The sequence below is a fragment of the Lagopus leucura genome, unplaced genomic scaffold (assembly GCF_019238085.1).
Source record: "Lagopus leucura isolate 7727_CA_CO unplaced genomic scaffold, USGS_WTPT01 Super-Scaffold_100028, whole genome shotgun sequence".
Lineage (NCBI taxonomy): Eukaryota > Metazoa > Chordata > Aves > Galliformes > Phasianidae > Lagopus > Lagopus leucura.
This window is the reverse complement of record NW_024962279.1, coordinates 2,195,811-2,339,989: the sequence shown is the minus strand read 5'-3', so window position 1 is coordinate 2,339,989 and position 144,179 is coordinate 2,195,811. Positions and strand designations below refer to the sequence as shown.

Here is a 144,179-nt window from a genome sequence, read left to right as displayed (position 1 = left end):
TATGATGCCTTTTCACTACAACATTACGTTGTGATGTTATACGTGGCTCCTGAATTTTTGTCCTCTGCTGCTACCACTGTTTGCCCTCTCTTGTAACATAGTTTAAGTGGTCCTAGAGAGCTGACAAATGAGTCTTATGTTTTTTCCAGTCTTAAGCTGACGAAGATCATGCATTGTTAATGCTGAAATTGTAGGAACATTCAATATAGAAAATACTGAAAGTTGGGGGAAAATATTTAATTGCTTTTAATTTTTTAGTGGTGGTTGTGTTCTTTCTACTGCTTCCAAACCCACTCGGAGCTGGAGTTAAAGCAGGAGCATTGCAGCTCCATATTCCACAGTGCAGCTGTATTCCCTTTAATTCATTCCAGCTTTACTTATGACTGTAAAATACATTATTCAAAACTTCTAAAAATGAAAAGAAACACTTTTTTCAAAAATGCAGCTTGGCTGATGCTTTGTCCAGCAGTGTTCTGCCATTAAAGCGCTGCCAAAAGGATGAATTTGAGTTTGTTTGTGACAAAGAACTGAAAAGCTTATGGAGTGGTAAGTGAAAAAGCTCAGCCAATTGATATTGTTCGTTTTTCTTTATTTCCCTTTTTTTAAGTTTAACATCATCTTTACTTACCACTATTACGTGATGAGATCATGTGCCACCAGTGTGCTCAGTCCTGTTATTTGTGCACATGTCGATTAATACCTGAACTTGGGAATCTGTGTCTGCAGATAAGGGGCTGTTAACAGCAAGAGGAGTTATGTGGGTTTTTATCTTCGTGGTTAGAGCTACAAGTAACTTCTGAGCTCCATTCACCTTTTTACACTTTCACTCACTTCCCTCCTCCTTGAATATTCATTTCTTGGCACTGAAGCCAGTGTTTTATTTAATAGTGATCCCATGTTAAATCCATCTGCTGCACAATTCTTGTTTTATCACCAGAGTAGTAAATATAGATACTGCTCTCCTCCTCACTTTGGTACCTTTTGTTGCAACACACTTTCAGCTCTGTCTCTTGGCCGACTGTTCTGCCGAAGAACGTTATAAATGGCTCATAATATGCTTCATTTATTTGGCTATCATAAATAGCACCAGGAAAAGATGTCATTTATGACCTGCCATCTGTAAAATGTGTGTTTGTTCGGCCTTTGGGATTGCATCTCTTAAAAAAAAATTAGTAAGAACTAAACTAGAATCTCAGTTTACTCAGCAGTTGTTTGAAATCGCGTGAGTCTGACGATGCCATTTTCTGAGTTGGATGTGGTGCCAATCCATCAGCATTGCTTCCTCAGTACGTGACAAAGAGGCAGTAAAATGCAATGCAAATGGAAAATCGATGGGTGTCAGGACAGAAAGGAGTATAAAATACATGCTGCCACAAGCAATGCTGCTTAGCACCTGTAGAAGTTCAGTGGTTGGGATTAACCACATTATGACAATCTGCCACAGAAACTCTAACTCAGAGTCTGCTGTTCACAATTTGAGGCATTTGTGTTTCTTTTCCGATACTGCTTTTGTTGCCTTTAGCTTGCAGCCAGATACTTTTGAGTCTGTAGAACACAGTGGCTCTGTCTTTGTAGGACACCCTCTTCTAAATTCCTACAAGAAGCCATTGGACCATGTCTTCACCCAAACTCAACAGCAGTTAGCAAACAGGTTGCTGTGATGTGAAATTTACCCTTTGCATTGCTCTTCTAAATAATAAATGGCCATCAAAGCTTAAAAAATGCAAAGTTCAAATGTGGACACAGTTCTAAAATATTTAAAATAATTATGTTTCTTGATGTTTACAGGGCCTGGGAGGGAGAGGCTGCACACGTGCTCCTTCCCGGATGGAGTTGTGCTAACTGCAGGATTGTTTCTAAAACAAACAAACAATTTATATTAACGTACAGGAAGTGATCTGCAGAATAGTGTGTGAATTTTCAGTTAAATACCCATAATTGTGTATGGCTCTGAGCACATTATATCTATACATAGAAGAGTATACATACATACATGTATACATATAGTGTACATAGCAGAGTGTAAATGCCATTAAGATCGAGCGAGGTTTATCCATTGGTTTGAGCTCAGACACTTCAGTTGTTTATGAACTATATAATGAATGTAATGATGATTAACTTACGAATAGTTTCTCATATTGTAGTTTATATTTAAAACAAATCTGTAATGATCATTATTTATTAATATTTATTACCCCCCTAATTCAGCAGAATGCAGTGCCCAGCTAACTTTGCATCTCTGGGTATAGGGCCACCAGAAATGAGCTCTGGGCAGTCAGTGGAAGGTAATGCGTGCTCCAGTACTTCCACTTCAGAGCATATGAGGCATCTCTGCACGAAGCCATTTCAGTGATAGTGTGAGCTAAAGGGATGCACCTCTCAGTGTAGCAGCAGATGAACCCACTGCTGATGCTGCTGACTGCCTGGGAAGGTGAGGGGGAGCTGAGGAGGGCTCTTAGCAAACCCCTGTCAGCATGCAAATTGAATGAGGTGTTTCAAAGAGCTGTCTGAGCTTTGGGATGGTGGAGTTGAAATGAAGGCAGTTTCCTCTCTTCAAGGAATCAGCTTTAATTTTGCAACAACTGGTTTCTTAAAAGAGAGCTGTTGAGGAGGATTGATGCAGCAAGAGGGAGAGAAGAGCAGAAAATGCTCTGCAGTGAAATCCTTTATTCTAGTGTGTTCTCTTTGGCTATATCCAAGCAAATCCAAATGGCTGGCATCGTGCCCCAGCCAAGGTTATTGGGCCCATTCCTAAACTGATGGGGCTTCGGTGCTTAGTGTAAGAGCAAGTCATGTTTGTAGGAGACGGGAATTAGACCTTGTTTATGTGGCTGCCATAGACCAGGCTTTATCTTCACTCCTGTCTCATCTACAGTCAGCCTTAAATCTCCTCTCTTTCAGTTGCAAATTTTTAGAAATTTCAGTCTTCAGATTTTGTCTGTTATTAGAGGACTGGGCTTAAGTAATAGGAACCTGCATTTGCTGTGAGCTAAGGACAAATATATGGATGTATCTGCAGTAATTTCCTGAGTCAGGAAATGGATGGCGAGAGTGTTCCTCCAAGCCTGGTGACCCCTTTAATATGTGTAAGATTTGCTGCACTGGCTATCTTGCTTCTGTCTGAGGACAGCCAGCAGCAGGACTGTCTGGGGGAGGAAGCTGGCTGAGGCTCATCCCATATGTGCTAGAGAAAATATTGATTGGATACAGAAGAAACTTGGAGAGTTTCTTGAGGACTCGAGCTTTTGTTCCATATAAATGTGCAGTTTTTGCTTATTGTCTCTCAGTAACATTCTTCTGGATCCTGTTTTCACTTTGGAGACCCCCAGGCAACTTCTTTCCTTTCTACTTAATCCAACAATTGTTGCACTGCTTTGAAGCATTGAGTCTGCTGGCAAAGCCCTTGTCTTTGTAACCTCTGAACTGCAGTTGTGTAACACGGGGCTCACATCCAAGAGCACGAAGCAGCTTCTCTGACATTCAGTACAGCATCATGGTCAGCATGTTCCTGTTCTGTATCCCAGTGGAAGTAGAGGTCCCAACCACAGGCATGGAGAGCAGAGGGGAGGGCAACCTCAGGATCCACACAAAGCCAAGAGTCGCTCTCTGAAAGAGCACCAAAGTACCATATCCTGTGGGCTTCCAGATGTGACATAAAAACTAAAAGCAGTTTAAGATTTATATAGCTGATTCACAGTACTGACTTCATTATTCTATGAAACGTACTGAGTGGTTAGAATATGTTTTAAGATGATCCCAGTGTGTCTTATTAACATGGTATTAATAACAGTAACAGAGAGAAAAGACCATAAGAAAATATGTGGCAAATGTTTCTTGTCGTGCCTTCTTATTTTCTTGCTGAGGTGGCTGCACTGTTGAGGATGCTTCAGACATCTGTTTTCCTTCACCAGTCCCTTCTGTGTTCGAAAGGGTAACTTGATGGGACAAATGTTTATAGACAAAATGTTGGGCATGTCAGAAAGAAGTCTTGCTGGAATCTTAGAGAAAACGTCTGAACTCAATATTCAGTGCTCCTTGAAAAATATCACTTTATACAAGCAGGACGTGCTATCACTTAATATATATATTTTCTACCCTGACAAAGCTTAGTTCTTAACAAACGAAACTGCTAACAGAACTTTCCTAATGTGTGACACACTTTTTTCCCTGCCCAATTAGCAGGATTGAAAGTTCTTTGTACCTTGGGGACAGCTCAATCTGAAAGTTTTGAGTTTAATTGTGCAATAACAATGCAAAAATATGCAAATGATAAACAGCTCTGAAGTGCTTAATGTGACACAGCACACACAATGTTGATTATCCAGAGCCTGTGTCAAGAGCTTGGAGCAAGCCTGCATGAAGGACCACATACCTGTGGGTGCACCACTGTCCCACTGGCCATGCTGCCCAGTCCCTGAGCATGGTTAATCTCTGTATGCAATTAATACTAGAATTTGTGGTCATTGCTTCTTCTGTTGAATTGCTTCAGTATTGGGAAAAATTCTCATCCCTCTGCTCACTAAGGATTTCTTCATTGAATCAGGTTGACTCTCCTTATTACAATTACGATTTAATATGTATAGCTCCTTCTTCAAACATAGCTTCATGGACTTTCCAAATTATTCATCCTTTTCTTACTGACGTGTATTACAGCCACACAGTCTCATGAGTTTTTAGTTTAAAATTTCTCCTATGAAAAGGATGCACTCAAGTTCAGTGGGCCGAACATAGGCACATCCTGACTAAAGGTTTGGACTTGTTTTAGACCCTGTTTCATTGTGAAAAATTATCCATAATGATACCTCTTGGGAGAGAAAAGTCGAGTGAATTTCATAGTAAAGTACTGAGTAAAAGGCAAGAGAGCTGTTGTAAGCTTCATTAAAAAGTGGATGTGTGTTTATTTTTACTTCCACCCAAAATGAGGTTTGGTTTTCTGTATGTGTTTCCACATTTGGGGATTTTTTTTTCCATGTTTTCAGCTTGCCTTCCTACCTGAATTCTCCCACAGCTGCTACATCCCATGATTTGTATCACTGTCTTGTCACATCCCTTGATGAAGTGGTGTACTGTTGATACCTTTATTTTCAGCACGCTCTTTGTCTTTATCAACTTTTACTGCAAAGGACAGCAATTCATTCTTTCTCAGTCTCCGTTTGCTACAAGGTTTTCTACTAAAGGCAGGATGCTGTGAGATTTGGGATTTCATTTATCACAGTAGCATTGCATCAACAGTTTTGCAGAAAAGTGAAAATGTTAGGAAAATGGGGAAAAGCTGCACCAGCAGATTTCATACATCAAGTTTTCTTTGCAAAAACTGATTTTCCAGTTGTGAGCAAAAAAAAAAAATAGAGCAACTTTTGTCCTGCCAAACCCACATTAATTGTATTTAATTTGCTTGCTTGGAGCCCAGATGAAAATGCTTTTAAAATAATTAGTTGACTGTAATCATGGAGATCCTGATTCAGAGGAAAGCTTTGTTAAGGAAAGCATACAAGCATATGCCTGAATTATGTTGAAGTTGGAGCTGTAATCAATTAATCAAGAATCTTTCTGAGGTCAAGAATGTTCATTGGAGTCATAATGACCAGCACTGTCTCTACTTATGCCAGAAAAAACAAAAATTGCGGTCTGCTCATTAACGGCTTTCATGGTTTTCCAATGCTTGGCTTTTTTTCTTAACCACCCCGACAAGGATCTCCATTGCCAAGACATGTTCCATATGTGCTATCAAATGGCAATGCCACTTGTGTGTTATGGGTGCACTCAAAGCCTGCTTGTGTCTTCTCATCCTGTGTTGATCTCTCCATCCTTACGGAGTTCCTCTTTGTGATGTCTTCCCAGGGTTTCTCTGCTTGCTCTGTTCATGTTCTCCAGGTTAGAAATTGGATCTATTCTGGGGATATCAGTTCGTCTAGGTGTGTTCAACATCTCTCTCATGATGGTTTTTACATTTTATTTTATGCTTTTGCCACGAGTTCTTATGGAGCCTCTACCGGGGCAATATTCCCTGTCTTGCCATGGCATTCCATAGGCCCAGATGTGTGTTCTGAGTGATGGGATGTATTTGCATCTCAACTGTCAACAGATTCTGGCTGAGTGGGACTCACTGTAAGGATGCAAACCAGAATGCTTTGCCACACGCACCCTCAAAAAATTCCACAGTGCTGTCAGCAAGCACAATTCTATATTGAAAGGTGCCAAAAACCAGGTACACAGAACAATGTGTTCAAATAAAACAGTGTCTCCATAGCAGTGAAGTGGCTAAGAACTACACAAATGATCTAGAATTAAAAAAGAATCAGGAGAAACTGAAGTTTGGTATTTTCTGTGGTGGATGCAAACCTGAAACATGAAGGGAAAGGCAGATGTTGAAATAAAGATAAAAACCAAGTGCACAAAAATCCATTTTCTTAAAAATAATAATAATAAAAAAGACCTGTCAGAATGATAGTCAGGGTAGCATTTAGCTCTCGGTGACTAAGGGAAGAACAAAAACGCTGCAAAAAGGAAGCAAACTGGAAAGGTAAACAGCTGAAGAGAGATTTCCTGTCAAAAGACAGTGAAAAGTTTTCTAAACGTTCTTATATTTTGCTAAAGTGTCAAACCTCCATCAATTCCACCTTCCTATTAGCTTCTGAACGCACACACACTAACAAAATCAGCCCACTCCTCACAAGTAATTGTGTTTTTCCACTCAAATATTGGGCATTGGAAATGTTTTGATGTGAGATGCATGTAAGAATGTTATAGACAAAGCAGCAGAGAAGTGATGATGTGGTGAAAACCTTGGGCTGCTATTCCCTGCACGGTCTCATTTGCTGTCTTTGCATATTTAGCAGGGTTAAAACTAGGTCAGACTCCACCAGCCATTTGCTGTGGTTGTGACATTAGCCTGGAGCTGCCTATGGCTGCTGTCAGCTCGCCGGGCTGCTAGGAGATGCCTGGAGGAGCTGCAGATCCCAATCTCACTCTTGCAAACCATGGTTGTGGTGATGAGTGAAGAAGCTTGTGCACTGAGGACACAGCAGGAATAGGGAGGAGACAGATCCTGGAGGTATGGCCAGGACTGACCGGGTGGGACTGTTGTGTACATTTGTCCAAAGCAGTTCCTGCATTACAGCACGGCTTTGGCTGAGATGGGTTTCACATTTTCCCGACGGAGAGGCAGCAGAAGGCTTTCCTATGGAAACAAACAGGGTGGGGGCAAGGCTAAGGCTCAGTAACTAGAGCTCCATAGGTCTCTGAAATGAACCTGTCTTTAAAGGCAAGCATAAATTCCACTGTGCTGACACTGCATCAATATATTAGTCCTGACAAACGGACCTATAACAAATCAGGGTCAATAGTGACAAGGTGACATTTTTACTTTTTATTTAAAACCACATAAGAAATCAGTGAGAAGGGAGGCCATCTTCTAGCATGCCTCTGAGAGAATCTAAAACAAATACACCCCACAGTTCTTACGTACTGTAAGAAAATCATAGAATCATTGAATTATTCAGGTTGGAGAAGACAACCAAGGTCACCAATTCAAACTGTTAACTGATCCATACCATGCCCACTAACCACATCCCTCAGTGCCACATCCATGTGTTTCTTGAACACATCCAGGGGCTGTGACTCCACCACCTGCCCAGGGGAGAGGCATGGGGCACAGAGATTCAAGAGGATGAGAAAGCACACATGAGAATGGAGCAATCCCTTGGATTTGGCCAAGCTGAGCAGTGAAAGGAAGGCAGCCCATCAGTCAGCACTGCTGTGTAAAGCATAGAAGAACACATCTGTCACACTTCACAGGCTGCAGAAGCTATTATCCTTTGTGAAAGGTGGAATATTTCACTGGGAGCATATGAACCATCCCAAATGCAGGCCCTGCAGCTCCGTCAGGGCCAAGCTGAGCAGAAGCTCTTAGAGACAAGGTTTCATGCATGCTAAGCACAGCCACAGACTGCTGTTTTTTTTTTTCCCTACCAATAAACAGGTGAATCCACTGTGGTCCTCATGGGACAGGGGACAGGAATGCTGGAGAATGCCCACAGCTATGAGCAATCCTAACACAAAGCACAGGAACCTTTTGGACCTGACCCACAAAGCCTTGTTCCTGAGGTGTGTGCTGCAACCGATATTGTGCTGGGAATGGGAGGCATTTGGTGCTTCCAGGAAGGTTTTAATTGAAGTTCTCTATCAAGCACACGCGTGTTTGTCTTGGAGAGCTTGAAAGAGTTATGGATCTGCCAAGTACGTATCAGGCTGAGGTGGAGAGCACGAGAACAATCATCATTGCTGTGGCAGGCAATATATTATGGTTGGCTTGCCAGGTTGAAGAGTGAATGCAATTTGTCTTTGTGTTTGCTTTAGTGAGGGATAAGAGACTGTTTTGCTTGCTCAGGTGTTTTGAGTCTTTTAACTCTGTCTTTGTCTCAGTGGGTTTGGGAATTAGCTTTTAAGTGTTTGTGCATTCCTCCTTCTGAAACCAGAGGTGATTTGTGTTTGCTCAGTGTGAAGCAGGGCTGCTTTATGCGGTATTACTTCACTCTCATTAATTGCTTTGCTGCTGCTGAAGTTATAGAGGGAAAGAGACACAAAGAAGCTGAAGAAGTGTTTCTGTGCAAGGGGGATGAAGCACAGGAGCACGCTGTTTATTTAAGAAGCTGTTGCCATGTTTATTAAAGCAGCACTGGTTCATATGCACCTCCTCTGCTGCTGTAAGCAAAGGGGATGAAAAGAAAACATTCCAGTTGAGGTTAAAGGGCTGGTTGGCAAGGGAGACATCTGAAAGGGGGACAAAAGGAGCAAAGAGTGACATTCAGCAGCCACACAGTGGCAACAAGTTTGTCTCTCCTTCTTGAGTGTGCTACCTCCTGCTAACATGGTGTCTGCTGTCAGATCAGAACTTATCTGCATCAGGGCAGCTCGGGGCTGGGAAAGGAGCACAGGTTGGCATTCCCTGTTCTCAGAGTACTTCCCTCAGTGTGATGTTATTTCCAAATCTGCAGCTGGCAATAATTTTTTTTGAGAGTATTATTGGGTTTGACACTGATATAGTAAGGATTTTGTATGATATCTCCAAACTCTGTTCCTGCGGGGAAAAGGCATAATTCCATAATAATTCACCACCCAATTTACCTAAAAATGTCACAAAATATTCCCTCCAAGTGTTCTGTACAAGTCACAGGATGGGCAGAACACTTTTTCTGTTTCTTCATTCACTAGGAATAATTCATCAGCTGACAGCTGTGCTGGTGAAACAATGAGGTGCATCCCTGCGAAGCAAGCCCTGACAATCCAGTGGGCACCCAATTTGGTTGTGCTACATCTGTGCACTTGTCGTGCCTCTGTTATGCAACCCCTGTGCCTCTACCCACAGTCTGTTGACTTTCATTTATTCATTTGTTTTCAGCCTCGCATGCAGCCACCGCTGTCATTTCCATGTTATGAAAGGAGGCTGGGGATGCGTTGACACAAGGCTTGGACTCACGTCTATGCTCAGATGGCAGATGGGGAAAGCTCTGTGCACTTCAAAGAAGAGGGGGCATTCAAGGACATTTTCCCTTTGGATTGAGGCTCTGCTGGGAGACGTGAGCAGAAGGGGGGACTTCTGTTCCATGAGAAAGGCTGGAATCAACATTTTACCCTATTTTCACAAAGCAAGACTCCAGTTTGCATGACTGGAAAGAGACAAGAACACTGCAGTCTTCAGCAGAAATAAACCAAATGCTTTGATACTTCCTTAACAAAAAATGAGCTCAGAAGCCCAAGTAGGATGTAAATCCTGCTCTGAGTGCTCTCAGCATCCTGTGATCTTGTTTCTTCAATAAAGACAAGAAGAAGCAGTGGGGCTGTAGAGCATGGTACTCCCAGCTCTGGAAAGGAACAAGGAAGCCCCAGTGTCCTCACAAAAGTCAGAGCTCCTATGCCCTGGTGCTTGGTGCATGGAAACATCCACCACAACTTGAGAAGTAGGCACACACAAAAGATTTAGGTGTGATTCTTGAAGTGAAGAGTTTCATGTTTGCCTGGGGCTCTGAGGAAATGGGCTGGGTTGTTCTTGATTTCCCACCATATTCACCTGTCTAGCTAATGCTCTTCAATCTGCATCTACTACATCTGCCTCCCTCCCTCATCCCCAAGCTGGTTTCTCAGCCTGGCATAAGAAATGTGGGATAAGTGCATTTCTCATCAGTGTTACAAGATAAAAATATGTTCTTTTACTGTCCCATTTGAGGACTGTCCCCATGTGAGGTGAAATAAGGTGGACAAGCTCTCCAGAAAGAGGTGACACCAGTAGGTGCCCTTTAATTTTCTGGAGTTGCCTGCTTGTGCTGGAGGAAGATGAATCTTAGCTGAGAGATAAAAACACAAAATACCTATTGAATAATCTCCTACAGGTGGCAAAGGCAGCAGTGATGAGGGAAAAGAGGAATTGCTTGTAGGCAAAGTGCAAATCACCTGGAGGCCCTGACTTCAGCCTTCTCACAGCTCCATTTGACCTGTCACAAGCCAGCAGAAGCTCAGGGATGACCAACTTCATCTTTCTAAGGGTGGGAAACCTGCCTGCAATTTTCATTTAGCACTTATGCGGTAAAAATGTGTTGACTGCCTCTGCAGCGCTTCTCTGCTTCTGTAATGGGATAATTGCAGATAAAGGTAATGCGTTTTTAATTCCATATTGTTCCTAGTTTGCTGGCAGGTATAGGAGATGGTTTAATAAGACAAGTTGGAATTTCTTGTAGCTGTTGGGAGGACTTACCAGCTGTGGGTGTATGGTGCAGCCTGCACTCAGGAACTGGCTCAGAGTCTTTCATTCCTCATGTTTTATCCATAACATTTTACCCAAAAGCATTTTTCCCAGCTGTGAAGGCACTGACAATTCTCTGTACTGAATTTCTTCTTTGCTCTCTTCATTTGGGAAGAGGGGAGGTAGGGTGGATGGAGAACTATGCTGGCCATCCAGTTTCTCTGACATCTTTTTTTTTCCCCATGTATTGTTCAAAATCTCGGCTGTCTCAGTCAGTAACACGCTCAGCCCTTCAGCTGCCCAGCAAGCAGCAGCTCACCTGTAGTGTTCAGACACTTGATTCTTTACACTCTTTTTAATTTCCATTTTTATACCTGGCTTACAGCCACGTTCTTCACCTTATGGCAATCTCATCTGGAGTGCTTTTATGTGAGTGTGAAAATGCGTTGTTTGCTGAGCAGCCTCTTCTGCTGCCTTCCTTCTATTTGTTGCTTCTTATGCTTTAGCCCCCGACTTTTCTACCAGGTAGGATTGCAGCAACAGAATCTGGCTGGATTCACACATTAAAGTATTCACTGTGTGTGGAAATAACGCTAATGGCCATGAAATTGAAAGTTACACATGCTCTTCTGCCTAGAATGAGGCTCTCGTTAAACTTCTAAATATCATGTTATTATTTCTTATGAATGTTTGGATAACCACAAGTGATTTTATATTAATATTAGAAAAGTGAGGAGTTTTTACTTATGTCTATGCCTTGTGGCTCAATTATATGATAACAAATTCCATCTGTCTGCTTAATTTATGATCAGAGTGCAGAGAAGAGGGCTGCCCAGCAATAGAGAGCATGACATTTGACTCGGCACATTGAAAATCATGATTGAAGGTGAGCAGTGTTACTTAAAAATGTACTTTCCACTTGGCACAAGGCAGATTTGGGTCCTCCGGTTGCTGAGGAGGTGTGGGCTGTGTGCACAAGGCACTTGATGTCGCTGGTGCTGGGTGAACCTTAAATGTTTCGTGACTTCTCTCACCTTAGAAAAGCTGTGGTGCAAACCTGTCACAGGAGCACACTTAATTGCTCTTTGACAACATTTTCATTGTTTCCTGACTGTGCGCCGTGACCTGCATGCCTCCCCACCCCTGCCCTTGACGTTAAGAGCTATTGATGGATGAGCTTGGTTTGTCTAATTTTGAATCCACTTGAACATTTCAGGTTTGAAAGTTCAGTGCTGATGTAACTTAGTCCACATCCTGAGGGGAAGGAGCATATTGGCAGAAGGGAAAAAAATTCTAGTGGGAAAGGCTGGTGGAAGAGAGAGAGGTGGTGAGGAGACAGCAGGGCTCCACTGGTGGTGGAAAAGAGTCAGAGGCAACACAGAGAATGGAAATTTAAATAGAGCCTGTTTGTGTGGGCAGGTATTTGAGTCAGCTTGGCTCGTTCCTGAAGCTATGCTTAGCAGTGGGCCTTCATCCTAGGTAAGAAAATGAAATTTATTCTGCAAGGAAAATAAGAGTTGAACGTGTGATGGGTGGAAGACCTGATGATCTTGACCATGGAGACTTAGGTTTTCAACTGTTTAAATAAATCCTTCCCTCCCGCCCCACTTTATCCCCTCTGTCCTTCTGGCTCAGGAACATGGGGAGAACAGGAACTGTGCACAAACACAGCTCTGGTAGACTGAGGAAAGGCAGTTTTCAATCTGAGGGAACTGAAAGCTTCTTCCAAGTCATGTTGGTTTATGGAAGGCCAGTTGCCCTGTGGGGCTGAGCTGATGTCTGGTGCAGGATGACAGTCCATCCATTTCTCACAAAGGCTTCCCTGCAACAGGGCTCTGTGATCCAGCAAAGGAAGCTCACGGTGACTGGCTCAGGAAAAGTTAAGATTGCATAGAGTGGTCTCACACTGCTCCCAGCATCTCTTCCAGAGTATGAGCTCTCTTTCATCACCATTCAGAAGTATTAATATCTGTTCAACTCGTTGCATCACATCTGGATGGCTGGCAGCATATAATAGAGGTCAAAAAGAATTGCGTTTCTAAGTCTTCACTTCGCTGGTCAGGAACTAGCTGCTGTGGATGAGGCATACTTACAAGATTATGATGGTAATTTGTAAGCTTTTGCTTGAAGCACTGCAACGGAGTCTGTTGTACAAGTGAGGCTGATGGCTGAAATCCAAGCCTTTGATAAATCACTTTATTGCTGACCTAATGAGTCCTTCGTGACAGGAAGATTTCTGCGGCAGCTCATTCAACAAGCTGTTTTCTCTACCGGTGGTCAGGGCTGCAGAAATGGTCATGCATAGAACAGCTAGGAGGTGTGCTGCTTTGCCGAGATTAATTGGTGACTGGATTGGTCTCACTAGTGAATGCCAGCTATTCTTCTCTTTTTTGAAAATAAAATTAAAAATAATAATAATACTAGTTATCAGGCAGGGGCTATTTCATTAGCAGCCAATGTCACTGTGTTCCATCCTATTAAAATAATTGAGATTAGTGTCCTCCCTGAGACTCATTCAGCCCTTCCGTTAATCATAAAATTTCAATTTGAGGAGTGGAGTGGGGGAAATTTTCTGAATCAGCTTTCCTTTCTTCCTCTTTGTAGTGAAGGGGACATTGGGATGGGTCTGCATCCACATGGCTTTGGATGGAGGAGCAACAATGGCTGTAGGTGGGAGGCAACCCCGTGGGGCTTCTCATCATTTTGTGACACTGAAGCCCCTAAGGTTCCAGAGATGGAACTGTTCAAGGTCTTTAAAGTTGTTATCTAAGATGACCAGTTATAAAGAGGTGACTAATAGCTAATGCTTCTGGGCAGAGCTGTACCTATGATACCCTGTCTATGCTGTTTGCTCAGAATGAGGGGGGGAAAAGGACAAATTTTGCCTGAGCAGCAACTTTTTTCCAGGTCAAGTCTCTTCTTATTTCACTGTTGGTGTTGAAGTATTATGTAAAATTTGGGGCTGCAAAATGTCTGCAAGATTGGACAGGAGAGAACTAATATGAAGCCTTTTCTCTGCCACTTTGGGCCATGTTTTTTGTGTTTTATTTTTCTTCACTTCCTCCAGGAAAATTCCCATGGTAGCCATGGTTGCCAAGATTTGCTTTTCACTAACGTTTTGTGTTGTACTTTCTGCCTGGGAATTTCCTTGTGCTCCACAAAATCCTTCATTGCTCTGTGAGAGCCTTTGGAGCTCTTTCAGGGCTTGGAAGAAGGACAGGGATATGTCCGTGTCCATCAGTCACCACCCTCCTGGGGCAGTGTCATCTCTATTTGTACAGCACCTATAGGAGCTGTAGGCGATGCCCTCTCTGTCCCACAGCGTAAATGCCTCACAGAATAAAGAAGTGAGAAGAAGAAAAACCTCTCCATCCTCTGTAATTCAGTGTTGCTCTGTTGACTTGTGACCCAGAGCATGCTAATAAATTGTTTGTGTCAGCAGCACTAAATGATGTGAAAAACAGGAGATGGCTGGGTGTCGTTTAAAACCATAAAGGGTTTAAAATATTCACTGGGCTTTGGTCAGTTTGTGCACGATGACTTTTTACTTTCTGTGTGCAGTAATGGATGTGCACTTCAGTGTAAAAGCTTTCTAATAGCCACCATTTTGGGAAGTTTTTTTTTCCCCTACAAAGAAGTCTGAAAACCAGACAAATTTTCCCCTAATGGTTCTTTCAGGTCACGTGAACTGTGTGCTTTAAATGATTGCCTAAAGAAAAGCATATTGAGGTTGTAGGCAAGCTGAAGCTGATGCGACTGTTATTTTAATGGCAAAAATCAGGCTGGGTTCACTTCAGTAGAGATAGATTTAATTCATTTATTTGTTTTCTTTTTGGCTGACTTGGTTCTTTTGCTTTAAACTTAAGGTAAACTTAAGACATGATAATCAATGCACAACACCTGGATATCCTTAATGGCAGGTTGGCATCTGCCTGTAGGAGCGATCTATTTGTAATAACCAGGAGAAGAAAGACGTGTGACATTTTTGGGGGCGCATGTTTGTGCGTGTGATGAAAATTAGGCAACCAATTCAATTCCTTGTTGAAAATCACGACGTGTGTTATCTGCTATGTCACTGTGCCCATGCAGGCCTATCAACAGCTGTGATATCACAGCTGTCAACTCATACAACCTTGCAACTTCTGATTAACAGGATTTCCTGTCCAATTATTAAAGTACTAACAGAAGATACTCTGTGAAAAGCAACTAAGTCCACGGCGATTGAATGCGGTGTTTTCCTGAGATACACCTCAGTTTCTTTTCTGGCAAAAGGCATTACTACCTGCAGTCAGATGGAGGTTTATGGGCTGCAGTTCACCAAACACGAGCTGGGTAAGCTCCCTTGGTTTCATCTCGCACTTGCACTGATCCTTTGGATCTCCCTTAGCTATTTCATGTTTTTGTCTGCTGGGACCTGGAGTCAGCCAGGTCTTTCCAGTAAATGGAGAACACTAAGAAGAAGAAGGCTTTTAATTATTAAATGGGCCGAGAGTTGGGTGTCTGGAGCATGCACTAAATCAGAACACTTTTGAAAAGAATGAAGTTGGATCTAATGAGTAAATGAAGTGCTTGGAAAGCAATTTCTCTCCAATCTTACATACCTTTGGCAGGACCGACTTTCCCCATGCCTTAGCCTTAGCTTTCCATTTGCCCAAGGCTCCTTGAAAGTGCATGTCAAGAAGTCAATCAAAGATTTTGCAGGTTTTCCTTGTTATAAACTCCAAAAGCACTTGCTTCTCTTTAGCCAGAAGGCTGATAATGCTGTGGAGGTCTGTGTCATGGGTGCACGTGTGTACTCCCTGAACACGACAAAATCTTCGTCTTGTGTGGGAGGGCTCATATGAGCTTCAGTAATTGTTGTCCTTTTTCCTATCTGGAGAATGAGATTACTACTTTGTCTTTATCTAGCAAGTTGCTCAGTGGTGCCAAGTGAGCTAAACCAGAAACCACCTACATATACATTACTGTTAAAGGTAAAGCAATATGATAATCTGATGTTTTGTGGTCCAGTTCCAGCCTGGCTGTCCATCAATCTGTCTATGTGCTTTTGTTCATTTACCCATCTATCTATCTTATCCTACTCCCAGTTTCTACACATGTATACATAAAATTACATTTCAGCCCAGATTCACAGAAGTATTTAGTGGCTCATAAATCCCTCCGCAATTCGGGATGTTTCATCTTTTTTTTTTTTTTTCTTTTTTATCGGAGTTTTGGTGTAAAGCTGACAGATAAACTGCAAAATCTTTCATTCCCTGGCTGCTGTAATCAACTAGCTATAAGAAGAGGTGGCGAAGTTATTTATATTTTTCAGAGAGAATAATTCTTTTCTCTCCTTGCACATGGCAGAAAAAAATGCTCTGGCAATGTAAGATCTTAGAATTTCTTTTGAAAGTGCCTCTACTTGACTTATGAGACAAATGAGTGCAGTTTACTTGCATTAAACAATGTTTTATGACCCTTGTATACAATGAAAATGGTGTGTGTGGCGTAAATGTTCTGGGGTAAAAACTCCATCTGTTAAAATTTGTGAAAGAAACAACTAAGGGAAATGGTGTTGCAAACTATTTCCTGCCTGACCTGGAGCTTTGTAGCTCATCAGCCAGCCAGATCTGTGGTCCTCTCCTGCTTTCTTTTTTTCATCCAGCTTAGTTCAGATGTCTCAGTGAACAACTGTGCAGGTCAGCAGTAAACTGGACGCTTGCACTGAAGTTGTACTTTGATGCATTTGTTCAAGAACTAAGTTCAGACCTCTTCAACATCTCGGGTGTCTCTTCACGGCCCTCAGTGTCCCTGTGCTAAAGACTGGCAGATCCTCTTTTAAGTCAAGGAACTTGGTACATACTGTACAGGGAGTCTTTCTTCATCTTTGTGAGGGAGAATTTGAGCCCCGCATATTTATACCTACTTATATACACCCATTTAGGATTTTCTTTCCCATTAAGAATGAAATGAACCTTTCCATAAATGTAATCTTTTGTCCGTTTACCCTTACCTTGAGAAATGCTCATCCTTTGCATGTTTGCTCCCAAGATGAAGCATACCTTTTCTTCCTACTCATCACATATGAATCTACAATAGAAATGAGGCATATCAGCCATCAGAGACGTAGCTACAGGCAAGAAGCAAAGTGGGCTTAGTGACCTTGATGTGCATGCTGCAGTTGTTATGGCAACAGGCAAGTGAAATCACTGTTGCTAAGGCTCAGAGAAATAAAGCGATCTCAGTCACTTAATGATCATTATTCTCGAGTAACTTCATTTTGAGTTTGCTGCAAGCAAAACTAAAATGAGTCAGCAAACAGATCCAAAATAACTTAGCAGAAATCTGAATGCGAGCGGTTTCCTTCCTGTCCCCATCCTCTCCCCACCGATCCATCACTGCTGTAGTCAAGAAAGGTTTTCCATCAGGTCTGTAATCCATAGTGGATACTGGGAGCCAAGGCGCGATGCCAAGTGCAGCCCAGAGGCAGAGATGTGGGTGGTGTGCGCTGAGCACTGGGAAGAGCAGGAGGCAGGGTGGCCTGGAAACACCTCGCTTTCTCATCCAAGAACAGTGATTTGCAGCTTGTATTAACAATGCTAGAAAGTTTAGGTCTTCCTCCTCTACTTGTCTTATTTTCTTGCTGAGAAAATAAGTTCTTGAAGTACTTTTATCCTCACTTGACCACTAGTAACACCTGGCTGATGCATGTTTGTGCTTCCTGCCTAGGACAGGTGTGTAGTTCTGTTGGATCAATAAAGAATTCAGTCTATGGGGGTTTAACAGTCTGAATGAAAGATCTCTTCAAGAAATTCTAATAAATGAAATGGTGGAAAATGGATTTTCATGAAGATTTTAAATCTAAGTGTTTTAGCAAAATAAGAAATTGTAAAATTTAAGAGTCAAACCGGTGTCCAAATATTAATGCCAGTTTTCACTCGAAATATTTGAAACAGAAAAAGCCATGGAAAATCTTAATCCTAGTAACAGTCATGAGAAATGAATGCGCACAGTGGGAAAATGTAATCAAATTGCATTTTGCTGTGAAAATGATTATCAACATGTGTTTGGAGCATGTCTGTTCCAGAATCCTTCCATAGACTCATCTGATGCCAAACAGAAGATGGCCCTCCCCTAAAATAAATACTCAAAGAGTCCTATTATGGGCACACTCCCAGGTTCCCCCAGATATCATTGCAGATTCTGGTGTCCTGTTCTATGATTGTGAATGTGTTGATCTTTCTAGAAGCTGACTGCAAACCACCTTGATTCCTAGTTAATTTCCAATGAGGCCAGATGTGAATTTGCAGTTTAGGCCTCTCCACTGCTCCAGAAAAAGCAGTGGCATTAGCAGCTGAAAGCAGTCAGCATGTGTTTGTTCCTGCAGCAGGCTGATTGCTCATCAAGCAGAGCTGAGTCCCATACAGGCTGAGCTGGATCGCAGCACTATACATATGTATTCCTTCTCAGATGGACACAATCAGGCCATCCGTTCATCCTGCCAAGATGCCTCTTGGTTTTGGATGCCCTGGGTGACTGCAGGGAAGATTTGCTTCCGTGTCTGTGTATGTTGGCAGTTATCAGGGTGGTTGAAATCAGCAGTATTTCACTGCAAGGTAAACGAAATTTGAATCTATCTAGAATGTGAATGCTGGTTCTATATTGGACAACAGGATTGATGCCCCAGATTCATGTGGCTTTGGAAATGTGCCTTTCATCTCCGTAATGCTGGGCTGCAGGGGTTGGGATGGGTAGTAGTACCTCTGCCTTGGCCTCAAGGGAGATGAAAGAGAGGTAATGCATTCCTCTTGCATGCCATGGAGAGATGGGGCTGACACCCCTATGGACCTCATGAGCCATCTGAGGCTCCAGCATCTCCCTGCAGCTGGGGACCTGGTGGTTTTGCATTTCAAATCCAAGCAGGGCACATTAGAAGTTCAGGAGCTGATTGTTGTCAGGGCCTCCAGCAACTGCTTGTAATTCAGGCACTGATTAAAAAAACTGATTGCAAAACTGAACAGTTGTTGAGTATGTTGTTGCTAAACAGCCAAGCAGATGATTCAGCAAAGGTTTGCATGAATATTCAGAATAGTATTAACAATGGCAGAAATTGTAGTTCTCCTCGACATGAATGGCAGCAAATTTCTATTTACACAGAAGTTTTCAGCTGCATCATCAGAAAGGGAATAGCTGCAAGACAGCTGCCCCATCAGTGCATTGCTGAGTGCTAGAAGAGTTCATACAGCGATGTTCGGAATGATGTGTGCACATGCTTTCATTGTCTGTGGCATTATGTATGGGAATATGGGAATCTGAAATGGCACATGAAGAAGTCAGGCAAGAAAGACTAGGATTTGTTCTTTTTAAGTGAATGGAAATGTATTTCAACTGAACTCTTGACTTGCCGAACTTTTTCTTTTATTCTTTTCATCTTTAAATCTCCTTTCCCTTTTTCTTCCCCATGCATCTTTCAGTACGACAACTCCTGCCAATGTAGCAGGGATTCTCTTTTTCTGATCAATGACACCAGAAGTGCTGTGTCTGAAGTTTTATAGCGTTTTCTGATTTAGAGCTTCATTTTTTAAATAATGCATTGTGCTGGAGACCAACCTCTTTGATTGAAATGCCACTTGGAGTCATTGTGGCCACTTCTTGGAAAAGTGGGTGTAAGAAAGGTCAAATTTGAAAAAAAGATAGAGGAAAAGACAAAGAATTGGTGATGTCCAGAGGCTTGGGAAAGTTTAAGGTGTCTGTATTTTTTTCATAGACATTCAGGGGTTCCCATTGCTACTCCTAATACGCTGTCTTCCATTGCAGCTAAAGACACTATCAGCTTTTATCTGTTTCAAAGACTGTATTTTATAGAAGGTACAATTACTTTTGCTAACACTAATAGCAAGAGTTTGAAAACTGTTCTTATTAAAGGAAAAAAAAGCCACGTGGTTGGAAGCAAAACCTTTCTTCTTGGAACTGGCTTCTTCCACTGGGAAGTGGATGAGTCACTGACCCTGGAGGTGTTCAAGAACTGTGGAGGTGTGGCACTGAAGGAAGTGTTTAATGGGCTTTGTGGGCATGGGGTCGGGGTTGAACTGGATGATCATGGACGTCCTTTCCAACCTTAGTGATTCTTTGATTCTCACTGCTACATAATCTGAGCATACTGCAACATCCATGGTCCAAGCTCTCACAGGAGGGTTAGGAGAACTGGTGGGAGTTCACCCACAATCTTCTGGATCCTGTGGCATTTTGCAATGTACTAAGACCCATTCTTTGAGAAGTGTGGTTAGACTACAGTAATGTAGTTTCCCTTAGAATATTTTTGGGAAAGCGAGTACTTCATTTTCTGTACTATAAATGATATTAGAATACATTTGGGGAAGCAATTTGTGCTCTGCCTTTTGGTGCACGTTTAACCACTATCCTTGCTCAGCGTATTCCTGTTTTTATTGTTGGCGTTGTTTCTAATGCTTAAAGTACTAAGGACAACAAAGAGAAAAATACCTAATCTCAAAATGGAACCAGTCCCAATCTAACCAAAGAATCCATATAAATCAAGTCTGTAGCACTTTCTGATCATCACTAACTGCCAATACTTTTCTCTACAACCTTGATTAGTAGTGTCCTGCGAACACTTGTGGCACTTGGGAGTAGCTCAGCTGTCTCATCTGTGCCATTTGCTACAAAGACTCTGAGTTATTTTGTTTGCCATAGTTCAGATTACAGCATAAAACATGACAGTGTTTCAGATAGTAGTGTAAACACGAAGATGGCACAAAAGATGGCATTAACGAGTTCTCTTAATTACTTGGAACATTTGATTAGGGAGAATAACGATGCTTTTGTTGATTCCCACTTACTGAAAGCAGCTTTTTGAGGAAAATGTTCTATTTATCTCTTTAGCAAGAAACATGTGGTAGCCCCAGGCTTCACCTCTGCCTGGAAGCTCCTCAGACTGGGGAGGCATCTGCAGTCAAAGCCTCTGCATCATTCTGTCTGAGGCAGTCAGAAGGATGTCAATTCATACCAAGCATCATATGGCCCAGAGGTGAAATTGTCTCACTCAATTTGTAAACAAGTATAGATTTCACAGGAGATTAATGAGAGAGATGTATGCCTTCACATGCTAAGAAGATAATAAAGAGAGGCGATAGATCGTGAGGAATGCAGGAGCTCTGGGTTTTTGCAGGACCAATAGAATCTGCACCATAAACTGAGGAGTGTTTTGAAGATAAAGGTTTAAACTGAGATGGGGAAATTGCCTCCTGCTCCCTTGGGTAGGATAAAACAGCAAACCCGCTGTCCCACAACATACAGGCAGGACATCACTGAAAACCTCTCTGCTGAAGATGTGCTGGGCACAAGACTTCTGCTCTGCCTTCCACCATACAAAGGCACTGAAGGCTTCAAGAGGCTCAGACTGCCTGAGCCTCACTGTTATGTTACCCTAAACTACCTAAAAATTGCTGCCCAGATTCCACACCCTGCTATCAGCAGAGCACTTGTTAGCCTCAGATCTGGGATCTTCTGAGAGCCGTCCATGAAATAATGTTTGCAGTGTTGGCAATCATGTTAGCAGTGAGCCATCAGTCAGCTCCACTTGCATAAACACAGGCGGAAAGCCATTGATTACTTGCAGCTCTGCTAACGATTGCATGACCAACAGGCTTCAGAACTCAAAATTCATGGTTGCTATTTGGATCTGATCACCTTTCATCCTACTCTGAAAGTTAAAAATACACTATTTTTTTAGTACTGGAATGCTTATAAAAATAACCTTCTTTAATGCAATCCATAAACTCCCGTGAATGACTTGCTGAGCTCTGGATGCTGTTTGTATGCACTTTTGCAGCTATAGTGCTGCCTTCTTCAGCATCTGTGCCAGATCTGGCCTGGACTAAGTGCTACCAAATAGGGAAATAGTTATTTTTATATTTGTGCAATTGGCGTAGGGTTTGGTTATATTGACCTGCAGCCTTCCTGTAGCTAGTGTTACTTTTCAGAATGAGCCCTGAAATTCATTTTTGCAGTATTGCTTGCTGGTTATGATTAAGGTTATACAGCTTTTATTAAGCTAACATCAAATTACTTCTCAGTGTTACTTCAATTAACGTGACGTGTTAGAGCTGACAACCCCATGACTAAGCACAGTCAGAGTTTAACAGATTTAATTGAAATATCTTACTGCAAAGGAATTATCCAGGGTAAATCCAAACCCTGTGTCACTTTGACCAGGAGTTTATTAGTTTTGAATGCAAAATTAACTTATCAAAGAGCTTGCTGGCATCCAGACATTTTAACATCTTTAGTTCCTTTAATATTTCTAAAACACGTCATTACTGAAACAAATGTATAAAGAGAATCACAGCTCCTGTATCAAACGGGACTTCAATTTTACATGCTTGGGGAGTGGTTCTGCCCTTATTATCAAGGCTGGATAATGACTCATTCCTCCAAGATTACAGTGGAACTACTCAGCCAGACAAAAGGAGCAAAAAACATCCAGAGGGCAAAGTGAATAACATACTCTTCCATATCTTGAGGGAAGCCAGAGATTTAGGAAACCGTTTTTGCTATGTTGTAAATGTTTTATGGCTCTGGATGTTTCCATGAAATGGGCTCCACTGTGTTAAACTGGGGTATTAATGTAAATTATCCTCAGAACAGGCAGTAAATATATACAGGGATGGAGCAAGAGGATGCACTGGAGACAAGCACTGCTAAGCACCAAATATGCAAAAAATGCAATTGAGGCGAGCAGCAAGATGCAGGAGCAGGGACAGGCATGCAGGGCTGGGTGGCACAGAATCTGCTGGTGTCCCCTCCAGCCCTGCTTGGTGAGGAGTTCAGCTCTGTGCTCTTACATGCACTTGATTTCTTTGTCACTTTTCACAGCACAGTCTTAACAGCACACCCAGACATACCTCTTTAAACGAGCTTTTCTCCTTGGCTGCTCTTCCCTGGAGCATGGGGCAATGAACACCCCATCAAGGAATTACATTGATGCTAAGGGTGAGGATGGCTTATTTTGGGACCAGCACTCGGGTGCAGCCCTGGAAGAAGGCAAGAACAGCTGTGATCTCATCTGAGAATCTCCCTGGGTTTAGGGGAGAAAGAGACCTCAGCACTTCATGTACGCTCTTGTAAAGGCACCACTTGAACTAATTTTCCCTATAACACCATTAAAGGCAAGGTGGCTACTGTTCCCACCAAACAATTTACCCCTTAACAATGGAGCATATTACCTGTGAAGGCTGAAAATCTGGTAATTGCAATCATTCTTTAATTCTGACTTGATTTGTGTACTTGAAAGGTTATTCTGGTGTTTTATGGCTGGCTAGTTTATCTTTTAATTAACTGCCCATCAAACCTCTTTGATCTGAGGAATGAGAGCTCAGTAGATGCAGAATCCCTCCTCTATGGCTCTGCTCAGGTGACCCTCAGTAATCCAGATTGTCTCATCCTGCAGCAAGGAGGCAAATTGAATGGAGGCTGTGGGTTGCTGCTGAGCTGTGTCTCTGCTGAACTTGTTGATTTGCATTCTGAGAGGGTATTGCTGTAGATAATGGGATTTGTGAGGAAAGTTGATTTTACCTTGTTATCTGGAAGGAGAATAGCATCATCCTCTGAACAAGAAGCAATGCAGAACAGTAATTACTCAGCCAGGTGGAAGATAGCAGGGGAGCAGGGAGGCACAGCTGCTTACCCTGACCAGCCCTGGATGGTCCTCTATTATAGAAATGTCATCACAGAGTTTCTTTAAGCAATTCCATGAGGCTAGGAAACAAGAGAAAATAAACCCCCTCTCCTAGCTTGCAAAAATCATGAGCACAATTGCAAGAAACTGGGAAAAGCTTTGTCATCGTGACGTAAAACCCAACTTTGAGTGCATTTTCTGTGCCTTTTGGACCTCTAAGTCTAATGTACCATAGAATCACAAAACGGTTGGGTTGGAAGAGACCATAAAGCCCACCCAACCCCTGCTATGGGCTAGCTGCCACCCACCACATCAGACTGTCCAGGGCCCCATCTGTGGGCACTGAGGCTGAGGAGGTCCCAGCAGCAATGCTCTCTGCCCAGTCTATCCTCTACATTCTTCTTCTCTCCTTGGAAAGAGGTTTCCAGCCCCAGCACTGTGCTGGTCTTCCTTCAACTCCAGGGTTTTGCTTATGTGTAATCTCAACTCTGCTTCTGGCAGTTCCCAGGAAATGCCCTCCCTTCCTCCTCACCCTTTCTACCCTCCCAGCTTGAGAACCACTTTGTAAAAATGCACATGAGACAGCAGAGTCCAAAACAAGCTTAGGCACTGACTATTTATACACACAAATATGTGAGCCTGAATGCCAAGCTGCTCTACAAAAACGTGTTTGTTTTCACAAAGGAGCTGCCTTGTTTACTCATTCCTCAGGATAACTTCTCTCACCATTGGAGCTCTGCACCCCACATAGAGGGACCAGCTCTCTGCTGGAGGAGTCCCTACAGGAGCTCTTCTACGGAAGCACTTGGGCAGGTTCCAAGCCTCAGTGCATCTTATTTGGCATTCATCACATGTTAGCCTGTAGTGGTGCTTCACACCTTCTCAGAATGCAGATCTGGAAGTTGTAGGGAAGGGCTACAGAAAGAGGCTGGTTTAATCAAAGGCTGATCTGTTTACAGCATCATTCCATTAACTGCTTCCTCTGACCACACAGCTTCTCTTGGTGATATCTGTCATGCTTGACTGCTGCTTAAGCTTTATGCCCCTTTTGTGTACTGCTTGTAGGATTTCCCTAGGATTAAGCTTCATGTGTTGATTTTAAAAATCTACTTGGTTGTCCTGACCAGAGAATGAATTATCATTTCGGATCATCCTGAAACCACTGAGATCCTTCTGGGTCTTCTCTTGTTTTTGTGCATTGCCGTTGGATTCCCCTCAGCTCCTCAGTGGTATAACCATGTTTTTCTTTCTTGTCCTCTAGAGCTTGCTGGGTTTTTCCTCTCAGCCAGCAGGGGAGGAAAGCACAGTGGTTACTTGCAGGGACTGGCTGACATTATTCACATAAGCTTGTGTTAAGTACACCCTCCATCACAGTAAGTATATCTTACATGGGAGTTAAAACACTTCATTACATTGGTTAATGTTACAGTTAAATCACTCATATGTGATACCATCATCAGAGACTGTCAGATGTCAGTAATTTGCTTTTATCTGGAAAACCAGAGTCTGGGATCACTGACATCTTATCAGGACACGAGGCACTAAAGCATCACTTTTGTATAGTTCCAAAGTATTTCAATCTTGATTCTCTCATTTCAGAGGTAATTATTCTTACTTCTCCATTAACAGGAACTTTGTGCCTGTTGCCCATGAATGCAAACTCCAGTGTCACTCTCATCTGTGATCTTAACTGGTTTCTACCGCACAAAATATTCTCATTTACATTTCATAGAAGCTAAAAAATTTTTTGATTATACATCCAGAAGGCTCACTGCTGTTTGCAGACTGTGTTTGGATACGAGTGGTGAGGATACCAAAAGTTTTGATTGAGTCACTACTCCTATCAAAAGCATGTTAATACTCCTCCCAAAGCAGATTTCTTTCCCTAATGTCTTAAAACTTGTAGCTAGTTTAGAAAAACAACTCAGCTTATGTTCTCCCTGACCTTTCCCTTCTTTGTGCAGAGCAGGGAATCTGAGCCTTGAGCACTGGGGTATTAGTGGTCTTTGTGCTGTACTTATTCATTGTGAACTCAAATATTATGATCTGTTATTCGTTCTGGAATCTATAATCACTTATCTTCTCTTGCCCGTAAACAGAAACTTATGATATCTTCTCTCAGACTCCCTGTACACATTTGGACCTGTCAATTAGCATCCACAATGCAACCCCATGAAGTGTCCGGCATAAACAAAATCAATTCCATTGATTTCCAAGGGAATATTCACTGGAGGCCTAGCTCAAAAAATCCTGAAAACTTATTTCAGTACTGAACATTCCTACAGTCAGAACTTTTTTTTTAATGCACTGTATGATGATCTGTACCATCAAGACTGATGGATTTAACCATGACCTTTCATATGATGGCAGTAAGAGAGAGCGACTGCCTGCACCTGCCTTGCCCCACCTCCCAAAAGGGGGAAAAATGAGTCTTATTTAGGACTTCAAAAGCCTGGAAATGGTGGGTACCCTTTTGCATAGTGGGATATGAGTGGTTTTGCATAATGTAGAAAGAGAGGCGCAGCCCCTGGAAATGGTGTGTGTTGAGGGGAACTCAGAAACAGCCTTAGAGCTATAAGAAGGTTTTAATTTGTAGCGATATGATGCTTTTTTTTTTTTCCTAAGCAAGGTGGGCTTCGTGCAGGCACCACTGCAGCAGGTCTATCTGACCCATTAACTTCCTCTTAAAGGAACTAACTCCCGGGTCCAAATTTCAGCTAATTGCTCAGGTCAGCAGTACAAGCAGGAACGGTGGCTTCAGTCTCTGTACCTGTCCATCATGTTGCCTTCTCCATCACCAAGGTCTCTGATCCTGTAGAGAGAGATTAAAAACCAAGGGAGACAGAATATGTCATCACATAATTCCCATGCAGGTGGGGCAGAACCAGAGCCACTGCTGGTGCACACAAGGGAAAGCTCTGTACTGTGGATGCACCTGCAAATGCCTGTGCTGGAGCCAAGGAGGCCTCTGGATGGACTCTGGGGAAAAAGAACTGTGTCGTCTGTGGGTCATTCCCCTCCTCTCCTGATTGAACTCTTTTCAGCATTCAGACTCTCAGCCTTTCAGCAGGTAACTGTGTTTGGCTTTGTGGGTTATCTGTTATAAAAGGGCGCATTTTCGAGTGCTAAAAGTCTAGCTCGGTGTGTAGTTTTTTATCCAAATCTTCCTTTTGCTGTTCACCAGCAAAATTACATGACATTTCTGGAGTAGGAGAAACAGAGTCCCTTTAAGAATGCCTGCCTTTACACCCAGCTGGCAGGAGGAGACTTCTGATTACTTACTTGGACCTTCCCTGCCCAACACTGAGAGGACCAAAAGGAGGTGAGATGAGTGTCAACCAAGCAATAAAAACATTGTGCTGCAGCCCATTGGCCCCAGTCCTCATTTCTTGCAGAGCCACTTCTGCTAATGGGTCATTTATGTTGGTAACCCATCTCCAGGCATGGACACATCAATTCTCAGAGCATGATCGGTAGAGCTACATTTAAGAGAAAACTTACCCAGAATGGAGGCTCTTTGCAGGCTTCATTAGTCGAGGGGAGTGATTGTCTTAAAATACCATGAACATTGTATTTTATTGAGGAAAATCTATCGGTTTTAGATACTACTGATTTATAAATGAGCTGACCTCAGAGGAGGAGGAGGGTCTTGCATTTGTTTTTGAATGCTTCTTAATAAATGTCACATAGTTCAAAAGAATCATAAAACTTCCATCTCAACCCCTCTCAGAATTCCTGGGTAGAAAGGGAAGCTTCCCTCCTCAGGACTTGCTGAATTCTTCATGGGCTTCACAATGAAAAATGACATAATGATGTAGCACAATTATGTAGCATGAATTTTGGACCAAAGCCCAAGAAAGCTCCAAGCTTCCCCAACCTAGTGCTTGTCCATTTCTTTACATATTCTGTGCTCTGTGGAAACATTTGTTGTTGTTTACATCAATGCCTTCTCTTCCTAATTAGATCTGCACCATGCAGATCACAGTCTGTCACATTGAGAGATACAGCTGAGACAGTGCCTTACACTGCAATGGCAGTCGCTGCAGCAGTCTGGGAGAATTGCTTTAGAGGCTCTGCTTTGATTAGCAGCAGGATTTAATCACAATTAGCTGATATGGTGCCAGCTGCAATTTGGTCTGGTCTGGGGAAAACAGCCAGCATCGTGTCAGCTTGCTCAGCTCTTCACACATGACCACATCTCTAATGAAGACTCGCCCTTTGGTGGACATCTGTCGTGAAATTCTCCATCCTTCTCTCCTGCTTTCTCTTACATGCTGTGTTAGACAAAATCGTTATAAATGGAGCATGAGTGTAGATATCAGCTTATTGGTCTGGCTTTCCTAATGTTCAGGGCACTCGGGCTGCGCTGTGCTAGTAAAAAGCTGAAATCATTAAATGTATGAGATAATGGGAAGGATAGGTTGGGTTTTCTACAGTACCACCCACCCCTCAGCTCCCATGAGGTAAAGATGGAATTGTGTGTCCCATACACATGCAGGGTGTGCAGCCCTACAGATTGCTGCAGGTATTTGACTCTTGGATTGACTCTTTGCTATGTGCTGATAGGTGAGATTTCTATCACTGAAACCTGCAGTTCTGTGATGTTGATGTCTCTTTCAGATCTTTTTAAAAAGCCAACTATTAAAGCTCTACCCTTCACTACTTTATTTTGTTTCTGCATTTTTAGTATGCTTTCTGCTCCCGAACTTAACAGTCTATTGGTTAAGGTTTGTAAAGGCATGTAGACAATGAAAAAACATTGTTAGAATGAGGTACCTTTTGAAAATATTGCTATGCTTTAAGTATTTATCTTCTGTCAAACATATGGCCCTTAAAACATATTTTGAAACCAGATAGGCTACATCTGAGCTCTATCTATTATCTAACGCCTGTGCCCCACATTTTGGCAAATCAATCATTGCTATTCCAGTTTCGGAGCTGTGGAACAAGCTGTCAACTGATATTAATCAATCTTTGTCATTGCCCGTTTCCAAAAGTCATTAGCGTGCTCAGCCTCACATTATATTCTCCAGCAGAAAAATAGCACATTGTCAACTGTACTTTGGTATGAGTTCCTACACAAGTGACCTTACTGATTGCGTGCATGTAACCAAGGTCTGTATATACTGAGAACCTCTCAGGTTTTGTGCTTGGCTTTATTCTATTTCCACTTACCCTTCTTTTTTTTTTTTTTTTTTAATATGTATTACTTAGTTTTCCTTAGCAGACAAAACAGCTGTTTCCAAGGAAATGAAGATAGCTGAGAAGCTGGTGTGAACTCTCTAAGTAAATGAAGATATCAAGTACATTTGACTGCTGGAGCACCAGGAAATGATTTATGACCCTATAGCACATTAAAAAAAAAGTCTGCCAACATATAGCTATTCCTGTTACCACACAGCAACATTTTAAATTTCTATAAATGTGGCCATGGTGTAGTTGGCATGTGTAGAAATCTTTCTTTTAGCCATCATGGCTTTGCAGATGGATTTTTCTTGCTAGTTATTCCTCACAAGGCTTGGCAAAACCTCTCTGTAGAAAATTGTTTCCTTATATATGTGTGTATATATATGTATGTATTTCCAGAGAAGAGCAATTCAGTTTGGAATGGACTTTGTACCATATCATTTGGCTGACTTTGTTTCTGTTTCTCTCTCCACACCCAGGGAAAGAAGTGATACATGCTCTGTGTGCTGATCCACGTTTCAAGATGCTGTGGTCTCCAGAGCGATTTTTGGACCATGGCACCTTGTGACTCCCAGGGGCTGCAGCCCCATCAGAGCCACCCTACATCCTGCAAAGCTGCAGCATCCTGTGCCCATGCTCCTGAATGTTTAATAACGAAAAATGTTTGTGTACTCAGGACCACAAAATTAATCCCATTCTGATAATAAGGTTGGACTCCAGAAGATGGAACACTGCAAAGGCTGGTGCTTTGCAGACTGGAGATTAATGTGTACTTTTTCACCAAGAGCTGAACGTGGAAACCAGAATGATTTCAAATGTTTGAGCATTGCATAAGTGATAGCCTGTCTCCTGCTGCCAGAGGTAAGCACTTCAGAAAATATCTTTGTGAATGGACCAATCTTTATATTAAAACTACCTGCAGTGCTGAGTCAGAAGCAGGTCTAACCCAGTACACTGATAAACGTGTTTCTCATTCCAAGACTAAATACAATCTGGCCAATAATAATAACTGTTGTTCTTTCTGGCAGTCCGCTCTGTTGGCTGGGTCCTGATGCACACTTGCAAAAAGTGTAAGCACTTGGTGGAGACAATGGAACACAAGTTGGATTTCAATGGGCATTTTTTTTTCCTTTTTTAAATTTTTTGAGTAAAACCCAACAACCCAAATCTACCATTCTTAATAAATCAGTATCCTCACTGCCTTCCATTTCTAGATTGCCTTAAGGTGCAGCCTCAGGAAAAATACATTACAGGCTCAAGTCCTGAGCTGATGAATGCTACTCTTGTGGCAGTATGTTCAGGATCTGAAGCACACTCTTGGAGTTGTTAACTGCAGACAGCAGGAAATAAGTGGAAATGTTCCAGAATATTGCTGCTGAAAAAAAACCTTTTCTAACAGCTGAGGATCCACGAGCCCTCACAGCACAGGCTGTGACATCAAGATATCTTCAACTGGAAAACACAATGTGAGCCAGGGCTTCGACAGCCCTCCAATGTGCCATCAGTTTCAGTGGGAGAAAATCTCAGTCAGGCAGGTCACTCTCTATTGTATTCTCAACCAACTTTGTTTAACTAGTTTATCAGAGGAATCAAACTTTCTGATAAAAGAAGAGTGGTGGTAACTTTGGAAGGAATATCTCCTGGCTAGTGCCAAAAGGAGATTGCAGGAGTTCTGTGTCAGTTCACACAAGGACGCCTTAAACTCCACTCCATAAAAGCTTCACGACATAATTTGGCTGTCTTTCCTGGGAGGCTTTATTATGAGTAGTTAGTAGGAGATGTCAACACCAAAATGTCAGCTTTCCTGGCCAAAAAAAGAAACGTCATCTTCTCTTACCTAGGTTTTATTTAGAAAAATGCATTCAGGAGTTTCTGACAAACCAGATCCAGCCTGAGCTGGTGACAATGCTAGGTAATTGCCAGCAAGCCACTTAATGCATTTAGCAACGTCTGAAAAGCTTCCCAAATCCTCAGCCACGTTTCTCCCTGTCATAAGCATCTTCAATATTTAATTTGGGTGACGCCAAGGAGGGCTGTGGTCCCCTTCATGTCAGCTGCCCAACTACGAGCAGCAGCACTGACCTGGGCTACTACCTGGGCTACAGAGGGACAGCTGTGCGACCACCCCCTGGATGCAAAGGGTTGGCTTCGGTGCCCACCGAGATGGTGGTTTTTTTTCTGTCTTTGTAGTGTAGCAAATGAGCTCCATCCTCTTTCAGCCAGGGTGAGCTGGAGTAGCTTTGGTGATTACCTATTTCATAGGCCATTGATTGAAGTGCTCTTACAGTCCTTCCCCTTGTGAATGAACTTTCATCCCCTGGAGGCTTCTTCAAAGGGCTCAGGGACAAAGGATCCTGCTAAAGAAAACATTTGTGCGGGTCCAGGAAGGCAGCTCTGCTCTGCAGGAAGGTAAGCACGTACTTGAGCAGGTTGGAGAGGACAGCACAAACACACAGTTATATGCGTAGCTGAATGGGTGAGGACGGGTTGTTCCAAAACCGTTCTGAAAATGGTGCTGACATTCATCCTGTATCCTGCCATTTAATTTGTTTTCTCTCCATGCTTTTTTTCTTTTTTCCTCTTCTCGCTTATGCAGTAATCTGTTAAATGGCAATACCCAGAACAGACTCAATATTCTGCCAGAAAAGCACCTTTTCCCCTGTGCCATTATCAGTTCTCCCTTCTTTCTGTGATCATCATTCCTTCCTCCTTCAGTGAGCTTCTAATGACTTTCTGCTTGAGTGCTATGGTTACCGCTTTGCAACCAATGCTTTTAAAAACTAAGATTTTACTGCCTATATTTGTCAGGAAATGAGTGCTGTCCAAGCAGTTCTGATAAAGATTGAAAGGAAATGAGACCTGATCCTCGGCCCTCCTGCAGAAGGAAGAGGTGATATTTGCAGCTGTTTTGATGGTGTTGTAAAAGCACAGGGCACTTCTTGGCAAACAAACCTCAGCAGAGAGATGCTGCTGCTCACAGTGTGCTCCTGTGCCCACTCCTGTACACTCTCTCTCTGCAGGCTTGCTTGCTCTCCCAATGATTCTAGCTCTGTTTTAGAGGCCTGGCAACAACAGCTTGTGTGGGGTGCACAGCTGCCATAAATGGGCTGCTAATGGCCAAGATTGTCTCAGTCAGTGTCCTTTAGATGGGTGAAGCAATAGGAGAGTGACTTCATGGATTGGGTTGGCTCAAAGGCCTTGCTTTATTATCATAGCACCTATACTCTGCAGAAATGCTTTCATGCCCATCCACCAGTGTGGATCTTGAGAATGTATTCCCACTCAACACAGAAGGGAAATAAAACCCGTGTGCCAGACATGCTATTGCTCATGATTACTGTGCTGGTTGCAGTTATTTCTAGGTAAAACATCAACTGTGATGGATTTTTATTTTTTTCTGCTTGGTATATGCAACTCTAAAGAACTACATTTTAACAGAGCATTAATTAAATGCTGATTCCTGCATTACCTGGTGCTTTCAAATGGTTTAGCACAGACTGTGTGAGTTAAGTGTTTTCATAATGGTGCAATTTTCTATTTGCTGTTTGCCATTGTTCCTTTACCTCAAGTAGTGATTTCATTGTTATTTTCCTTTGGATTTTATTATTATTTCCCTTTGGTTTTTATTATCTTCACCTATTTTTTTTTTTAATTTCTCCACCCTGAGTGGATGGGTATCTGGACTATGCTACTCATGACAAGAAACAGAAACTGCTTGAGTTCTTGAGGTAAAACACCGTGGTCATCACTTTACAAACAACTGGCTTTGTAAATTGCCCCTCCACCCAACTAAAAATTAATAAAAAGTCATTTAGCTGCAAAGGCCCCTCATGTGATGAAGCACAAGAGGGCAGTGTTACGTTGAATTGAGTCACACAAGGGTGCTATTAGCATGGGAACACTTCAAGGCTGATTAATTTCTCTTGTTTGCAAAGAGGCATCTTCATCTCCAGATTTGGTGTTGCTGCTGCCTCGGGCAGAGCCATGGGACACTGTAGGGCATAGATATTGCACCGGGGCACCAGAAACCACCCTCACCCCGTGGCAGTCTGCTGTAAACGATAGCTGCTGTTCGTCTTTCTCTACCCATCAAGATTTTCTTTCCTACCTTGGGCACTGGATTGCATGTGTGACACTTGCCTGAGAGCTCAGCATCTGCATCTGGGGTTAGTGGGCAGGAGCACCAATCCTGTACTGAAGATGTCCCAGCTCTGTGGGAGCTTTTGTGCCACCCAACAGCTGCCATAAAGGACAAGGTTGCTTCAACACAGGGACTTGCCAATCTCAAGCTGTGCCAGTAAAAGACAGCTTTGTTTTTCCTCAGTGCCTCTTATGGGGCAATAAAAGAGAAGAAGTTAAATTGTATGCATGGAAACTGCTGTGAGTGCCTAAATGGGAGCAGAGATAAAGGTTATCCATCCCAGGAAGGAGGGATGGGAAGAACAACCCTTCCACAAAGTCAACGCTGCATCCCACAGGGTACCAGCAACCTCATCTTTTACTGCATGGTCCTCTTTTACTCAAAGCCCTCAGGCATTTGAGGCTCTTTCGTCAGCCTTTGATTTTCCACAGATGATCTGAGGGTGTGGGCTCTCTCCAACTTTTTTCCCTGTTTTCAGGGAAGAAAGACTCTCAAAGCAATGTTTATACGTGTAACTGGTGGTGAATCTTGAAATATGTATACTGCACACGCAAAGTAAGAGCTGAGCATAGGCATGCATAATTTATTTGTGCCTGGAGGCTGCTTGCTTTTGCACTCTCTCATTTTCTGGTGGCTGGATGATGCCTGAGAATGAACTTAAGCTGTGGACGTGAGCTCGAAGCTCCAATCTGCCGATGAAGGCCACTGATGGACTCCTCGGTGCATCACGCTGTGCCAGCCAAGCTCGCAGCCTCAGCTGACGTGAAGCCCTAAGATGTCCCACTGCAGGCACAAAGCCTCAGGCACCACTTCTTGATGTACACAAAAGACCTTGTTTTAATAGGAATTAATTAGCAGTTTAAATACTTGCGGGTAGGAAATCCCCTATGGGGTGTACTTGTGAAGGTTTCTTTACACATTACCTCCCAGAAGGATGCAGACTTTCCCTTACTTTCCAGCATCCCTCGCTGCTTCAGCAATAGCTGCAGTAATTGCATTGCAGCCGCAAAGAACTGTGGCTATAACCATAATGTCCTTCCAGTGCTCATCCATTCCCTGGTGTTAGATAGGATTGTGATGGGCAATAATTTATCACAGAGGCCGAGGTTATAGTGGCACATATTCATGCCCGGAGTGCCTTTAAGCGATGACGAGGTGATAATGTCAGTATAACCACACATTCCGTTTGCATTATTTATTACCCTTATGAATGACAAATTCGTATTTCAAAATGGCTGAGAGGTTTATCTGCTGCCTCAAAAAGGCAAATTAGGAATGTGGCATAATCTTATCTGTGGGGCAGACACTTCCTTTCGTTATTGGCATTTAATAAGAGATTGTGTAATTAAAAATAAAAAAAAAAAAGATAATTAACCCATTTCTTTGTGCTGTGAATGAACAGGCAGGATCTCGGTGTGCTTGCAGAAGTCCAGCTGTTGGAGCTGCCTTTGGAGACAGATGAGCTGCGTCGCATTGCGTGTGAGTGACTATGAAATGCTGCAGAAGAATTCCATTCTCTTCAGGAGTTTTAGGTTCTGTGGTGTTTTGCTAAGGGGTCATCTCTCCCCTTAGTGCATGACAACACAGCTGGGGCAGTGGGTGAGCATGAGGAATCCCAGCTGAACCCCGGTGTGAATTTACTGCAGCCTGGGCAGGCTTGGCAAGCTGAGAGGCTCCCATAATTGAACTGACTGAATGAAACAAGAATTTCGTTCGGCTTTCCTTGGCTAACAGTGGTCACCCTAGACCAACAGTGGCTATGGCCAACAAGTAGAAGTAGTTAAATAATGCCAAGTTATCCCACCAGCAGTAAGCAGTGCCTGCGATGTGAGCTGGTTGTACTCTGACACAGGCACTCTGCATGGTGTATGGCTCACAGTGCTGGGCTTGCTGCAGGATGCTTTGCTGGAAGAAAAATCTCCTATGAGTCCTCTATCACTATTCCACATTCCATCATTTTTGCATAAATATGACTCGTTCCTATCTTTTAAAAAGAAAATCCCAGCAGAGCATTTACTCCTTCAATAGCAGAACACATTAAGTAGGCCATGAATGTATCCAGAAAGAGGCATAAGTAGCAACAAGGGAGTCTGCAAGTGGATATATGGAAAAACTTATTCAAATGTTAGAACAGAGATGGAATCCCAGTGATATTCAGGTATTCAGCACAGGGCCCTGAGCAACATGAGCTCTGCTGAGAGCAGACAGATAGGGAAGAAGTTAGAGATAACCCAAAGACCTCCAGTGATCACTCCTGTCTGAAATTACTCTGAATCTGGGCTCACCAACATTTGGAGCAGCTGAGAGCAGTTGTCTGGCTGTTGGGGCACTGGAATGGGGGGAAGCTAAGGATGAGGAGTGTTGGATGGACAGTATTTAGCAGCTGGACCTGTGAGGTGCAATGTGGGGATTGCCTCCTGTCCCCAAGGGACATCACTGCATGGTGACCGCTGTTACCTGGCCCCTCCACTGGGTATCCAGGTGGAGAAGCAAGGCTCTGCTCATCATTTAAGTGTGATACTGGCTCATCCGAGATTTGCTTTCCTACCATGAGGTTAATTACTTTTCTTTAAATAAATATGGCAGTGAAATTTTCCATTCTTTTCCGTAGTGTACTGACAGAAGGGTCAAGCAAAGGAAGACTGATGTGAATTTACACTTCACAATTGCTGTACTGTGTCTGGAAAATAGTGGCACTACAATACCCCTAGTGCAGATACAGACCAACTGGAGTCACTGATGAAGTGGTTGGATGGTCAGCAAAAGGCTTATCTGCATGGGGCTGCAAGCTGTTTCTCACATCACCAAAGCAGCATTGGCAAAATGCAGAGGCAGCTATGGCAAGATAAAGGTGTAGGATAGTTCCGACAAGTGGCACCTTATCTATCTGCTTCCAAAATGCCTGACTTGACCCAGGGGCTGTGCAGGTGATGCTACAAGCCAGATGTGCGCAGGACAGCAGCCATGCAGTTCGACGCAAGGCAGCCTGTGCTCTTCCTTATTTAGTTTGCATTTCCCTAAGCAAAGGAATCACTGCAACTTTAACTTTGAAAAATGGCTTCTTCAGCCCCCCCCTACCTCCCTATAGCTCCTTGTGCAGGACTCTGAGCAGAAAACCAGCCCTGAGGCAGCAGCAGGCACTGACCCAGCTGCAGGAGCAGCTTGCAGCCCTGCCAAAGGATAAAAAAGAGAGGGAGGTCCATTCTGTGCAGTGAGCTCATGCACTGAGAATGGGCTGCCAGGCTCATTGCTAACATATGCAGAGCCAGACCATGCACAGGCAGCGCTGGGGGGGCTGGAGGGCCATTTGCCTGCAATTGGAAGCAGAGCAGGAGAGGATTACACTGAGGTGACAATGGCAATTGCACCTTCTTGGCCATGGGAGATTGGGCACCGGCAGCCAGATGTTAACACAGGGGTGTTTCAACCAGGCACGGTGCTTTGATGTGTGCTTTTTTTTTTTTCCTGAGCTCTGAGTCTATTTTGCTAAAGACTAAAATACACTTGGAGTGCTGCAATGTCACCACGTCTTCCGGCCCTGCCCTGGGATCTGCCAGAGGCCCAGAATAGAAGGAGCATTTTTTTGGTAGAGGTTTAGCTTCCGAATGAGCAAAACATCAAGCAGTTGCCACAAAGCTTTTCTCTGAGTAATGGTCTTGTCCTTTTAGATTTAGGAGACTATCTGACACTGTCTGCATTGGATGAAGATTAAAGGGTAAAGGGAGACTGTGGGTCTGGATGGAGTTTCATTCCACTCTGTCCTGGCAAAACAAAGCAAGACAGACGTGTGTCCTGCCCTGAGCAGCTCACGGCTGAGCCCATGCTCACTGCCTGCAGCGTGAGGAAACAGCCCAGTGGGAGCAGTGGGAGAATGCTGATGGAAAGGCTGATGGAGCACCGTGGGATTGATTCCCTGGACAGAACTGTGCCATCTTCTTCAGGGCTTAAAGGATGGGTCAGTTTGGAAAAGTGTGGGTATAGCTGGTCCTAGGAACAAAGGTGTGCTAGACTCCAGAAATGGTCACTTGAGGTCCTTCCCAAGCTTTTGGCACTCGTGAATCCCAGCCAACCTTCCTCTTGCACAGTATCCCATGAAGAAATCATATTCTCCATGTCCTCAGACTCTGGTTCTACTGGGAGCTGTGTACAAATCCCAGCAGTCACATCCCTTCTTCTATTTATTTGGACAACAGGCAGCAGTGAAGCTCAAAAAGTTGGGGAGATGGGCATGTAAGAAGCCAGACATGCTTTATACCCAAAGGTCAGACAGAATCAATATGTTCCCACAGAGCATATTATATCTAATCAGTGTTTTCTGGTGGAAAATTTCTGACAAGCCTGAAACCTAAGGCTGGATTTATTTGCAAATGCCTGGTGAGTGATAAGCAGGTGATTTAGTACAACATTTATTTTGCACTGGAAAAAGAAATATATTAAGGTCAGTGTGATTTTTTTCTTTTTTTTTTCTTTTCTGTGCAATGGGGGGAATGGTGACTGCCCAGCAGGTCGTGCAGAAGCTGTGTCTGCTCTACTTCTGGGCCAATTGTTGTGTTTTTGCTGCTGGAGATGGCAAAAAATAGCTCCTGTTAATTAGAGTTGGGGAGATGCCAGTTCTTGATTTGGAATAAAACTGAAAGTGCGGGCAACTTTTCGGTGAAGTTTTTTTCTTGCAAAACAACTGAGATTCGAGAGTACCTACATCACAAATCCGGTGGTGCCTGCAAGGAGCAGCAAAAAGCCCCCTCAGCCAGCTGCGAAAAATGATTCTTTTTTGTATTCTGCATTCAGCTCTTTGCAGATGAAGAAGCTGAACAGATTTACCAGTGAAACAGAAAGCCTTTCCTTGCTTATGTGCTGGACTGAGCATCCTATTGCAAACCACAGTAAACTGGCATGAGAGAGTCCAGGCTGTCGCCACGTCCTGAAAATTCTGCTCAAAAAATATCCTACCTAAAAAAATGAAACATTAAAAAATATATATTACTGTTTTGCATAATAAAACCACTGCAGAAATTGTTACTTGCACACAAATATGTAGAAGTCAAACCAGAGACAAGAGGCTGTGTTTCAGATCTATGAAAACGAGCTGATTTGCTAGCTCCGTCTTGAAGGCAGCAAGTTGAAAGTGAAATGCTTGTGTGGAATGTGCCAGTATGGTCAAACTGTCTCTTCCTTCCAGCGGCGGCCAAGCAGCAAGACAGTGCGGTGTGCAGAACTGCCAGTGATCTGTATTAAATCATTGCTGCTCTTTCAACTGACGTTCAGAATGGAAATTATTACTGGGCTGTCTTTCTGCAGAGGTCTATTGCATTTAGGCATGTCTAATTGAGAACATCTCATCTGCAGGCAGGGAGTGCTTGTCCTATCACCTGTCTGATAGCCTGGTGTTGTATTACAGTGCTTCTTTGTGCTCAGAACGTGTGCCCTTTTAGACCCACGTCTACATACCAATTGCAGCAAGCATTTTAGTGATCTTTTTGTTTAGTCTCTCTCTGGCTGTACTTAAGGAAAAACAACAAGTATAACCAAAATATAACAAAAATAACTCCTGCTTGGTCTGAGCTCCCAGTTTTGTTGTGTGCCTTGGAAAGCTCAGCTCCACAGCTCTGACTTCAGCCAGGCACTCGTGAGCCCATTGATTTCTGTATAGATCATGGTCTCTTTTCCCAATTACCATGACTGCGGGAGAGTTAGAATTGGTGATTTTATGTTGTTTGAATACAAATTGATCGTTAGAAATATTAATAATGACTACTTGACTTTATAATTAGCTATGTATTTATATTGTGTGCAGGAGTCGTTAATCTTCAATGATCACATTCCAAATAATCCATTTGTATTTAAATGAATTGATGTGTAATAGCTATCTTAATCAATCTAAATTAAATTCTTATTTAGGAGCCTTTATCACTTATAACTTTTCTTTGTCTGGCAGCATTTTGGTTTGGAGGACAACAGGCTTTGCTTGGCATCCAGAGCCCCTAAAGAGCTGAATTGCAGAAGAGCCATGGGTCTTCTCCCTTTGCAACATCCCCATCCATCATCTGTTAGGAATATGGATCGTGATCATGGGACTGGACTGTTGGAGGCAGAGGTTTGTGCCTTCTGTCACTAAGCCATTGGATGTCTCCAGAAGTGGATTCCTTGAATCTGAGATCACTAAAAATTAACTTCCCTTCTACTCATCCATAAAAATTCTCAGTGATCTGCTAATATTTATAATGGCTTGTTTGAAGTTTGTCACTTTATTGATTTAGCAAGATAATGGCTCTGCTGGCTGATTGTCACACCTGGCCAAACCCCAGGTGAAGGACGGGAGCTTCAGAGCAGCCCATGACAGCATAGAGCAGTGATGACTGCAGGGGGCTGGGATCTGTGCACGGAGTTTGTAACACCTGTGGCTCTTAGTCCCACACAGGTGAGCTGAGTTTTGTGGTTCAGTTCCCCACTCACACAGTGCAGATTCAATTTTTGAGGACCCTGAAACTTTACTCATCTGAGGGGGACAAATTATTGGATGTCTGCTGAAGCTAGAAGACTTTATTTAGAGAAGGAATTGCATTTTGGTGCTTGTCTAGGTAGTTGTCCTCAACCATTTTTTTTGGTTGGTGAAGCAAAGTTAACTGTGTTGTTTCCACAGAGGAGAGGAATGCTCTTTGGTGTTGGATGAGCTATATGACACTGCTTAGAGCCACATCAGCATTCAGTAGGTGAGGATCACAGCAATTTTCTTCTGGGGAAATTGCAATGGTATTTTTTTTCACTAACAAAAGAGATGTACTCTTTTTATTGAGAACAGTCAAAACCTGAGGAAATGATTCTTCTCTGGAGGACTGGAGTGGGTGTAAATATCTCTGTAGTGAGCAAAGACTTTGAAATCCCACCAGGGAGTTTCTGGAGGTGCTGAAAATACTTTTTTAAATAGTTTTGCAATATGTTTCTCATCCCAGTGAAACTGCTGTCAAAGCAATCACAAGCGAAGACATATGCTTCAGACTGATCTTATTTTTCTGTCTTCTTCTTAATGAAAATAAACAAAATAATAACAAAATATAAGTGTTAAGATGCCAATGCAGGTTGCCAAGCACTGCTGTGCTTGGGGCAAGTAGGGGAGGCTGGGTGCAGTGCATGTTGTGTTGGGTGTGTTGTATAAGGATGTTGACCAAGAAATACATTAGAAGAAGTAAAATAAAAAGAAACAAAGGCACCAAAATGAGTATAGGTGGGGTGGGTGGTAGGACAGCCTCACCTGAGGTCTGGTGTTATTTTTTATTTTGTTAGCTGTTCTCAGCTAAATTCCTTATTTTGGGGGGGTTTGTTCACTAGAGCTGTTTGCTGTCACCTTTCATTTTCCCTATTCACTCTCCCTTCCCAGCGGCCAATTGTTGCCAGCCTTTGTTGCCTGGAATCATCTGAGCAACGTTTATTTTTACTTCTTTTTTAAAAATTGCACTACCTTTGCTACAGGATGGATTACACCTTGTTTAAAGTCAACAGAAAGACCTCGATGAGCCTCAAACTGAACCTGAAATTGTTGCTTCCTTTCAGGTTTCTAAACTTGATGTTTACCTCCTAGCAACCATTGTTTGCAGGTGGTGTTCCGGTAACATTAAGCTCCTGCTTGTGTACAGCCACTGGCATCCTTGGACATCCCACAGAGTTTTACAAAGCACTCAGAGGTAGCAACTCACTCCACTCACTACAGGTGCCATGTAGAGAGCAGCGTTGCACAACAGCCTGAAATGCAAGAGAAAGTACTGATCAGCAGAGGTTGTAACAGGAGGACAGGGAGCACTGTGGAGTAGATTGATGCCCCAGGTGTGACAGAAGTGCCCAAAGGATGTTTAAGGATCACCTGTGGGTTTATTGCCTGGAGCACCCGAAGTGGGTGGTAAAGCTCAGCCTGGGGGATCCATTTTGTGCACAGGCTTGTCCCAGCTAGTCTTCCAGTCCTGCTCTTTGACAGCCAGTTTGGTGCCTTTTTCTTCCTATGGCAATCCATCACACTCTGCCAGTTCGCTCTTGCTGATACACTGGGATGTGAATGTCATTTGTTTGGGTAAGGAAAAGGTGAACCTTGCCTGCTGGGAGCAGTGATTTTTCCTTCAGCACCCGGCAGATGCTCTAAGTTGACTTTGAGCTATTTGATGCCCTTCTGCTCCTTTGTTTCTGTTCCTGGGTGCCCACTCTTTAGCTTCAGTTCCTATCTCTCTCTGGTAAGCAGCAAGCTTTCAAAGGCAGATCCTCAAAGCAGTCCCTGAAATGATGCTGCAGTTTTCCTTTCTCTCAAGTAATTTATAGATACAGTTTTCTCTGTAGAAATTATTAGCCTTCAGGGACCTCGTCATAATAGACATCATACAGGATTTGCATGAATAACCCCCTGTCATCTGTGTCCTACCTGAAAGCTGCTGGTGATCTTCCTTGTTCATTCGATCTGAAGGACTTGTTGCTGGTGAATACTGTGGGATGATTCAAGGTTAATTTGTTGTGGTTTTTTCATGAGAATCTCCACTCTTAATAAAGGAGACGAAAGAAGTAAATATTTAGTGCACTAAAACATTTCCAGAACGCAAGCAGAACGTGCAGAGATGCAAGACTAGAATTCAGAAGGCAAATTAAGACTCTGCAGCCTTTAAAATGTCGAAGTTATTGTATTTAGATGTCGTGATGTTTTTAATGAATTCTTGAGTTTTTAAAGCCTGGAGCTATTTAGTTTGGGAGATTTATAGTTTTAAGCTGCACCTTTTGGAATCTTCCCTGGTTTTGCTGAGTGGAAAAGGGTTGCACAAGACCATTACATATGTATGTCCATATATTTTGCATGTTGCATATAGATACATACATTTGCTGTATCTGTTTTGCTAACTGGAGAGTTCGTGCAGGGTGACTCTCTACTACAAGAGGAAAAGAAGTTTAAGGGCAATGACACAAATATACTGTGGATTTTTATTAGTCAGCAACAGTCATGATATCTGGATCACGCAGTAAGTAATTGCTACTTAAAAATTTCTCTTCCACAGTTATTAAGAAGTTATGAAAGTTGAAAGATGGTGAGCCTGAGATAATTGGTTTGTGCAGAGTCTAATGAGACTATTTTCTTGATAAATAGAATATTTCTTGAGAATAGGAAGACTAATTGATGAATGTTTATAAATTGATCTTATATTATTTCTGTTATAGAATCTTCATCAAAAACTATGCTTCAAAGCACACTGTGCTCACAATGGAAAACAGGTTTATTTACTACTGCTTAGTATTTGTACTGTAGTGATGCTGAGAAGACCCAGTTCAAGATCTTGTGTGTCCCATGCCAAATTGCTGGGCACTTGGATCATTCTGCACTGAAAGCCCACACAACTCCAAAGCAGTGCTGGCATCTGTTCTCTCACAGAAGGGTGCCCAATGTGTCCATGTGCCATGCTCAGATAGCAGTGGGGCTGCATGAAGGATGCTCAGTCACTCGCTGAGGTTGTTTCATCTGAGGATGATGGCTGACCAAAACACAGACTGGATTCAGCTCTGGGAGCAAATCCTGGAGCTGCCCCTTGGAGCAGCAAAAGCAACATCAAGGTTACGTATTCTGTTTCTCCAGCTTTACCTGAGGTTCCCATGTGAGTTTTGGTGGATCCGTTTTCAGTAGTAATTTCAGTCACTATTGATGTGGCCACTTCAGAGCCATTCTGGCCATAGCGGGAGCAGTACACATCTAGCCTGAACCCACTTTGTCAATGTGGATTATGGAATGCTGTCACGTTTGATCTCTTGGCCAGCTCAGATGACATATGCTGTAATAATAATTTGACTGCAAGTAAAATAATACAGAGATATATATCGATGTTTCAATTACCTCTTAAATTGCATTTGCTGAGATCCCTGGGCCTGTCTTGGGCATTAAAGTATGGATTGCATCAGATTCTGAGAACACATCTTTTTTTTTTTTCTGCTCAACCTATATGAGAGCTTGTATTTCCATCCCTGTGTAACTGTCTCTGCTTTAAAGAATGACCCTAAATTATATTTACATAGTAAATTAATGCTCATTTCTTATAGAGAAAGGATTGCCCCAAGGAACATGTGTAAGGGCATTTTTCTCTACTCCTCTTCTGTGGTCTCAATCATAAATAAGTAGCTGAGTACTCATGGGGCAGCACAAGGGCTTCTCACAAGCAATTGTTTTTACAGCTCTTTTATGGCCGCAGCGTTGAGGAACTAACGGTTTGAAACAGAATCACTGGGAGTTGTAAATTTGTCTCTTAAAGTGAGCTTTTCCCTCCCAGGGAATCAGGTGATGGTAGAATGGAAATTCCTGAAGTAGCTTTTTCTGAAGGCAAAGGTGACCTCTTTTCAGCAGCGTGTTAGTTGGTATGGCGTGGACAGCTGCTGTGACTGCAAGGCAAGTTTCTTTATTTAAGGAGGAAGAATCCATACGTATCACCAGGGATAATTTGAAATGCACAGGAATTCTCATGTAGTATGAAATACTACTGAGCTGTTTCTTGAGACATATGCCTAGATAGCATTTTCTCTGGAGAGAACAAGGGGGAACATTCCATGCTAGATGTTTTCTTAAACAGACTTGCTAAATAAGATCATTTTAATCGGTCTGGATTCAAAACAACTTCACTTGCTGTGTCAGGAATTACTACTCCCCTGACACTCAATAAAAGGTGCAGGTCTTAAAAGCATTTGATGGTTTTTATTTTTTTAATTGATATTCTGAATGAAAACAGTCTCCTTTCTTGAAAGGAAACCAAATGAAACCAAGAGTTGGGTGCTGCAGTGCTGTGCCTCTGCTGAGGGCAGGGATGCAGGAGAACAGAGTGGTGTCACCTCTACAGCAAGGCTGGAGGAGTGAACACAGTTCTGCTTTGCATGTCTCGGAGAGGAAGCTGCAAAACTGGAAAGGATGCCAGAAAGAGCCATAGTGAGGATGTGAATACAGGAAAATGTACCTTATGGTTTGAGATTCATAAAGTTCCATCTGTTTAACTTATCAGAAAGAGATTGCAGTTTAAAATGGATCACAGGGTGTACATACTTCTGTGTAGAATAAATACTAGGTAAAAGGGTACTGTGTGATTCCCACAGAGGGTGGCTGTGTAAATACTGCTCTCGTGATGGTTAACCAGCCCATGGAATTAACCCCGTGAGGCTGAGGCTGGAGGCACAGGAGTTGTTCCTGTGACTTGTCTTCCACACTCCTCTCTCCACCACATCATTGGTAAAAGGACATCCTTCATCTGAAGATCCAACAGGACTTTTAATCAGAATAATGTGCTCCAGAATAGCTTCTCATTTATGCTTCCTGCTTCCCTTTATTTTTAAAAAAACTTTTCATACTAAAAGAGAAGGCAAAAAGGGCAGAGAACACAGAAATGAGTCGTACTACTCATTTCTTGGTTTTGTTAAAAAAATAAAAATAATGAATTTGGAAAGCTTTCAAAATCCTTGGAGTCCTACTGGTGAAAATACCATCTTTTACAATCCGACCAGGAGCTGGGCTTGAGGAAGAAGTCCTGCATTCCCTCCAGCCAGTTCTCATAGCCATATGAAAGGATTCTGTTATCTTTCTTAAGCTAATTTTAATCTATTGTACTAACCAATAATATGCTAATATAATAAGGATGGAATATTACCTCCTTCCAGGAGAAGGAAGTGGAGTGAGCTTGAGTGACATGGCAAAGGAGCTTGTGGGTAGAAAATCCATTGCTTGTTTCCTCTTCCAGAGCACCCATCCTTCAGCAAAGAGTTGGAGATGGAGGGGAGAGAGGGGATCCTTGGAACAGCCCCACGTTCCGCAAGGAAAGGAATGGATGGGGCAGGGAGAGCACTCAGACCCACAGCTGGGCTTTGGGGCTCCCCTTCAGCCACATGGGAGCAGTGCTGTGTGTGCACATCGTGGCATCAGGAGGCACACTGTCAACTGCAGTTTGGTGATCGTTCTCGGTCCCTTGTCCCTCCAGATCTTCAGGGAAAGACCTTATTTATGCTTTGACATTTTCTTTGCTGGAAGATTGTTCTTAAAATGCTGTGGTTTGTGGATATAATATTGTTTATGTATAAAATACCATTGAAGTTCAGCTGGGTCCTGAGCTGACCTTGCCTAGCACTCCAATCTTTCATCTTTCATTTGATCTGCCTCTGAGTGTAAAACATGCTGCTCCTCCTCCATGCACTACAGAGAGCTTGCTCCCCATACCTACCTAATTTGTAGCTAATACTCTCATTGCAGCTGCTTTAATAAGAGTACAGATTTTTTTTCTAAATGAGATGCATATGTGGCTCCTAAACTGGCATTTTCTGTCTCAGCTTAAACTTTTCCATTCAAGATGCCACGTCATACTTAATTTTCTATACTCTTTCTATTGATTTCATTCCTAGCCTACATCAAAATAATGCCAAAAAGGCAACTGGGACCTACCCTGAAGAGAAGGAGCAGAAGCCATCTAACACTTCTCTATTGACCTTTTGGTTTTTGGGTAACACTTTTGGGTTGGGGAATAATACTATCTAAATGATGCTGTTTCTAAGTATAGGAGTCCTGGCAATTTTTCTCCCTTGCTTTTGTCCTAGAAAGCATCTCTTGCATGAGACACAGAGCTATGAGGTGGAATCAGCTCCTTCCAGAACAGGCTGGAAGCTCAGAAAATGACTGTTGCATTCTTGCAAAGCCGCAGACACTGAGTACAATAAGGTTGAGCCCAAATCCTAATGGGGAGCAAAGTTATAACTCAACCAGCTGGAGCTGAGAAAGGCCACTGGCTCTGCTCCAGAAAGCCTGGCATGTTCTGATGTTTGTGGAATATCCTTTTGTTTCTTACCAGGACACACTGCTGGAATGAGAGCAAGCTTATGATGCTGAGGGATCTCCTGGGTTCAGCTGGAGCAGAAATACCTCGTGGTTTCTCTACATCTGGGGGGAATTAATAAGTCCTGAAACACATGAAGATTAATAATAAGAATAAAAAGCTTTCCTTCCACCCCCCATCACCTCCTCCCACTGACACGATTTAAAGATTTAAAATCAGTCTGTACCGCAGCCAGAGATTGGAGTTACGATTGTAATGTTTCCATTTAGAACAAGGAAATTGAAGTAGGGCAATTAATCAATAACAATATGGGAAAGTACAGGCTGAGACAGTCACTTGAAGCTCTCATGCTTTGCTGGCTGAGGGGAATTTTAGGAACTTCTGTCTCTTGCTGCCCTATACGTTTTATATTACCAACTTCCAAGTGCAGAGAGAAGCAGTGCTTTGTGTTTGTGCTGCTTCACCCAAACCCATTCATTTGCAGGGAGCGGATACTTAATTATGAATAATCCCAAAGTGCTTCCCTGTCCACTGTACAAACTGTGCACTCGGGCCCGTTTCATGCAGCCATGAAATGCCATCATCCCTCAGGTGAAACAAAGCAACTCTTCAGCTGCACAAAGCAAGGCTGCACAGCAATTTAGAAAAGGAAGTGAAGAATAATGGATTCATTTGAAACTGCAGGGGGATTTTAACTATGCAGAATGCAATTACCAGAACTGGAGTTTATCCAGGACACTGGGGTTAAGACCCCATCTATTATAAAAGATGCCATGGAATTGCCAGCATCCTTCCCCTCATTTCCTATGTGCTGCTCATTGGGATCCTGAGTGCACTCTGGAATAGGCTACTCCTGTTTAGACTGTGAAAAATGATGGGACCTCAGAGTAAGGTGCAGAGGAAAAGGCAGTATTTATCTCAGACCCGAGCTTTCCTCCAACATGGGATATAAAAGCCTTTGTATTAGAGAGGGAAATTAATGGCTCAAGTATGTGACTGTCCAGAGCCATGGAACCAGGGCAGCTGCTGTTCTGTTGTGTAAGGGATGGGCTGCTGAACAAACAGCATGGATTTACAGTCTACGTTTTGTCATCAAAACCTTAACCTGGGAATGGACCATATCCAGATCAAGTTGATGAAAGTTAGTCTGCGAATCCATTTAAACAACCAAAACCTTCCAAATCCAGAAATTCTGCATTTTGTGGAGGCAGTAAATGAAGGACAGTGTCTCCAGCTTGATGGTCAGCAGAGAAGAGTGGTGTCACAGCCCAGAAGATGTAAATCTTGTCTGCATAACATCTGTTTGGAGCTGTCTGAGCTCCGCAGAGTTTCTTGACCCCTCAAACCCACCAGGTCCTCTGCTGCCTCTCCCTTGTGCACATGGGCCTTCCCTTGTTTAGTAACTCCAATTGACAAATAATTAATAAGCCATTTCTCCTGGAGCGTTTACACTCTGGTGGAAGCAGAGAGAAAAAGCAGATATGCCACAGGCTGGATTTTAAAGGAGACAAGAGGGAAGTAAAGCAGCACAGCTGAGCATGGTGCCCATGCATGGGAACCACGAGTGAGGCAGGTAAGCAGCAGTGTATGGTGTATGAGAGGCAATTCGTGTTCAGATATGTGTATATTCTTAAGACCCATAAAAATAAAAGTTGTATGTCAGTGCTCAACATATGTATTTCTGGGCATTTGGCTGATTAAATTGAGAGCTGGTAAGTCCTGTATCCTTTTGTCTAGAGATTCAGGTGTTAGATATGCTAGAAGTGCTTACCCCTCTTGCCTTCTTTCCATTTACAGTTGAGAGTGTTCAAGTCTTCTTTAAATTTATGTCATTAACTACCTGTAATTATTGCCTATTTAAATCTGGTGAGAACAGACAGAAAATAAAAGGAAACATCGCAGTGAATATGGATAACATGGACTGCTTGCCCACTCACATGTGCTGGATGAAAAGTTGCCATTTACTACTGAAATCTCAATAAATAATGCTTCAGTCTCGTAACTGCAAATCTTCTTAATAGAATCTGGCTATTTCGTGCCCTGCGCTATAAATCAATGCCCCTGACAAGTGAGCTTTGAATTCCTGGACAAAAACAATTATCAAGATTAAATCAAAAGCATCATGCTGCATGCGAAGGTGGTGTTAGCCAGGGTGCTTTTCTATGAACAAAATTGCTCAGCAGTGGCTTATAAATCTAGGAGATGGCTAAGGCTGAACCGAAGAAATGTGACTGGGATGGATTTTCAGGTTTTATTGTGCACAGGTATTATATATGGTTGAGTCCTCCAGCTCCTGCAAGACAGCATCCATGGCTTCCTCCATGAAAACCAACAGGTGATGATGCTGGACACAGTGACCATGCCCATACCCCTTCTGCAGAGGCATTCAGTAGCACAGTGTGATTTATACCAGCGGAAATACAGAGAAGACCACAGAAAGCAAAAGGGTACCCAGGGAGATCAGACACCATTTATTAAGAGGAAGGACAAGCAAAACCTGCAGAAATAAACACTGCTGGAATAGAGATTTACTCCATTTTGAGAACATATTTCCAAGCAGATTGGAAGTGACAGTGTCTGTGGTAGTTACTGTGTTGAGTGTCAGCCCAGTCATTGAGCCTTCACCTAGTTTTTCTCCTGTACTCACTGACCATTCATGGTATATTCCTCACAGACACTGATTGAGCCAAAAATTGTATGCTATGCAGCAAAGAGCAGTGCTAAGAAATACAAGAATACATACTTTCCAGCTTCAACAGGTAAATTAAGTATGCACCAGAGATGGTTTATTTACTTAATGTGAAATAATGCTCTGTTTCAGATTCATCCTTAATATCCTCTCTTAAACTACTCTAATGTATTTTTCACACGTAACATTCCTGTCTGGAATAGTTCTCAGCTTATTTTCTTCAATTCTTCTCTAGGGAAGCAAAGATTTGCATAACATTATGTCAAAAGCCCATTGAGGATATATTACATGGAAATTTTGTAAAAATGGGTTCATTCTCAGGTTGTGAAGAGGAGCTGGGCTCGGAGCAAGGCTTTACAAAGCTACCAAAGGCCAGACAACACCCAGAGGTTCTGCTTGCTCCCAGAATACAATGGGAAGGCACTGAAGAGTTAATAGATCTATCACTACAGGACATGGAGCAGATGCAAGATGTGTTCTTCAGTGCAAGAAGAGTGGTTGCAGATAAGCAACTGTGATTCATAAGCTCATGGAAGGGGCAGGGCTGGTGCTAAGTGCCCAGAATGGCAGAGCCACATATGATACAGCAGCTGTAAACACAAACATCATGGAGCATGCCTTGTTATCCTCAACTCCCACCTCTCAGCATGGATAGAAATTTATATTTGGGAAAGTTTTTCACCTTTGAATAGTGAGCAATAAACATTTTCTTGGAATTCTGCCTTTCAGCAGATGAACAATAACTTTAACTTTTTTAACAGCCTTCATCACGCTGAGGACATTGATAGTAACAGCTATATTTTTTTTATAGCAGGTTGTAAGGGAAATGAATGTTACTCGCTGTGTCAAATGAAGGTCACCCTGACCACTGCTTCTTCCAAGAAAACTTTAGTGAAACTGCTGCTGTAGCTCAACTTTGGGTAGCATTATTAATGAGCAAGGGGAAAAATAGCCTTAAAAATCCAGCGTACAAAAATATCTGCAAAGTCCAAATAAAAATCAATAGCACAGCATGAAAAATGGCATAGGAAGTAAAATAGCTCATCTGCTGGCTCATTTAGAAATACTTTGCCCTGACCTGAAGCTTCAGCTAAGGGAAATACAGGTTTTGTATTCATTGTTCTAATGAGCTGCAGACTCACTAAAGAACACCCAGCTCCCTACTTTTGCTTTTTGTTTTCTCTCCTTCCTGCCTGGTTTAACCTGGGCTGCTCCAGAGGCCAGTGGCAAGTGTGATATTTGTGGTCAGAAAGCATTTTGCTGCTATAAGCATGGTGCAAGCACCTTCTAAAGCAGCTCCAGCAAGTGAAGCTCAGCTGGTGTGGATGGTCACATTAACACTCATGAAAGATTTTAGGGTAGTTTCCCTTCCCCTTGCACATGCAAACTTACAAGCCAGAACTTTGTGGTTTGTGCCTTAGTTTGTTATGAAAGCATACACATATGCAGCCTGAGGTTCAGAGCTGGGTTCTCCAGCTGAAGATAAGCTTTCTGCATTGATTTCTCTTTCAATCCGACCAGCTGGGCACAGTGCTGATAAAACATCCTTGGCTACAGGAGGTTCTCATGAGTGCCCAGTGGCCACAGGTGCTCTCCAGCCTGCTAAGGAGGTTTTTAATAGGAGAAACAAATACAACTAAATTATATGTATGCCCCCAGTAGGAGGAAGCTGACCTGTGGAGGAGGAGGAGGAGTGTCCAGTACCACAAGCACCATCTCAACACAGTGGTGAGTGAAGCCTGCTGGCTGTGCTAGACCAGGTTGAACTGCGTGAAAGCTGGGTCAGGATTAAATCAGGAGAGTTTGTGGCTGCTGTTTTGAGTTTGCATTCCAAAAACTTTGCAAGTGTGCAAAGTTAGAAATTATCCTTAAACATGTTGGGGTGGAACAGCAATAATTGCAAGAGGATAGCAATTGTCTCTTTATCTGGAGGTTTTCCCCACCCAGAACTGGTCTCGAGAATCTTCCTGCTTTTTCCAAAAACAAAGAACTTCTCATATCTAAAGCACTTCAGAGTAATTTCATCTCCTGTTTAACTCCTGGCTAATAATTTCATCTTTCATTTCCTCCTATTGTTCCCTCTGGCATGCATCCCATCTATTATAAGCCCCAGATATCATAAAATAATTTTTTCAGATATAGTGAGAGGGAAATAAGAGTCAGATGGTTTGAAGTAAGATTTTTATAGCAGCACAAGTTCTGGAAGCATTGTACAGAAACTTGTATTAAAGAAATAGCTCCATGGGAGGAAACAGGAGTGAGGAGACAAAGCAGCCCTAGCTTTCTGTAAGAGCTGTGTTACTGCCAAGGCAAGAGTAATTGCTTCTGTTTAGGAATCCAGTGCAAAAGGGTGCTTTGCAGGCACAAAGGAGGGAGATGAGATTTTCACAGGCACAAAGTAGCCACTGGATTATTGCCTGTGGCAGCCGGGCATTTCTGAAAATCTCCATCTAACTCCTGTATTGAGAAACTTGGCTGTGAGTCAATGTGTTTGAAACATTAATGTCTGTAAATAGGGTTCTTGCCTCTCTGACTGCATGCAGAATGGCAGCAACTGCAGATTCATGCTAGCTGGACATGAGTGTGTATTTTTCAAGTAGGGCTGGGCTCTGGTGCACCATATATCAAGGTGTTCTCCTGCTTCCAAATCTTCTCCCATTTCTACAAGAAATGCATCTCTGAGTGCTTATGTTTCTTACATCTTATGATGATGGATCAGAATCCCCAGCTCAGTCTGGAATTAGCAGGCTCATCTTAGAGAGCTGTGTGTGCAGCTCTGCTAATGAACCCCTCTGGATGTGTTTCTTTTCCTTTCTATCCACATCAGTGTTAGCCTACCAGGATGAATGTGTTGGTCATTTAGACAGGAGGAGATGATGGGACTTCCTGGAGTATGCATCAAACTGGTCCCACTGGCACAGCTTCAGAGAAAGTGGGTGGAGGAGCAAATACTGGGTTTTATTTGCATTGAGTTCCTCATTCTGTTCAGAAACTAAACGTTTAGCATGCAGGAGATAGGATATTGAATCAACAGATGGTCACAAGAGTGCTAAACTGTAAGAAATATTCTGCATGTTAGAATTAACTTTGGGTCAGAGGGGATAGTGTTTCAATCCCAGTCACTGTTGGTTTCCTTTCCTTGCTCTGAAATGTACAGGATGCCTTGTGACCTGTTATGCAAGTCGTTGGCTATAGTCTGATGCACAGAACTTAATGTTAATTAGAGCATATCATACCAAGTTCACTTCCCCCATCTCAGGGCCCTGAGCCAGAAGGAGGGCTGACACTTTGCAGTCATCTCCTGCCATGTGGGTTTGAACACTCTAAGAGCAGCTCTGACAGTCCCAGGGAGCCTGACGTTGTTCATGAGGATATATTTTACAGATCACCTTGTTTCCTGTGCCAAATCAGCACTGACAGGAACCAAAGGTTTGTGTTTTCTGAGGATCTTTTTTTTAATGTATAGACTGTGGAGAAGGGGGGGGGGGGGGTGCGGTGTCAGAGAGGAAAAACCCCATTTAGAAAAGGGATTAAAACCAACAAGTATAGGGAGGCTGCTCTATCAAAGCAGCCAGCTGTCCAATTTCATTTGAATGTGGGATACCAACAGTAGAGGTGATGGTGTCCAAAATAACCAGTCCTCAAAACACTGCTCATTGAATTCAGGTCTGCTGTAATTATGTCAAACTGCGCATTTTCATACAAAATTACTGTGGGGATAAATGTTCATTTCTCTTTGAAGAATTATAGTCTTGATAGCATCTCTCTGGTTATACTTGCTTTAGACCAACAGTATGACTCTCTTTGAGGGATACAAGAAGTCTTCTTGTGGCAATGTGATAACTTGCACAGTGATAGGTCCCAGCATCAATGAGCTTCGTGTTGCTGAAGACCTGTATCTCCAGTAGCTTTCTAGGACCTGTGCTAACCATTCTGTTAAGGTGTAATCCTGCATCTCCCAGCACTTCTGGTGACTTCAGTGTGTTTAAGAACACGGTGTGGGGAGGTAGGTCTGGCCCTACAAGTGTTAGACTTAAAACCTCACTGTTCTGGATTAATTGCCATTTGCCAATAACTGTGTTTCGGATTTAATGAACAGTTATGATGATAACCAGGTTCTCACTCTTTGTGGAACAGCAGCACTTCATAAATACTGGACTGTGCTCTTTGTACATCTGTGCTGGTTTCCTACAAATCTGGAAATGAAATTATGTGGCTGCTGTCTTAGAATTGTAGCTATTGAATAGCTATTGCCAACAGATTCATCTAAAATACATAAATAAGGAAAGGAATTCCATATGGTCTGGGAAAAAAAATAAATAAATACCTCATGAATGCGGCACGGTGTTTCTTGAAGACAATGAAGGAGTGTGTTTATTGTTCTTTTCTTGGAATATGAAATATTGCAATATTGCAGTAAAAACCCTATTGTCTTTAGTTTCAAAGGGGATCCCTGACCTATCAGGGACCTATCTTCTACGAGCAGCTCTGTTGTGTGCTGATGACTGAAGCCCGTGAATCTTTGATGTGAGCCTATTATGAAAGACACCTCTGAAAGGAGAAAATGGATATGATCTCTGTGTATTGGGGCTACAAGAAGTCAGTTTCTAAACAGGGTCAGTATCTTGGTACTGTATGTCTAATGGTGATAGTATCCCAGAGTGCTGTGTCAGTGCACTTACCAAATCTACTTCTTTGGGCTGTGAGCTTTTATTTTTCCCTTCATTTCTTTGGAAGGATGGCTGAAAATGGGAAAATAGATGGCAAATAGACGTTATTGGAGCATGGGTGAAATGTAAAAGCTCAAGCTTGTTGTCAAGATGTAATGGGTAGTCATGGTTTCTTAGAGATGAAAGACATGGAGAAAGTAATATAGAGGTTCTTCAGAAGTCTTTTCTAGAGCTTTTCTTCTCCAGCTGTGAGACTACATGATCTTACATAAGCCCAAAAGTATGTTGATGCAGCTCATGAATAAGATACGGCGTTTGGGACCAGCTCCTATCATGTAACCTGGTGTAACCTAGTAGCAGTGATGTAACTTGGCTGTAGGATTTGTGTTGGCTTGATGTGGTGAGTTTGTTTGAACTGTGAAACTCTAGAAATGACAAGAGCTCAATGTTTCCTGAAAGCACTGGGATGCAGGGAGATTAAAGGAGGTCAAAATAACAGAAAGCCTTTCAGAGAAGAAGGTAGAAAAGGAGTCTATTAGAGGGTAATAACATGAAGGAAAAGGAAAGACGAAGCTTTCAGCATGGGATGATCTGTGTTGAAGACTTTATGTTTTTTAAATTTTTTGTTTTGTTTTTAATTGCCCAGTGGAAAGTATTCAGGAGAGCTGTGAAAAACTAGCTGAACACTTTTATAAAGAAGGACAATTGGCTGTTTTACTGCAACTTGAGGAAGGGAGGTCTGCCAATGTGAAATTCCTGGAAATGGAGCAGACCAAAGGGAAAAGCCTTATGGTGAAAGAGGCAAGAGTCGGTGGGCTGATCCAAGCTGGGTCCCTGAGGATCCTTCAGGGCAATGGAAGGCATGGAGGTGCTGGTCTAGGGCAGCACTGAAGCTGCTTTTAATCATCATGGGAATGAGCTTGCTGGATGTGCAGACCCAGAAAGATGACCAGAAGTCACTGTGCTTTTCCTCTTGCCATTCCCCTCCCCTCTGCACAGGGATAATATGTTATAATGGAAAACTCGCCAAAAGCAGCAAGGATTTAAAAACTCCATCAAACTTCAAGTAGATTAAACATTAAATTATTCTGACACATTATATTAAACAGTCAATTATTTATTAGTGGCACCAGAGAGCACACAAATTTTCTAGATCAGAACAAATGCTGAGATGTAGTCCAGGCTATTTTTAATAGTAATGCTTTGGACATGGTGTGCTCGATGTGACGTGTCTCATCACTACATGCATCACTTAAAGTCTTTATAAACAGCCACACTCTCCCAGAAACCAGACGTTAGGCAAGCACTTGGGCAGCAGCACAGAGCAGTGACGTAGCAGTGTGATAAACATTTGCAGAGATCCAAGTAGGGTCTTCAGATGGCTAAATGTTTGCGAAAACATGACGTGGGAAGGAGGGCTTGTTATGGGACTTGGAAGGCTATATTGACTCTGCCAGTAATGTTTAAGAAGCAAATTCTCTTGAGCTTCCAAATTCCCAGTCCTCTCAGGTTTGGTGCCAATCAAAACAAGAACAAGTTGCTGAAGTACTCTTTCAGCAAAGGGTAATGTATTTCTTCTGCTCCTTGCAATAATGTACCAATAGCAGAAGAAACTGCTGCAAATATCAGGAGACAGTTGTACAAGGCAGGATGCCACTTACTTACCAGCCTGAGTCAGCTGCATGGAAACAAGATGAACGGTAAAGTGCACTGCCTTCCTCTCCTGCAATACCACTACATGCAAACTGTGCATTCAAGGGCAAGTAATGCTATTGTCAGTGCTATAGTGGGAGCTATTTTGAATTTACATAGTGGTCTAATGTAAGCTGCCCTAGTTTTCTAGTACTGCGCCTCAACGTGACACAGGGACAGAGCAGAACCCACTTCCTCAGAGGCACAGCTTTATGAGCTGCTTCTTGCAGAATCACTGGTGTAGTAGTAAGGAGCTGTAATGAATGAGTGAGTTGACATGGGACCCAATGTATTTACTGCAGTGACTTGCTGCTGGGAAGCTACCTGGAGGAAGCTGCTGATACCTGGGGGAGAAGAGGAGTTGGCAGATCCTGTAGGAAAGCAGCACATCAAGAGAAGAGAGTACATTCATGCACAGGTGGGAGTTGACCACCTTGAGTTCCCAGTGTTGTGCTGCTGGCTGCAAACCTTTCATGGCTGGGATGGACAGTTTTTGCTGTTCTGAATACAGCAGTGTAGTGGGCTTTTATTTCTAACTGAAGCAGAGAGGCACACTGAAATACAAGTCGTGCCAGAAAACAGACAGTCTAGCTGACCTCCAAAGTAATATCGTTTAACAGCATCAACAAATGGACTGACAAACTGCTGGAAAAATACACATAAAATATGGAGCAGAAATTGCGTGATTTAAGCCCATAAGGGCAATGTAGAATTGATGTTCAGAATCTGTTCCCAAGTGCTTTTGTCATCATCTGTTACAAGTGCAGTACACTAGCCCAACTGATGCAATTCCCATGGATGTCTTGGCAGTACTTGAGTTACATCCCGTCCCAAGGGAGCTGACCTTTTCATCACTGTGAAAGGAAAAAAGTCCCTCTTGGATTTCAATGACCCTGTTCCAGTTTGACCATGTACTTTCTGATGGCTTGCTGAGGTCATTTGTGTTGACTTACCCTATTCCTGTGCAAAATGATTTGGCAAACCTCTTTGGAAGGAGCCTATGACTCCACACTCACTGTGCAGTGTCATGCTGTGGAGTTGTGCCTCTTGTCTCAGTGTTTCTCATGATGCTTTGACTTCTTCCCATAGGCTGGAGCTAAGTGAGAAGTCGTCAAAATAGATCAGAGAATCATAGAATCACAAGGTTGCAAAGGACCTACAAGATTAAGAGAAGGAAGTACTGCCTCTTGCCATGAAAAGCCATCCTAAGCATCCTGGCTGGGATCAGGAAAGTCATGTTGAATTGTAAATAAATTGAGGCAGTACTCACAGCAATCCTTTCCTACCAACAGAATGAAAGTAAGAGAGTGTGTGTTTTTGAGGTGTGCATCAGCAGTAAGGGATTGGTGGGTGAAAGCAGTATGTTGTTGGCCTGTCCAATGTCAAAATCAAAACTACTGAAAGAGAAAGGGAACAAATCCATGAAATACAGAAACAAAAATGAGGGGAAAATAAGTTATGGAAAGGAGAAAGAAAACAGAGCTCAGGGAAAAAGTCGGAAGAATAGCGAAGAGCATGAATGAACAAGAAACAGAAACTGAAGAGTGACATTTTGCTGCTGGAAGCTTAGTTCAAAATTAAAAGTAAGATGTCTAAAAATGAAGGTAATCAGTGAAGCTGGAAACAGCTGAAAGAAAAATTCCAAAAGGGCTCTTAAGCTTGCCTGTACTGTCATCAGCATCTCCTTCTCTCCATCTCATTCCTGCAGCATTGTATTGCTCACTCGGTTGCTGGAGCACTGATTTAAATGGATATCGGGGGGGGGGGGGGAGAGAAAAAGAGGTGAGCTTTAGCTCTGCTGCATGTTAGCACAGAAGGCAACACTTCTTCATGTTTGTTGTTTTTCTAGCTGGAAAAGTTGCCTATAACTTTGTTGCCTCTAAGTTGCCTATAACTTTAAATGGAAAAGCAATTGTAGTGGTACAGCTGAAACTTCTCATTCACTGCTTCCCAAGTGGAGCACTACAGAATGTCACAGTGGCATGATTCAATCTCTATTTTGAATGACTTTAACATAAGTAATGTGGAGAATCTCTACAAAAGTCAAAGTGGGAACACTGTGCACTAGTCACAGCTTTGTTTTGATGCACAGAAATAACAGCTTGCTCTCAGAACTCTGCTGCTGCTGTCACTGCCCTCAGAGCTTGAAAAAGGATGTTTCTCCTCAGCTGACATCTGCTGCTTTTTGATAAATCACATCAGCTCCTTCAGCACAGAAACCACTGGGGGGAAAATAAGAATCAAAAATGGAGAACAAAATGGCTTGGAGCACCCTGAGATGTTAGCTGGGTGTTTGCTAGCCCTCTCGCCCAGTAGTCTGAATTCCAGTCCAGAGACCGAATTTTAGGAGCCAATTCAAATATTTGCACCTCTTAACGCTCCTTTTTAATAGATAAATAAATAAGCCTTTGTTATGGTGCTATGGAAAATCTGACAGCGTTTCACAGGGATCCAGCTGAACAAGCAGTCCTAAGGGCTGAGATCACTACAGGGACTGTAAGGAGGCCTGGCTGTGCCAGCACAAAGGGATGCTGCAGCCTGTGCTCCCCAGCTGAGCTTCTGGGGCAGTTGGGTTGTTACATCCCTGGTAGGGTACAGTCACCCTGACAATAAATCTAGCTATATGCTGTGATAAATGCAGGTGTGCAGATCCCCTTTCTATGATGCCTAAGTAAAATCTGTTTTTAGTGAGCAATATTCTCATAAAGACAATGCAGAGTCATTTGTCCTGCCACTGGAATAACTGCTTACCTGCTGCACCTTCGACACGACAGAGGAATTGTACTGGAGGAGGAAGATGAGCCTGAAGGGAGATGGATGTCAGCAAAAACTTGATCTGCTTGAAACCCAGAGCACTCAAATTCAGCACATCCTGTGTTTGCCTATCTTCCCCTTTTTGATACTGGTCTTCAGATCTGCATTCCTCATTGATTTCATATTATTGAAAATAACAGCTTTGGCATGGCAAAGCTACCAGTGATGTGCTAGGACTCTTCAGAGTATCTAAGAAAACAGCCATTCATTTTAAAAAGACCATAAAGTAAACCAGACTTTCTCCGTATATTAAGCTCAGCTGCTGCCTCCCTTTTTCTGATCTAATCTGCAATAGATGGTTGTCATATCCTGAATGCTTCTCCACCTGGATCTGTCTGTGGTTTCTGTAATAAGTCAGACATTCCTACTGAGAAACACAATACGCACGTAAATCTGGCGTGCTGTTCGTTAGAGAAGGCTAAATCCTCTATCATCCATCCCATGACAAAGTCTGAGTGGTTGCAGTGATGTACCACCACAGATTACATCTCCAGAATTTAATCGCCACAAACTTTTCACTTTCTGGAATAAACAGTGCAGCTGAAACATGAAAATATTTCTGCAGACGCTGCAGTGAGAGAACAACGCTGTGTTATCGATTCAGCTGAAATGCTTCTTGCAGAGCAAGCATCAAAGTAAGGCTGTTTTATCAGTTTACATATTTTAAACAGAGAGTTTATTTCTTGCGTAATCCTCCTTGAGGCATTCTGGTGGCTGAGCAGAACCATTGCCAGAAGCATCTGCTTCCTGATCTGCAAATGTAATTTCTGCTCCTCTCCTTCCATTTTTCTGGGCCGACTTCTGGAGTTTTTCCTGTGCTGTTGCTGAATCTGATATTGGTGTTTTTAATGAAGAAAACATGGGTTTGGATCTTTTTTAAGGGATTCCTGAATTTAGACAGAAACTGATAGTTTTGCTGCTCTGAGATCAGTCTCCTTGTGAAACTTTGCTGGAACAACCTTCTTCCTGTGCAGAGTAATCGTAACAGGGTGAAAACTACAGCATCCTGTTTGGCTTCAGGTCTGCTGCACTGCTATCCAGCTGTCTGTTTACTAGTCCCTATATGTATTGAGCTGCTTTGACAGAAGTGATCAGCTCAAGCATTTGGGACCTGCTGGTCTCCACAGTCAGACCTGATGGCAGGCAGAGAGCTTCAATGCAGGGCTCTTCCAGCATGACATCCTCGCAGATCTCTCCAAGGCCAGGTTGGATGGGGTTCCAGGCAGCCTGATCAGTGCCTGATATAGTGGTTGGCAACCCTGCCTGCACCAGGGGGATTGGAACTGGATGGTCTTTGAGGTCACTTCCAAACCAAGCCATTCTATGATTTTTCTCTCCTCCGGTTTCTGCCATGTTCTTGATTATTATCTTAGATGATTTATGCCAAGAATCAATTGTGGGGACCATGAAAAGAAGTCTTTTCTTCTTTTTTTGCATTTTTGCACAGATTTGCTAGGTCAGGATCTTCCTCCATCAGCTTCGTAGAAGATGTAACAACGATGAAGCTGATTTAAGGTGTAGGTAAGGTGGGCTTGTTGCTCTCAAGGGTTAAACATCTACCTCAAGTGGGAACTCTTCTGCAGTTCCTACCTGAGAAAATGGTTTGGAAATGAAAGCCCTTCTACTGTGTAAATGCTCACAGGTACTGTCCTAAATATTTGGATATTTCTGTCTTTGCACTAGGATATTTTGGAAATAATGATGCCCAAGCTGAGAAACAATGCAATGTCTGCAGCTAACTTCACTTCTTACCCTGTGTTGAAGACCTCAGGGTCTGGTTGAGGCGGAACAGACCGTTCTGGCTCTGCCAATGCCCTCAAGCAGGTTAGGAGCATTCCCAGTCCCCCTCCATTGAGGATTGTTCTTACCTCTTGTTCTTTTCATTTCTACTACCACCTAAACTGTCTTTTCTTTCATCCAACTTAAAGTCTCTAATATCTATTTGTGCTCTGTGTGGCAGTTCAGAGGAGAGAGAACTAGTGCAGCAAAATATATATATATATATTTTTTTTTTTTGCACACTTTGTTCCAAGCAAAGGAAGTAGCAAAATGGCTGATAATTAACTATTTCATTCATAGCTTATGACAGAAATGACTGCCTCTTGTCAAGGCATGGTCTTTGAGAAGAACCAAGGATTGAGAAATGCTATGAGTTGTCATTCTGACTCTTTCTTTTACCATTGCTGTTCCTTTGCCTTGAAGATCTATCTTCAGCTATTATCCAAGAAAGAAACTGGTAGGTTTTCTCAAGGCTCTCCTCACTGCTTGAGTATTTAACAACATATCTCTGGTGCAATTACTCTGTTGTGGGCTCTACTGACCAGATGTCAAAGGTTATTTTGAGCTGTTGTAAATGGTTGACATTTCAGCTCCTGCCTTGTTACTGAGGTGTTGTGAGAAATATATACTTTTTTTTTTTTAACTTCTCAAGATGCACAAAGGTATGTTACACCATGAAAGAAAACAACCCAAGACTGAAACATGACTCTTGGAAATAAAAAGTCAGACTATTTTTATGGGTATAACTTAAATCAAACTAAGTTATGGGAGAGTGAGACATACTGTCTCACTCATCTTGTTTTTGTTTTTTTTTGGTTTTTTTGTTTTTTTGTTTTTTTGGTAATAAACACAAAGATTCATTTTCTCAAAGAGCTTCCTATTTTGTGTACATAACAGACCTGTGGAAAAACAAATTATCTAGGCGTTGGGCTTTGTTTCTGTTTTTCCATCTTTGGTCCCCCTCTATCTCTGAAACACCAGGAGATATGCTATGACTTCAAAGAGGATGCATCACGTATGTCTGGTTATAGTCATTCCTGGGACTTTAAATAATATTAAGTGACATGGGCTACTTGACAGAAGGGTACACTATTGGTTTGCTCTCCTCTCTGCCTGGATTGTGGCTTCCTTCTGAGACTTAAAGTGAGGCTGGACAGAATGCTATTTATTTCCTATTGACATATGTCTGTTGGGAGAGGTGTCTTGGGTACATCCAGGACAAAGTAATTCAGGACACAGGTTTTGGTAGTTTCCTTGGCTTCTTGGTAGGGCCTGGGTTAAACTAAGAGACAAATGCATCTCACTGTTACTTTCCCACACATCAGCTCCCCTATGCTTTTCTGGCTCTGGTTTTAGATGCAATAGGAGCTGCTCTTCTTCAAGGTAGGGCAGCTATTCAGAATAACGTTCTTTCAGCTAGAATAAACAAGATCACGGTCTTCTAAACAGGCTGAGGTTCTTCCAGTCTGAAAGATCAGGTGCAGTAGTTGTACCCATCACACCAGGTAACAAATGGCAGTGAAACTGTAATGGCTACTTTTATATGTGCCACGTTAACTTGGCAAATGCAGTTTATATTACTCCACCCGGGGCTGTGCTTAGCAGGATATGACCTAGGAGTTCAATGTTTATACACAATAGTGTATTGGTATATTTGTTCTGATCTTTTTTCATTTAAGTGTGAACTTTAAAATGCTTTACTTCTAAAACTAAAAATATCTGTCTCTCTTTGTTGTTGATGTTGAGGAAGTTCCTATGTTTTAAATCTCAAATAAGTTTTGGCCCCGTTGAGAGGTCTGAAGCCAGGGTCTGAGCTAGTCGCCTTCTCTGCAAAGTATTGCAATAGCAGTAGATGAAGAGCAGCCAGCAACTGGGGAGTAGGAAATCTGCTGTCACTCTGATGGGTGCTGGGAAACTCTGGGTCCTCCTACAAGCTCCTACTGGGTCCCTTGAAGTTGGTTTACACTTCTAGACGTATCTAGCTGTGTTGCAAGAAGGAAATGGCTTTTTACCCTTAACAATTTGGGTAGATAAGGATCACTTGCCAGAGAACCTGCCTTTCTGAATAGTGATGTAAAGTCAGCAGGGCTGGTGACAAGGGCTCGCCTTTCCTAGGCAGGATTCATCCCAGGAGAGAGTGGTGCACAGCAGTCAACAGCTCTGGCAGTGCTGCAGCTGAATAAGCATGAGCCTGGGGTGCTTCCTAACCTGTGAGTACTACAGAGATTTTTTGCCACTTCTAGCAGTGACTTTTTGGGTAGAATCATTAGACAGATACAAATAATTTAATATTAAAATTACAGCAGTGTGTGTGCATGTTTTACTCATCTTGAGAAAATAATAGCACCCTTTACTACTGCGCAGGGAGTTGGAGCACTCCTAACTGTGCCATGCGTGTATTCTTAAAAGAATTAAATTGCAGGACTGCACTGTTCTGCAGAGATGTGTCTGCCCAGAAGACGAATCAGGATGTAATGTTAAATATGTTGTAGATCTTACATATGCTATTTTTGTGCCTCTGTAGCAATGAGCCTGTTTAGCTATGGGTAGCTTTGTGCATAAGTCTCAGCACTCGTGCCAAAAGATCCACACAACTTGCAGTTGCTGGTTTGTGCTGATATCAATTTAAACAGGATTTGTCCATGCAAGAAGAAAACATGTGCATCTTTAATCAAGTTCCACATTTTTTCCCTTTTTTCTTATGCTGCTGTTCAGCTGTAGTGATTTCAGCAAAAACGTATGACTTACCAACACCAGGCTTCAGCTTCTCTGTGTGTAATGACTTAAACAATGTGGGTTTGCAGGCGGCTTCAACAAAGCAGAGCTTGCCACTACTCACAGCAGAATTTCTGTCACCGGGAGAAGTTGTTATATTCACACAGGGAAAGACATTAGCTTAAAGGTTGGTGTTTTTGTTTGTTTGCAAGTCGAGGGTGGAAATTTTCAAAGCAGCGCAACGGACCGAATTAACTGTCTCCCATTACTGGAATGTGAATGTGAAGTTGCTGAAAGCAGCTGAAGTACTGAGAGAGTTGGGAAATCTGCAGTCCATTGGCTGCACTAACGCTGAGAAACATCTGCACCGCCGGTCCTCTCCGTCCTGCTGGCTGCTCTTAATAATTTAGAGCAGAGCTAACATTAGGAACCCTTGTTTTTTTGAGTGCATTGTTTTTTCTTTCTCTGAAATGAGCATTTTGCCAGTGATTTGTACAGACATGTTAATGGTTCAGAGTGAAGTTTAGAATGCAAGAGATCCTTCTGGTGATTTTTCAGATGCTAGTGATGCTTTGTGGAGATTACAAAATAGTCTTGCTATTTCATCAGTCAGTCAGTGTAAAATGCTCCTTGTGATTACATCGAATGCAGATGAAAAGTTTTCTCAAGCAGTCCAAGATATTAACAAGTGCAATGTATTTGTGCATTAAACATAAAGTACTGAGAAGTGCAATGTAGTGCTAAAGTCAGCTGGCATGCTTGATGGCTACAGTGGAGAATAAGCTGGGGATAGGTCTGCACGTAGGGACTTTGAGATATTTTTTCCCCAAGAAAAGATCAACCATGTAGAAAACTATCTTTTTGTTTCTGGTTATAACAACTTGTATTATATACTTACAGACTTTGTGCACTGGAAACTGAAATAGTTTGTCATAGACTGAAACACGTGCAATGAATAACAAATGCATGCATCTCAAAGTAACATGATGTTCTGTAATTTACGAAATGTTTCTAATAAATCACATAGGCTGCATATCATCCATTAGAGGGCAGGATCCTCAGAGTTTTTAATCCAGAATTAGGTACTTATTTTCTTTTTGCTTCAAATAAGCCATTTTCCATAGAGTTATTTTCTCTGTTTCACTTTTTTACCTGACCATAGTGCTGTAAGGCCACTCAGGGATAACATGTGCACTTAATTAGGGAAGAAAGGTTTTGTAGAAGATGAGTGCTAGCTGAAGCTGTTTGTACGCTGTATAGCAGAGCCTGGTGATGCCAACAATGCAATGCTTTGAGTGTATCTCCTAAATCACTTACTGGTTTGGAAGTGTGCTAAATCTGTTAGGAGAATGTTAGAAGCCATTGCATCCCTCAGATTACATCGTCAGTCAAGCAGTGGTCTGTGTTATGAAGACGAAAGTGGCAGAGATGTTGTGTAACTGCTTTTGGTAACTGAAAGCTGGAGGCAGAGTTACTGGCTGGGATGTCCCTGTGAGGTGTCAATGAGAAAAAACATGGCATGTTTCATACAGAAACTATGGTGTGAAATAACCATGGAAACGGTATCATCTGAGCCTGCCAGGTGGTGAGAACAGGCTTTCTTCCCCCTATCTTCCATTATCACAGCTCCTGTGCAGTGGGAAGAAAGCAAGGATTGGGCAGCTGGATGACAGCTGGGTGTGAAGGAGCTCAGTTCTGCCAAGAAAGGAAAGGCCTCCTTGGTGAGGCCATTGCTTTTGCACCAAGAATATGATTTGGGGCAATGTCCAGAGGATCATGACTGCTTTTCCAGCAGTAGAGTGAAGGTGTGAGATTGCACAGCTCAGGGATTCTTAGTATCCTCTCTGTGCTTGCCAACCATGCAGGCTGGCTTATCTGAAACTTACAGGAATGAGTGCTGAAAGAGGCAAAACTCATCTGAATATCGTGGCTGTTACTAGATGAGCAGGAAGGATTCAGTTGCTCATTTACTTAGTCCTCCTAACAGAGTGCATAATCAGGAAATCTGAGGATCTCCTAACCCATCCACTGACAAAGAGCTCCCGACCCCCTCATTAAAGTGATGGAATGAGAGCTGCAATCAATTACAGAAGCGCTAAAGGCGATGAAAATTAGTTCCTCTGGGAATTTGCCTACAAATTTTCTTTCGCCTGCAAAAATCAGATTACGACATAAAATCCCTGAGGGGAATGAATCGAAGACCAAGGCATTCATTGTATGGAAAAGAAACAATTAAAAATGAAATAATGAAGGCACAGCTCTCCTCATACACATGACATCTAACCAGATATATAGGAGATGGGAAGGACATGTATAGGACTGAAGATGTGCCAGCTGAGATGCCAAGTTCACTGAAGAATAGGAAGGCACGTTAGAGGGTGGACAACAAAAGTGCAAGGAAATGTCTACAAGAAGAAATGTAATTTAAGGAGGAAGATAAAATAGATTAGATTGCTTAAAGAACCAGTCAAGACTCAGTCAAATAACCAAGAGTGGACACTGGTGAGGTGGATCAAGATGTCATCACTGCCATATGGAAAAGAATTTCTACTCTCATGGATTTTTCTAAGTGAAATGTAGTTTCTCATTTTCCATGTTATGGTGGATAAATGTTTTTGTATTTGAGTATGGGAAAAGAAATGGTACTGACTGCAAGCTCTATTCCATCTTCTTACTCCTCAGTAGACACGTGACTTTCTCCAGTGTTCAGCAAATAATGACTTTGGAAGGATTTCTCCTAACCTCTATAAAATTATAGGGCCTCTTTCTATAACTTATCAGCGCTAGTCTTGTGCAAGGCAGCACGTGCAGGGTTAAGCCAATGAGTCTAGCTTGAATAAAAATGTTCTGCTACGTTTGTTCCTCTAGATATCTGTAAGATACTAATTTCAAAGCATTTAAAAAGGGCAAGTGGGATGTGTGGAAAAAGGTTTGTGGAGACAGAAGGAAGAAAAGCACTTAGGAAGATAGAAAAGCTGTTAAAGATCTCAATTTCTCTGCTTGAAGTCAAAGTTTGAAGAGATAATTGATCTTAAATTATTTCAAATTAGATTTAATTTCTGATTAATCTATTATTTGATATCAGTGCCCATCAAAAACAATTATATTAATTCTTTTGAGTGATGCTACAAAATAATCTTTTCCATTTGATTTGAAGGAGTTAAATGGTACGTTTGCAGTGGAAGACACTATATTAAAGTGCTGACAGATGTCCAGGTCCACTTTCCTCCATAATTAAAGCACTACTTGAATAAAACCTGAAAGGTTGTTGCCAGATCTCTTCTTTCAACCTTTTTTCATTACATTTGAGGTTCAAGTTTTGTAGAAAGCTTGGCAGAAACTTGAGAACCGCAGTTAAATCCAGACTGTATTTGACAAATATAAAGGAGTATGGCTGACAATTACGACCAAGTGCAAGTTGAGTTTTATGACTTTATGTAATGGAGGCTTTAGCCATCCTTTGTGGTGTTCTTTGGCAGTTGGCTTCTTTCCTCCTTTCGTTTTCAGAATCGTGATGTTGGTAACAATTTTATAAAACTTAAATATTATTTCTGTTGCAATGTTGCACCCAAAGTTTTCAGCTAATATATTTTGTTTTTCATTTACCTGCTGTCTCAAAAGTGAAAAACTTCTGCCGTGTTTACATCAAAACTTCAGTCTTGAGGTAAAATCTGAGTCACTTTTTAGTGGATGCTCATTCTAACAATTCAGCTAATCTGATACGCTTTGTGCATGACCGAATTTCACAGGCTCCTGCAGAAACATCCATCTTCTCTACAGTGATCAGAATCTATTGCACTTCACTGTATGACCTTGTAGCAAGATTTTTATCAGCCAGAACTATGTTGTTTTATGCCTATTATGTTATATGAAATCCCTGAGTGAATCTTACTGACCCTTGCCTCTTGTTCCAGCTCTGTCAGGAATAGGACTTGATCTTATTTGGAGTTTGGGTCTGTTAGAATGTACACCTCTCACTGTAATTTCAAGTGCTCCTTGCACTGGAAGAAGTAGGTTTGGGAAAGTATTTCTAAGAAGAATAGCATGTTGCGCATCAGCTACTCCACATTACATTTTTGCATAAAGTGAAAGGTCTAGTTCTTTTAGCTGATGTGCATAGGTGCCTAATGCTCCCTCTCATTCCCTGTGGAGCAGAGTTGATATGATGTCCCTGAAAAGCAAGGCAATAATCACAGAAGTCTGGTAGAAAATTCATACCATGTGCTGAACAGAAAAGCAACTGAATGGTTTTGTTAGTGCTGAAAACACTAAGGATGTGGAACAGGCGTTGTACTGTGGCATGGTAGGAAAAGCAGCACAGAAGCCATCTAGGTTTTTACACCAGTCTGAAAAAAAACAAGGACAGGGCATTTGTGAGCTGTCTGAGAGTACACAACTCTGAAATCTTCACAGCTGAGACATAGTGACTGTCCTTGCCACGATATTAAGTGAATGCAGGATATCTACAGTATGTATTTACCTCTGTGTAACCTATGATTAGACTGAAGAGAGTTTGTGCTCTTCTGACGTGAAATTTGCCCTTGTTTGTCACAGAGGCTTAAGAATGATGTAGGGTTTGGATTGAACCCTCTCTGTTGTGGGAAACTGTGCTGGTAGGAGGCATCTTGTTGCTGTGCCCAACACATATTTATTGTTGCCTTGCATCTACATGCTTACGAGGTGGGGAATAGCAGGATTTTTAAGTTCTGATGATGTGATTTGTTTGCTATCAGATATGTATCTGCTAGAAATTGTTATGTAGTTATTTTTAATGCCCGTCCTTTCTTAATGCCTTTCAAAGTATGGGAAGTGGTCTCTTCTTCCTTCTTGTTTGTAGGAACAAAAGCAACTGCATGCCAATAGAAATACCAACAAAGTGTTGACTTATGCATGTTACTAAGCAGAATAAAATGTCTGGATTTGTCCCATGCAGTGTAGATGTCTCTCTGTGGAAAGGGGTTTACCAGCCTGATGGAGCTGATCACATGCAGTAGGGATGCATGCATAGGAAATAGGACAAATGGGTGTTGCGGATCACCAAACTGAGGGAAGAACTGACTGTAGGATGAGTTTTGATACCTTAATATCTGAGGTTGTAGACTGCTGTGGTAGCGAGTATGTGCAGACAACTGCAAGGAGCTGAAGGGCTGTGATAAAACAAAATTTTAGTGTGTATTCCTAACCTGCATCCGTTGCTATTTTTGGTGTATTTAATCACTGATCTGTGCTTGATGCTGTTTTAAACATTAAGACACGCACACAAAATCCCCGAAAAACAAAACTTCAAAACACTTGCTGGCAGTGAATTACCTAAATTTACTTACGTAAAGCATTTTAATTTGCCTTGCTGCAGATTCCTTGCAGTTTTTAGTCATTTCCTAGAGAGAGTGAATAAACTCTCAGAAAAAAGAAGGTCATACCCAAGCTTTCAACATAGGTTTGGTGTTATTTTTTTCTCTGCTACTTGTAATAACTACTAACTAATGCTGTAGGTACTGCAGAAAATAAATGGTACGTGTTCAATTTTAGAAGAATGACCTAAGAGTGACAACAGAAATATAAAGCAGTGAGGATGAGATGCAGAAAGCAGTGTGACTGAGACAGTTTGGAGTTTAGCAGGAAAGCAAAGCCCAGCTGCTTATATAGAATGGGGTTTGTAGCACACATCTTTACTCCCTTCTCTTTGGAGAAGGTTGGCTGGGGTGACTCTGAGCTGAGCTGTGCTCCCTGCTCCAGAGGAATGCCTTAACCACCGTAGGGACGCAGCACCATCTGCTTTGCTGATCCTCTGTCCTAAGACAAGCAAATATCTTGGAGAGGTGACAAAACACAGCTATGCAAATCTCTTCTTCGAAAGGGGAACACCCACAATAACCATGTATTTAAATTCTTACTCTGGAATCTCTGGTCCTACTCAAATTTTTTTTTTTTTTTTTTTTTTTTTTTTTTTTTTAATTCTTAGGCTGTCATTTAGTTGCAAGTGGAAGCTATTAAATCTTCAGGCAACTTAAGCATCTAAAAATGGAGTTTCCTCCCTTCCCACCCCGTCTGCAGAAGGAAAGTTAACTTTTATTAGAACTGTGTTTCCTAGGATCGTGTGTGATTCAATAATGCCAAGGTTTGAGTAACACTGACTATGGAGCAGTCAGAAGGGAAGTACGGGAAAACTGGAGTGCTTAGCCTGCTTTGAAATGGTCATCTCTGTCTGGACAGAACTCCTAACACTCATGGAGCAATCTCAGCCTGAAATATGGTATCGGGATCTTTCTGTTCTTTCCCTTCTTGTGCGCATTGCTTTTGTGTCACTGGTGTATAGTTTGTCTGCTCAGCACTGAGTGGTTTTCTGATTTGTATGCTACCACTAATGCTTTGTGGGTATTTGTTTTCAGAACGTCTCTGACTTTTTGAGTCGTTACTACCTTGCATCTGCATAGCAAGTCTTGGTGGTTGAGGTCTGACCAATTTCACTAGAGAAATTCTTGAATAATTCTGGTCTGCATTCCAAGCAAGAAATTTGTTCCATGATACTGTGACTAAGTTCTCCTTAATCAAAAGCTTCTGTGACTTTCTTGCTGACACTCTTCTGAGTTTGTTGTACAGATGACTCAGTCCTTTGCTGTAGAACTTGTAAATTACCTAATTAGATTTGTACAAACTGTTCCTCTGGAATAAAATAGAGTCAGTTGGCCTTTGGGAGGGGTTTTGCAGCTGAAGTGATTTATATTTCTGTTTTTTAGGGCTTCAGATTAACAAAGCAACTAAGTGTGTGCTGAACTTCAGTAGATGTAGAAATAGTGGTTTGAGTGTTTTATTATGTGTTACAGTAATGCAACCATAAGCTTCCAGCATCTTCTGCAAGCAAGCGCAGAAAGAGGTGTTTCCATGGTGGGATTTCTTGTCTTTGAAAATCTATGGTCAAGACTTTACCTAAGTGCCTTGAATTTGTGTGGCTAAAGTTAGGAGAGATTCATCTCTGGATCTGCTGCTCCTGTGTGGAAGAAGGATTTAATTGCAAAGCAAGAATGCTGCTCAACAGAATTAAGAAGGGTAGCATTAAGGCCTAAAGTATCTTCTAGACTGATTATTGAAAGCCACAGGGATAAACTTCTGGTGATTTTAATAAGATAATGTTCTCCTTTTATGACCAGCTAATTCCAGCTGAGCCTACCCTGGTCACTTTTCAGCCAGGAGATCTGTCTGTGGAAGGGCAATGGTACTCAGAAGTGGAGGGAAAAGATTGTTGCATTGAATAAATGTGCAACAAATGGGACTCTAAGCAAACTGAGGGCACAACTTGAGCTAGTCTTTCCTTAGAGCAGGCACATGTTTGAGAGCCAAACAAGTATTCGGTGATGAAGACTGAATACCTGCACCCCTCACTTCCTTCTGCTCCTGCGTGTTGTTGTCCACATGCAGCCTGCTCTTTATTTGATTTTAAATCGGCTTCCTCTGCCTCCCCTCTGCTGTCAGCTGTGGCATTTTCCAGATCCCTTTCGAGGACTTAACTCTCATTCTGAGCCTGAGCAGCCCTGCCTCCCAGGCTTGTGTTAGAGCATCTGCCTCGGGTGGGAGATGATATACAGTAGTCTCCTTTATTTACAGGAACATTTCCTTAATGAGAAATGTCCTCCAAGAGCCAGCTGCCTGCTGTATTTGTGCACCCTGTGTCCCAGGACACCCACGGAATGGGCAGCTGGATATCTTGCTGTCCTCAGTGAGAAACATTCCCCAGGAACGTAAATTTAGCTCTGAAGTTCGTAGGTGTTCTGGGATCCATGGTCTTTTTGTATGGTGTGGAGTGCTGCACTACTTCTCGCCTCTAAAACAGGGATTGGATTTATAGTGGTTCCTTGTGAAAAATAGTGATATGTGATTTATAACTGTATTCAGCCAACAGCAATGATTTCCCAAGTGCTCATTTAAAAAATGTGTATATACGTGTATATATACACACAGTGTGCAGTGGGAGGCTCAGTCTGCCTTTTAGATTCAAGTCTGTCTTGACCATGCCCGAAGCCTCAAGATGTGCTCAAGAGTGCTTGTGGGAAAGCCCAGAGGAGGTCTGGCTTTGTTCTGCTGGGTTTGGCAGGGGTGGGGGTTAGGGAAAGGTTCTGCACTGGAGGACAGTGAGCATGGAGCAGACTCCCCAAGGCAGCAGTCATGGCCCCGAGCTGCTGGAGTTGGAGAGGGGTTTGGACAGTGTGCTCAGATAAAGGGTTTGAATTCTGGGTGGTGCTGTGTGGAGCCAGGGGTTGGACTCAGTGATCCTTGAAGGTCTTTTCCAACTCAGGATATTTTGTGATTCAGTAGTGAATTTGGTTTGGCCACTGCCTATGGAAGCTGCAGGTCTTGCTTGGGTCAGACAAAAAGCTCTGCTCATGCGCTGGCCTGCATGCAATGTATGCCATTCACATGTGGATAAAACCAGAAACTTTCTCACATCCATGAGTGACCTGCAGATAGCTTTGCTTCTGGCTGCCAGATTGAATAGTTTGGGCCTTCTGGAGACTGCTTGGGGTCATAAAGAGCTGTTGAGCATTGATTACTTTTGTTGTTGTGCAGTAGTTTTTTTCACCTTGCTTTTCTGATAAGACCTCTCTTTTTTCCACAAAATCCATTCCTCTTCATGTATGTGCACTAGCACTTCATTGGTTTTAGCCCCTTTTCTGAGGAAGAGCCAACCCCCCGGGTTGGATAAACACCTCTTAAATAAATGGAAATTTATTTTTTTCTGCCTCATGCCAGGGAAACGTGATTGCAACAGCAGCAGGCGGTCCCTGACAGCACCTTTTTACCCTAGTGTTTCTTGGGTGGGGTTTTGGCTTTGGTGATGAATGGCTCTCACAATGGCTGTGGCCTTTTCTCATCTGACTAAGCCTAGCAAGTTTGTCCCATTAAGAATATTTCATTAAAACTTTATCCCCATGTGCTTCAAACGGCTCTTGTCATAACAGTGTCCAGATGTGTCTTTTAAAACTGTCTTTATCCGTTGGTTTTGATAACCTTCCTTGGCAACCCATCCTCTGTGCTGAACACTGCATTCATTATTGCAAGGAGTTCTGCTCGAGTGCCTGGGTCTCTCCTGGTGTTTTCATTTTTCTAGTGAGAGGCTCAATAAACTGGGAAACACAAACTTATTTCACGTTGGCTGGGCCTTTAGATTTATAGCTCTTTGGTCGGTGACCAAACCAGTTAAAATGCAGTTCTTCAGCCTTATCTCACTGGTGAAACACTGTGCCTGCAGAAGCTAAATTCATCCTCTTGTTTCTGCTAGTTTAGCCATCCGTTATTCCCCCTGCCTCCTCTATTCAACACATTCCAGCATCTCGCACAGCAAAGCTCTTCTTTCCCATACTTTGATTGAAACTTCCTCTGTCTTAGCTGCGCTTTACCAAGAGGACTTTGTCCTCAGCAGCAAAGGAATGACCCAGCTCCTCAGCACTGCTCACGAAGCCCATGCTGAGAATCCTTGTTCCAGCACAATGCCAGCCTTCCCCAGGCAGAGCGGCACACACACGTCACCATGCAGGGCAGCATCGCTCGGGAGGGTGGGATCCCCTTTGTGAAAGCACCCTCCAGACCCATTTGCATTCATACGTTGAGTGGGAAATTGTAAGGACTTCATGAGAGCTATAACCAATAGAGCTTCTCAGGGGATGATTCCTTCTCAGGGCCTATGTTTCCAGTTCAGAGGGTTTGCATTTTTTGTTTGCTTGCAAATACTCCTTGTGAATGCTTCACATCGGACTTGGATCTTTGTTTTCTATTCTATTTTGAAGGCATATTTTGAATTCTTAGCAGGATTTTTCTTTATGGTACTCTACAGAAGTCCCAGTGTAACAGCAAATGTTTGGTCTTTGGCTTTTAAGCCATTGGCAAACTTCTCCTGATATTTTATTTTCCTTTCCTGCTAACAACACATAAATACCTATGACAAAGGGCTGGTCTGTATCTTTCTCTTATCAGAATCTTTTACCAGTGTTCACTGCTGCTTGTGAACACTTGCTGCATCCTGGATTTAAGACTGTTTAGTGTCAGTGTATTGACACTAAATACATGACCCAGGTGCTGGCATCCCTTCAGCAGTAACAAGGCTGGGCTTGCAATCGTAGTTTGCCTTGGTGGTGACACACATTATTTCCAGGGGAGCACTTGTACCAACCGGGTGTTACATGTTCCTGCCACCTTGTGTCCGTGGCCAGCAGCAGTACCAGGTGTTCAGCAGGCTGTGTGCTCACTGCATCCTTACCTATCTGGAGATGTGATTTTTGGATGTGTTTCTTGTGCCCTTTACTGCTTCTCTAAGCTGTGCTCTGTGAACCTATTTCTAATGCAGCTGTGCTCTTGCACATGTTATTGAATATTTTTCCATCGTTACCTTTTAATTTTTTTTTTTCCCCAAACCATTCTCTGTGCTGGAAATTCGATGCCCAGAGACGTAAAAGAAATGAACAAGAACATTTCAGTAGTGACATAAAGCATAAATCCCCAAATTCAGGTATGTTTTATCTTCCCTTACAGGAAAAGATGACATTAAAAGAAAAAAGTAGGTAGGAGTGCAATTAAGGGGTTACAGTTCTTGATTGCCTAATGCAAAAAGATAAGAATTCCTTATGTTCCCGGACTTCATTATTCTTCAGGCCATCATTAGCCACTTGAAATGAATCAGCATCCTGCCACTGATCCAGTCCTGTTCCAGTATTGCAAGGGCTGTGTCCGAGTCATTTTGAGGTGAAGCACAGCACCAACTGTGTGCATTGCAAGGCTTCACTCATTTCAGCAGACGAAAATGGAGAGTGTGCATGTCCTGTAGTGTGGTGGGCCTTCAGAAGGGCATTTACATTTGAAGTCTCTAAATTAAAAAATAGGGAAACGTGTTTTATTAATATATTTAATAATATTTGCTATCATAGTGTAGTCCTCTAATATTTACACTGCAGTGAAGACTGCTGTGAAGCAAACACGGCTCAGCCTGTTGTAGGCATCCAAGCATTCAACATGACAGCTCCTACCAGAACTGGGGAGGGAAATTAGGAATAAAAATCCTTGGGTTGCCCAGGCCAATGGCCTCTATTTTCTGTGTGCCCTGCAAAGTTGTAAACTCTGTGCATCCTTTTTCCATAATGAAGAGAGAATCTGACCCTCTAATCCTCTTTCTCTAATTACTTTACATCTGTACCTTGCTTGATTTGGGCCTTAATGCAGCAAAGATTTTTAAGTACGTTAAAGTGCTTTGCTTAATCAAATCCTCAGCTTCTAATTCATGTATTCCTAGAGAACTTTCTTTGCCGATCTGGGGAGAATTTCTGCTTTTCTAGGCAGAATAAAAGTGTATGCTGTTGTTTTTTGGGTTTTTTTTCCTCTTCTTTGGTATGCCTCACAAATTTCTTATCAGTGCTTTAAGGCATTTTGGCTCCTTGTCTCTAAGCACACAGGCAATAAATCTGCTCTGCTATGTAGGTATGATCAGGACAGACCCTTCACTGTAGTCTGCTCCAGAGCTGAGAGCACTTCAGTATCAGCATCCAATCCTTGGCTGCATCAACCACAGGTCCACCTGAATCCTTCTGCTTGCTACAAAGAGGCAGAACCTAATAAATGCCTCCCAGCTACCCACCTTTCCTTCCCTTCCAAGGCTAAAGGTCCCTCCTGAATATCTCTGCTTTGGTTTCCATGCAACTGTAAAAGTTTTGTCAAATGTTTGATTGCTATTCTGCCACCTTAAGTTTGGTTCTCAGCATCCTCTTATGAAGGTGCTGGTCAGTAGAGATCAGTGACCCTTATGAAAGTACCAGCCAGCCTTGTTCTGCAGGAGCTCCCTTTTTTTTTTTTTTGGTTCCAGGCTGGCTTCTGGTGGACTTTGTGGTGTAGCCTTTTCTTGCTGCAGACAAGCAAGCTCCAAGTATGTTGAGTTTTGCCATTTGGGGGTGTCTGAACCTCCCCAAACCTCTTGCTACCTTGCTGCATTTCTGTCTGCTCCATTTTGGTTTCTCTCTATTTCTGTCTAATTGGGTTGGAAGAATTGCACCCATTCACATTCAAGAAGTAAACCTCAGAAAGGATACGCAGGACTCATGACATCTGCAGGCAGTCACCGCATTGACTTTGCCTCTGAGCAGCACTTTTTACCTCATTTCCGTATCTTTTCTATTTAGTCTGCAGGGCAACGATCCACTCTTTTCCAAGAGCTTCATGATTTCAGATGAACCCTGCAGGCTGCTGTGTAACGCGGAGTCACATTTGCTTTGATTTAATTAACAGTCCGTATTCTCCTGGTGCATTGAGATCTGCTCTGGAGGCGTTCCATGCTGCTGGCAGCTTGCTATTGCCCAGCAGCCCCCTGGTACCAAAGAGCAATCCCTAACCTTACAGGAGGGTAATTCAGGCAACACTGAGGAGCATATCGTAATGGGCAATGTATCTCTTCTATAGTAAAATGGGAGAGTTCATACTCCTATAGAATACATTCTGTGAGGGTCTCTAGGCTTGTAAAGGGAGCTTTATGAATCCTCTCAGGTTTTATAGAGCTGTATAGGTATTGTCCACGTTTAAAATTTTATTGGTCATCTTCATTGTGACAGAAAATTGAGTTCCCCTTTTATTTGTCTATACTGGGGGCACACCACTCAGTAAAATACCCCAAAACCTGGAACAAAGTATTTTAAAATTGGAGACTGCTCTATTTCATATTTTCACTGCCCCAAGGAAAAATCTTAAAACTGGTAGACTGCTTTTAAAAGAAAAATGTTCTGGCTGGATCTGGAACTGAGGTGGACTGTATTATCTCTGTTTCACATTAAAGATGTTAAACTGTAAGGGAGAGGTACTTCTCTGCTTATCACAAATCTGTGGCAGAGAGCCATAGGATTTAAAGTGCAGATGGATGCAGAGAAAATCTCTGTAATAAAAAGTGTGGAAACAGTTTCACTGCCTCTTTCTCTATACAATGGTCTGTTGGGCACACAAGGCAAGCAGCAAAGGCATCCTGAGGTAATGGGTGCACCCAGGGGATAGCAGCACATGGAGGTAATCATCCTCAGCACCCAGGGGCCTTCAGACAGTTCTGCTTCTTCTGTGGCTTTATGGTAGCTGACAGCTCTGTATCTCAGTGGGGATTTTAAGGTATTACTGTAATACAATCATAACTGTTGCAGATGGAGGGTTCTGTAGACACGTTCTCTCAGGTTTGGTCACAGGCATCTTCCTGCATGTGTTGTGTTGCTGCAGTCTTGTCTGTGAGTACCCACCATTTACTTCTGGGATTCATTGAACGTGTGGTTAAATTATGTCTGCAGGTTGATTGAGGCAGATGCATGAGTTCAGGTGTCAGCAGGAGATGAGTACTAATCCATCTGTGTGTTTTGAAGACCTTTATTAAACTCACTAAGAAAACTGTTATTCTGTCCTTTGCATGAATATTGCCACAAAGGTCCTCACCAGAACCTCTTGGGCTGTTCTATGGAGGTAACTTTGGAGAAGATCTTTGGTGGTTTTTTTTTTTGGAGAAGGACACAGAAGGGTAAAGCACAAACCCAATGAAAAACACTGTTATAGACTATGTCGCATCAAAATCAAGCAGGTTGTAGAGGAAATCATGCCTGGTTTAACAGATTTTATCTGTTTTATGTTAGCTTCACTAATTAATCTCTTTTAGGGTTCATATTACTGCATGCAACTATGTATTTGTGATGTGATAGTTTGTCCTGCCAGCCGGCATATCCATGTAAAATAGTCATTTCTACTAATGGGTGTTTTCAGTGAATTTCCAGTCGTTCAATGACTTAAATGAATTGCAGAGAGAGACTGGAGCCTCTGAATGAGTTAAGAGCAGGGACTGGAGCAGTTGGTCACTCACAGGATTTGAGCCATTATTAACCTTGAGAAATAGGTCTGCTCTGGTGAGCCTTAACTCCTTGAAAACATCCCTGCCTAATCACTGGTGTGTGGCATTAGCCCTGTACAAGAACCAAGGTGGAAAATGTGTGATGGTTTTTTCAAGGGTGGGGTCATCATGATGCAAATCTCCAGCCTTGCAGGTGTGAGACAGTCAGAGAAGGCAAGGAAATGTCAGAACTGACTGTCTCCCTGCATGCTGCTATGGCAAAATCCAACTCCAACTGTGGTGACTGGTGCAAGGCATGGGACAGGACCTTCTCTTAAAGCACTGGAATAATCCAGCTTCCAAAAGTAAAGGCATTGATGGATCAGGCATAACTTTTAACCTGCTCTCAGCAGGGCTGCCTCCATCTTGGCAGATGAATGGGACTACGGCTGGCAGATCATGGGATTAAAACACTGGCACCTCATATTTTATAAACGTGGAAGGAATGAGATTGATGCCCAAAGCTGGCTAATGTAAGTGCAGAGGCTGCGTTGAACTGAACAGCAGGAAAAAGGAGGCTCCCGTATTTCTGACAGGCTCTTAAAGGTTTTGCAGATCCTGGGGAATCATTGATATCTAGCTGGAGGGAAGCTGAGAAAAATGAATTGCTGCTGTGCAAAGGGAGGCTCGTTCACTGCATTGACTGCTGGTGGTGTGCTGCATACTGCCTCCTAAGAGAAGAGAAACAAATTGTGTGTGGGAGATGCATGACGAATTAAACCTCTGGATAACCCCAATGTCAGTAAATCACTTGTCCCGAACCCTGGTCCTTGGTGCTTCAACATGCCATGAAATCTTGTAAAAGCAGGACTTTAAACCCTGCTTATTTGAAGCTGAAGCTTTACTTAAGCGTATGAAATAGATCTTAGGGAAAACTCTGTAGGGCCCTTATGTTGAAATATTCCATGACTGGATGAAAATAGGAAATACTGTTGACGTGACATTGAAGGTATACTTATAGCTGGGCGTATGTTACATTTAAATCATAACTGGGTAGCTCCATCCTTTTAGAATCAGCCTCAGTTCTGCACCTTTGTGACAAGTTGAGCAATGCAAGGTCTCTTTTCCAACCTTTGTGCATGATAGAATGGCTTAATAGAGGAAAGCTCTCATTAGTTACTGAATGACTGATAGAACCATTGATATACTCTGGTTACAGGCAACACAAAGTTCCCAATTAATAGTAGACATGCCAGAATTCCACAGTTTGGGTAATCTCTCTGCCCCCAGCACTTGCCCTGCTGCTGACAGGGCAGAGAGCCAAAGTCACATGTGCAGATTTGCTTTTTTGCATTTCCTTTGGTGCAGGGCAGAAATGGAAAGGATTGGTGTCTGCATGAGTGTGTTTTCAAGCACGGGAAGAAGTTTGGTCTCTCTGTTAATGAAATTTTATTAGCGGACTTAAGCGATCATGGAATTCAAGAAGTTAATGTGACTTCTGGATATATCTGTGATGCCCACTGCTCTTCAGACTCCACATGACCCACCAGCTCTGGTGTTTGGGCATTCATCCTGACTGTAACCACATGTAAAATAAATTGGTGAAAGCAGCTATGCTGTTTATAAATCACTGTAACAGCATTTGCATGCCAGTGTTGAGATGTCAAAGTGTTGGTCATGCAGGGATGCTGATAGAGAGATGAGGCATGAGGACAAAGGGCTGCTGTGACTGCACATTTGACTGTGCTGATGTGACACATTGCTGCAAGTTCAAGCAACACTGTGCTTTGGGTTCGTTTCATTTCAAAAATGAAAGTTTCACCTTAAAAATCAATAATGTGAAATTTCTCATGTTTCAGCAGAAGTCATTTCTGGAACTGCAGGGGTTGAGGGGAAAATGAGAAAACACAGGGTCTGTAGATTAGCACGGACTGAGGGTGCAGCCTGACTTAGGGCTGTTGTTGAGCATGGGGCAGGCCTCCAACCCGGCCCTTCACTGTGGGGCTGCCAGCTGATTGCTCGCCCCTGCCTGCCTGCATGTACTGGGGCAGCCATGGCCGTGTCTGCCAAGCCATGAGGCTTGGGATCTTCAGTTCGTTCTGGATCTTGATATCCTTTCTGCTGCGGGAGAAGCTTTGTCTGGCTGATTCTACTCAGTCAGCACAGAAATGTGCACATGGATTGTTTTTGCTTCCTTTTCCTTCTCTCCAGCCTGAAACCATTCTTGTCTTTAAGTCTCCCTGAACAAACAAGATGCTGTTCACTAGTTCTGAGCAGTGCTTGTTAGTACAACCCCCCCCCTCCTTTTTCCCTTGTAGCAAAGAAAGTTAATTGAAGTAACAAGTGGTTTAACACTATCTGGTTAAAAAAAATAAAAATCTAATAAATGTTTAACATTTAAACAAAGTTCACTATATGCCCCAACAGTACTGCATCTGTGTTTTCTCTTCTTTTTTTTTCAGCTTGGCATGCAAAGTGCCATTTAAATACCATGGTGAAAAGGGCAAGCATTCAATTTAATGCCTTTGAAATTATTCTGGAATTAAATGCTGGGCAATATATCTCAGCCAAGCAGTGTTGCATGTAGCCACATGCAGCTAATGAGCCATCAAAGGCAATGCTTTAAACCCACATGCATACAGTTTGTGCAGATCCTTTATTTTTGCGGTCATAACACAAATCAGCAAACAACTTTAAATCAAACACAAAGGTAAAAGGAAGAAGAAAAATGAAAAGAAAAGGAAAAGAAGAGGGAGTAACTTTGTGGCTAACTGGAAAGAAATCTGAAATAACAGTTGGGGTTTCTTTCAACACCATTAATCACCTCTGCTGGAACATCCCTCACAACACAGGCTTTCTTCTCCTTGCTGTTATTTTCCCTCTTTAATATGGTACAAAATGTACGTACTCTGTTGTTCCTGAAAGTGATTTCCCCCGTGCTGTGGAGGAACAGCTCAGAGCATGGCCCATTACTGCTCCCTCTGCTCCTGGCTGCAGGTTTCTGCCCTCCTCTGGTGCCCTGAACTCACCAGTGTGGACGAAGTTGTTTCTGCCCTCGAGCTGCATGGTAGAGATACGCTGCTTTGTCACTGTCCGGGACAGTGCTGAGACCTTGAGAACACATGCAATGAAATTTATAAGCCAGAAAGGAAGGATGTGAGATGATATTTGTGTAAGGAATTGAGGCATGGGTTGCGCCAGAGTTTCCATTCCCTACCTGTTTCCCCCCCCCAGCAAAACAAACATATGAGACAGCTTCGGATCCGTGCTAGTTGCCTGCAGGCTGCTTAATGGCCAGTGCAAAATGACTGATGGCTTTTAGCCAGCTTTGGAACAGCAAGAGTTCACCTTGCTAAAATCCTTGAAGGAGATGGAAGGGTTCCTCCTGCAACCCTCAGGCATCTGCTCCAGGGAGAGCTGCTCCAGTGGCCTCAGCCACCTTAGTGCTCACAGGGAATATGGGGTAATCAAGGCTGGGGAAGTTGTGTGGTTTCTATTTTTCATTGTTGGAGGTGGGAAGTTGCTGCACAGAAGCAGGCTGTACGCAGCGCCTGGTGCCTTTTGAACAGTTTGTAATTTGGACAGCTTAATGGGGCAGATTTTTAATGAGTTGCATCAGAAATCCTTTAATTGCATGATGATGATGGAAACTAGAGAATGAGCAACTGTGAGGAATACATGTTTGCCTGAGATCAGAGGCAGTACTTGCATGAAACGTGCAAGGTGGGAGCAAGGTGGGGTTGTTATTGCCTCTCCATGGGTATAGCATGGCACAAAGGGATTAACTCGTCCAGTGATGGCAAGGGAACACTTAAGCCCAGCCTTACACATGGGGGAGTTTGAATGCTGTTCTCTACATTCATATGCTGTTTCTGGGGAGCTGCGTGTGTACACACATCACATCTATGTGTGGAAATGTGCTTGTTCTCAGCAAACAAGGCACTGTTGTGCTATTCTCAGGTGGTGGCTTAAGAAATCAGAAGCAGGATTAGTAGCTATGATAATCCTTTAAAGCAGTAAGTGATCTAGAAAGCAATCATGAGAAATGCTGCAGAGATGGCGAGAGGGATCCATACATGTCCTGTTCTGTTAAGTGGAGTATTCCCAAGCCCCCACCGTTTATCTCTGCAATGTACTTTTTACCAAAACAATGTTTGTGCGTGCTTGTTTAAATGTCATCATCCATTCTCGTTAGTGGAATAATTAAGAGGTTATATTTATTGAGCTCTGAAAAATTTCTGGTTTTGATCCTCAGGCAACATGACTCAGGTTTTGTGATATCTTCTGCTTTCTGGCAGAAGAGGTACAGAAAATAAATCAAGCTTTGCTATTATACTTAAAATATATTTTTTATTTTGAAGTGTTTTGGTTTGTGTGTAGGTTTATGTATGTTTACACAACGTGCACGAGTCTCCACTTCTTTTACTATGCTGGAAATCCTCTTCATAGTGGTGGTGGGGGGGGAAGCATCAATGGAGATCTTTGTATTCAGCATACATTAATGTGATGAATAGAGATATTTTCCCTCTAACATTGCAAATATTTATAAATGACACATCAGCGCAATTTACTTTAAAATGTATTTTCTCTCACAGGGGTTTCCTCTGTTTGTCATGGTATTTATCCAACTGGGAAACGCTGAAAAATGGGTATGTGTTAACACAACAAGCCAGAAGGATACAAATCATTCTCTTTTTACCCCTCTGTGGGAATAATGTGAATATTTATAGATCTGGAAAGCTTTCAGGAGTCTTTAATGAGTGAGAGAAAAACCATTCTCTTCATGCTGATACCATTTTTTGTTTAGACCCGAACATCCATCAGTTAGTAGTTGTAGCACCAATGTCACTGAATTAAATCAGCCATCTATACTTAAGCCAAATTTGTTGGTTTATTTTACTATTAAAATTGCAATAGAGCTGAGCAATGATACAGAACCGTAAGAGTAGCATCATTTAGAGCACACAGCCAAAATATAGCACGTAAATACAATCAACTTGGAGAGCTGGTCAAATGAAGACATGCTCAGACAGCTTATGTCATGCAACAGGCGGTACTCCTGGCATGACATCTAGCAGAGGTTTCCAGTCCTCCCCAGTGGTTGGTTTTTGCCAGACTGTTTTACGTGGGAGGTGGGTAGGATTTTATGAGAAGCGAAAGAGTGCTGATAAGACGAAAATGGGGGTTCCATTGAGCTTCTCTCCCTTATTGAAGCCAACTGATGGAGTGGGGAGGGAAGGAGGGTTAACGCGATCCAGTGGGAATGCCGAGGGCAAAGAAAGCACTTCAAAGAGAAGGCTGAGCAGGGGTCAGCAGTGGTGTCAGGTCCAAAGAGAAATGAAGAGGGGAAAACCTGAACTCTGTGCACCTTGTCTGACAAAGACAGCAGTGTTGGGTACTAAAGGGAAGAGTGGAAGTTGGCTAGAATGGACTCATGGGAGGCAAGCAGTGGATGCAGGAATCTGGCAAAAGGAGTTTTCATTGTGACAAAAGAGAAAACTCGAGAAAAATCAATCGCAGCTCTCGTCTTTGGCCATTTGAATTTCCAGGAACGAGTTAGGAGCAGAGCTCCAGAAGGGGAGTGGGAGTGCGCACCACTTGTAAGAGGAGAAGTGAGGCTGGGTTTTAGCACAGCTCATTCTTCAGACAACTCTTTCATGCAGAGATCATATTTTAGTCTTTTGCTATTGTTGGCTCTAGGACTGAAGGCCTGATTCTGACCAGGGCAAAAGCTCCCATTTCTGCAGTATAGTGCCAACATAAGATAAAGCTCAATTCTTTGTTCACATACAGCCAAAACAAATCAATAAAGCACACTCAAAGACTCACTTGGGATCACAGATCCTATACAGCCTTCCAGAATATTAATTCTTACTGTAGTATTTTGCCTCAGGATGTTATTTGGGCATGAAGCAACTATATCCTATAGCAGCAAATGTAAGACTTAGAAAGATATCTGTTATATCCTCAGTAAATGTATGTTGTCTAAAGATGGAGACAAAGCAACCAGAAACCAAGAATGTGGCATGAGAAGAATGGATTACAACTGCTTTGTCATTGCTTTGGCTCTTTCAGTGTTTACAGGAACTTTCTTGCCCCCATTTTCTCTGAAGGCCAATTTGAATGCTGTTTTTTTATAAGTAACTGTATTTCTGCCTGGAACACCATAGAACCAACTCGGAGTAGGCCAGCCTGTGGCTTCTGTATTTGTACCTCAGCTACACTTCAGCCTGAGGGTAGAGGATGCTCTGGAGAACCTCAGCTATATTAAAAACAAAAGACTTGGCCTGAGATGAATACCATTCCACATGTCTGTGGCAAATGCAATTACAAAACATCTTCCATTTTTTGGGCGGTGTGTAGGAGCACTTTGGAATTTAATAGTTCAGATTGGTGCAGCACAAGTGCCCCTTTTCACACTTCAGTATTATTTTTATTCAAACTGTTAAATAATAATGCTTTTAAAAGAAACAAAGCCCACTTCAGGAGAACGTTGAGTCCTGAAGTACCCCAAACAATAACCCTGCTCCAAATTCCTGCTCTGTGTGTGGTAAGGAGACCAGCACAAGCATGGTCCAGCCTCTGTATTCTGAGGCTGAGCTATAGCCATCGATGAGAAATGGAGCAAGAAGGGTGGAAGGGAGTCTGTAACAACACAGCGGCAAGGCTGCTCTCTGAAGCCAGCCCCTTATATAACTGAGGATGTCAGCAACACTTTAGCTCAGGTTTATTTTTATGTTCTTTCATGGTTGTGGCTGACAGACAGCCCCAGGGCTTGCACCCTGCCTTCTAGGGCAGCCCAGTGGCACTGCGACCTTCTCCACACCCTGCCATCAGCATGCTCCCACCCCAGGGACTGCAGCCGGGCCCCAGCAGCTGCTCACCCCTGCCCTTTTGCTCCTTGTGCTCCCTGCTGAGCCTGGCGAAAAGGCCTCCAATTACTTCCAATTGTGGTGACAGTTCTGTGCGAGGTGAGATGCTGTGCTGGGGATTGAGCCTGCTGCCTCATTAGGCCACCACAGCACCACTGGGTGGTGGCTGCTCCCCATCCCATCTAACCTGGCTTGCTACTGCATAGTGATGACCCCACTGTGTGCCTCTCAGCATGAATATGTATCTCCAGTTTACAGAAGCATTGTTGGGTAGTTAGATGGTTCGAGGGAAGACCCAGTCCTTAGGCAGATCCAAGCCAGGTGAGATTGGAACATCTCACACGAATGTAGCAAGGAGAAGTAATCTCCCACTTTGCTCAACTTTGTACCTGCACAAAGGCACAGTGGGTGCTACAGTACAGCTTACAATGTTTTGAGTTGGAAGAATTGGAACTTTGGGGAATTGGTGAGGGGTGGATCCATACAGAAGTAGAAAAGCCCACTGGGATGTTGAAAGGTGGGAACTGGAGGAGAAAAAAGCACGTTTTGTTGAGAAGAGCTGGGTATATCTCCCATCTCTGGGAGAAAGGGTCGCTCTATAGTACCTTCGAGAGCTCTAACCAAAATAACCACCGGTGAGGTTTTAGAGGAGCTGGGACCAGGAGTCAAAAACATCTGAAGTGCCATAGCTTCAATAATATTCTATTCTCAAAAGATTACCAACTCCTACACAGAACAGCAGCACTCAAATAGTGCTCTCTCCATACATGTCTGCACAGTTGTGATTTCAGGATTATGTACTACTTACTGAAATTGGAGACCTTCACAAGTCAACAGGATTTTACATGGCTGATTTCAGAAAGGACAGTATTTTGCTCTCCCTAATAGAAGACCACTCATGCCATAAATAATTACATGAGGAGCATATGATCACACTCCACTGTACTTGTAGTTCTTACTCACACATCTGCGCTGAATGTGTGACTCACACATCTTTGCAGAACAAGGCAGTTTTGGGGTACCTGGTTATGTGGGGTGTGTGTGTCAGCATGGAGATGTTAATCCCTTTCTGAAGGCCTTCAAGAAACTTTGTCACTATTTGTAGTCAAAGTGGCATCTCAGGAGCCTTCCCTATTCTTCTAAGGCATTGGACTGCATGAACATCTCTTTCAATGGTCTTTCTTTAAATCCCTTTGAGGTCGCTGGTTTGCAATTCAAAAGCAGGCAATAATAAAACACATACCCCTGAAACATGGTAGCTCTGCCCTGCCAATAAGCTCTCTATTTATTTTACAGACTGAAATGAATTAGATTTTCTTTTAATCGAAAAGGTTCAGATGCATTCATTTAAGTTATTTGCATCACTATTTTCCTGCTGCATCCACCCGTATTCTCTAGGAACAAGCTTCTAGATGCAGTTTGATTTATGGAGGTTTGGCTTGGTTTTTGCCCTTTTTTTTTTATTCTAGCAGTTGCCTGGGGCAGTAGAAGGCATCCTGCAGAGATGGATCTGTGTGAAGTTCTGTCTGTTCCCATCTTCCTTCTGTTGCTGCTTTCTGCTCCCACTTCTGTTTCTTCTTCCTTTGTAAGGAGGACAGATGAATTGTTGGTTGGGGCACACTGAACTCTTAGTTCAGAATTTTGCATCTCATTTTCTAGATTTGCTGTAGTGCATTGCTGAAATAATGTGAACAATATTTATGTTCCTGTGTTTTACAATAGCAGCTACAGGCGAAAAGTAAACACAAGACCCTTTGTACTTTCCATCGTGCAAAAGTCAAAATGCACAAGACAGGCACTGAATTAGGGAATGCCCAGTCTCTGGGAGTTTCCCACTGCTTAGATAGTTTTATTCTGGGATCGGGTTTCTTTCTGCAGACCTGAAATTATAATGTTGTCTCTCAGTACTGTGCTTAAATCTTTGTCGTATGTGAAACGTTCAACTACTTTGACGTTGAATGGTGATAAAGAACTTTTATATCCCCTTGTCTCTGAGGCACCATGTTTCCATACATTCACTTTCTTCTCATCACACCTTTTTGATTAAGCATAGGTTCTGGAAGACCCAGTCCACTTTACTTCTTTTTTTCTTTCCCATAAGCAATCATGTGTAGGCGTAGCAATGTCATTGAGCTAATTAAAGACTTTGAAATCTGTGTGATGGCTCACATTTAGATAAATGGATGAGCAGCTGGCTAAAATGCCTTTCAACTCATGGTCAGAAACTTGCGACTTTTACCTCCCTATTTGATTTAGAGGAACCAACCTTAGAGCAGTGTATTCTCATCTGGAAAGGTTTTGCCCTTCACGGTGAGCTGGGCTGTGGGGCACTTTTCTTGAGCATGGTTTAGTGTATGTAGTTCAGGACTCAGGGCAGCCTGAAGCTGACAAAACTGATAGCTTGGACTCATGAGTTTTATGTCTACAAAAAGATGTTCACCGAAGTTTCACATAAGTACCTCAGGCTGCAAACTGCAGAGCCGTCGTTCACTGGAGCAGGTCAGGAGAGATGGTAAATTGAGGTAAGCTTTCATCTGTGTGGAGAATCTCTCTTTAGTAGATTTAGACAGGAGATTAGTTATAGAAATTAAAGAGCAGGTTTAATTGGGTGCCAGTCAGCCTCTACTGCACACTCTGCTTCTTCAGCTGTCAAAAACCTGGGAAACTGAGCATGTTCCCATCCTGAGGAACTGAATTGTAATGTCAAAAATCAATATTCCTAACACACACATTTTGCCATTCTTATATTAATCATCTTCCGTGCCTTAATTTAAGGCCTTTATGTCTCAAAGCTGGAGTGTGATGTTATGATAATGAAATAGCAGCAGTGACCAAAAATTTTGTAATTCAATTGGTAATTTGGATATCTGTTGTCAGCTTGGCAAAGACTGATTAAGCATAAAGGGCCACAATCATTTTTCATCTCTGAAGATAACAGTTTCGAGTTTAAAAACCAAAAACAAAACAAAAAACTTGGGATTGAAGTTTTTTAAGTACTTTGTACAGATGTATGCATTGAAATTTATGTACTGATTGCTATGCTATAGAAAAATCAGTAAATAATGTCCTTAGGAATGTTGTCTGATTGTTGTTTACCATGACAAGGAAAGAGAACAAAGCAGAAAGGTGTTCCCAGTGTTCTTTGTCACTGGCTGTGCAGCTCCAGAAGTGCTAAGAGGTGACTACAGGCACTGCCATGTTTATGGGGATTGTGAGAGGGGTCCTGTGAAGGAGAGTGCCCTGAGTGCCCATGAGCAAAGCCTACAGATAGAGAATATTGTACCTATGTGGAGAGCATCAGGGACAAGGGGCAATTAAGAGGTTCCTATTTCCAAGCACGGACCCCTTCAAGGCTCAGCTGGTGAATGTGAACCATAACCAGTGATTTCACCTGTAAAATAGCTCAGCTGAGGAGCAGATTCTTGGCTCAGTTTTCTCCTGGCCCACAGGACGCAGTTCATTTGAGGTAAAGTCATCCTTTTCTGCCAGAGAAACAATGCTCCCGGGAAAATGGGATACACCTGGTTACCAGAAAAGCTTTGATGGGTCTTTTCCATCACTTAGAGACTACATGAAGGGCCATAGTTTCCAAAGCAAGAATAGAAAGTGCTTAGAAAACATCTGAAAATACGTGACCTCACCTAAACTAATGCTGATAAACATTATTTTAAAGCCCTTCTAAGGGCTCCAGTTTTGCATTAATTACAGATGTCATGAGGACAAAGCCAAATGTCAGCAGACTTGTGGCATAATGCAGCAAAGCTTTAGATATGTCCTGTTATCATTCAGTGGATTTTGTCTTTGTGGTAGTCTTGCATAAATCAGAAAGTTAACATTTGTATTAGATGCAGTAATCCCATTACTGGAAAGAAAGAGAAAACCAGAATTTAAGCCCAGCCAAATTAATTACATTTCTATATTTTCAGGGATATTTCAATCCATTTTGTGAATAATTGTGTTGTGCATTCCTTTTCTATGTTTTGAGCATTTTTCATTATCTTTTGAACTCAGTTTTACTGTAAGAACCAATATCATGCAGTCTCTGAACATCCAAGGAGCTTTGTTGCATGAGATACCAGCTCTTGAGAAACAGTTCCTTGCTGTCTGAATCTGATCACTAGGATTTTCAGGGATCAAGTTCAGATTGTTTAATGCACTCTCATTCTATTCACATCAATGACAAATGTGCAAGAATATTTGAGCTCAACTGATTCTAATGATAAGGAGGATCTTTTATCCCTTATATACGTTGCTAATACGTAGGGAAATTTTTTTTGTGTTACTTTTTTTGGACAAGAACATTGCTAAGAGAATGTATGTCACATAACTAAGATGTACTCCTTTATCCAAAACATACAGTGAGCTCCAAATTGTAGATGTACTCACTGTGAGTTGCAGCATATGCCCCATGTTAAAGAAGTAAGTTACTTTACACAAAGGATTTGGAAATTAAAGTTTTCAAAGTGTTTCTGGGCTTATAAATCCCTTTTGCCTCTGGCAGATGTGAGGATACACAATGGGCTTTTGGTAATCTTGCAAGTTGTAACAAAATTTAATTTTTGTTAGGGATTTGTAGAAAAATATTTTATTGGTGTCTGGCAACTGCTATGGGAATATTTATTCCCTGCAAAAAAGTAACATTCTGAAAAACATAATGATAAGGGACAACTACCATGGTATTCCATCACTGCTCTCGGACACAGGAAGAACAGCCATGGTTACTTAATGCTATGGAACAGCACCATCTTCTTTCATCTTCTGCACTGTTAAAGTAAAGTATGAATCATAATAATTGCTTGGTACATTTTCATGATGATGTATGGTGATTTGGATGCGTGTATCTGTAATTAATGGGAGGGAGTTGTATGGCTAATTCCCTGTGCAGTGCTGACATCCTGTCTGCATCTTTGTCCCTGACTTTTAGTTACGTGTATCAAACAGCCGGTTATTGCATTACATCCTTGTATTATATAAATAAAGCCTTGACCTTTGTCCTTTGCAATATTTGTTCAGGGCAGTTCAATTTGATTTGGGACAGAAGCCTGAGCGTTAAAACCATTTGAATCTCTCACACACCTTGAAAGTTGATGGGACCATTTCTGCTCAACAGAAAGCACTAACTTAAGAAATTGCCTTCTAGCCTTTTGTCATTGATATATGATTGTCTTTCTGCAGACTGAAACTATGAGGAAGCCCTTCCCATGCAGGGAGTATACCTACTCCTCTGCATTGCAAGGCATCATGGGTCCACAGAAATTATTAGCAGTGCCTTACTTTGTTTATTATTTCATCAAACAGTTCTGGAACAATAACCCTCCTTGGGAAACTTCCTTCTCCTGCTGCAGGCAAAACTCCAATGGTCTTTTAATTTTTATTCTTCCCCATCATCACGTACTATAGCTTAGTCAGGACTCCTGTCTGTTAATCCTCCCTAATTAAGCTAGACTGGCCTGGGACTATTGCAGTTATTTAAGACATGGGTATATCGGTGCCAAAATCTCAGGCCTTTTCCAGAATTGATCTAAACTCTTTCTTCCTCCACCATCGGTACACTTGTGGCTTCTCCCCAGTGTGTCTGTGCTTTAGAGATGCAGGTACACAGGGTGCTTAGTCTGTGAGCATCTAACCACGTCGCCTCTGAGCTTTACTTTCTTGCTGATAGCAAATGTTGATAAAGGTGTTTAATTGTCTTCTATGAATACTGTGGGCTAAAGTCATTAAAGATTTGGAGTGTTAGTGTGAGAAACAAGCTGGCTCTTATTAAGATTCCTGTGACTGTAGCATTGCTGGTAGCCCTGCGCAAACCCTACCAAAAGTAATCTTTTATAATGATGGAGGTGCAGATCCTCTAATTATCCAGGAGAACTTAGCACCACAAACAACTGCTAAAAGTTGAGACAGCATGATGCGTGAAAGGTAATTGATTCTGAATATATTAAGGCACAACTGCTGTTAAGTGATGTCCAACTGGAGAAAACAACGTTGCACATTTAATCACACCTTGAAGAAACGGAGATGTGATTTATACCATTGCTAGAGACTGTGGGAGACAGAAACCTGAAAGAAATAGGGAAAATTCTCGCGACTTGCTTAGATTTTTCACTTGTCACTTATATCTTGTCTTGTATAATTGAAAGAGGCTTTATATAAATTTTATCTTGTTTTCAGATTTTGAACTCGGTGTAGTTACAAAACCAGCATGAAGAAGTATTTTTCATTGTTAATTTTAGATTCATTGCATTAGTAGAAAAGAGGGGTTCCTGGTGAACCTCCACAGGTTTCCCTTGGGAGAAGTACAGTAAACCTTGACCACTGCTAAGCTGACTTACTTCATTTAGATTTTTTTCCCCCTTACGTTTGGCATAATTATGCATAATCAGTGATTGCATGAAGCTACCTGGATTCCATGTAAGTGATATGTCTTTGGCATACTGCACTTTTTGTAGATTGCTTAAAGCAAAGCATTCTTCTGCGCTTGGCAGAAGAAGGATACAGAGAGCTTTTGTAGCTCGGTTGCATCAAATTGGATATTTCTTTAATCACCCAAGGGAAGAATGCACTTGATTGCATTCTGTGAGCTCTGCAGTTATTGTCCCTGGGTGGATCCAGCAGGTGAGCTGATTCCATACCATCCCTCCCTCAGCTGCCATAGCCCCCTTGAGCTATCAGCTCTGTCCCTTTGGGCCAACTTTGTTCTACTGGGCAGTAACTGTGTGATAGTCCATAGAAAAGCATGGGGGGAATGGTCATTCATAATGAAGCTGGGAAGCCGACATGAAAATCTTCTCCCAAGGAGTAATGAGGCCATGTTTCATTTGACCGCTTATCAGGTGGGTGTGCAGGAGGTGATCTGCAGGTAAGGGCATTCTTCTTTTTCTGAATGTCCTTTTCCATTTTTGTTCTTTTACACTGTGACTACTCACTGTTTAAGCAACAAACTGACAAAAAAAATAGCACTTTTTTTTTCTAATAAGATGTTGCTAACAAGACTATAACTCTTGCATGAGGCATTCTTAATCCTCCAAAGAGAGGGAAAAAGCTGATTAAAAATTGGGTCCGTTTTAGCAAATAGCTGCACAGTGATGTATTCAGTTTTGAAGAATATCAAATCTGAACCTTTCCCCCCCCTTTTTTATGTACAGATAATAGTAGATGCAAGGTCATTACTAACAAAGTAGATTGCACTGTCATCAGTTTGGACATTTTTCTCAGAAATATTACGAAAAATATCAACAGTGAAAATGAATGCCTCTTTTTGTATTCTCAGCATCAACTCATAAACTACAAGTTTAAAGTGGTCACAGAGTTTTTTCCTTCTTATTTTTCATTCACTCTGTGTTGGAGTGAGGCTTTGCTTTGGTATGGTCAGCAAAACCTCTGGAATTCCATCCACATGAGCAGGTGCAAACGTTTGCTTTATCATCTCCATCTGGATACAAGGCAGTCCAGGCTGGAGCTCTGCAGCCGGGTTTGATGTGCTGAGGCAGCTTAACTGAGACTCCATAATGAAAGGAAAAATTAAAACAAAAGGCACTTCCCAGCTGTAAGCAGCTCACATCTGGTGGGACCCAAGCAGGGCTGAGCGGGTGTGCGGCTGGCCTTGCCCACATGTGTGGATATATCAATGTAAACACGCATCCACTTAATTTTCACACATTTGTTACAGCTTCCCTTGCCTCCTCCAAGGCCTCCCACAGCCCTCCTCCTCCTTGATCTTGCTGGGAAGGCCTGGATTTATGGCAGTGCAGACTGTTCCTTGGCCTCGTGCAGGGCAACAGCCTGGTTGCATTGGGTAGCATGGAGCAGACAAGCAAGCCAGGCTGGGAGGAGATGCAGGCTGAGTAGCCCACGCTGTCCTCTTTCATTCGTTAGCCCCTACCGTTTAGAATAATGCTGATGGAAAGAGAAAGCTCTCCTAAAGGAGCACCCATGAAGCTGTAAAATATATTTTAAATTGGGAGGAGGGGCTTACTTGTAAATCAGTGTTTTCCTGCTCCTATTTTTAGTGAGAGATGTCCACAGAGTGTCTGTGGTGTGGCTGCTAGATGAGCACATCCTTAAACAGAGCAGCAGAGATAGGAAGTGCTTTGTCGCCGGGTCTGATGCTTGCTCTTTTGGCCAGAACCAAGGAAGGGGGAAATATCAATGAATTCTCCAACATGCATTACATGCACATGCTATTGTTTTTCTGTTTCCTGGGAATACTGGATCCCATTTAACATGGCAGCACTGTGCTTTCCTCAAGCAGCGTGCTGGTGGTCAATCTTCAGCAAAGGAAACTGGGGGAAGCTGCCTCGCTCTGTGACTGTATTTTCAAGTCCCACGGAGGGTTTGGGTGCCCAGGGCATTGTGGTGTGTGGGGCGGTGGCTGGCCAGGACCAGGCTCCTTCCTGTGCGCGGGTGGACAGGGACAATGGCTCCAAGCTGGCTGTGAATCAGCGCCTGGGCTCACCCTGCAATCAGCCCTCAGGAAGTGAGCCACCTGCCCCGCTTCCTTTCATTTAACAGATTTTTTTTAAGTGGAAAAGGCTTTGTTCCTTTTTCTCAGGGACTCCGCGTCCTTTAGAGATCCCTGAAGGCTGTGGAAGAGCACGACAGTACAACGGTCCTCCTTTGAGGACCGTGTGCTGGTATCTTCACTCAGCACCTTGGAATTGAAGCCAGAACTATTTGCAAGATGCTTGTGGACCAAAACACTGGACAGAGAGCAGAAACTCTTGATGTTATTTGAGTCTCATTCTACGCTCTTCTCAAAGAGGGTGATGAAAAGTATTACTGAACAAAGCCAGATCCTGATGCTCTGCTGTCCAAACCTGCATCTGCTGCTGCTGTTTGCATGTCTCAGGATGCACTGAGGTCAGCCTCTAGGATTATCTTAGGACAATTCAAGGCCTATCTACGATGACAAACCCTTCCCTTTATTCTCCTCCCTACTTATACTAGCACACTTTAGTATCACCTAATCCGTATCTTTCAACTTCCTCACCCATCCTCTTTTTTTTTTTTTCTTTTTTTTTTTTCATATTAGAATTATTTCTGGATGCGGTTCTTTATCTTTCACAGAACTTCTGCCAAACCAGAGGTTCTCTCACAAAGAAGAATGTCAACTGTCTGACAATCAGATTTAGTCAAAGGGAGGTTCGTATATAGTGCTCAGTCACGTATATCATAACAAAATCTGTTGCTATGATGGTAAGGTGGATTTTAGTCACAGCTTCAGCTAAAGAATGCGTATAGAATCGTAGAACCATGGAGGCTGGGAAGACCAATAAGATCATCTCGTCCAACCATCAGCCCATGCCTGATACTGCTCTAACCATGTAACTCAGTGCGACATCCACCCTTTTCTTGAAGACCTCCAGGAATGGTGACCCCATCACTGACCCCATCGCTCCCCTGGGCAGCCCCTTCCAATACCTCACTCCTCTTTTGGAGAAGAAATGCTTCCTAATATCCAATCTGAACTTCCCTAGCACAACTTAAGGCCATTACCTCTTGTCCTGTCAAGAGGTGTGATATACCTCTGCCTACAGGAGAAAGAGGAGTGAATGACACTACCCTGGAGACATAATTTCCCATTGGGTTCTGTTGGAAAAGTTGTACACCACTTCTTTTCAGCTCTGCAAAGCTGTGCACAAAGGTAGTGGAAGAGAAGGGCCTTACCTGCCTGTGTCTTGTCTTTGTGTGTTGATTGCTGCAAAGCAAAGCTCTGTAGATACAGAAAGGCAGGCTGGACAGAATTTTCATTTCCCAGTTGTATCATTTCTATAATATTTCTTCCAGATTTACCAAGCTCCTATGACAAAAATTTTAGTAGTGTTTTATGTTGGTGTTGTGTTTTTTGTTGGTGGTTGCTTTTGGCCTGTAATTCCCTTTGTATGGCGTCCAGTTTTAGTTCTATGAGCAAATTAGAGATCTGCAGAGCACCACCCAAATTCAACAGTATTTATTCTGGACTCCTGAACATTCCTTTTGTCCCTTCACTCTATTTTTAAATATCCTTTCTTCAACAGACCCCCAGTCTTGGTTCAGGAAGTAACTAACAATATTAATATAGACCATGTAAACAAAGCGTCACTGCTTTGACATACAGCACTATTCATTGATATTTCTAGCTACAGTACTTTCATTCTCCTTTTTTTAGGTTTTTGGGGTTTTTTTGGACTGCAACCTTTCTTTCTTTTCCAGTGTTTATCTTTTCCCCATTAAGAAATGCTGGGTTTTATTCTGTTGATTATGAAACATGAGCCATCCTGGCTTTTCTCATTAACTTCCTTATTATCATAAGCACCACCTCCTGCAACATCAATCATGTTAGCAGCATGGAGCTGGAAGCTGCAATTATTAGCAAGCCAATTTTCTTCTTAGGCAGAATAGAAAAATATTGCAAGGTCATGCTTTCAGGATAGGTATTTTCTCCTTAAGCATTTGTGAGGGTTGCAGTAACGTATATATGCATTAAAAGTAAATACATAAATATAGATAATAAAAATAAAACAAAATATGCGTATTTATATGTTTTATAAGACAGAAACTCTTACAAAGCTGAATTCTAGAGAAGATTGAATTCTGCCTCCTTTTGCACTGGGAAGCCAAGCAACCATGCAACTTGCAGGACTTGGGACCCTTTTCTTCTCATGGTAAGACTTCCTGAAGTTGTATTAAGGACTGTTCTTTTGTTTTAAAGTCACTTTATTACCCTATGGTGGTTTTCTAGAAGAATACAATACATCATAGTAATGACAACCTGAAAAATACCTTGAAGTTTTAGACAAGATGCATAGTTCATACTGTTTGCTGAGTGATGAATAACACAAACTGCACTGAAAAATTATATAAACACATTATTTCAGCTAGCACAGCAAAACAGACCAGATATAAATCAAGAATAACTGCAGTCTTGTGGTCCTTGGCAGTTATTTACAAACCTCTTGAAATATTTCCTTATCTGTCATTCTCAGAAGAAATTGGGCAATTACAATAAATAAGTTTGAAACTGGAGAACATCAAATAGTGAATCATTATGGCATCATTACAAGGGAAACACTAATGAGGAGAAAGCCAAAAACAAATCCAAAGGTTCTTTAGCTTCTAAAAATCTGTTTTAAATAAAACTGAAATAAATGCCCAAAATGATTTTAACATCGTTCTTTAGGATACACAGTTACACAACAATAATTATGGAGAGGTATTTACAGCCAGAAATTGAACTTTATCCTATTTTGGTGTATTTCTAAACAGGAAAGAAACAATTACTGTGTCACTGAACTTGTTGCAAAACTCCGAATAGGGGAAGCTTACATTAGAGAGGAAGGGAAATAAAGTCTAGAAGCGTTCTGAATCTAGATGGTGGGGAAAAGTGAAATGTTTCATTCTGATATTGTTTGGTAACATCAGCATGTATACAGCCTTTATTTATTTTGTCTTTAATGGTAAAGCATGTCTACGTTCCATATTTAGGATACAAAAACATAACTGGTATATAAAACATAACTTGAAAATATAATACTTTGTAATGACTATATTACAAGAAATTAATGGGGACCAGCCCAGCTGGGGTTTCAGGTTTGGGAGTTTTTTTGTTTGTTTCTTTTATGGTCGCTTTTTTTATTGTTGATGGTGATTTTTAAATTTTTTTATTTTATTTTAATTTTTTTTCTGTGTCGGGGAGGGGGATCTTTTTGTTGTTGTTATTTTGGTGTTTTTTTTTTTTCCGGCTCTGGTATTGATTTTGTTGGTGGGTTTTTTTGTGTGTTTGTTTGCATGGTTCTTTTTTTTCCTTCTAAGTCAGCACAAGAGCACATATCAAGATACTCGATGTTATTTTCAGGGTGGAAAATTCAAGCTTTGTTCAAAACAAAATGAAAAGCACAATATCCCTTGCAAATCCCGTCAGACATTCAAAATGCATTCAGTTCCCCTGAACATCAAAGGGAATGCTCAGCAAGTCTCACGCTCGCCCTGATTCGACAATTTTAAAGTACCATTTCTTTGACGTTGCCAATACCAACGTGCTGAGGTCCGTGGAGCATCATTCCACAGGGACAGACATCCCACAGATGCAGCTGGAATGAGCCACTGGTGCTCACCAAAGGAGCTGTTGATCTCCTATTCTACTTGTTCTCTGCAGAAGATGAAATCAGGAATCTGATTCCCCCACTTGCCAGAAATTGCAATCTGATCCCAAGAGGCAGGACTGATGGCTTTGATTGCTGAACGCACCGCTCAGCCCTCTGCTCTGGCTGCGCTGTGATTAATCACAGTGATGGGCCATCATATCTGGGAAAATTTTCCATCATTTAAGAAAAAAAAAAAATTTAATGTCCAATCTCTTTAGATCAAGGGGTTTTCTTTTTAATAAATTGTGTCGCAGTAGGGCAAAGCAGGTGGGAAAGGCTATCTGAGCTGCCTCAAGTTTGCTCGAAGGTAGTGAGTGTTTTAAGGATACCTCTTGATCATGCACTTAGTGTAGGAGGCAATGCAACAACTTAGAATGCATAAACTACAAGGACATGCATGGCTTTGAGCGTATATCTTGGCACCAACCTGAACTATGAGGCTTGGGAACATGGTATCTTTTCCAGACCTCAAACGTGCCATAATACAACACATGAACTTCCAACTTTGAAAAGGATGCAAATAATCCGAGGCAATCTCGGGTCAAGAGATGTCTAAAGTCCCCTTTGTATAGACTCACACTCACTTAACCATGCTGAACAAGAGAAGCAGGAGCTCATTTTCCTCTTTAGAAATATCTGACAATGCGTGAGATGAGTGGTAGTTATCTCCTTTGTTGCTTTTTGTCTGCGTTTGGATCCTTTTGTCTCAATGGGTGCAATATCTTCACCGTGTGTTTGTTGCACTGAAGCCCCATTCACAGAAGTCATGAATTTGAATGGGTACTGCTAAATTGCGGCACATTTTAAGGGCTCAGGAGCGAGTGAGGATCCTTCCCGCAAGGTATAGGTGTAGCCAGAGCTTACAATCTGAGTACATAAATCGGGAACAGAAAAGTTCAATGAGATGCAACAACCCCATGAGAGGAAGCAGCAGCCTGGAGTCTCCGCAGTTGCCTTTTCCACTTGACATTGCTGTACTGGCATCTTGGATAGCGTAAAAAGTATTGAGCTATATATACCAAATAAGAGGCTTATTGCTGTTATCCCTATAGTCTTTCATCAGGAGGAACTGAAAAACAGGTACCGAATTATAGACACACAGCTGTATCCTGAAAGTATCTGTTTAACTCAGTAATATAGAACTGCTTGGTTATTGACAATGGAATTCTCATGCCACTACTCATCTCCACATGTCTCAAAATGCATTGAGATCGGCCCCTAGATCTATTTCTTGCTCTTGGTCTCAGGTGTAGCAATTAAAGAAATGTTCTGTATTGCTGAGAGCACCAGATGTGTGTGGTGGAGCATCCTATACTGACAAACATTTTGCTGTTAATAGTTCCTTTGGGTACACATGGGCGTCTGGTTTTATTTTTCTGTTTACGCTTTATTTTTGTTTTATGGAGATGTTTCCTTGATGGGATTTTTCAGTTTCTTGCCTCAGAGGATAGTTTGAGGTAGCACAGCAGCGCTGTCTCCTGTTTCTGTTTCCAGTTTTTAAGGTCATTATTAGATCTTCATTTGAATCCTCCCATAGGAAATAAGAGAAACGTGACCTGCTGACTGATTCTGCAACCTCCATTGTGGGTCATACTGGACCTTCCTGATGACTTCTCGTGGTCTCTCTTGTCTTCCTCAGCCTGGAGCCAGCCTCAAACATACAACAAAGTCCATTCAGGAGCTAATATCAAAGGAGCAAGGTGTTTTTCAGCTATGGTAGATGCACACCTTATACCCACGCCCTGTAGATGATGGGCACATTGAATAAGGTGGGTGATTATCTTTCAAGGTCTGTGTTTGCAGATGCTTTCTTCCAGTCTAACTTTCAGTTAAATCCTCTCTGACAAACAGAGCCGAGATTTTGTGTCACCATCCTCAGTGTGAGTCAAATGATGAAGGGGTGTAGTGTGAGACCAGGTATATTCTAAGGATGTGGAGAAGTCTGGTTTATTTTTCTCAGGGATATTTTGCTCTATCTCAGGAGTGCCAGGCTGGATCCTTGTGTTTTGCTGAGAGGATGCACAAGTTAAGTTTATTCCCGTAAGTAGAATAGGAGGTCTTTCCTGACTACTGCAAGTAATTATCTTACTTCCTGCAGGGTCCAATGTGCCTTCTTTGGCTACAATATGAACCCTACTGAATGTTGCTCAATGTGGTGGATTTTCACTGACTCTCATTTTGAGAAAAAACAGATCCTCATATAGCTATTATTTATAAGGAGTGGCAGATGTATCATGACTAAGAACGATGACCACAGAGTTCTAATTTGGGAATTGCTTATCTTGCAAAAAACTCATGCATGTATTTTTATTTATTTTTTTTTTTTAAACCAGGGTTCAGGTAAAACCATGATGAGCAAAAGATTAAAGCTCTGCCAGATAAAAAGAAATGCTACTCTATTTCAACTCTCTCAGTTTTCAAAGGAGAATGAAATATGCAGTAATTCACACAGACAGCATATATATCGAATAACCATTGCAGTGAATTGTATTAATAGCTATACAAGATGAATAACAACATGTTTGATTTAGTCCTTTTCTGACGGTGCCCCTGGATTACAAGGATTAGCCTGTTTTCTGTGGTGCTATCAATCCAATTACTATGATTCAACCTGCCTTTCATTTTCACCCTTCCTCCCTTCCTTTTTCCTTTCCAGGAAAACAGAATAGTTGTGATAAATAATTCCACTTATGTCATTTTATTTATCTGGAGCCAGATCCTGATTGTGCCCACCTAGCTTCATTCATGTGAATATTCTCATTGATCAAGGAAAAATTTGTTGCATCCTTAAATCTTTTGGGAACTTGAAGACAGGTGGGTGAAATTTAATCCTTCACCCAACTCAAAAACCTGTAAACCTACTTGGCCTGACGTTATGTGATGTAATTTGGGCATTAATTTGGTCTGAGGACTCATGAAGTGAAAATTGAAGGCAGAGTCCTTTTCTTTAAAGAAAATATTACTAGTTGACTAGCTTTAGATCAGAGCTGAGAGATGCTGCAGATATGGCCCATTTCCCACTTCACTGCATATCAAAAGTCGTGCATGGCTGGCCCAGCAAAGCCCTTTGTTCTGTATTACACTGCTGGTCGCCTGAGGAGTGCTGCAGAGTTTCCATGTCCCTAACCCTGACACTTGGTGGCTCACGGCTCCTCTTGGTGCAAACCTTGCCTAGTAGCATCTCCAATAGGTAGGGATGAGCAGGAGTGACATTACTGGGAGGTTTCCTTGTTCCATCTCTGTGGATCAGGAAAGTGCAGTGTGTTTCAGGGCCCAGATGCCTGAGTCTTTTATTTAATATCCTGCTGTGCTTTTGAGAAGTGCTAAATCACTCTTCTGTTTTGATTATCTTTTCTCCATCTCCAATAGCTTCTCAGATCATGTCCAATAAAAGAATTGTCCATGAGCTTGCATTAGGGGTACAGCTCCACAGGGAACTGTATTACCTGGATGAAAACGTGCTAATTCAGAAATGCCTTTCCTACCCTTTAGTTGTCCTTCTTAGGAAAAATGCTCCACCTCAACACCCCAGCTAACTGATTACCCTTCATTCTCCCCTCGCGGCCCCCCGGCGGCCCGGCCCCCCCTTGGTTCTGAGGCTGTGCTTTGAATTAATCTACTCTAAAAGCCAACAGGGATGACTTATGTTTGGGCACCTCACAGGAAAGCAAGGACATGAAAAGCCTTAGGAAATCTTTGACAAACATCTCTGAGTGTTTTACTCACTGTGTGCATCTGTTACTGCATGAATATTGCACATAACATGCCAAAGGGAGAGACAAGAGGTGATCAACAGGGAGGGCAGCTTTCGTGTCTGCACTGAACATTTTCTTTTTAAGGAAAGAGAGGAAATATGCTGCATTACCTGTAGGAGGTGTGCCTGCTTTTGCTAACAGATGTTCTTGTTTCGTAGATGAATGCCTAACTGGTCAGATCCTTTCCTGATGAACGGTGGTGTATCTGGGGTAAGTGCAGCTACATCTACACAGAACACCTTAGTAAGACTGATTTCATCCCACCCATTTAAATCTGTCTTGCAGACTTGTCTGCATAGCAGAACCAAAACGTCTCTGCCCCCTTCATTCCCTGATTTCAGCTGATAAAGTCTCCTCATAAATCCCACATGCGATAGCAGCAGCGTGACCCATCACTTCATTACATCAACTTGCAAAGCTCTGTATTGTGCTGAGGAGGAACCTATCTGGGCAGAATGGATCCAATCCAGGAACAAATAAAGGAATCTAGTTATTTCTGGGCAAGTTCTGCATGATTTACTGCTTCTCAATTTTCCTGCTGTCAGCTAGTTTTTCTCCTATTCGTATTCCCTCTCCATGCAGGAGGGCAAGTATCCAGATGGCATAGGTATCCTGGTTAGTTTTACTTCTTAGCTGATTTCTTAACAGTGCAGCTGTCAGGAGAGCCAACCTGAATGTTGGTTCTGATTGGGGTGAGATGCACATATTCATTGTCATCTAGCATTAGCTGTTTCAGTGCATGCCTCTTTGTTCCCAAATAAAGTATCTGCCCCTGTGCATGACAGTGCATCTCTGCAGGCATCCCTGTCTGCATGGTACAATGAGGAATCTTTGCACAGGGAGGTGGTTTCCTGATGAACAGATATTGTATATCTTTTGTAGAACACTTGTATAACATTTTTCACTGTCAACAGGAAGGGATTAAAGCAAGATGGTATGTCAGGCTCTAGGCTGCTGTGCATTTATTTGGTGCATAGTAGAAGATGTAAGAGGTCGGGAAAACAAACCGTGTTTTCTTCTGTATTTTTTTAAGCTTTTGTTTGTGATTACTTTCCAGCAATTTTAAAAGGTAGTACAAGGCCAAGAAAGAACAGCTAGCTTGTTTAGTCTGATGTGGTATGTATCACTAGTTTATTTCTTCCAGGACATTACTTTTTCCATGCATTTACTTAATGGTTTGTATTTGACTAATGCACATCTTTCAGAAAGGTTGATTCAATGATTGCTGGAATTTCCTGTGCTTTCTAAAACATTAATATTTACACTTGTGCCAAGCCTCCTTTGCTAAATTCTGCTATGATTCTCCTATGCAATATGCAATTGCCTTGCAATTGTGATAACTTCAGCAGACATAACTCTTGTAGCTACTGTCCCAGCTTTAAAATTATTTCATTGGTCTTGTTGTCTTATCTTGCATCCCTCCAAATACAGGACTGAGATATTTACTGATAACTTTTGTCCACCCTGCACATTTAAGCTGTCATTTCCAGGTAGCCTGAGGCTTGTATAGAGTCTCAGTTGCAACACAGAGTATTTTCTGCTGAGTTTCCCTCTAAAGCAATGTGAATCCATTCAGGTTTCTGTCCATCTGTCAGTTGCTCTGTGATGAGCTCTGTGGATTTTCACAACGTGCATAATTTCATCTTCTAATTTCTAAATTAATAAATTTCCTAAAATCAAACTTGAATGGAATTAAACTTGTTCTGGAATGATGATAGCCTAAATTCAGTGCAAATGCCTTGAAAAAAGAATCTTGTTTTCACATTAATATATCTTGCACAAAAACAAAAGTTGAGAGTATACGTTCACTGCCGAATTTGTAAAGAATGTCAAATGACTAAACTGGAGAAATGACTGGCTAGACACCTGGAGTAGGAGCTCCATGAGTAATAAGCAGCTCTTGACAGCTGTAGCCTCTTTTGCAGGTGCAAAAGGAGCATCTTTTTCTTTTATCCACTTTTCATCAGTTGGAATCTTCCAAGCTGTGAAAACAGCTGGGAGTTGAAACAAGAGGAAAATCAGTTTACCCTCTCCTATCCTATGAGTAAGAGGTGTGTGTGGGAGTCTGAGATCAACAAATTCTGACCTCAGAAAATATGGAAGCAAGGAAAAAAATAGCTCAGGTCATTAATTACCAATCATATCTCTAATGTTAGGTACATCAGAGCTACCTTGACGTGCATTGAATGTTTTGGTAATATTTTCTAAAATATTCAGGACACAATTAAATGATTAGACTCTTCTGCGTGTTTTTGTTTAGGAGCAGCATGACGCAGAACACTTTAAAAAGGTAATTGAATGACTAAAACTGTCACGTACTTTTTTTTTTTCACCTGTCAGATGTAAAAATCAGGACAAAGTAAATGCTGATGTTATGTGGTGATGCACACACAGTGTGTTCACTCAGTGAACAAAAGCAATTAATCACTACAAAAGAGCTACGTTTGTTTTGTTTTGTAATTAAACATTTCTATTCATTTTTAGTCTTTCAGAGTAACGCTTTCTTAGGAGTATCTGTTAGAAGGCACAAATGCAATACAGACCAAGTTACCTGAATTGGGTTTTCTTGGTTCTGATTTAAATGACAATTAACTACATTGATTTAAACCACAGTGTTATAAATGGGTCTGTCTTGCTTTAAAGATAATTAAGGATATAACTTGAAAACATGCTTCTTTGAGTGCTGTAACTCAGTGAGTTTTCAGAATAACTCCAGTCTTAATAAATCAAGACAAGCTGTGGAATCCTTACTTAGTGCAATAGTCTCAATATCTGAAGTTAAGGCCACTGAAGAATATATTAACATTTATAATTGCTAAGTTGATCAGTAACGCAAATAAAAAATGAGAATTTCAAAACAATTAACCTTTGCAGCACGTCATGTGGAGACAGACGGACAGTGAAATCTCTGGAAAGGTTCCCCTTGTCCTTGCAGTGATTTGTCACAAATCAGCATATCCTCCGTGCAGCTTTCCTGCTCTGCAGCAGGCAGCCTCTGGAGTCCAAATGTCCAAAACATAAACTCTGATAACAGAGAGAACAACGTGGACAGTCTGAGGGTGGCAAGTCACTGCATGGGCTGTTGTTGCTTTGCATCTCTGCAGGCAGATTTGTATTTTGGGACTAAGATTAATATGCTTAGGCTAGGGCCAGATGGGTTTATAATTAGATGCACACAGTCTCTGACCTATTAATTGAAGCTCATGCTTTCCTGTGTCTATACCCCACATTTAACAAGATGCTACTCTGAAGCAATCAGTAGAAAAAGGCTCTTCCTTCCCAGTTGACCCTCTGCTTAAAATCTGCCGGTTCCATGCTTTGTTGAGAAACCTACAATGCTCCATCAGTTCTGAGTGCACCACACCACAACCAGACTCTCAGAAAAATGCAGATGCTCTCAAATGAAAGCAAAAATTGCAGTCCTTCATGGAGGAATGTTGCGTGGGTGACTGCAGAGGGAAGAAAGGAGCAAATATTGCAAACATCTTTGGCCTCTTCTCCTATAGATATGTCAACTTCCAGAAAGATTTTGTCAAATGACACAACTGATGAAGACTTCAAACTCACCAAACAGTACTGCCCCAAGGAACAGAAGACAAGGTAACCAAGCTCTCTGCATAAGCACATATGGTTTATTCTACTGCCATGGTCTATAGGCTTCTGGAAAATTGCTGTTTTCACATCACCGGTGCTCTGCCTGTAGCTTCAGTTCCTATAGACGACCTTTAGTACCTTTAGTGCACACTACTGATGAGGGAAGAGGAATGTGGGAAATATTCCTTATTTTTCCTTGTTTAATTTGACTCTACTGTCCTTAAAAGATCTGTGCAGTTAGAAGCCAGTGTGGACTATGTGACCCATTAGTTTGGCCCTGTGGAAGAAGGTTATGAACACACCTTGTGCAACAGTAGAGCTCTTGTATTTCTTCTATAGGTCTGACATTGAGGGGAAATCAGTAATCAGTAATGTTATCTCCTGATCCCAGGGCTCAGGGGTGTCCAAAGAGGGACAGTGGTATTAAACTAAGCAGACTGGAATAAACACAGAACTGTGGCATGTATTGGCATTGCAACCGACAGCAAGTGAACAGCATTTTGGGTGTGAGAAGTACAGACAGCCCTGCCTTTCCTGCTGGGGCTGTGAGGTGCTTGTGGTATCCGTCAAAGTATATAGTGATGTATAGTAATAGTGGATGGCAGGTGAGGAAAAGCTGATGCAGCAGGTATTGATAAGGCTGCTGAACAGTCAGCCAAATGCTTGGAATATTTTCCAGCAGTTTTGGCAGACGATCCTTGGTTGCAATACCCACCCCATCACCACTGCAGGTGAAAAAAATAAAATACCTGTGTTCAGTAGATGTTTTCAGCTACTGGTAATGGCATTAGGAACAAGAACCAGACAAGTAAACAAAGTGATTTCTCTTTCAGTGCATACAAAAATTGAGCAACATCTGTAGACACTTAGTTAAACACGTCTTGCTTTGCATACTTCATTTTTCTCATCTAAATAAACTGCAGCTTGCTCAGTAACCTCCTCCTTTCCTTGTCCTATATTCCTCACTGGTTTTGATGGTTTTCTTTTTTCCACAAAGGGGAAGAAGTAGTTCTTGTAGTCTCTTTACAAAAATAAAATCTACTTGGCATGTTTAGCCTTTCTGATCTATCTTATTACTGATATTTATACAGATGTCTCAGTTAGAACAAATTTATTGCAATATTCATTGGACTGAAATTGGGCTTATTTGTAATGTGAATGGATGGCTATTTATTAGACTTGTCAGAGTATATATTTAATACATCTATAGCTGTGTAGCTGGTATTATGACATTTGGCAGTATTTATTGTATGCAATCCAGCAAATATTACAGGAGGAATAAATTTTAAGAAAAAGTGATGCAACCAGCAGCGTAATGAAGGCACAAAGTACAAGAAACGTAGTTTTAAACAGAGGTTCCCAGCTGTGCTGAAGGAGGGGAATATCGAGGATGTGAGGAAGTCCAGGTGCAGACTTCAAGTTCTTTAAAGTGCCCCAGCACTCTGTTGAACAGCTGACCTTTCCCTCATGAAATTGACATTTTTTTCATGTAGAAAAGGAAATGAAAATCTTCTTCTTTGATTTTTTTATTTTATTTTATTTTATTTTTCACTGACTAAGTAGAGTTAAAAAGTTCTGTGGGGATTTCTGTAGGAAGCAATTTCATCAAAAGCAAGTATTTCGCAGGCAGGTGTAAGTTTGACATTTTTACTATTTTGTGTTAAGATGGTATTGGACATTGCATTTCATCACAATGGATTCCTATTATTATTATTATTATTATTGCATTCTGTGTTTTTTACCATTTCATGGTTAGCTCTACTTTTCAGTGTTTTGCAATCATGACACTTTCTGCACCATCAGGCTAAAATGTTTTATTATAAACAACTGTGAAGTACGCTTGATGGGCTTTTAATGATTACTTAAATCAGAAATATTGAACTCCCAATGAATCCATCTGGATGAGGCTTGCTTTTAAGGAAGATGAGATTGTTAGGGCAAAAATTTCCCAAAGAATAACAAATTTCCTTTTAAAAGAGTTTCCTGTAATCTTCAGAAAATGCAGATTCCTTAGGAAAACCAGTCCCCAGCTTATAGATACAGGGACAGATGATCTTGAAATATTCCACTGAAAAAGCCCATTGCATTATTTCTGTTTAACAGATAGATAGAGCCATTTGTGTGGGAGGATGTGGAGGAGAGAGGAAATGAGGCCGCCCGTGGACCTTGCAGGTGTGAGGGACTCTCCGTTCGCAGGGCCAAAGCTTCCCATTTCTCATGGAGACACAGGAGGAATGGAGGGATCGTGGGGTGAATGGAGTTGTCCTCCTTTTTCTCATGCCTCCTGTTTGCCTTTTCTCATGGCAAAAGGGCGCGTTTGCAGGCGGTGTCGCTGCTGAGCGGAAGTGGTGGGCCCTGTCCCAGCTTGTTCCATTCCCAGATGGATTCAAGTTGTCCAACCCCAGTCCCGTGAGACCGCCTTCCCTGCAGACACACAGTTATGCGTTGTGGGATGTGGCTTTCAGGAGGTGACTGTGGCTGCTGGGGACTGATAAGTGCATATTTATCCTCTGCTTAGGTCAGAGGAAAAAGAGGGTTGAAATACTCCAGTTTTTAGATCCTAGAGCCTGGAATAGTTGAGGACTGGACATGAGAGGACTATGGAGAACACTCCTTGTCCAAATCCCCGTCATGGACTGCTAGGTTTCGATAACAATTTTTGAAACAGAAAGCAGCCATCAGCTAAATGCAAGCTGTCACCAGTGCGAAAGTACAGCACATAATTCCAGAAGACCCTCAGTTTTCTTAAATTTGTTAGAAACCTGCAGAGAGTTAAGGACAATACTACTGAAAATAATTATATAGGAATTAAGGATTTCAAGCAGAATGACTTAGTCTGCTCACACAAAACTTCAAGGGAGATGAATTAGAATGGTTTATTAGCATATTCCACTTTTTCAACACACTTCACAAGGAAGGAAAAACAGAATAACGTAATGGAGCTGAAGATCCATGTTTCCATAACAGCTGTGTCTGCACTATCCTACCTGTGAAAATAATTCTCTGCGGGTGGTGATGCTGTTGAATATTTTTTATTTCTTAGCTATCCTATTTTTCCCCTGCAAGCAGCTCCTTTGGGTATGAATATTAACCTCTCTTAGCTAAACCTTACTTTGACTGCATTACACCTGGGCAACGGCTCTTACTTGGAGCAAAAAGAAGCATATGAAAATGACAAGAATATGTGCGCAATAATCCATTTTTACTTGAGCTCATACATTCTAATTGTCCTCTTGCGACTTGATCTGGAGTGCAGTGAAACCCAAAAGGGGCTCGCTGGGCTGCGGGTCAGGTTTTTGGGTCACCCATGCAAGGCAAAGAGTGAATACTGAGCAGCAAACCACTTGGTGCCAGCTCCTCAGGCCTGATCCTGGTGACAGCAGCCAGAATTTGGCCACTGGTTTCACTCAGTGCAGACTCAGGGCTGGAGGAGAACGTAGCCAGTTGCTCCTTCTGCAGTAAAAGGCAATCACAGACCCCAGTGATCAGCAGACAGAAGTGTCCCAGTAACGTAGCTGATCGTGTCCTGATTAACTGGTGCACACTGTGCCCCCAGCCCCTCCCTGTAGGGTTGTCTCTTTCCTAGATTGATGGTGGTCTAAGAAGCTGTGAAAGTCACCGCTAGGACTTGGTATGATTATAAATATACTCCTATATGAAATTACAAGTACTGTGATGGCTGATTTCTCCTTTCCACTCATATAAGCAAGCTGGGATTAATTATGCATTTTGCAAAAGAACTACATATATTAAAAACTGTCTAGTGTGGATTTTATTTCTTCTCCTTATTTTTCCTTAATCAAATCCCTTCAGAAAAAAAAATTTGTTACTGTAGACAGAAATGTCTTTAGCTTCTCTCAAGACTTGGCATCACAGGGAGAGGTGAGATCTGGGGATGCTGAGCCATCGTTTTGTGCAATCATGCTGTGACATCTCCCACCAACATTTGCCCTGCCTTGCTAGATGTAAATGTTTATGGGTGGAGGCTGTCTTTTGTTGTCTTTTTTAGATACAAGTATGATCCAAGACCAAGATGGGTCTGGACATCACTATAGTAATCATTAGAATGGTTTGGGAGTTAATGGGAGCCTTTGGGCAACCCGTACACTCTCCTGATTCCACAGTGGCCGAAACAAGCCTCTGGTGAGCTGTTGGATTGTGGCACTTAGTATTTCCATGGGTCCCCTCCTGGTGTTGCACTTCTCTTTGTGCACTGAGCTCTATCAGTGTTACAAGGATCTAGAAATGGATGTGCAATGACCAAGTGTAAGTCAGATTACTCCATGGCAGAAAGAGAAATGTTCAAGCCTGGAAACACAGGAGTTAATAAAAAACTCATTTCTCTTGCCTACTTTCAAAAGAACAAACCTTATTATATAAATTCCCTTGTCATTAATCTAATAAAGCTCTACTTTGTTCATAATTTACTATACCATTCAATAAGCATTGTAATATTTGTGCAGAGCAAGTATATAAATCATTGTTGCCCTTCTTTACTTTTTTTTTTACTTGTCTGGTTCTTTCAAGGTCACTACCTTATAGCTCTCATCTGGTTTAAATATTCTGCTATTACCATTTACACCTCGCTCTCTGGTCCGTGCTCATTTAGATATCTGCAGCTGCATCTTCTCAAATAACTATTGATCCATGTCTCCTTGCTAAAGCTTACTAACTTCATCAGCAGTAATGACATAAATTACACCTGTTAAGGCTCACTTGCATCTTTTTGCTGATCAGAAGACAATGACTATTTTCTGATTCTGACCATCTTTTCTGACTGGGAACTGAAGGGAGCTGAGACACAGGAAAGAAATATCTTCAGGAGAATATCTTTATTTTGACACACACAGATGTCCACCCCCTGGTAATGCAGAGAGTTTAATCAATCCCTACTGATCTCTAAGAATCTGAAATGTAGCTGGATAAGGCCCCCGTCCAGCAAAGTACTTAAGGATATCCTCAAGTAAACATATGATCAGCCCCGTTTTTAGCAGGATTTGGCAAGAAGTGCCTTTTGGAGTGGAGCATCCCGGAAGATGCTGCTGCTTCGAAGAGCTGTGTAAGACCAAGCTTCACCAGCAGCAAATACAATCTCAGTCCAAGTTGTTTGGTCATCTTACACTCAGCAAAGCAACTCTGCTCAACAGTATCACTTGCAGTGATGTCCCCATGTCCCCTCAGGGGAGGCTGGTGAAGTGTGACTTCTTCAGAGATGCACATTTGTGACTGCACACCTCTTAGTATGCTTGAGTTTCTTTTGCTGACTATCAAAGAGACAACAAGATGATCTAGGAGTGAGCAGAGGAATCTTCTGAGTCCTGCAGAACCCAGCAGCTGTGTTTGCTGCATGATGTCTGGAGTCTTCACCAGATCTTCTGGCTTCAGATTTCCTTGAACCAGGGGCATCAGTGCCATCCTATGCTGAAAAACACAAAGAGAATCAGGAGACAATGAGGGAAAGGAAGCCCAATGCCTGCCATGGTAGGGCATTCACTCCTCCCTCCATCATGGGTATTTCCTTGGCTCTGTCATGGTCAGTGAAGAACAAGGCTGGGACTGTTATTACCACAGCATAGAAGAAAACAGGGCTTGAAGATACCCAAGGAGGTAATCTCATCTGGCCCTATGCAAAAAGACACTTGTTTGTTTGATGTGTTTCCCTAACCCTGCCAACAGCGGTGAGCCCCCAAACCTCCCAAGTGATTTCCAATGGTACTTGCAACAAGGAAGATTTTCCTAGATTGTTTTTTTTAAGTCTCTCTTGCTGCATTTAAGCCCATTACTTTCTGTGCTTTCACTACGGATAGCAATTTATTGCCTATCTCTTTGGAGAAGCCTTTTACATAACTGAGGACTGTTATCACAACTCCTCTCTGCCTCCCTTGCTCTAGACTAAATAGCCCAGATAGGAGGATGAAAGCTGGAATGGGGTGTCAGGGAGAAGGGTTTAGAGGAGGAAATCACAAAGGGATTAGTCCTTCCTGCCTGTGCAGAAATGGATGTTTCCTTCCGAACAGCAGGGATGTGGAAGGGGAGGGGTTTTTCCCTGCTGGTGATTTACCACTGCAGCTCCATGTCTGACTGGGGGGATGCTGCCTTACAGCCTGGAGATGAGGGGTTTGGGCTGATTATTGCTGAACTGTGATGCTCCCACCCAACCTGTGTGCTTGGGAAATAATTTTATAGCGATGAGGAGCAAATTCAACTTACAGGTCAGCCCTGCTGGGGTGTGTTTGGTTGCACTTCTGTGTTCCTTGTGGTCATTTAACATGGCCCCATATACCCATCAGCCTGAAGCAGCATCTCAGCAGCATCTACCACGAGCCCTGCCATGGAATCAGAACCCCTCTGCCCTAATGCCAGAAGGACTTCAGGTGGAGTGATGCCACATCTCCACACCCTGCACACGGGATGGAGGGCCGCCCGCCACCCACGCTGCGACATGTGTTCCACAACCTGATGGCTGTTCATAAAAGCAGCACGTGGAACAGGAAAACGCCATCTGATCCAAAACACCCCGGGGTGTATTATGTCAATGTCATATCCATTAGGAAAGTACAGCGAGCGCGCCGAGTGGCTTCTTATGCTCAGAGCCCATTTCTATTATTCACGTCTGCTGTCAGAGCTGCAGCACGTACACAGCCCCGGCTTTGTGGCTGTCCAAACCTGCAGGAAACAAAAATAGCTCCCAGCCTGGAGAGCTCTGAAAGCACAAGGTGGGGGATAACATTGGAAAAAACCTGGATCTTTACTGCTTTACTCTCCCAATTGGCTTTCGGTGCCACCTGTAGCTCAAAGTGCTCCAAAAGCAGCACTTAAGGTAGAGCTGTTTTCCCTACATTGCACAGGATGACAAGTTTATTTACATTAGGAAAGGGCTGTCCTTGAAGAAAACCAAGAATTAGAGGCTGTTTGGGATAGCAGAGAAGTTCTTTGCTTTGCCATTGTGCAGCAGCCCAGCTCCGGCTTCCCATTTCTCATCGCTGCAGATGTTAAGAAAAAAAGCTTGATAAATTACAATCCAAATGAATTTTCTTTAGCTCTCCTTCCTCCCTAGAGTGATTTTGGAGGTGACATTTGTATTTCTGAATTAAAACCACATTTGCCCAAGGCCTGGAAGGGAGGAAGCAGGGGCAGAAGGGAGAGAAACCCTTTTGTTCTCTTCCTGGTGGTTCCCCCTCACCTGCTAAGGCCAAGCTCCAAAGTAATTCCTAACAGCTGAGGTTAGCCAGGGACATCTAATCCCAGAAAGCTGGCTCTGACTTCCTGCACCAGCACATAGTGCTTGTGTTTCAGCAGCAGCCATTTACATGCAATTCCCCCAAGCTTCTGGAGAATTGTGAGAATATGTACAGGTAGGTACCTATTTAATGGAAGAGATACATATATTTTTTTTTTTCACAAATCAGAGCTCAAGTGGAATCAATAGCAGTGGCAGCATGCACATTTCTAAAAGTACAAAGGCTCAGGGAACTGTGTTAAGGACATATCAGGGTCTTTCCTGCATATCCTAAACAGCTGTGTCTATAGTATGCCTAAGAACTGTGATTCTCAGCCAAAGGGGTGAAGCCTCTTTACCTGATTATCCCTAATGCAAAAAGACCTCACATGGTTTGTGCAACTAAAGCTTCAAGTGTCTTATGGTTTGCTGCAATGACCTGTTTGCTTACAGAGTGGGTGCATGGAGCAGCCCAGCACCTCAGCAGAGGGAAATCTCCTGGGATCGAGGTGAGAAAATGCAGAGCCAACAGACTCACTTCTAGAGAAAAGCCATCCTAGGTAGGAATGGGAACAAATTGAAAGCGTTGTGTTAAATGGTGTTTTTAATTATTCCAAAGAGATTTGAGGGTGCATCACCATGCAACACTCCCTATCAGTTCTGCTGTGCCCTCCACAGTGAGCAAAATTCCAGCAGCCCCAGTTTGGTGTTGTTTGCTTTAAAAGCATAAGCTTTTTATTAAGAAGAAAGCCTCGTTTTTGCTGCTTAGCCTCTTGAACACGAATAATGAAAATATTATTTGTATGGGACAAAGGAAGGCTTGTTTTTAAATTATCTCATGTTACTGGTTGGTTACAGTGGAGCTACTTGCATGTGTGTGTAAGCAGCATCTGGTCCCTCTGCTCCAAGCAGGGCTTCACCAGACTTGTGCAAGCAAACTCATGGAGAGAACAAGAGCTGAAGGCACAGGTGTTCAGGGCTGTCTGTCCCATGGAGCCAGCATTGCTTCCATCATGATGTAACCCAGGTGTTTGAGAAGAATCAGCTCCCAAAATATTAGAGGTTTCTCAGGAGATGGACTATTAGATTGTATTGATAGTTTAAAAGTGGTCTGAAAGGTCCCTGTTTCTCTCATGTGCCCCCCAGGCGACAGGTTTTATCAGCACCTTTTGCAAACATCCTTCTCTCCTACCAGGTTCCTGTTACGTTTTCTTTCCTCAAATTATCTAACAGATTAGCTTGTTTTGGTTAAATTCAGCAATTGTTGTCCATTTGTACTTACTCTGAATTTAGCTAGAAGACAGGCCAGAATCCACTCTGATTTTCACAGTACATCAGCTGAAAATTAAGAACAGTAAGTTAACCTAAAGATACAATCTCTCCTTACAGACTCATATCACTCATATCTCTTTGACTTGACCACCAAAATCCATTTCTTGCTGCCTTGTCAGCAAGAAATGAAGCCAAGGCTGGTGGGACAGCAGTGGAGTCACCCAAGATCCCTCTGCTTCTGGAGGACAAAACATCTATCCCCCTGGTGAGGCGTTGTAAAATACTGTCCCCAAGTGAACTGTTTCCCACTAGCAACCTCATCCCGTGCTCCCAGCTCAGGGCAATGCAAAGTAGTTGCTCCATTACTCAGCTCTGAGTCCAGCTTTATCAGATTGATTCTTCCCTCTTCACAGCTCATCTGTCAGGATTCCCCCTCTGGAAAAGAAGATCAGAGCAAATGGGGAATGAGGAGAATAAAAGCTGTCCCAAACCTTTGACCTCAACTTAACGTAAAGCCAAATGAAACCCTAGAGGTTTGTAAACGTTGGTGGAACTTTTCCACTTCCTACCTCCCCCTCCTTTATCTTTCACTTCTTTATACTTCTGCATTCACTACATCTAATTGAAAGTCTAACGTAAAGCCCTGGTACCCTAATGAAAAGACTGTCAGAGATTTTAGTGGCTTTTGGTTCAGCCTCCCAGAAAAAGGAAATGATTTATTTAATGGAAATGTTTTTAAGCTTAAGAGAAAATTAAACCGGAGGAGAAATGGAAAACCAGAAGTCAAATACAATTTTCTGTCTAGTAGCCAAGTGTAATCGGTCTGAACCATGCCTGTAAGATTGTACAGACATTGGATGGTGAGGGTAGGAGAATTCTTATCTGAGCTATAATCGTGGATAAAGGAAACGAGGGAGGATCGTGCGAGAGGCTCAGCCAGAGATGAAGACATGGTTACTGGGGGTAATTGTCCTGTTGTCACTTGCTGCTGTGGCTGTAGTAACAGTTCCTCTGGATTTGCATTTCTGGTTGAGAGTTTGGTCTCCTGTAAAGCATTAACCTGTCTGGAGCTCCTATTTGCACGTACAAATTGTGTGCTTTATGTGCACAGACTGGTATGGCTGCATACTTTACTTGCAAATACATGCACAGCTTATCTAGAGAGTTATTTCCCAATATTTGTGTAACAGACGCAGTTTTGATTTTCATGGTCACTGGGTAGAGAGAGACACCAGCAGCATGTGCTCCAGAGACACTTCCTCCATCTTAATGGAAAATACAGATGTGGAGAGTGGTCCTGGGAAGAATCTGCCCATAAGCAGTTATTGCTTGTTCGTAATGAGGCTATGAATGAGCATTATTTTGTTATTACGATTCATCATAGAATCATAGAACGGCTTGAGTTGGAAGGGACCCAAGAATCATCAGGTTCCAAACCCCCACCACAGGCAGGGCCACCAAACTTCAGATCTGGTAATAAACCGGACTGCCCAGGGCTGCATCCAGCCTGGTCTTGAACACCTCCAGGGATGGAGTATCCACAGCCTCTCAGGGCAGCCTGTTCCAGCACCTTCCTTATTTATATTTTTATTTATCTATAATTTTTTATTTTTTATTTATATGTACATATTTTTATCTTTGTATATTTTTGTTTATATACAAATTTTACACTTTTTTTTTTTTTTCAATTCTCTTTTTCATCACTTCCTGTTGCCTTTTTCAACCTTGTTCCCACTATGTTTTCTGTTTCAGATCTTCTCCAAAGTTTTCTCCAGTGTCACACCCAGAGGGTGCATTAAAGCCCTCAGCACTGGTGACAGCAGCGACTCACTGGGGTACGTAGTGGTGATACTGGAAGGTTTGCTGCCTTCACTGCATTGGTTGGCTTTGTCACTGGAGGCTTGGTTAGCTCCAGCAGTGTGCTAAACACTGGTCAGCTCCAAAAAGGAAACACAGATCTTCACCCAAAGGTGATGTTTGGGGTCTGCAGACCATCTAGTGCAAAGCAGCAGAGGTGGGAGGAATCCTACTGACAGAGTTCAGGGATAGAAGAAATGATCCTGTTTATTTACTTCTTTCACCTAAAATTAGAAGTGGAAGAATTCTAAGTTGTTGGCACAATGATAATCAGTTTTGATTGTCAGAACAGTTAGAAATCTTGTGTTTTTCTCCCTGCTCATCTTGGATCCAGTTTTTCATTGGCTGAAGTGGTCAGCTTGCGTTTTTTGGGCTTTTTTTTTTTTTTTTTTTTTTCTTTCTTTTTTTTTTTTTTTTTTGTAAATGTTTGATCTATTTGTTTCTAGAAATCTTACAGGGTGTGAATTACTAGAAATGAAGCAAAATGTACCAGACACAAAATCAGTGCATTCTCTGCTGCTCATATTCTCTGAAGACTCATTTGTCCATCTTTTAGATGTTTTCTCTTTTCTTTCTGGCCTGGTCTTACTGTTTGCTTCGTTGGCCATTTGTTATATGTCATTTGGCGAAATATCAGCGAAGTCTTTCCGACAGTGAGCTGGGAAGGGAAAAACAGCAGCAGCTGGTGAAGGTTGTCCATAGAGAATAGAATCATAGAAAGGCTTGGATTGGAAAGGACCTCAAAGCCCACCCAGCTCCAACCCCGTGCTGTGGGCTGGCTGCCCCCACCACCTCAAGCTTCCCAGAGCCCCATACATGGCCTTGAACGCCTCCAGGGATGGGCACCCACAGCTCTGAGCAGCTGTGCCGCTGCCTCACTGCCCTGTGAGCACAGAATTTCCTCTTGACATCTAACTTAAATTTCCCTTCCTTTAGTTTAAAGCCATTCCCCCTGACTTATCCCCCTTACCCATTTGGACTTTTGTTTCATTTTTATATTGGGTTTTATTTAAGGTTCCATTTCTCCCTGGAGGTCTTGTCTCACTGCTGTGGTGGATGGAGCTGAGCTCCGCATGTGCAGCTCCATGGCTCTTCTTGTCTCAAGGCAGAGATGCCTTTCCAGCTATAGGCATCCCAGAAAGTCATCTCTCCCAAGTCCACAGCTTCCTAAGCACACCTGAAATGGGCTTTGACCCAATCTTGGTCTCAATAAACTTTCCCTTTCGAGCTTCTCTGAAGATTTGACTTGGCTCTGGGATTGCCCTGACATTCAGTTGCTCTGGTGCTATTGGGTTGCTCTGTCTCCTCCGTAGCTCAGTGTTTATAGCCGGGCTGCACAAGCTTGTCCCAGCTTCAGAGCAGAATCAAGCCAAGGCAGCTCCAGCTGCAGCATGCAGCCTGCCAGACAGGCAGCTCTCTGACAAGCCTGTTACTACAAGTTCACCTCAACCAGCAGCTCTGGCAATCTCAAAAATTTGCATGAAGTTCATGTTAGTTCAACATTAGCTCACTTTGCCAGCTATTCAGGAGCTCCTTCACGCTCGAAAAATTTGAGCACACCTACCATGCAAACTCCCTGGGAATGTCTTGAAGGTGGGCAAGCATTTATTTTTCACAAATACCACAGCACAAGTGAGTTTGATTGAAGATTTTAAGTCCTACTGTGTATTTCCCTTCTCTGCATGATGTAACAGCATCTAGATTAATTTCCAAAAACTGTATAGGTCAGAGAAAAAGTAGGTTTATACAAGAATATTCTTTTCCACTCACTGGTTCAGTGAGATCTTATGCCAATTGCATTAAAACACGTTTATATTTATAAAGACTCTTTTAAAATAGTTTCTGATACTTCAGTGGTGTGTAATAAGAAATCACAGGCTGTTTAAAAGTACTTTTTTCCACTGAAGCACTCTGTGCATTATAGCTTCTGTAATATCGTTAGCAGTTACTGAGGTCTTGCAGAGCTGAGGATGTTTGTACTCTACAGATTTTGTGTATTTGTTCCTCATGTATGACAGTAAGTATTTGCTCAGCAAACAAAGAAAAAACAATGCTGGTCAAATTTTGGAGATTTTGCTGGGAAAAAAAAAGATTTGGTGTGATATATTTTTTAGTCCAGAAATCCACAAGGGTAGATAGTAATAGGACAAGGTGGAATCATTTTGAACCAAGGCAAGGGAGGTTTAGGTTAGATATTAGGAGGAAGTTCTTCACACAGAGGCTGGTGATGCACTGGAACAGGTTGCCCAAGGAGGCTGTGGATGCCCCATCCCTGGAGGCATTCAAGGCCAGGCTGGATGTGGCTCTGGGCAGCCTGGTCTGCTGGTTGGTGACCTGCACACAGCAGGGGGTTGGAAGTAGATGAGCCTTTTCAACCTAGGCCATTGTATGATTCAATGATACTATTTTGCAAGTATTAGTAATGTAGCTGAAATTTTCCTTCCTCTCTTGACTTATTCTGGGAAATCAGGATTAATTACTGTCTCGATTTTTGTGCTGGATGAATGCTGTGTACTCTGGGCTAAAGTCATGAGTCACCTTCAATACTCTATTAGATCCACAGAAGGTCCATGAATTCCACAGCTCCCCAAAAATTTATGCAGAGTAAGAGGTAGATCCATATCCAGTGACCTGTTCTGGTCCCTGTCTGCACAGTGCCATGAGGTATTACCCCAGCTATTGGAGCAACCCCACTTCCATCCTACTGGAAAGAGTGTTGCAAGGAGGAAGCAGAATTGCTCCCGGCGCAGTGCAGAACAGATGGTGGCTGCGCAGGGCTGTCCATGGGAAGGATCTGTGGGAAGGAGCAGCCGTGGGACACGCAGAGCAAGGAATGGGAGGCATGTCTGCAGTGGGAGGCAGCACTCACAGGGTTCCCAGCTCTCACCATTGAGCATTGTTTGAAACAAACGTTGATGCTGTATATGAATGTAAAGCTTAATTTGTGGTTTTTACACCCACCACATTTCTTGGAGTTGACATTTTCTGGGACTTTGGGGCTTTTTATCTCCAGGCTATTGTTTTGTTTGCTTTTTCTTTTCTTGGCCATTTTACCAGAGGCGAATAGCCCAAGTTTTTTCATTTTTGTAACAAAATAGCACGCAATCAAATTATTCTGTGCTCTATTCTACTTGAAGATGTACAAACCTGGTGGGCAGTGAAACACTTGACTGACATAATGTGGTATGGCTCCACTGTGAATCATTTAGGTGGATGAGAAATCCTAATAATTCCCTACGGGAACATGGTGCTGAAGAAATGAAAAGTCCCTCTTTGTCCCCTGTTCCATTTCTGCCCAAAGTGAAAGCAGATTATTTTTCCAAAATGCCTTGAACTGGCTGTGGCTGAAAGGTAGAAAGGTTGATTTTGTTTCTGGTGGTGCCCAAAATGTGCCAGGCATTTCCCAAATGGAAGAAAGTTACAACTGAAGACCCAGAAGAGGGAGGGAAGGGATTCAAGACAGCATGCATTTAGTGGGAGTGCAGTCTTGTTCACACTAAAGCTTCAACCCTTCTGAATTTTTCTTTCTTGCTCCTCCAGCAGAGGAAACAGAATATATTGCATAAAGTTTTGTACAAGGCTTTCACCTGAGGCACGTAATACTAACCTCAGAAAATTAGACTGTTATTCTCAGGATGGAAGAAATATGGAGCAAGCACTATTTTGCTGGGAATTTCCAACCAAATGGGATAATAATGTCTGAATTCATTGACAAGCAAATTGCAAAGCAAGGTGTTAGAGCCTCTGAGAATAGATGGGGTGACCCCTGACCTGCCATGATCCTTTCCTCCAAATGTTCTCTTCTTCCTTTACCAGTATGAATAGAGGATTTTGGCACATGAAGCAACAGGATCAGAGTCAGCTAGAAGAAACAGCCAAGTCGATGTTGATAGACGTGTTTTAATAGACATCCTCCATTGGTTGAAAATTTCTGATCTAATTTCAAGGGCACTTTAATTTTCAAATTTCTTTTCCATTGAACATGTACATGCAAAGTTGAGTAGGAGAGAAAAAGGCTGGCACAAGGAGATTTGCCTAGCTGCCCAATTTCCATTGTATACTGTAATTACAGCAGTGTACACTTTGGACTGACAGCATTTTTCAGCAGTTTGGTACTTGAGAAATATTAAACTTACATCAGCTATTTGTGTAGACAGTCACCTTCTTCAGCAGGTTAGTCGTGCCAATATTATCCAACTTAAATAGGCAGTGAAATAGGGAGAGAAACAGATTAAGTGGCTCATCTAAGATCAAGCAACACTGACAAGAGAAAACCTGGTTATCTTGGGGAATTATTGTATCCCAGTGACCAAGGACTGTGTGTAATAATTCAGAGAACTAGCATGTGTCCCTATGGTAAGTTAGAAAAGATGCTGGCTTAGGAAGTTACACACTCACTAGGGCAAGGGACACTGAGATGGCACAGTACTGCAAAAGGCAGCAGATCCTTGTGCTTATGGATGGCAATGGGTAAGTGATGAAAAACATCCCCGTGTTACTGCCTGTGGAAGTCCCACAGTCCTTACTTCTTTAAAGGAGATCTAGAACATCAACAGATGATTAAAATGAGTCTAAATGTGTGATAAGCTGTTTTGTGACTTCGGCTTCTTTCAGAAGAAATTATCATTAGGTATCTCCTAAAGTCTGACAAAAAATGGCTAAATCTTCAAGTCCTTTACCCAGAAGTTAACCTTTCCCTCCTGTTGTTATCTGCAGCCAGTTGCTGTCCCATGAAGGAGATTAATACCAATGGGACTATTTCCCCTAAACAAGGAGAATCTGCATGATGAGAAGAGCAAAAGAAGTTGTATGTCCACAGAACTTGCAGAAGTCTCAAGGTAAAAGCACCTCTGAATGTATAGTAATTTTAGGGAAGTAATTATCCCCCAGACAGCTGAGTAAATTCCAAGGGGAAAAAGAAAAAAGATGTTTACATTGAGGAATTGTCTAATAACAGAGCTAATGTGTTTATACATGGGGGGAAGGAGAAGCCAGGCCTTTTTTTCTTGGGTTGTCTTCTCTTATTTTGTGTTATTATTTCCACTGAAGGAAGCAACCTCTGCAGATCTAATTGTTAACTAATTGTGTTTCAGCAGAAATGAGCAGGGTCCCAGATTTTATTTGGCTTGGATGTTTAAAGGCAAATAATAAGTTACATAATAAAACAACAGAATCATTAAACATTGATTTACATGTTTATTTTGCTATAAGAAATGAAATTTTTATTGGAGCTGAATTAAACAGAGGTTTATGTGTTTGTATTCCCCATAGCCCTTTATACTCTAGTAATATAGCAATATTCATAAATCATACCAGAGTTTTCAAATTTCCTTAGGAGTGACCTAGGCAAGAAACCCTTAACAACTTGCTGAGAGACTTTAAATTAAATTCAGCTGTAATATCATCATGACTAATTTATGGCTCGTTTGGTTGCTGCAAAGATGCATTTAAAGAAACCGGAGTACATGGTGAGGATAAGATAAAACATTGGTTTAGTATCATGCACTAGATTTATTCAATGTTTCATTACTTCACTGAACATGGCAAAGCAATCAGTTCCTTGAGAAGGAATAAACAAGAATTATGTCATGAAACATGTCAATGGTAGACCTTCAGCCAAGAAAAGGGGGGAAGTACTACACATGAAATTCAGATTTTGTATAATTAGATAAGGTTGTGCATGTGTGAACATGTATGCAGCAGCACACGTGTGTACAGCCTAGATGTGTGCATGTATGAACACAGGTTCTCACGCACGCATTCCAACTCCACTTCAGAGTAAGTTTTACTGTAAAGTATCATTAAGGTTGAGACAGGCAGACACCACCTGGCACAATCTGAGCTATGTTTCTGAAATGCCCAGTGTCCCCAAAGCCCTCCTCTGTCCCACTGCAGCTTTAGAATTTCCTGCAAGCCTGGTTACACCAAATGGAGATTGATGAGAAAACACATTTTGAAATTATTAAAGGTTTTTTTTTTTGTTTTTTTTTTTTTTTTTTTCTTTTTGCCTTTAGTTTCTTTCACCATGGAATGAAAAGGGTGAAAAATGATGTTTTTCCCCAGTAATTAATTATATGTCTGACTTCTCAAATTTTATGCGGGCAGAAAACTCCTGAACTCAGTGTGAGTTGGAAGCCAGGTCCTAGCATCTTGCTTCACATCACCGCAGTGCCATGATTGCCTGTCTTCTGAGACATGGATTTTTCACTCTGTCCATGCTAGTTGACACCAGCAAATCATTCCAGGCAGGAGGTAAGCTAAAATATGTCTTGGTCTATGTCTTTTTCAGCCCCTTCTTCAGGTAAGTGCATTCCTCTGGTGTTGGACCTTCTATGACATCAAGCTCTAGGAGGTGAATGTTGAATTACCCTGGTGATGGGTGCTATTTGGAGGCATATACTGCTGTTATGAGAATGTACCATGGTACCCCTTAAAGTAAGACATTGGCTATTGCTGGTAGTTACTGCATTGCAAAGTATTAATGTTCAGTTATAGTGCAGTCATGTAGGAAAACTATAGATGCCTACAGGATGTTACTTAGCAACACTTGGTAATGTTGAGTTAGTAATGAAGAAATGGAGTAAAAGAAATACAGAAGGTATTGAAATCATAAAATAAACTGTGGTACAACTTGTGAAAGCAGTTCTGCAAATAAAGCTGTCTGTTTCTCTTTTTGGCATAGTGAGCATGGTAGGGAAAGTTCTGATCTGATCTGAAGCAGCACATTTAGAATACCTAACTAACAGAACAAGTGTGTTGTTTCCTTTTGTCCTTGTTCCCTGGGAAAAGCATCAGAAGAGCTGAGGTTTTGAAGATCTTCCTGTCATTTCAAACCCACCCTGAAGCACTGGCTGGCCAATTAAAATAATCTCTCCTTTGGAAGGCATTCACTGGAGCTGAGAATGAAAGCTCCTCTCTACTATATCTATTTTAACCAGTCATTAATTTACATAACTCTCTCCGCCGTTAATCAAGTGTCTGTAGGCATATCTCAAAAGAAGGAGAAGACCACAAAAATAGAGACATTTCTGTTAGAGATGAACCTTCCATATGTTGCAGATCTCTCTCAGACACTTATCTTAGCTTATCTCCACCTGTTTAAACTGGAAAACCCACAAAAATCTATCTCAAGTGAGATATCCAAGGTTTCTTGATTTCATTTGGGTCAGAGCTGCCACAAGACATGCATTTCTCAGAGCCCTTCTGAGCTGCTGCCAGGAACAGGGAGTGCTGGGCTGTGCCACTTCAACAACAACAGAAAAAGTTTTCTTTGAAAACTCACCAAATTTTATAAGCTTTTTTTTTTAATTAAAAAAAAAAAAAAAAACTTTAACCTCGTTCAGCCTCAGATCTGATTGAAGGAGCTGCCCTGATTTATTGGTGTCAAATAAAGTATGTTTGGATAGAATGCTATTTTGTAATGGAAAAAGCATCAGTGGAAGCACCGCCTCTCAGCACTGCTTGGGTTGGATGAGTGCTAAGCCTTAAATTATGATTGTGCTGCTGAAGAAAAGGAGGACTGCTGGAAATGCTGCAGCTAAGAGGCCCGTCTCTCACTCTTCCAAATAAAGGTATCTGTGGAATCAGCCTCAGCAGCACCACCAGATCTGCTGGTTAAGTACTGGGCAGTATCTGCCTGCTCTGTGCTGCACCTGCTCTGCAGAGCAGATGGGAAGGGGTTTCTCATTCCTCTTCCATGGAGCAAAGTTTTGGGAATGTTTCACAGGATAAATTTTCTTTAGACGTGAACTTTGTTTAATAATCTCATCATTATTACTATTAATGGTTAAGCCCTTTTATTTTGCCTAACTTCTTGTTCTTGCACATTCCCTTAGCCAGGAACATTCCACCAGAGCATTGCCACCAGGATGAGTCTGCAGGGACTGCCCAGAGACACCTGGAAAATCAAGTGCCAGAAACTAGTGGTGTGGGAGAGCCAGCACCTCTGTTAACAGATGAGTTTATACCTGCAAGAACTTGTCCCACCAAACCAAAAAAAACCATCATCCTACTCATGCACTGTTCCCCAAAATGTCACAAAAGTGACTTTCGGCCTTTAAATCTGATCTGTCTCCATTTGAGATGCCACTGAGAGCGTAGGTGTGACTGGAAGATTATTACCAAATATAAATTTAATTCAGTAAAAGTTATTTAGAAAAAAAAAAATTACACTGCAGTTATCAAAGTCCTCTGCACATCCTTCCCAGCAGACATTCTGTCTGTCTCACTTGTGGGGAACTACTCTTGGTCAGAATGCTGCAGATGTTTTAAAATTAAAAAAAAAAAAAAAAAAAAGTTTGTCGCGTAACTTTTAGCGGTGTTTATTTTGCGTGAGCAAAATTGTCTTCTGTCTTAAGATGTTTAATCATTATTTGAAAGCCACTTGATGAATAGAAGAGTGTGTACTCCCACACGGGACAAACATATTTTTAGACTGATTCATAATAATTTATTTCTGTCAGAGTGGAATGCATTAATTTCTCCTACTGGTAAGGGCTTTACTGCTGCTTCTTTTCCTAAGGTAGATGGTTCTGCTCTGGGAACATATTAGCTGATTTAAGTGGATGCAGCCAGGTACTCAGTTATGTCATGGTTATCTCAATGATCTCTTAAGGAACACTGAGTACTTATTTCTGTGGATACGGTGCACTCTGTGTTTCATCACAGACCTTTGTCACTTTGTTATTTACGGAATTCAGATTACTGCAATCTAAAAGTTTCTCAGTCCTTGTTAGTGCTTAGTGACACAAAATAAACCCACGTATTAAGGAGGGAAAAAAAAAAAAAGAAAGACCAAACAAAACAAGAAAAAGAAAAAAGAAAGAAAATGAAAGCAGCAACGTGAAAATGCACAGCTATAAAGGGAAGTGTTATTATTTGCTAATAGTTTCCATGTAGAAGTTAGCTGCTGAGTGCCGGGCTCTGTGCAGTGCAGGGGGATGCAGCCAGGCATCTGCCTCCATGTCCCTCCTGATGTAGGCAGAGCGGGACCACAATGCTCTCCAAGTTCCTTTTTTAGTAAAATCATTCCTCGTCCAAGAGCTGCTGGGCCCCACTGTGTGCCAGAAATACCCGCGGTCCTCTGGGAATTGCAGCCCTTGGCCCTGCCCAAGCCCCAGTCCTCCTAACCCAGCAGGACCCTCCCAGCCAGGGCTGGTGGCAGCACTGCTCCTCACTTCATTTGAAGGGCAGCAGACAGAAATTGACTATTTATTTATTTATTTATTTATTTATCTGTCTATTTTTGGCACGGGATAGCTAACAACTTGTGCGTGGCTGTAAAAGACTGCACGCAGGGTAGGATGTCACAGTCTGCAGGGTGAGAAGCTCTGTGTGTTGTCATCCATTTCTTCCATACCCAGTTTTGCCTTTCCTGTGCTGCTGCCACTGGAGTACAGAGAGACCCAGAGCAGTGATGCCATTCTGCTGCTGGCCTTGCCTGCTTTGATCTTTTCCACTCTCAGAGAAGGTTTTGGCCCTAAAGCCTTTGCCAAGAGTCATCCCTACAAATCCAGGTGGGATGATGCTTTGGATGGGGCAGGCTGCTATCAGGTTGCCCTCAATGGAGATGTGTGAGCAAGGCAGAGGGAGAATGAGGAGTGGGTGGTGCCGTACAAAATGAGCTCAAAGTAGGCACAGGGCTCAGAAGTGCTGCTGGGTATCTCATGTGCTGCTAATGAGGCTGATAAGGAACCTGTGAGAGGGAAGGAATGGGAAAGATGGCCTCAGATCCACTTGGAGGTCAATGAATATGAAATAGGGATGGAATTAGGGTGGAGAAGTCATGGTTGGGTAAGGGTCGAGTTGAGGAACTTGGGATAGAATCCCATTGAGATGTTTAATGAACTGAGCTTCTGTCTACCAAGATGGTGCTTTCTTAAGTACCTGTACAGAGCTCATGGTTCAGCTCTAACCCTCCAAGAGGTCACCTGTGTCTGGCAGCAGACATTTCATATGTCTACACACGTGCACTATGTGATTAGAGCAGGTGATAACAAGTATGCAATAACATCTCTGGTCTAGGGAACTATATACTGCTCACTGAGCTGATCCGTAGTGATAGAGTCATAGAATTGTTTGAATTAGAAGGGACCCTTAAAGCTCATCTAGTCCAACTCCCCTGCAATACCCTATCAGGTGCTTGGTGCCCCATTCAGCCTGACCTTGAAAGTCAAGTACTGACCAAGTAGTGACCAAATGCTTCCTATGTGCTGGGAGGTGCATCTGGGAGGTGAGCTTCAGGGCAAGGCAAGGTGGTCCCATGCACCTGAATGGCAACCTGATGAACTGCATTTAGTTTCTTCAGCTACCTGAAGCATCCTTTAGTATTTTTGAAAAAAAAAGAGTTGCTTTTCAAAGGCACTGAGTGTTCCCAGTTGCAATAGGTATTAATAAGATTTGGGTTTTACAAGCATAACATATACGTCTCTGAGAAATAAGATTTCTGGCCAGTTTGGATACCCTAAAACTAGAAAACACTTTTTATTTTAATCTGATTATATTTCATCTCTTCCTATTCTCACAACATGTGATTTGACTGCAGGAATACTTATGTTGGTTTTTGGATGACCCGTTAATGAGAAGTACAGAAAGCCCATGAGGCTCTGAACAGTCCTGTCTTGCCGTTACTTGATCTCGGAAATAAGGCATGGTGTCATGCAGTAAACATGAAATAGAAAACCAAACATAAAGTCATTAAAAATGTGCCATCTGGTCTGTACAGATGAGGAGCAGAAAACTCTTAGGAAAACTCTAAGGAAGTTCTTAGGAACTCAACTGCAGTTGCTCAATCGAAGTTAAGGTAAAGGTGGTGCTTATGTATGTCTTTGCACTATTGCACAAATGAGGTCTGAGTTCAGCTGCTCATCTGACACAGAGTCATATTCATCCTGACACCAGGTGTTATGTTGCACTAGGAATAAAGCAGCCACTTGCTGACTGAGTGAGCTGTACTCACAGTGAGGGATGGTGGCATTGCTGGGCCCTGTGTTGGAGGCTGGAGATGGCTGATCCGTTCCTGCAGCTCCAGACCCTGCTGGGAACCTGAACTGTTAACCTGAATGCTCATTTTTATGTGTTTTCCGCTGAAACTGTTTAAAAGCATCTCTGTTGCTGTGAATTCCTGCCTATTTGTCATAAAGGGGGAAAAACACCAAACAGGAATTAACAAGAGGATTTTCTTTGTGACTTCAGTGCCTCATTAGGAGGTTTATGATCAGGCTTTGGGAAAGCTTTCCTTGAATTATTTTAAGGTTCTAATGATAAAAACCTCGGGGAGGTCATGCACATGGGAGATTTAATACCCCTTCAGAACCATCTGGCATTAGATTACATGCAGGGAAAGAACAAAATCTGGCAGTAATATTCATCTCCATTAACCCAGAATACAGGCTGATATGATTATAGCAGAGAAAATGCTCTCACTCTGTCACTAGGAAAATCTCTTAATAGACCCAGGTTAAATTGGTTTATAAAACTAAAGACTTCTTGAAGCATGGATCTGCCCTCTCACTGAGTGCATTAGCTTTGGCTTTTAATATGTTTTATATCTTTTTAACGTCGACAAATAATATGTTAAAGCGTAAAATATTGCTAGGGTGAAAGACGGTGTTTGGAGCTCCCAACTTACTCCATGAATACAATGCTAGTGGTGTAAGCACAGCCTTGGAGCATGGTCCACTCGTGCTTTGCTTCTACCTCTTCTCAAGAGCATCAGCAAGGTCATGGTCCCAGTGACATCCTCAGCAAAACTTGAAATGCTGTTGGTGGCAATAAGATCCTCTATCCTCTCAACTGCTCTTCTGAGAGCCCAAACCAGCAAAGTGCTAAAGCAAGCATTTGGCCTAACGCACACTGAGCACTTCAGGATTTATGTACTTCTCTCTAAGAAAGCCAGTATTTAAATTCTTGGCTAAACCAGAACTTTAGGAGAAAGTAGAGAAAATAGAAAAGTGTAGAGTAAGAAGAGGACCAGGAAAGCCACTGTTCTCTGCCCCTCAGTGTGAGGGTGTTTGATGCAAACCCTCCTGAGCAAAGCACTACAGAGACACAGACAGAGTCACTGCCCTGCACCCAAACTGCTGGCTCTCCTCTAATTGGCTGCCTGGTAGTTCCTGCATCCAAACAGGCTCATCTTGTTACTTTCCATCTGCACAATGACTTCTCCAGACGTAGTCTCTCTTCCCCTTCAAATTTTCCTTTCCTTTCACCTCCTCTTCCCTCCATTCTCAGCTCTATCTCCGGACAGCTCCTTTCCTTCAGCCAGAATTATGATTCCCTCGTTACATGGAAAGCAAAACCATATGGGAGACAAGAAAAGGCCATTTATCTCAAAGTCTATTAAGATGTGGAGACCTCGCATTAAGGCTCCAGTTCAGCCAGCCTTTCTTGCACGTGTTGCTGTCATCTCCTTCCACCAGAACAGGGATGTACTCCTGAGGCAGACTTGCTAAGATGCTCTTAGCTTGTCATCGGGTTTGTACTTAGCATGGCTCTGCATACAAAACATTTAAAGGAAATAAAAAATTAAGACATTGCCACATCTTTTCCCTCAGCCTTCAAAGCCACCTCTGCCAGTTCTCCCTATTTTATTGTCATCCTGGGGCACAGTCATAGAGCAGTAAACAGAACGGGCATGAAGCCTGGCAAAGGAAAGTCACCAAATGAATGCTTCTACCTGAGTGACTGGGAGGGTTGACATTACTGAATTAACAACTGCTTTAGGATGAGAGTGCAGAAGATGGCTGCTCTTTTAACTTGGGGTGAAAGCCTCCATCTTTCACACTTCTGGGGAGTTAAGAGATATGGAGCCTTGTAAGACACAACTGCTGGAGTCCTGCAGTGCCTGCTGTTATGTTTCTGCTCCCTTCTCCAGGGTTGTAACATATTTGCTGACGGATTTACACTGCAGTTGGAAACCAGAACCCAGGACAGCCTGTTCCCTTGCTTCATGCTATAAACATAAATACACTCGTACAGCCATTTGTAGCTGGTTCTTTCTATCTGCACAAGGATTTTATTATCTTTCTCTAAAGCGGTCTAAAGAGGAGCAAGAGACTCGCAACAAAAGGAAGTGCTTGAACAGGAACAAGAATAAAAAGGAGCAAAGGGCAGGAAGTTGCTAAGAGACCACGCAAGCAAGAGTGGGGAATTAATGGCAGATATCAAAGCAGCTATTGGAAACCACATGTTTTCCTACAAGGGCTCATTTATTGAGGAGGAGCTGCTATCAGAAGGCAGCAGTGTTGCTCTGGTCTGAAGTACATTTGTAATGCAGAAAAAACTTTCTCCCATTTACAGTTTTGTTCTTTGCAGGGCGAGTTGCTAAGTTAATGACAGGCCTTTAAATTAACTAATGTTATGGAACAGCAGAGCGAGTAATATGGAAAAAAATGCAAGCAATTATGGTTTAAATAAACCTTATCCACTGCATTATTAGAAACTACCTGAGCTGAGATTTCAGCAGTGTTAGGTTTGTCCTCAGCTCTCCTCAGTGAGAATCTGGGTCCCACAGGGTTGAACAGTGTGGGAAATGCTGAACAATTCCAGCTGAGCTCTCAGCTGCTGTCTCAAATTCCCGATTTTCACCTCCTGATTTTGTTGTTACTTTGCCTCTAACGCACTATGGGTCTTTTGACCATAAAAGAACCAACAAGACAAGCAGGTAAGGGAGGGCAAGAGAAGAATGATAATTGTATCGAAAGGCACTTACCTGGTAATGTTGGCAATGGCCTGAAAAACCCACACTAACCTCCTCAGTACCTCCCAGTTCTGGACTCAATTTGAGATTACCTCTGCCATAGCGTGATAGTCTTTCTAGATGATCTTAATGTCCTTTCCAACCTTAATGATTCTGTGACAGCCCATTGGCCACGGCCACTCTGAGTAAGGCAGGGTGCTTTGCTGGCTTTGCTTGCACAGGCAAAATTATTGCAGTCTTTCAACTGCTGCTCTGGGAGAAGTGTTCCAGCTCTGCTATATAGAATGGTTCCAGCTGTTCTCCACTCCTCCAGAGATATCATCAGAGAGCAGTTGCTTACACTGAGATTACGTTAATGATATCAAAGGGTGTGGAAGAAGGCTGCTAATTAGTAATCCCTCAAGGCACAAAGATATAAATAGCCCTGAAGCAGCAAGAGAGCAGATCCAAATCTGCAGTCTAACATTATCTTGGGCTGAAAGCATTATGTGTTGACTGATTCCACCAGAGGAGAGCGATTGAACTTTCCTGTTGAGCAAAAAAAGCAGGGCTTGTTTTGATTGATAAATCTCCATGTCAGATTGTGCAGCATATTATCCATTTATCATGCCACCTGCCATGCCTGAGACAGGAGCAGCAGCAGTGAGAACATGATAGGATGGGATGAACCTTCATTTTGGAGAAAAAATATTGGCTCATACTTTTACTTATTAAAATAAATAAATAAAATAGCACCTATCTCTATTTCCATTGCCAAAAGTTTAAATGCTTCTGGGATCCAGCCAAAAGGCAAAGATTGTGGTAAGCAGCTAATATCTGTCAGCAGAGAATTTGCAGGAAAAATAAGGCTATTCCAACTAGCGTGGTCACGGTAGAGAGGGAATGTCAGTGCTGAGGGAGATGAAAATCACAGCATGGCCCTGCAGAGTCTCTCAGGCTCAGGAGTCACATCCCTCATCTCACAGCACCGGTGCCAGTGCTCTCCCCATTTTCTTGCATGTCTGCAACTGGAAAACCAGTCAGCTCTCCTAAATCGCCATCCTGTATTTGGATGCGACTTACTGTACTCCTCCACACTTTGCTTCCTGTAAGGATTACTTATATAAAGTTGTTGCATTGATTTTTTTCTACTGTTGTTGGGTGGATTTTTTTTTTTTTTAATTGTTTTATTGTTGGTCTTTTTAAGTCCTAGGCTGTTTTTTGAACACCACACCAACCAGCCGCTTGCAGCATCTTGACAGCACTACCACCCTGCAATAAACTTACAGAATTTGGTTTTTCAGTGAAGGTTGGCTGTAAGGGAAGAGGGAGAGAGGAAAGCACAAGAAAAAACCCAAACTTCCCTTCCAAGCACCATCCCAGCCATACGCATGGACTTGCACAGCTGTTCCCAAGCCCGGTATCGGAGCACCGCACGTAAGGAGCACTTCTGCAGGACCACACAAGTTTGCTGCTATTCTTAAGCCGAGCCTCGCAATTGGGAAACTCCTGCCAAGTTGTTTGAGACAGTGGCACCTGGGAAGTATTATATGAGTCTGTATTGCATCATGAGAACCCTATTTGCACTTAATTACACAACTCCCTCTCTCCTCCCAGTAGAACGAGCGGGACAGATGCTACATCTACAAAGTGAGAATCAAACACATTTTTTAAGTGGAGTCTGACAGCCTGAAGCCTAGAGGCAGGCTTCAGACCAGATCCCAACAGTGAAGATCCTCACAGTACTGAATGGCTCAGGCCAATGAGTTTTTGTGCATGGATTCCACATACCTTACTATGGGCCTGTCTCATGCTCCTGCCTCCTTATGCAGAAATGTAGTTGAGGAGGTTTTGACCACCATCCTCTTCCTTGGTCTTTCTCTGTGAGCCTTTTGCAGCCGGAAGCCTGGATATTATCTTCACAAGGCTCCTGCCACATCTTTTCTATGGTGCTGGTCACCATCTTAACACAGTGTGTTAAGAAGCCTTGCAAGGCTTCTTTATCCAAACCTGTGGATTGCACTGGTGCCTCTGGATTTGAGTCAGGTTAACAGACATCAGTTGGGCTAACCAATGAAGATTCTTTGACAACGATGAGCGATGGAGAGGCAGGAAAACCCCAACTGGCTTTGCTAAGCCAAGATAAATAACAGCAGCACCACCACATCATGCTTGACAGGAGCAGATCCTCTCAAAACAGGCAGCTGGCAGGTGGGCGCAGATCCACCACTGGCTAACACCTGCCTGAAGTGGCAGACTCTATTGCTGTTCTGCAAGCCATCGCAGACTGCATGGCAACAAATGTGCAAACTGCTCTTTTTAAAGCAACTCTTTGGAAGTTCGGATCCTCATGTGTATTTCTAACCTGAGCTCATTACTTAAGCCCTTGCAATTGTATGTAACCGGAGGCATTACCCTTTTATTCTCCCTTCATAAATCAAATCTCCCATGTTTTGCCATATAATCCAAGACTGGAAATACCTTTTCTGTTTATGTCACACCACGGTAATGCAGTCACTGATCTGCCACAGGCTTCAGCTGCTGTAAATTCTTTTCCTACTGCCCTTTCCCCCACCAGCTTTCTCGCAGTGCTTTATGGCTCACAGGTCTGGGCATTGATTCAGTAATTTCTTTAAGGAGGGCCCAGAAGGTATGATGGAAAAGTATGTTTATCAGATGTGATATAGTTGAATGAATGCAGTAAATGCTGTCCTACACAAACAAAAATACAAATCCAGCAAGGAAAGTTTTCATGTGCCCAGCTCAAAAATTTTGCTGATAATGATTAATGCTGTGGATGAGAAGAGGGGTTCTCACAACCTTTGTGTTGACTGTTAATCTGCATGGAAACCACTTGCACAAAGTTTAAGTCAGTGCAGATCACCAACTATTTCTGTGCAGCTCCTCTTATGATGACTTTCACAATAAAATGGGAGATCTTCCATGGTTTCACTTTAATACTTGTCTGATTCAATTTGTCATTTATTTAGGCATCGTCTACATTTTAAAACAGGAAAAAGAAATATAGGTTAGCAAAGGTTTGCTGTGTTCTCTTCCAGATTTCCAGCATCTTCTCAGATAGTTGGTAAATTCACTCTACGGATAAATCATTGAGGCTTTTTCACACGCTCTTTCATTTTAGTATACATTCAATGAGAAAATATTAGGGCACACAAAAAAATAGTTCAGCTTTCATGTTTCCTTCAGCGTGTGGTGTAAGCATGTTCTTCTGACCACATACCAAGGCTAGCTGGTGTTTTGCCTACTTGGCACATTTGGAAAACATGCATGCCTAACTTTGCAGCTCAAATATGAGTCATTGTTGCAATTTAATGTTTTATATGCTGAGAAACACTGTGTTTTTGAATAAGATGATTAGCGAACAGCGTTTGCAATGCTGGATACTGTTAGGTGAAACAATATTTCTTGTATCAGGATTGTAATTGATTTCTCCTCTATAAAGAAGTTTCCCCTCAGATCTTGGTAAGGGGTTTTCCCCCCAGGTCTTCAGGAGCTGTGCCCCATGGTCAGGTTTCCCTCAGGTCAACAGCTCAGGTTCCTTTGGTGCAGGAGAAAGTACCACAAAGATGAGCTCAGGGCTATCGCTGCTTTTTGGCTCTCTCGAATATGGTAGAAAGTTTGCATGATTAAATTCCTTTCAGAATTGGAAAACTGATATTTATTCACATTTGAGGCTTTTCTGCTTGTGTGTGATCTGGCTATGTCATTACTCAGGAGCTCTGCTGGCCAGGGAATGTAAAGTGGAATTGCTGTAAAACAGCTGTGGTATGAGATGGTACCCATCATTGTTGTTGCTTTCCTCCCAACTTTTTGGACCAGAATTAATTCTGTTTTTTGCATTAATAACTGCGCAGATTCAGCAGTGCAAATTCTTGTACCTTGTTTTGTGGATGTATTTCTTCATTAAGGGTAAGACCTGCCATGCCCCACAGGGAGTCCAATCCAGCTGCTGCATGGGCAGGCAGAAAGGAGTCTTGGATGAAAAAAAAACAAACAAACAACAAAAAAGCAACCAACAAGTTAAAACTTCTTGGAAAGTTGGGATCCTGGAAACTGCTTGGATCCTGCTGGAACTGGAAGCGCCTGTGTCTGCAGCACTCTGTTGGACGTCACTTCTAGTTACACATGTGCCTAAGCATTTTGTGGGGCCGGGCTCCCAGAGCCTGAAGAAACACCCACGCGCTTCCAGACAGTGTCCAGGGACACAAACACTTCCAGTTTTTCCACTGGAGAAACCCAATTTGCCTGCTGAGCAGAGACACCGCGATGCACCCTGCATGGATCTCCTCACCAGGCAGGGACTGCTGGATATGTGGATGGATGGACAGATGGGCGGACGGACAGACAGACCACCACACACTCGTCAGGCAGCAGCTGAAGGTGTCGGATTTTCCTCTGGCTGCTGACAGCTTTCCTGGGGCAGCAGGAGGATGCCTGGGCTCTGGGTTTGTTAGTGTTATTCCAGCCAAGCTCTGCAGCCAGACCATCTCACATCAGCTGCGTATTATCCGGAGCCATGCAAAGAGCTGTTTTTAGAGGAAATGCTCATTTTATAGGGTCTCCTCTGGTCTAGGAAACAATATATTAGATGTGTGTGCTGCTCCAGGAGCAGACAAAGAATATTAACTGTGACTCTTACTCATGGTGCAGGTATGAGGGAGGAGGAAAACTGCTCCTCTCCTTTTTGGCCTTGGCAGGAGCTTGACTCCTGCATGAGTCCTCTGATTGAAAAACAAAATGGGTTAGATCAGGGTTTTCCTCACTCATGCTCTTTCCATGTCACAGAGTACAAGGCTGGAGCTGGACTTTGTGCTGCCCTTCGTGGCTCAGTGACCTGGGATGCTCTGCCTGGTCGACACAGCAAGAAGCATTCCATGGCATAGGGCTGCTTGGTGGAAAGCACAGATCGACTCCAGTTTCTGCCTAGCTGTTGCCCAGGTAATCTCTAGGTTGGCAAATCCAGCCTTGAGCGAGGCTTTGTTTTAGGTTTGAGTACATCAGGTTTTTGAGAAAGCCTGAGTTTCCTTTATATTGTTTTTAATAAAAAAAGAAGGAAATCCACCACACAAGTATGCATGCTGAGTCAAAAAACACTGAAAAAAAATGAATAGATCATAATTTCACGGAGGACAAGCAGTGGGGCTCAGTTAAGCACTGTTAGTATCTCGTTCACTTTCTGAGTGATTTTAAACTGCATAGTTCTGCTAAAAAAATTGAGTAAAGAAATCTTTCCTCGATGTCTTCCTATCTATTCCTTCATTTTCTCTATCAGTATTGCCAGACTTCAGCGCAGTTGTGTGACCAGTGCTAGACCCTTCTAACTGGATAAGCCAATGCTTTCTCATAACAATACAAAACAAATATAAATAGATTCAGGGACAATTTGTCCAACAAGGATCTATAGTGCAGAGTGGATTCTGGAGTCGTCTTCAAAGTGTTTCTAAAATGACCTATGAATGTCTGCCTAGTTTGTTAAGAGTCCAGAGGGATTTTCAATATGATGGACTTGGGTTATTGAATTACTGCTGGAAAAATGTAGCTGACCTCCAGTGGAAAATATTTCTGCAAAAAATGTCAGCGAACTTTTTAGTGAACTTTTCTCTACTGTTTCTTTTCTCAAATCAAAATAAACAATAGATTTGTATTAGGTGAGGCAAGAAAACAGAATGAATCTATTTTGTTGTATTTACTGATAAGCAACACAGTCTAACTGCTAACAAATGTTGGCCACATCTACTTCTAGCAGACACTCAAAGTGAAAGGTGCCTTTGAATTCACACTTGTAATGGGATGAAATCACCATTCCCTTTCTGCTGATTTTGATTAGAGCCAGTGAGAAATGTCCCCCTACACTGGAGTTTCTTTGCGTGAGGCTGATTGATGGAAATGCGCCAGGTTCAATAATGGGATGGTGGGAAGCACTTGGTTGGGATGGTTTTTGGGCTCAGAAAGAGCTACGATGCTTCTCTGAAATGCAAGAGGCCTTGTTGTACTTGGTTTGGAGACCTGCATGGGGGTTTCCATCTCCCTGCTGTTGTCCTGACTACCAGATTATGCTGGCAGGCGCTCTAATCCGGTGAATGCTTCACTGTTCAGACAAATTAAGCAGTTCCAGCAGGATGGAGCAAAAAAATAAAGCCTGTAATGAGCAGAAATAGGAGCTGAACCTGAGCCTCCTGTTCTGAGATGAGTACTTGCATGCATATTTTTCAAATGAAAGAGGAAGTTTTGCTTTTGACCATTAAGAAACCCAGCCCACAGTATTCAGATGATGGATTTGTCAGTGCTCTCAGGCTCTTTTGGGAGGTTTTTAGTTCAGCCCTTTAGTAACGGCTTCAAGTTTTAAGGCATTTCCCTTTGTAGTCTCCAAACGACCTATTAAGTTTCCAGACTCAGGGCACTAGAATAAGACCTTTACAGACTCACTGCCCTGGTGTTCATGATGTTTGTTTGACATTAAGACTGCCAGCAGACCCTGACTGAATGTGCTGGCTGTTTCCAGCACTGCTTAACCTTGGCCCATTCCCTTGTGCTGGAGAAACCTCTTCTGGTTATTGATCCTGTAACCATCTCTGTACACCCTTCAAGGCAAAGTCCCATATCTGGCATCTTTCCTGGACAGAGGGGCCCCAAGGTCCAGACCCTTAAGCCCAAAGCTTTTGGCTACAGCAGCTACATGCCTCCAGAGCTCATTAACCCAAAAAAAGAAAAAATGTGATAAAAGACCAAGGGACACTGGATTAGCAGAGATATGTTTTAAGTACAGGAAATGTTATTTTTAAACAGCTTGAGAGGGTTAAATCAGCAAAAATCTCAACCCCATTCCCATCTCCTTGCAAGTACATGGTCTGGACAGCGTCCCCAGGCTGGAAAACACATCCCATCTCCTGCAATGCAGCTCTTTGGAGCCGTAGAGTGCCCTTAGCTGAGTGGCTTCTCTTCATGCTTCATTTCTGGAGTGATAGTTCACTCCAAGCAAGCCAGTGGCAGTTATTCCATTAAACTCTGCAAAAATCTCTTCAATATTTCACCATACCACAGTGAAAGAACAAAGCAACACAGCAATTACAATATGAAAAAAAGGTTCAGGGGAAAAAAAAAAATATATCAAGGTCTACAAAACAAAGCAAAAGTTGCCATTACCTATATTGTATATCCTGGTAGTGAGGAATACTAACTGATGTATTGTAAAAAAAACAAAATAATAGAAAGTGTCACAGATCAGCTCTCCAAATCTTGATGTTCCCAATGCATGGGAAGCAGAATTGCATCTCTGCCGTGCACTCAAAATCTATTTCTTCGCAGCAAGAAAATAAACAGTTTTGTGATCAAAAATTAAAGCTGAAACAAAGTATTACTGTTCTGCAGACACAAGCAGAAAAAGTTGACACATATGGGGTATTGTATTTTATGGTCACATAACTGCTTTCTGTTCACCACAGGAGAACACGCAATTTGCTCATTGCTTTGTGATGTGCTCCAAAGCATTTAGAGGAATGATCATTGATAAAGCGGTAATAACTGGGGTAGTGCAGCTCCACTTTCTCGCTTTGTCTTGCCAAGAGTGGGGGAGCTGACTAAGCACTGTCCAGGCTAGGAGTGGACAGAGAGCAGATCTGGTTATCTTCTTATATATCAAGTGGAAATACCCCAAGGGGAACTGCAATCTGAAACTAGCTCAAGCGGTTTGGCACATAACGTGATATAACCTTCACATCAATAGCATCGCCCACGAGATGCAAAACAAAGGCCATGCTATTGTATAAAATCTTTCTTCCCTCTGGGCAGAAATGGATCTTGCTTCCTCGCTGCTTGCCAGCTACCCAAGCCGTTTAGTAATTGTTTAACTTCATGCTGATGAATGAATAGTAAAACTGAAACAGAGCTGCAGAGCACAGTTCAAACAGCGAGATAAAAAGGATGGTTAATGTATGGATTGCAGAGCCCAGAAGTGAAATGTGAAAATGCTGATAAATGAGAACTAAGCTTCTAAATGGCAAGAAAGCAACACATGGAATGGATAAAAACTGAGGTGAAACAGAAGGGTAGCACTGCGAGGACTTGTTTGCCACGTGTTGCTGATTTTCTGGGCATTTGAGGAAGAATTTCTGGGTTTGCCATTCTTCATCACTGATGGAAGCATTACCCCTTCTACTAGAAGTCTGACACTTGGGGCATGCTGCCAGCCTCACATTCCTTGTTATTCTCTTACTGAAGTCTGAACTTTGCTTGAAGTCCTGGAAGTTCCTACCAGTGCCGTTTTAGATGAACTTGTTTCTTAGTAGGGATGTCTAAAGGAAGTTGTTAGCACCTGTGCAGCAGGTAGGGAAGTTTGTGGGGGAGCTGACAGGTATGTGACTCCTTGAGATCAATGAGGCTTAGGTGTCTGATGGGTTCAAGACATGTTTTATAAGGAGTGGGGGAAATAATCTTTTCCCTGTTAAAAATGATGTGTTTAAAACAAGACTGTTAATATTCTGCTCTAAGTATTTCTGAGCCTGATAGCCCAGAAGGTGAGGACAGTAGGACTAAGTTTTGATGACCAATGCAATTCATTAGTTCTTTTTGTCCTGCAGAGATGAGAATCGAGTAATTTTTATGATCTCATATGTCCAGATGGAACCATAATTGTCTATATGGCACAGCAACTTCTTTTGCAAGCAATGCCATCGAGATTAGTAGGACTGCCTGTTGTGCAAGGGACAATTTACAGTGATCCATAGCAAATGTAATCCAAAGACCTGAGGGCATTTCTGCATTGCATCATGTTTCATTGAGCCACACATTAGGAGAGTTTAAAAACTAGATGGGACAATTGGATTACTCAAACTAACCTCCTTGTGTCTCAGGATGTATAACTTCATCCATCTATCCCACCATAAAGCAAGAAATCCAAATTTGGCTTGCACATGCCTTCCAGGAAGGCATTCAGTCTGGGTTTAAAGACACCAAGAGACAGATGATCCATCACTTCATCGAGTATTTCATTTCAAAGGTTAATCCTTCTCACTCTGAACATGCGATACCTTATTTCTCATCTGAATTTCTCTGGCTTCAGTCCCTACCCAGTCATTCTCGCTGTCTTCCCTCATTACTGAATAGCCTTTTGGTGCCTAGTATTTTCTTCCCAAGGTTTCTTCTGTCCTATTCTTATTGCAAAGAACAAGCTTTCTGAGAATGGACTGAACAAGCATTTCCCTGGGGTTCAGCTCACTAAAAAAGCACCTCGTGCTTTTCTGCATCCTTCAGAAGACAAACACCAGCACTGTCGGAGGCACTGCATTGCTGTTCTCACAGACCTAAGGAAGGCTGTCCCCTTTCTGTGCTCAGAAAATATTTTTTAGTAACAGGGAAAAACTTGAAAATGTTGAGCCAAGAGAGTTCTTTGTATTGTTTCTTGTACTTTTGCTTTTATTTTGACAGTTACCTCTTAATCTCTTCCATAGGCCATTGCACTCTAGCCCAACCTGGGGTCAAACAGGGGAGTTACAAACATTTACTCACCGATTCACTGTATGCATGGTGGGTTTTGTGAAACGGATTCATTTAGAAGTTTAATTACTGAAGATTAAATATACGATGGTAGAGCTAGACTTGAACATAATACTGATGCTCAGCCAACCTTGAACCTGCATATTTGACTTGCTCAGCAAAATTCCATCAGATCTGTAGAACCACCAGATTTACCCATGTACATTTTCAGGTTGGTGTTTTGTGGGAGTTGGTTTTTAACTCCATGATTTACGTGATGTTAGTGGATTATGTTAAAAGTACTTAAGTCTTCACCTCCTTTGCTCTACCTTGAAAACATGCCCAACTGTGGATTACAGAAAGTTAATACTATATACACAGTGATCCTTTATGCAATTTTTGCAAGATGCTTCTCCAGGTTTTTTCATAGAATCATATATCGTAGAAACATTAAGGTTGGAAAAGACCTCTAAGATCATCTAGTCTAACTGTCCACCTACTACCAATCTATTTTGTCTAATGGACACATAATATACATGAGTTAAATACCACTTTCAGCTTTACAGATCACAAAACCTATGAGAGTCGATGGAGAAAAATAAACCTGTAACTAGAAAACAAAGTGAATGTGTCTACTGAACCCGATTACTGAGATGTTGCACCTGCTCAAATGATGTACTCCTGTGCCTGATGAACAATACAGCTGGGGAGAAGCCTGAAGCTCAGTCACCTGTGGTAGAGCATTAGGAATTTGCACAGAGCTCTTTAAAAGCCCTAAGAGCTGAGTCTCTTTTGTTTGCTGGCCCTATCTTCATTCTACTTTTGAGGGTTGATACAGGCCCTGCATGGTACCGCTATGGTTCCACGTGATGAGGCAGGAGATACACTTTGGACAACTTGCACCAAATGCCTTCCTGCCATCAGCAATCAGACAGTGTATTCAGTTTGCTTTGACCAAGGTGACTGTAGCAGGTAGGAGATTTATGGAATGTATTTAACTGTTCTTCTGTTTGCTAGTATAATTCTAAGTAGCTTTGTGTGATACTTGTTTTTCTTGCTTCAGCTGAAAATGTGGGGTTAGCAGTTGGTGAAGGTGTGTTATTGCACTCCCACTGACTTCAGCAGCCTATACTGGTTTAACTCAATGCAGGAAAGGCTTTTAAAGAACAGTAACAAAGGCAGAATGGATTTAGTGTGATATGTAAGATAATATACCCTGACATAGATGGGTACTGGTGTTGGGTTGGATCACAAGAGGGAAGGACTGATAAGTCCCTCTTCTCAAAGATGATTCTTGTGCAACCGTCAGAGCTATACAGATCTTCCTTGTGCTCTGCGTGTGTTAGGTGACACTAGAACTTTAATGCATGGTTTTCTGGGTCTGTAATTAGAAAATCCTTATTTCTGCCAACATTTTCTAGCAGTCAAGCTAATAGTTAATTTTGAGAAATAAGGCATCAACTGCTGCATCTCTGAATCCTGTAGCCCATCTTTGCAGGAGACACGTTTCTGGAGACAGCGCTAAACCACAGCAATCACTATATGAGGAAAAACAATAGCAGTATCCTCATGCACTGAGGAGTGTTCTTTCTTGTGGTGAGCTCAGCACCGACCCCACTGCTCACTGGGAGATCACACAGCAGTCATGAAAAACTGAATGAGTGAAAACAAATTGGCCTTCTGCCACGTTTGTAAATGTAGGGATGTTTGGTTCTCCCAGTCAGCATCACCACAGGGCTTGTGCCTATGGGTCAGAGTGACCTCTGTCATGGTGTGGAAATTCATCTACCTTGAAGGCTGCCTTAGAGCCCATGCAAAGAGATCTGTCCCCGGAAGGGACAAATGCAGGGTCACACCTGCAATCTTCATGGCTCAGAAGAGCACAAAGTTAAGGGTTATTCACAAAAGCTGGGAATAACTTATTAACTGATGTGATGGAGGCTGATGACCCTTAGGAACATTTGATCCTTGGGAATAGGTTTCCTTGGAGCTGCACTCAAATGCTGATGTGATTAGCCATGATACTTCCACAGATCTGTGGCCTTTATTTCACTGTGTTTTGAGCCAATTTTTACAACTCACATCAATATGCCAAACAAAACTTCCTGAACAAAGTTCCTGCATCTGTGCAGTAGTTGGCTTTCAATGTTAACCATCCCTGCTGCTTCATATTTTCTAGATGCCAGCAGCGATTAGACAATACCATGGGCTAATTGCTTGTACAATTTCAGTTGTTTTTTTTTATTTTTTATTTTTTTACCTTGCAGCTGCCTTGAAATTTCCAGCTGCAACAACAGGAACAAGCCCCACGCTCTCAGAAAATACATATTAGTCAAAACCAAAACAAAACTGATTTTTGTTTTGTTTGCAGCTGTTTATCCCAAAATTGGAACATTACCTACTCCTGCTCATTATGAACATTATAAACAGACCCTGTCCTGGTCTGAGGCAACATATCTGATGCCAGCCTAGAGCTCAGCAAGGGCATCTTCTCAGCTAGGAGAGAAATAGTCATCTATGATTTCTTGTCTGGATCTTCAGGGTTTGCTTTTAGTGCAAGGGATGCTGAATGCTCTGTTTAAAGGATTAGTGTGATAATGTGTTTTTTCATGTCTTTGATACTGCTGTTCAACCTAGATGTACATGCAAACAAGATTCTATTCCTGCTGGAGCTATTGCTTCACCTGGGAGCCAGCAGCCAGGGTGCAAACACAGCTAGCTAAACTCAAAGCCTGCTGTACTGCAAGCATGTGTTCTTAGCCTATGACTGAGACATGTGAACCACCATTTGGAAATATACAATAGTCTTTTCAAGAATAATATGTGCACAGGGTTTAAGAAAATAATCATTGCAGACACACACACACAGAGTGTTGCCTCTTTGGGGCAGCATTGCCCAAGGCTCAATGTCTTTTTCTTCAGAATCAATTTCAGTGTTAACCACGTTGAGCATCCCTAGGATGGAGGCACATGGATGATGGCAGGGTGTGTGACATCCCTCTGGCAGAGCAGCTGCACGTAACACTGCATGTTTCCAGCTTGCCTTGGCTTCAAGTAGTGCTCCTGGCCACCCAAAATAGAGGAATCACCCTGCTGCCTTTTGCAAATGTTGGCATGACATTATTAGATTCAGATGCTGGAACGGGAGCTCATGCTGGAGGGCCTGCACCACGCCAAGTGGGTGTTTGTGAATCCCAATTTTCAGAGCCTCGTGGTCTTTCTAGAACATCAAAGTTTAGCAAAGCATTGTAGTACACATGAGGGCATTACAAAGGATCTGTATGCAGGAGGTAATGGATTAGGGTTTTCAGAGGAGTGAATGTTTGGATCAGGCAAATGATAGGTCATGATGAACTGTAAGGAAATTGAGATAGTACCAAAAAAAAAACCCAAACCACAATCCTAGTCACTTTGTTGACTCTTAAAAGGTAATGCAATCTCTGGAACAGTGTTATTTCCACGCAAAGGCTTTCAGCAGCATTTCTCACCACTAGCCTAATGCTGCACAAGTACTATAGATGCTAAGGGGAAGACTACATCCTATTTCTTCATGGGGGCTCCCTGGCTGTAGAGATTTAGGATTTGCTGTCTAGTCCAGGTGCCTTTTGATTTGAGCTGTGGCTGGGTTAGTCACACAGGAAAAGGGGTAACTAATTTCACTGAAGCTGCTGGGAATGATTTGTGGCCAGGAAATGAGAAAATGTGGCTGTTCCTCACCTGTGTTCTCACTGTTTTCTCCCTTCCATGCTCCAATCTCTCCCAGTGTGTCAGGAGGCAATTGGTGGCTTCAGAAAAACAGCTCTGCTCTCTGGAGCTGGGGCAATACCTCGCTACTGCTATTAGCAGGTAGAGACATATCCTTAGGAAAAAATGGTTTGGCTGACACTGCAGCACTGATGGCCCTAAGGCTTTGACCAGTAGGTCATGGCCTTATCTGCACCCTAAGCACTAGTTGGACTGATTATGGCTTTTCTTCTTCTCTTTTTTTTTTTCTTTTTTTTCTTTTTTTTTTTTTTTTGGTCATAAGCAAAAAATAAGAAACTGTCCTTTCCCCTACTTACTTCATTAGGACTTTAATAACTGAAAGCACATTTTTGGCAATTATAGTTGGCAGTCATCAGAGTTGGTGTTTTTTTTTTTAAAAAAAAACAAGTCTGAACCTTTGCAGCAGTCGCAACAACAAAAAAAGTTTCCTCCACCTCTTTTCCCCCCTCCAAAAAGAGAAAAAGAGAATCTTTGCCACTGTTGTGTAATACTCTCGAGTGAAACAACTAGCATCCTATACAGTTAGCAAAACGAAGGAGTTTACAGTTTTTCCAGCTGTTTCTGTGATGCAATGTAAACAGTAAGAGTTATGGCCTGCCTTGGAGATTCTTTGTGCGAGCCACACAACTGGATTCCAGCATTATATGGTTGTGCTGTCTGCTGCTGCTGCTTGTTCTTCTCCAGTTTCTGAGTCAGCAAAAGAAAACATGTGGATATCTTACCATCACCCGTTTTCATTCCTTATGTCAGGAGTAGTGCAATAAAATTCATGTATGGATATGGGGACTTACCAAGAAAGTTTTTGTGGTCTCTGAAGAAGAGGCACTGTGTTTTTCACAGGAAGGAAGAAAAAATCTTGTAGTATTTTCAGAAGAGAAACTGGCAGAACAAAAGAATTTCCATGGCTGTGTGTAAGGTAAGGTCCTGTCCATCCGCACAGTGAGCATGAGAGGGTCACAATATGCTTGCTGGCCCTCACTATGGAACACACCGTGGATGGGTAGCAGCCATGAGTGCTCAGCCCGCGCTCCAGTTAAACACTGTGATGTGGTCTCAATCAAGGCTGTTTTATTTACCCATCCACATGGATAAATCTTCCCTTGCAAGAGGCTCAAGACACGTGTTGCCCCCTCCAACACATGGAAGTGTGATAGATGGCAAGCTTGGTGCAGGCATGCAGTGAAAGCAGTGGCAGAAGGCTGTGTGCTACTGTGGTTGGTTTAATGCTGCTGCCCTTCCATCCATAGAGGAGCAAATTTCAGTGGATCTAAGGAGTGGCTGGTAGGATCTGAGGCAAAATACTGTCCTGAAATAGTGCACAAATGGCAACAGAACACCAGATTTAGGTGGTGTGTGGTTCAGGCATCTGAGCTAATACCCTCCTCTGAGTCTGGGATCCCTGTGGAGCTGAGCAAGTGGAAAGCTCCATCAATCATGTCTACAAGTGCTGTAACTGCACACGCCGATGAAACATTAGCAGAGCCAAGGACTTGAGCTGAAACAGCCTCTGAAATGGATAAAACTTCCTAGAGATCAAAATCCACTTGCTGAGGGGGAAACAGCTAGTGAGGTGTATTAATATTTTTTTCTTTAATGTTTTGTTTGAGCTTTCTAAAACAACCATGGCTCTCTATTAATACCAACGCAGAGCCACAAGAACTTTGCAGTACTTCAGCTCCTAAAGCAATCCACAAAGCCAAGGTGCTCTTACAGGTCTAGACACCACATACCTGTGGATGCTGCAGCTGTAAAGGTACATTTCCTGCAAATGTTGTTAGTTTATTGTTGAACTTCAAGTGGAGAATTAAGTGAAAGGTGACAATGCTACTAGAATCTGATTCCTCTTCTCAGTTATATTTTATCCTTCCATGATCTTTTCAGCAGGTAAGAAATGACGAGGTCTGATGCTGGTTTTGTGCCTAAAGGAATTATGCAGAGTCCTCCAAAGGGATTTTTAAAGAATTACAACGTTTTTCCCTTCGTTGATGTGCAACAAGTCCTCTCCTGCCTCCTCCACGCCTGTCTTTCTATGGCTGTGACGTCTGGTCATGCCCTGCTCTACGGAGGAGAAGCCAGGCATGTCTGAAGTGTATCTTGGCAACAACAGCGATAAACAGGAGGAGGTTTGGGTCTGTGTGCCAAGCTATTAGCGGCTGACAGAGCACCGAGCCACGGGCTGCAAATGTGCAGAGTGACCCAGTCAGGGCTGGCTGATGAGAGGGCTGCAGGCAGTGTACCCTGAGCAGCTTTGAGCCATTCCTCCAGGAAGGCTGGGGTGGAAGAAAGTGAATCTGACACTGATGGTTGGACTAGATAATCTTAGTAGTCTTTTCCAACATTAATAATTCTAACAGTCCTAAGATGGTGAGTGAATGTAGAGCTGAGAATGGAGCAGTTGCTGTAGAGCATGGATCTGGTTGAGATGCACAATGACTGCAGCTGAGCTGTGAGGAGGAGTGATGTTCTTTGCAGACTCCACTTAGTGAATCAATGGCTTAAGGAAAAAGAAGCTAGTGTGGAGAGGAGGGAGAGAAACATGCAATCTATGCACAAAGATTTTCTACTCCTTGGACTTTTTTTTTTTTCTATTCTGATTCAATACAAAGTCAAGGCCTCCCAGAAGATTCTGCAGAAAACAAAAAGACTAAAAAGCCTATTGAGGAGCAAGTCAGGGCCTGAGGGCAGGGCCAGCTGCGTGGGATAGGGAGGTGCAGCTTGCTCTGAGTCACAGTGCAGGATCTTGAGTTTGGTTCTCCCACGTTCCTGAGGAGCTGCCCGATGAGTAGGAAGTTCCTTGCTCTGCAGTGAGTCTCTCCCGGCTTTTTGCTGTGGAATACCGGCCAGGAGCTAAGAAACCTTTCCTGATCTAAGTCACATCAGCATCAATATGTTCTCCCAAAGATTTTTTTTGTTGAGCTTACATTTTTGCAGTGTAGATGTTTTGCTGGCAGATTCCCAGCCTCCTCTAAGTAAAATACTGTCAGGTGTTCAGCAGAAGTTTAAAGCCACCTCTGATGAATGATGTCCAAACAACGATTCTAATACTGTTTTGCAAGCACTAATGGTGTTTCTATGGTATCCTGCAAAGCAAAACAGCAGATTACTGTTGTGCTGCTTGAGCTTTCCACCACCTACAATTACTGATTGCAGTGCATCAAGGTTTGTAGCTAATTGAGAGGTGTGTCAAGACAGAAACCTGACTGCTCCAATACCCTCATTCAGGTCTGCCTCATGTGCCTGTGCCAGGCACGGTGTGTGCAATGAATTTATTCAGCCAGATAGCAGCTCTAAGAGCTCTCCTATAGACAAGATTCACAAAGAAACTCTTGTAGCTCTTTCAGAAATGTATGGCTGCAGTTACTCTGCTGCTGAACCTTTTCACATAAGGTTGAAATAAACTCCATTCTAAACGAATGATTCCTGCAGTGTTACCAGAACTGTGCTGTTAACATGTGACTTCATTGCTGTTCTTGCCCAAACTTCAACCTTTGCAGTGTGTTCATGCTTCCCTAAAAACCTTTGCATCTCATTTCCAGTATGCAATTTTTAATCTTCATGGTTGGGTTCATTTTGGGTTAAAACATGACCTTCAAGGTTCTCTATAAAAATAAATAAGTCTGCTGGTCCTAAGTGTGTTACTGCTGTGAAAAATGAAGAGTAGCCAAGGGTGCATTACCTGTATCACCATAGAGGCACTCAGTGCAATATCTGGTGCTGCAGGGGGTGATGCAAACCAGCCTGAGGCTGGGAAATCTTTCTCAGAGATGTTTTGAATAGGAACGGGTAAAGGAAATGAGAGCTGCCAATACTGGAACGTTTTTGGAGCCCTTTAGGCTGCTGTGGTTGTGTGTCCCACCCTGTGACTGTGGGTGGGGGACCAACCCTGCTGGATACAATGGCAGAGCTCTGGTGGGTGAGCATGGGGGCATGCCCTGGCACAGCAAGCTTTGCCCATTAAGCTGTTCCCTTTTCCTTTTTAAATTGTTGTTTGTTGGTATCTCTTTCCTGCAGAGGATTTTGGCTCAGCTGCTGAAGGGTGGATTCTGTAAGCCAACTCCTTTGTTAAGCAGAACTTGGGGTCCTATCTGTCCTTCCAGTGGGGGGCAGCTGAGGTCTGAGTCCTCTTGTCTGCTATGGCAGGCTCAGTGATTTTTTCAACCTTAAAATAGGTCATCTTTTCTCCCCATCAGATGTCTCTCGGTCCTTTACAAGGAAAATTTGTCAACCGCATCAGCAACTGAGGGGAAGTTAAGGTACTTCTCTAACTTCTCAGCATGTATCTGAAATACCTCTTTTGCTTCAACTGGTATTAAGGATGTTTTCACAAATTAGATTCAATGTTTTTGGGAAATTGACAAGAAATTAATGGCTTCCTTAATACTGTTTTATATTTATATGTATTTCTTTAAATCACTACATGATGTGATGACACAAAGTTCATAGAAGTTCAAGTTGACTGTAACTGCATGGACACCTGTAGAAACTTGGCCTTAGATGTACTGATGGCCACTTGAGAGATCTCCAGTTTACCTGGGATTTAACCAGCAATAATTAACTTTCAGGAAGAGGACTAGTAGTTTCCTTTTCCATGTTCAGTGCCAGATTGAGGATACAAATGCTTGCGCTGGAAGAATAGCAAGGCTCAAATGTATGTGTCAACTAGAGTTGAACTAGATGCAGTGGAACAAAGCAGGAGATTGGTTTCTCTAGTTCCCAATATGGTTATATCTATTTTTTTCCCCATATTCTTTGCTAGGAACATTCTAGTCCAAGCCACTTTCACTCTGTTTGCTTCAAAGCAGAATGGAAGGGGCAACGGCT

At 42.3% G+C, this 144,179-nt stretch overlaps 1 long non-coding RNA gene across 9 annotated transcripts; it reads left to right on the top strand.

The window, feature by feature from the left end:
* Positions 1 to 61,211: 61,211 nt before the first annotated feature.
* On the top strand, positions 61,212 to 129,059 carry LOC122185260. 9 transcript variants are annotated; one of them, XR_006180817.1, is made up of 12 exons: positions 61,212 to 61,408; positions 93,135 to 93,247; positions 96,366 to 96,495; positions 98,640 to 98,691; positions 101,988 to 102,081; positions 109,748 to 109,803; positions 110,684 to 110,831; positions 110,980 to 111,099; positions 112,319 to 112,401; positions 117,140 to 117,261; positions 118,529 to 118,675; positions 127,309 to 129,059. It is a non-coding gene; the product is annotated as an uncharacterized LOC122185260 (long non-coding RNA). The 9 variants fall into 9 exon arrangements; XR_006180812.1 differs by having other exon boundaries at positions 61,213 to 61,408; positions 109,748 to 109,854; XR_006180816.1 differs by lacking the exon at positions 110,684 to 110,831 and adding an exon at positions 100,742 to 100,771 and having other exon boundaries at positions 61,214 to 61,408; positions 109,748 to 109,854.
* Positions 129,060 to 144,179: the final 15,120 nt, after the last annotated feature.